The following is a 114061-nucleotide window of genomic DNA, read 5'->3' as shown; positions in this document are numbered from 1 at the left end:
AAGGAGGCCGGAGGTGCCTTCACGACACGTCGCGGCCCTGACAGATCTGATAAAGAGGAAGGAAGCCGGAGACGCTGCGTATCTGAGCTGACAACTCCCCAAACTGCCGGCGTCCTGCAGCTGGCCTCACGCAGAGGTTTGCAGAAGTGGCGCCCGAGAGAAGGTCGCCTGCGCCCCCTGCCGGCCATTTGTAGAAAGCCCAGGTGACCGCTAGGGCTTTAGGATCAGGATCCACCACCACCTAGGTGGGTGTGCACAACTTGTCTCAGCCTGGGGCTTCTTAAATTCTGCTTGTTGCAAGAGATGTGCCCCCAGAGAATAAACCCAGTACTGGGTGCGCCCCAACTGGCTCCCTGTTTATCTGATAATCTAATTCGTTTGGTTGGCAACCTTAATAAGAACAGCAGGCACGCCTTCTGAAGATTACAGAGCATAGCTTCACACGGCTACAGTCCGTCAAAGGGACAGTCATTTCCTAGCCACGTGACTTTAAACAAGTGTCTTACCCCCCTGTGCCTCAGTTTCCTCATTCACTAAAAGATAGTGTCCTATATTAGGATCGGGAAAGAGCTCTAACATGGTCAGTCATTTAGTTCCTAGCATGATGAGACATACGCGTTTGTTGAATGAAAACCTTTAAGACGGCAGCATGGCTCCCCAGTCGGCAATGGCATCCCTGTCGGCAATGGCAGGGAGAGGGGATTTTTCCTGAGGCCTGAGTTACAGATCAGAGTCTATGCTCTCTTTTGCTAGAATTTCCACGTGCACTTGAACCTGCACCCTGAAGTTACTGAATGCAGAACTCTGCATACATTAATTAGGCTTATTTGGTTGCTGCTTAAATCCACCCCCACCACACACACACACCTCTTTTCTTTGAAAAAAATATTTTTTTTGAGACAGGATAGTATATGTCCCAGGCTGGCTTTGAATTTACTATCCAGCCAAGGATGACCTTGTGTTTCATATCCTCTGTCTTCACCACCTCAGAGCACGGTACTAGGGACTGAACCCAGGGCTTCATGCTTGCTGAGCAACCGCACTAGCAACCAGCATTCCTCCTTAGGCTGGGTTAGAGCCCATTCTGTCTCTTCGTCCTCTTGGGGAGGCTTCTTCACTGAGTAGGGAACTTTTTTTTGGCAGACATCCCCCAGCAGCAAAGCCACCCTGGTCCCCCTGTGGTACCCCCACTGTGCCATTTGTCTGGCTGTTTTAAATGGCCGGCAGTTTCACCATGATGTGCTTAGGTATGTTGTTTTTATTTCGCATGGACTTTACAGACATGGATGTATGACTCTTTTAATTAACTTTCAGAAGATTCTCAGTCATTCTTCAGCAAATGCAGCTCCTGCCCCATTGCCCTTCCCCGCCCTTCTCTCCCCGCCCTTTCTTCCCCCTCCCTCCCTTCCCCTCCCCTTCCAGGGTTTCAGTACACACAGGCTGTGGTCCATGCCTCTCATGTGGGTCTCGCTTTCTTGGTTTTAAATTGCTTTGTACCTTACCCTTTCTTTGCTTTAATTTGAGTATGTTTCTCTCTCTTCTTTCTCCCCCCACCCCCACCTCTGGTACATGTATGCACTTGTGTTTATGTGTAAGCGTGTACACACGTAGAGGCCAGATTGCTCCCACAATCAACCTACAGCTTGATGTGTTAACTAGACTGGCTGGCCAGCAAACTCCTGGGAACCGCCTCCCGGTCTCCACCTCCCCAGTACCAAGGACACTTGGAATAAGCATCACCCTACAGTATGTGACCTTTCGGTGTCTGGCTTGTAACGCAGAGCCATCTTCCTGGTTCATCCCTGCATATATTACTCACTGCACACAGATCTACATGCCAGCCTGCTGGTTAGATGGACATGGGAGCTGTCTCGGTTGGGTACCACACAGACAGTACCGCGATAGAAGCTTAAAGACACTGTGAATGGATGCCGCCCCTCCCACCAAACAGCCCCCTTCTGCCTTCATAGCCAAATTCTTTCCTTCTCCTGCCCGCTCTCCTGTCCCCAGCTCTCTCTCTGGAGCCCTCCCTCCCTTGGTTCACTTTAGTAAACCCAGTCACCTAAGGCCATCTTCAAAGACATCTATAATGGACTCTGAGCACACACATACACACCCCATCCCATCCCCCTCCCCCTCACACGAGTCCTTTTGGTTCCCCTGGAGTTTCACTTCTACTTCCATGTCATCGGTACACATATGACTGTATGTATCTGTGTAAGATCTAAGACTCACAAGTGAGAAAAATCAGGCGGTTTAGTTCTGAGAATCTGAGTTAAGGCGCACACGGGAGGATTGGTCACAGTTGTATCCATTTTCCTGGAGAGGACGCAACTTATTCTCTTCCTCCTCCTCCTCTTTCCAGTTTCAGTGGAAGTTTACTTAACAAGGCTAAGCAATATAAACACTTCAGAGAGAGACTGGAGCAGGCTGCCCCAAGGCAGGCAACAGCTTCATTCTTTATGGCTGAAAACCCTCCCATTGTGTAGAAACCGCCTGTTCTTAGTGCATTCCTCTCTTGCTGGGACATCTGGGCTGGGTTGAAGCTTAGTGTTAGGAACAGTGCTCCAAACACACAAGTGTGGAAGCACCTCTGGGATACATTGGCTTGGAGGCTTTTAGGTAAATACCCAGGAGTGGTATAGCTGGGGGATGTAGTTCGATTTTACAATTCTTGAGGAACCTCCATTTTGATTCGCCTAGTAGCTGCACCAGCTTGCATTCCCTCCTTAAGAAGGGCTGTCCTTCCTCACAGCCTTGCTCGCACTGGTCACGTTTTTTCTTTTTTTTTTTCCCCCTTTTTTTATTATACAATGTGTCTGTGTGTACACAAGTGCAGGTGCCTCAGAGGCCAGAGAGACCAGAACTCTGGAATTAGAGTCCCAGGCGGTGTGAGCCACCCAATCTGGAGACCAGGAAGCAAACACAGGTCGTTTGCAAGAGGAGTGAGTGCCCTTAACTGCTCAGCAGTTTTTCCAGCCCTGTGAGGCATTTGCTTTCTTGGTAATAGCCATTCTGGCTAAGATATAATGAATTCTCAATATAGTTCCAATTTGCATTTCCCTGTTAGGGATGTTGAGTGGTCTTTCAAATATGTATTGGTCATTTGGTTTCTCTTAGGACTATATTCAGCTCATGGGCCCACTTACTAAGGAGTGGCTCATTTTTTTCGTCCCCAGCCAGATGCACAGTTGGTATATTTTCCTTCATGGTGTAGGCATCTCTCCACTCTGGTGTCTGCTCTTGCTGGGCAGCAGCTTTTGCATACCATGCAATCCCACATCTGCTTTTGCTGCTCTGCCCTGGCCTCTGGTGGTTAGTTTTAAATTCAATTTCCCACAACCTAGAGTCATCTAGAAAAAGAGCCCCAGTGAGAAATTGTCTAGACAGGGTTAGCTTGTGGGTATGTCTGTGGGAGATTGTTGATTAACTGACCCAGCCTACCATGGGTGGCACCATTCCTTAGGCTGAGCCCTGGACTGTGTAAGACTGAAGGAGACAGCTGGGGGGGGGGGCGGCAAGCTGGTGGCCTGACAGCCTCCATTCCTTCCTCTCTGCCCCTGACTTTGTCTTCCCTGCAAGGTTAACTGTAACAAGGAATTGTAAGCCAAATAAACCCCTCCTCCTCAAAGACACTTTCGGGCAGGGTGCTTTGCCACAGCAACGGAAATGAAACTAGGACACTGTTTACATTTTATGTTCTCCCCTAGCTGTGTGTTCCATGCCTCACATACGGCTTTGACCCAATTTGACTCAACTTCTGCACAGGGTGTGAGCGGGGCATCTAGTTTTGCTCTTCATGTGGTTAATTTTCCCCGCACCACTGTCTTTTCTCCAATCTATGTTTTTAGCACCTTTATCAAATATTAGGTAGCGGTAGCATTTCTTGGGTTTGTGCCAGTACCATGTTTTTCTATGACTCGGTAGCATGATTTGATACCTCTATCATTGCTCTGTTTGTGATTACTTTGGCTGAGTATTTTGCTCTCCCATATAAACTTCAGGATCTATAGATATATTTTTGTGAAGAATATTACTGGAGTTTTGGTGGGAAATGAATCTTTTCTTAAAAAAGAAATCGGGAAAGTTTTTCAATAGCTTTGGATGTCTAGCTATAAGCCTGACCAAAGATAAAATATTTCTGGTTCAGTGGACATAGTAAGAAAATCCTCCCTAGACTTATCCCCAGGCCATTCTGGTTTAGACAATCCCTCTAGCCCCTCCCAAATGACTCTACACTGTCTGACAACCAACCCCACCACACCTGAGGCTAGATGAGAGGATCTGATCTCCCGTCTGAGTTAGTTTGCATCTTTCAATAGAAGTACGAAGACTTATGTGCACTTGGGACTATTGGGAGAGGTTTGCGAGTTGCTGTAATCACATTTTTATTCTCGTTTGGATTGTTGCTGCTTTCTCTTCTCTCTGTGGAAGGGGTTTCTGGCTGTGTTGGACATGCTGGATCCTTTCCTAGTCTGCTTTTGTTCAAGCAGTTATATGAAATCCATTCTTCTCCAGTCTCCCTCCTACTCTGTGTTTAGGGCTCCTTTAAGTATTTCCCGCAGTGCTGGCTTGGTGGTCATGAGCAGTTTTAGTTGGTGCTTGAGATGTCCTCATTGGTCTCTCAATTCTAAGAGAACTTTAGTGAATATAGGAATCTCAGTTGGCAGTTACTTTTCTTCAGGACCTGAAATAATGCCGTGTTTCCTGGCTTTGGGGGTTTCTACTGGGAGGTGTCTGATGCTACTCACTTTTCTCTTGCAATCTTTCCTGAGCCCTGTGCAGCCCTGGCTGTCCTCGAACTCAGGAATTCACCTGCCTCTGTCTCCCAAGTGCTGGAATTAAAGACAGAAACCCTGTCTCAAAAAAAAAAAAAAAAAAAAAAAAAAAAAAAAAAAAAAAAAAAAAAAAAAAACCAAAGTAAAATAATTTCTTTCAAAACAGGTACTTTACATAAGCTTAAGTTTTCCCTACTGATTTTTCCTCCAAGATCCAGTTTCCTTCGCTTAGTGTATGAATTATACTGACTTTCAAAATCTTTAAATTCATTTTATATATCTAGGTCTGTGCATCACATGCGTGTCTGGTACCCGAGGAGGCCAGAAGAGGTTGACAGATCTAGTATCAGCGTTACAGTTGGTTATGAAACACCATGTGGGCACTGGGTTCAAACCCAGGTCCTCTGGACCAGCGCTCTTAACTGCTAAGCCACTCCCCCAGCCTGACTTTCAGTATTTGGTGCCGCATGTTGAAATTCACTAGGAATCTGTGTGTTATTTTAGATTACGCATTCACACGTGTGCAAAAGTCATCTCTCTCCCTTTCAGTGCCATCCATTCCTACAACTTCCGGTCTCGCTGCACGGCTGAGATGACTCCACAGCAGCCGTGACAGGACACAGCTTCCTCTTCACGGTCCTGTCCCACATCTTGTGGGGTTACTGGTCCTGGGGCTGGAGAGTCAGCTTGGCAGTTAAAACTGTATATTGCTCTTGTTCAAGACCAGGCCAATCCAGCTCCATAGGATCCAATATCCTCTTCTGCTCTCTGCAGCCCCGCCCCTATACATGAGCATACACGTGTGTGCACACATAAAAGCCAACTATTTTCAAATTTTCCCTATTTTGCTAAGAGCATTGGTTTTCGCTGCACCAGGTGTGGGTTGATAAGCACTTCATTTTCCTTCCTAGTAAATGTGCTAAATCATCAGAAAAGCGGTCTCAAACACTTTACACCAAGTTATTTCCATGAAGGAGAAAAGAGAATCCTTTGGTAGTGAAAATATATTTATTTACTTTTTCTTAATACAATAGCTGCCAGCAATGTACTGGTGTTGATGTTCCAGAGAGAAGAAAAGGCAAGCATTCTGAAATGAGCTTTCATTCCTACCCCCAGGAGCTCTACAAAGAAATACCCCAATCCTGTTCAGCATTATGGTTTGGGACTTAATTTTTTTCCAAAATAAAATAATTTTAGTTGCCCCCCCCGATAATTGTAAAGATGAACCTTTAGAGGTCCACTGTGAGTTTCTAACAAATGCTCTCGCTCTCTCTCTCTCGCTCTCTGAACCAAATGGTGATTACTGTAGCCAAAGAAACTGGTGAGTCCTTTACAGCTTGAGAAGGTGTAAACCAAAACCTTCACTAAAAAATACTTTCTACTTCCCCTCACTTTTACTTTGTAGATGAAGACATAAAATCTACCTACATGTGCCTCTGGCGAGGTCCCAGAAGACTCAGTTGAAGGACAAAAGCCTAAGTCCTAGCGCTGACCCACCGAGTGTACAAACCCCTCAATCTCTTAATGGTATGCAAATTGCCCAATACTTCAGAGCTATGAAAGCTAATATTAAGAGAAAAATCTTATTTGCATTGTACTCAAGATCCGTAGCTAGAGAACAAAGGAAGTTATAGTAATTACAACAGTTCCTCAGTATCCACTGAGGAGCAGGGAGACTCCACTCAGAATCCCAGCTTGGAGGTGAAAGCTTGTAAGCAAAGTCACCACGTGAGATTAGGTGGCTCCTGGATTCAGCCCCCACACTGCACCGACTGCATGGAAACGGTCACATTTCAGCATCTCAAACCTCAAAGGCTTTAGCCATGATCTTTGCACAGATGGCGCAGTGGGTGCTTGCTGTGGGCCTTCCTCCTTACAGCTTCTGTTCATTTGTCAAACTCAAATTTGTTTAACTTTCTTCATATAAAACTGGCTCTACAAAGAAAAACAACTCTGCCTTTGTCAAAACCAAGGCAGGCTTCCCTTCCTTGGATGGACAACTAGAGACAGCAAGAGCAACCAGGAGGCAAATTAGGAAGCCATGGAGAAGAAACACCCAAGGGTGCGCACGTCAGCCACAGCCTCTGGTGTGAGCCCTCCCTCACTCCGTCCACTTACAGAAAGAAGAGGCATTCGTTCTCTAGAATCTTCCTCATGAAAGATGCAACCCCACCCAAAAACAAGCTGTCACTCCGTAAAGTTGGGACACTTCTGCCCATGGAGACACTGCAGGACCATTTCTCAAAGGAGAAAAGATAGTGTCGCCCCCCCCCCCCCGCCCCGAACCAGACATCACCACCCTGTGTCTGCAGTGATGGGTGCTCACACCCTGATCAGCAATAAGGGTGAAGCCATGGCCAAGGCCTCTCCCTGAGCCACAGGGGTGCGCTGTAAAGCTTGTCCCTGTGCTAAGCGAATTCCTGATCAGTTTGAAAAGGGGCTGCTTATGAGTCAGAACGCTTCCGCAGAGCCGACTTTTATTTATTTACTGTCTGCACACCAACAGGGAAAGCAGGCCACCTTAAAGCGGTGCACTGTGGGACGGAACACCTGTGAGAAACAGCACTTCTTCAACAAGTTACATTTAAAAAAAAAATCACCAAAAATATAACAGAGTCACAACCAGGCTCTGGGGTACTTTGTTTGGGTGGGATGGGGAGAGTAAATACACAGCAAATCTCTCCTTTTCCAAACTCATTCTCCCTTGTTAGACTACAAATAACTTTCATCTTAGACTTTGTTTAAAAAATGAGAAAACAAGCCAGATGTAATGGTGCAGGTTCATAATCCCAGCATTCGGGAGGAAAATGCAGGAAGATTGCCACAACTTGGAGGGCCAACTCGGCTCACCTCTCAAGTCCCAGGCCAACCAGGGCTTCAGAGTAACATCTCATCTCAGAACAAAGGCAAGAAAGAGCAGAGTACTAGTCCTTGGTGTGGCAAGGCAAAACTGTGGGAAATCCACACTAACTATGACAACCACAATGTATCTATCCCAAGATACGTGAAGGACCTCCCACTTGGTTTAATGCAAATGGAGGTGGGATGGGAGCATGTGACCTGTGCTTCATGGGAGTTTAAGATGGGCCAGATGATGTATTCTTCACCCCGTTCCCCAGAGACCCTGCTTTAGGAGTTAAGTGTACTTGACACTTCAATAAACTCACCCTGAACCCCATTAACTTCTGAGTGGTTCACATGCTAGTCCCAAGCTGCGGCAGCTAAGCATCAGACTAAGCAGTATTGGTCAAAGACAGGAAGATACACGGTCACCCAAAAAAGGAGCTTTTTACAAGAGGGAGGTGGGGCTTGGTGGGGCTCAGGGACAGAGCCCTGTCAGGCCTGCACAAAGCCCTGGGTTCCATCCCCAAGCACAATGAGAGAGAGAGAGAGAGAGAAAGAGAGAGAGAGAGACAGAGAGACAGACAGAGAGAGAGAGAGAGAGAGAGAGAGAACCTGTTACAATGAAGGCAGCAATACTGTTGCAAATGTAAGCATGGTCCTGGGTGAAACCCACAGGGCAGATAACAGAAGAGAGAACCACCCATCTTATCACTGAGAAAGCCTTCCCAGCGCTCAGTCTCTCAGTCTCTACATAGTATCAGATGGTACAATTTATATAAATGACACATTTTAGGTAAAATTAAGTATCTACCAAGAAACCAGCAATCTCTCTATGGAAGGTGGTCTTCCCAGACAGCAAGGCCCTTCAGCACACTCCAGCACAGTCTACACTGAGACAGGATGTCCAACACAGTAGCAATCCTTCCATATTCGCTATTCAATATTACAACTCTCCCCCATACATAAATATTCTTTGTACCATGCATTGTACACCAGCGAGAAGGGCCACTGATGTCATGGCTACTATTCTAATGGTTGAACATTGCACCTCAAATTCTGTCATCTACACGCAGTGAATGGACATGAAGGTCGGTGCTCCAGACTGATGGCAAACTGCCTCTCATGTGACGAGCTTGTGGCGGAGTACCTCCGACGGGCAGGGCAGGTGGGCAGGGCTGGGCAGAGAACTTTAGAATAATACTGCTTAGGAGTGTGTACTGGAGATAGCTACTACACTTTGTCTAGCTTTAATCCTAGTCTTGAGTAACTGCATGTTCATGCAAAATACACTTCTACTTTAGAGGAGGCAGAGCAGTCTGTTAGGAAAGCGTATTTTGGGGGAATCTGAAGGCATCTCTCTCAAAAGTGCTGTCTACTTGGCAAGTCTCTTGGCGACATCACTGTAAGCGATTTCCACCTCCTTGTCGCTGGGACAGGTGTTGGTGAACTCATCCCTGCTGTAGGCATTTGTCAGGTACCTCCAGATGCCCGTCATTTCTTTGGGAATATCGAAGTTGCGGTATTTTTTGGCCACCACCTGAAATACAAGAGATCAAGAGTTACACCCACCTTCCAAGTGGCCACACTAGACTAGTAATTCTGTGAACCTCTGTCCACACGTTCTGGGGGCAGGAGCTCTTCCAGGACTGCAGATCTGTTCCCAGCTCCCATGAAGGGGAAGCTCACGACTCCTGTAACTCCAACAAGAGGGGAAAGGTACCCTCTTCTGGCCTCCAAGGTTACCCAGGTGAACACGCACACACGGAGAGCAGCTAAGCTCACGTGGACTAGGACCGCGTGCTACTCCGTGCACTTGGCAACGCGCAGCGGCTTCAGTAGCTTGCCCTGCACATGGGGGATGGCTGAGTATAATCACTGGGTAATTAGTTTTTAAACATATACTATTTTAAATTTGTTTTCTTTTCTTCCTTTTTTAGTTTGGGCTGTTTTTTTGGGTATAATCTCATGTTAGTTACGCTGGCCTTGAACTCTTGATTTTCCTGCCTCCATCTCCCAAATGCTGGGGTTGCATGCCAGCTTCTAAAACTGTTTTTCTTATCTTAGATCTTTACTGCACATATAATGCTTATTTAATAACTCAGGGTGCTTGACATTTCAGGTTTGGAATGAAAAGGGCCAGGTGGGTGATGATGACAGGATTTGACGGTGTCAGTTCAGTGCAGAGTTACCTATTAGATCTTTGACTTTTTATTCAATCACAAGAAAAAAAAATTCTTTCTTCTCCCTGAGACAGGGTCTCATCAAGTCTAGTCTGGCCTTGAGGGGGCGCTCTGATCCTCCTCCATTTCCTACCTAACTGGCTCTAGGCTGTGTTGACTGTGTGTTCTCTGGCCAGGTGGGGGATGGCTTCTGTGAGGGGGCGCTGCTCCAGGCAGCTCCCCACTTCCAGCAGGCCTACCTTGACAATGTGTAGCTTGGGCAGCAGGTTGCAGTCGGCTAGTGTCATCTCGTCACCATCCAGGAATCTCCTGGTGCTGAACTTGATGTCCTCCATGCTGTTCTCGTCAATCTCATCAGGAAGGGGAGAGTTCAGGTACTCGTCCAGTTTCTGCAGTGTCTTCAGGAGCCCCCTCTCCAGTGCTGAAAGACATGTGAACACTGTCAAAGAGGAAGCCCAGCCCTGGGCAGGGGCTGGTGTTGATGCAGACCCTCAGCTTGAGAGCAGGACAGAGGCTCCTGCCCCTGGAGCCTGGCTACACGATCGTTCCGGCAACCAACAAACTGTCGTGTCCCCCGCCTCCTCCCGCCACATACAAACATGCTACAGCCCAGCCCTGTTGATACTAAAACTGCAAAGGCAGGCAGGGAAAGCAAGTCTACTGACTCACAGCTAGGAGAAATTCCTGCTGAAATGTTGAACGTGATCCTGCTCACTGGAAACTGTGGGATTCACCATGAAGAAATGTGTCAAGAGGCACCAATGCCTGAGCAAACAACGTAAACAGGAAACCTGGGACCTCACCCTGCCTTGTCACACAAGAGGCCAAGGCACACAGTTACAGTACTGAACTGGCAGTCTCCTTGGGAGCCAAGTGGACTATCATGCCTCAAAGAATTGGACTAAGTCACTTGCAAGCACCCGGGAAAACAGAGAGGAAGGCAGATCTCTGTGAGTTCGAGGCCAGCCTGGTCTACAGAGCCAGTTCCAGGACAGCTAGAACTACACAGAGAAACCCTGCCTCAAAAAAACAAAACAAAAACAGTGAAAATGGAGAGAGGAAAATTAGTAATTCATGTTAATCATTATTAGTAATAATTTATTGTTAATCATAAAGGATGGCCATGGAAAAAAGATACAAACAGGCACTAGGAGGTTCCAAAAAACAGTGTTAGCCAATGAACCTAACAAAGTTCTAAAACTTAGCACAGGCAAAGGCATTTGTCATGAGGATAAGAAAACACCAAGACTAACCACTGGGAGGCAGTAGCGTGTCACCCAGCAGGCGCACTCGGTCTGTGACTTTCCTATCTCTAAGAAGCTATTCCAAAAAAGAAAGTGCAATGCAGTAAATGCAGAATACACCGCTTCATATTAATTATAAAAATAAAAACCATTTTTGCTATGGAAATACAGCAAAATTTAAAAATGCAGACACGTATGAGTCAGAAGTCCATGGACATGAACATTTTGAAGTCAGTGAAAATACGAACTGGTACAGGTTTTGAAACTGTGGCAAATTAAAATGCATAGAATTGCTGGACATGGTGGCACAAGTCTGTCACCTGCATCCAGGAGAGCTGGGCCACAGAGTAAGGTGCCACCTCAGAGGAGGAGGGAAGGCTCAAGAATCCAGCTCAAGGACAGTCACTGGCAGCACAGTCCTAGCCAAAACCCCTGGAGGCCATCTACAAGGCCCAACAACTGGGAAACTGCATACAATCCTACTGTGCATTTCTAAAGCCCGAGGCAGACTTATTTGGACTGGAAGGACTGGGGTGGAGGCAGTGCAATTTGTGGTCTCCTGCCTCAGCCTCCAGTGACAGGAAGCTTTCTAATATATAGTGATGTGAGCACGCACAACACAGTTTTATATAAAATGACTTCCCAGTCACCTAGGATCTGTCACTGAATTACATACTGAAATCAGATTGAATTTACTATCCAGCTGTGAGTCAGAGGGGATTGGAGGAAGGGTCTTCTGGATAGGACGGGACCCCTGCACTCATGAAATCGCAGCAGCTGTGGTCGCTGCACAGGACAAAACAGTCAGCATTCTACCACGGGAATGGGGGCGCCTGAGCCCCATCCCTAGCTGAGGAACTACTGACCGTTGATGGCTTCTAGGGGAGGGAGGGTCAGTTTTCTTTAAAGCTGTGGCTCCTGGTAGGTCACCCAGGCTCCAGTGGATGGCCCCACACCCAGAAATATATGAATAGTACAGATTTTGTATCAGTGGGTTATTTAAAAAACAAAAAGTTTCTTAAATGAAGTTGAAAGAGTGGGAGATGGTGCTGAATCTGGGTGGCGCTAGTGGGAGAAGAGTGGACGGATCAAAATACAATGTGTGTGCGCAGGATAGTCTCAGAGAATAAATGCCATATTATAAAAAAATCCCTGTACCACCTTGGCTTTTCCAATGAACAAATCTTGCTCTATTACTTACATGATCTGTATGCACAGATTCAAGGCAGAAGTGTTAGGTGTGACATAAGCATTTCTGCTGTTTAATAAATACAGCAGTCTAAGCGCTGGCCCCTGCCCACTTTCACTAGACTAATGCCATAGCACCTAGACATCTAATTAGGTCCTAGGGGTCTTTAAACTCTTCATACACATTGGATTTTACAAGTATTTACTAGGCTGATAAGGCAGGGACTCATCAATGAAAAGCGACAGCACACGTCTGTGAACTGCTGCCCCGTGAGAGTTGGGAGACGGACGCCCCACTCCCTAGGCTTATTAAAGCATGCAACTGCTCTCGACAGACAGAGAAGAGCAACACACACACACACACACACAAGCATTCAACTCAAATTTGATTTGGAAGTGTTTTCTAAAGCCTCAGGCAATGACAGATCCCTGTGGAGAAATGTAGCTGGCAACTCAAATCCTCATTTACCAATAGGCATTGACTATACACAAAGCTCCGACATTAAGAGCTTGCTGAGTCCTTTGCTTACTGGTTGCAGCGCTCTAAAGACAACAGCGTAGGTGGCCACTTAGGGCACTAACAAGTTGACAGATAAAAAATAGAATACAAACTTATACTTAAGTGAGTCACTTTCTTTCCCCACCCTCACCACCCAAGGCAAAGGAAAACTCATTTTATTCTCCTGTCCTCCCCAATATGCAGTAAAGAAACCCAACCAATTCTCCAGCCCTCAAAAACTGCACACAGAATAAAAACATCACAACTGTGGAAAGCACAGGGGGCTGGTCAGCTAGCAGGCCTGGGATAAAAGCCAGCTCTAGGGACACAGCAGCCTGCACAAGCAGGGAGCAAAGGACACTCTGGGAAGAAGGGGCTCCAGCTTAACCTTCTGCTTAGGGAGAAGATTTTCAGCCACTACACTCCAGACACCAAGAGTAAAGACATGCAAATCCCACACTGAATTATGAAATGCTGCCATCTTAAACCAGATAGAAAGGAGCCGGAACCGCTGGGAGCGGAAACAACAGGGAACTCAGGAAGTGCTTCACTCTTAGGTGTTGGCTGCTATTAACAGCCCTGTTCACCATCCCCAGGCCCCACTCCTTGCCACTCCATCCCATAGGGTGCCAGGAGCCTTGACCCCAGCCCAAGCTACCACGCTGCCTACAACTAGAACAGACTCAACATATTTTTTGGGTTTGGGTTTTTGATTTGGTTTTTTTGACAGTTTCATGTAGCTCAGGCTGGTTTCATACTCCGTATCTTTTAATTAAAACAAATTGTATCTATACTACTAAACTATCCCTCACCATAATAATGCCCTGAAACAAAACCTCTAGTTTTATGATGCAAAGAGATCTGAGGGCTGATGAGTCTAACCACCTTCTAAAGGCCACTCCCAAAACTGCTTAGGAAGAGTAATTAATTAGCACACATATACACAACAAAGCACAGGACCACAGGCTGCCAGTACCCACAATAAACAAGGGATTTAGTAAGCAGTCAATCAAAGCTAAATCTATTTCGTTACTGCAGCCACTCGGCCCACTGCCCTGCCTGTGCCCTCAGTTCCCTGGAGGGCCACCCATGGCAACTACCGGACTCCAGACACTGGAGCAGGTCCTAGAAGGACAGCAACTCCTCCGCATGCTCCTCACGCTCACTGGCTTCCCAACAGCTCACAGTGTCTTTGGGGTTTGGCTTCACTCAGCTTCCTCCTGTGACACCCAGTTTAAAACTTTTTACCTTCGTTAGCCTCTGGCCTCGAGTTCTTGATGTAAGCAGAGAATTTGGCAAAGATGTCCATTCCAGCAGTGTTTGACTCCGGGTGTTTTGGTGACAGCTTTAAGTACCTACACAGAAAAGGTGACACTGGGTTACAGATCCTTCCAGAAGAATTACCCAAAGTTTGATCCGTCACCAAGCTACTGTGCAGGTGACACCAGCCATCTTTCAACAGTTACTGTTTCCTATGGTTGATTTTGAATGTTAGGAAACAAAGCTGTGCACGGTGTTTTTGTTCACATATTAATATTCTTGGCAACCAAAGGGCACCCACTCCCCACCTCCATTTAATGATAAGAATGCTAAGGAAATGGCTTGTTAAGGGGCCTGGGCCAGGAGAACACACATGCCCTAGAATTAGACTTCTCACGCAGGCCATCCAAGGGAGCTTTCCATGGTAAACAAAGGGAATGTACTCAACTCCATCCTCACATCCAACATGGCACCCATTAGTGCCAAGACGCTATCAGAACACAGTTTTAAAAGAGCCACAAAGAAATAAAGCAAGTCACACTCCAACTCTCAGTAGTCGGGAGACACAGCTCCCACAGCTGGGTGTTTAGTATGCCAGGCACTGGCCTGGCCCTGTGCAGCAGCGTGAGGGAACCAGACAACAGACAGCAGGAGGAGCCCAGGCCGGTCAAGCATCTTGATCATCCACAGCCAGCTGAGGACAAAACAGTAAGAGGACCATTCACTTCCAAACAGCCCCCAGTTTCTCTCTCCACTCCCTGTGCTAAATGTGCTGTGGTATATTTAGGACTGTGCTACTGCACAGTAAATAAACAGGATGCCAGGCATTGTACCAAACCCGCTTTTGTGCTGTGACCAAGTTTCATCTTTAAGAAAGTCAGGACACCAGTTTTAAACAGGCGCGCGCACACACACACACACACTTTACATGTTTGCATTTTAAACGTACACATTCAGTGTGTTTCTTCCTTAGAATGAGGGGGGGGGGCTGGGCAACTCCTCCTTCCTTCAGCAGGGCTTGCTTCCCCTCAGAGAGGCCCTGAGTCCTGCTTCAAGAATATTCATCAGCTGGAAGGCCCTAGAGAATTGGGGAAAATCCCACAGCTAAACTACTTATTTTAACTTACTCTAGAGGATGCTGTCTGGTCTTAGTCCCCTTAAATTAAAATGGTGGAAACAAGATTTGAAAGAAACTGTATTACAGGGCAATGTTTTCTTCTATTTCATGTCTCTCTCACATACATGCACATTTACATACATACATACATACATACATACATACATACATACATACATACATACATACATACATTCCAGGCTGGCCTTAGTGCTGAAATCAGCATGGTTTATTTACCTTTCTTCTGCTTGCTTTTGTGGATTCAGTAAAGGTCTATCCTCTAAAAACTCAAGCTGGTTTTCTTTTTAATAAGTCTACCCAGTCTCCAAATTTCTCAATTTTTAACCCTAGAAACTTCTCCCAAAAACATTACACCAAGTGTTTTAGTGAACAAATCTAATGAGTTTATCTGAATCACACGTGTGCACCAATGTTCTTCCCCACTACAGAACTCTCTCAAGGCCAACAGGCCTGGATTTCCTGGCTCCGAAGACAACCAGCTTGCGGTGCCAGAGCTATCAACAGCTCTCACAGTGAAGACCACACCGAGCATGCCAGCAGAGCCAGTGCGGAGAGCACAGTGCCTTTTCAGAGTACCCATGTCTTCCTCTAGCCCAGTGTGCAAAACTACTCCCGTGCACACCTGTGATCCCCGCTCTGGTGAAGCTGAGGCAGAAGGATCATGAATTTGAAGTCACAAAAACAAAATAAAGTGGCCTATCTTATATACAGCCTGCCTCTGAGTTACACACTGACACCTGTCATCTTCTGCCCTAACAAGATTTGAAAGAAACTTTCCATCTCTAGCAGCAAAGCACAGTTCAGGAAACCAGAGACGGATCAGTGCAGAAGAGGACACGGATTCAGTTCCTAGCACCCATGCAGAGGCTCACAGCACCTGTAACTCAGTTCCAGGGGACCCAGCCCCTTCTGAAGACCTCCCCGGGCTCCTGCACACACAGGTGTACATATAACGCTCAGGAACACACACATACACATTAAATATAACTTTTAAAACCTCAAATTTCAAAGCTTTTTGGATAAGTAGTTCCTTTATTAAAACAAAAATAGGACTAAAATCTAAATCATAACTATGACTAAATAACTAATAACAATTCTTTCCCCAGGGGACAGGAGAAAGCCGTTAGAGCCTGTGGAGTCTCACAGAAAGGTTCTCCGTGTTCAGCTTTGCGCTACTGGCCACATCTCAGGAAATGCCAGGGAGCTTGCACCTGTCCTGCAGGGGTGGCATCTTAGTGCTCACAGTTCCAACTGCTGCCTTCGGACAGGCTGGTCTACCTGCTAGGGCAGTTCTGCTGCCGCCCCCCCCCCAACACACACACACCAGGGCAGCGCACAAACAGAGCAGGAAGAACCCTCCTTAGGCCTGGAGTGAGCTGCAGCTCCACAAATGAGTTTGAGACCAGCCTAGGCTACATCAGACCTTGGTTTTCTTTTTAAAGGAGGAGTAAGGAGGAAGAACAACAAGAATAAAAAGCCTATCTATATAAAACTTTACTCAGAAACTCTTCAGGCTGTCTATAAATAAATAAAAAAAAACGCTCTAGAAAGAACTTAGCACACTACAAACACTAAAACAGAAAGACTTTTGTGTTTGGATCGAAGAAAACTCCATCTCCAGTTACAGCAGCTTTGCAATCTGTGCAAATAAAACGGAGATGAAAGAACAAGCTGGTGCTGCAGAGATGGCTCTGCTGCTCTTCCAGGTCCTGAGTTCAATTCCCAGCAACCACATGGTGGCTCCCAACCATCTGTAATGAGATATGGTGCCCTCTTCTGGTGTGCAGGTACATATGCAGACAGAACACTATATATAATAAGTAAATAAATCTTTTTTAAAAAAAAAAACTTAAAATATTCTTGAAAAAATGTACAGAATGAGAAACTCAGAAATGGTTTACAACAAAATACAATTTCCTTCATTGAGACTGAATATATTTTCCAACTGCCTCTCCACTTAGAATCTAAGGTCACCACAGTGACCCTGGCTCCATGAGAACTTTCAATCAGCGGTCTGAGACCAATCTGTCAATTCGGGACCTTCCTCAGAGCTGACAGACTTAAGAACAGAGATCTAGAGGCTTCTATGGTGCAGCAATCCAGAGACGTTTCCAGGAGGTCAGACGTCTGTTCCTAGCTGAGTGTCCAGAGCCCCCTATCTGCTGTGGGAGAACTTGGCTGTGGTTTATGGACATCCAAACTAGATGCATGGGCTGAGAGAGGGGTTAGGATCCATTTCAGTGTTTGCAGAAACTGTTCAGGAAATGGAAGGCCACCGGGACTACTGGAGGGAGAGATAAAAGAAGCAAGGACAGAGAAGAGCTAGCCGACTTTTAGAGCAGGACCAAGAGAATGTAGTTTTAGGTTTAACACAAAATTGGCAACCCAGGGGCAGTTCTCACAACACACAATGGGCTAATCACAGACAGAAGGATGGCTTCCCACATCTTTCCTTTCTACGGTCTTCAAAGGAAACACCTTCTGCCCCAAAATGCCGGTCACTCCTCTGTTCACCTGCTGCATACTAGCTTAAAAGTAAGTAAAGCTTAGTTAAGAGTCATCTCTTCTCCATACAAACCTTTCCTCCACCCATTCCTGTATCACCACCTGTATTTCACTGTGCTTCTTATGTGGTTGGTTTTTTGAGACAGCATCTCCTTCTGTGGCCCTGGCTGGCCTGGAACACACTGTAGACCAGGTGGGTATTAAACTCAGAGAGATCTGCCTGCCTCTGCCTTTCAAGCACTGGAACTGAAGGTGTGCACCACTCTGCTTGGCTACTGCTGTGCTTTTTTAAGAACAGGAGCTAAGCTTCCATTCCTGCTGATCCACGCTGTTCTGCTGTCTTAATAGCTGCACAGAAGATGGATGGATTGAAGAACTGATGAGTGGATGGACTGATGAGTGGATGGATGGATGGGTGGATGGATGGGTGGATGGATGGATGGATGGATGGATGGATGGATGGATGGATGGAGATGAGTTGGTGGGGAGATGGGCGGATGCTGAGCAACTAATTTTGGAACCATCTGACCCAGTAATCCCCATCAGTGGGAAAATTATCTGGACATGAAGAGTAAAGGCAAAAGCAACTGGCAAGAAAGGTTGGATCAGGAAAAAAGAAACACATTTTCTGGGCTGAAGAGATGGCTCAGTGGTTAAGAGCACTGGCTGCTCTTCCAGAGATCCTCAGTTCAATACCCAGCACTCACATGGTGTCCCACAATGTCTATAATGGAATCCAATGTCATCTTCTGATATGTAGACATACATGTAGACAAAACACTCAAATACATAAAATACACAAATAAATACATCTTTTAAAAAGAAAAGAAACGTATTTTCAGGTTAATTAAGCTGGTAAAGCCAAAAAGAAAACTAGTAACGCTTTGAAAATAGAAGCAGGATACAAAACCTTCTGTCTGCAGTTTAAATTTCCACTACGATGCCAGAGAGTCCTGGTTGTTCCAAACTCAACGCTGTAGGAATCTAAAGTCTTTGGGAAAGAGTGCCTGGGAACAAAGCTGTATTCAGCAGTGGCGCTGTATCCACAATTCTCATACTCACTTGGGGGGGCACAAGACTTCTTCAAGAAATTCCTCAATCTTATTTACATCCGTCTTGACCTCGCTGTTGAAGGTTATAAATGGTGGGTGGGTCCCGGGAGCCAAGTTCTGCAGATCTGCAGGCTTCCTGTTAGGCAAAACAGTGGTCAAGATGAGATCACTTTCCACTTTATAAAGGCAGAGCAAGTTCTCAGGCGGTTCTAACTCTTAAGCGTCTGGAAGAATGAGCAAGCCCCAGTGTTTGCTCACTCAGTGTAAGAGTGCACAGTGCTCTAATAAGCACCAACTCCACACACAGCACATCATGTATATGGTAAGAGCAGTAAGAGTCACTGATTTATCAACCAAAAGATAAATTTTTCATCCTTGGGCCTGGAAAGAAAGCTCACGATTAAGAATATGTTTGCTCTTACAGAGGACCCATGTTTAGCTCCCAGCATCCACACAGGGCAACTCACAACCACCTGTAACTCCAGATCCAGAAGATCTGATACCCTCTCTTCTAGCCTCCGCCAGTACCAGCACGCACGTGCACAGGCACGCACAGGTACACAAACACATGGTTTAAAAGAAGTAAGTAAATTTGTAAAAGATATAAAAAACAAAAAACCAGAGTCCTTCATTCTCATTCCAAATTCAGTTAGGCAGCTTAAAGATGGTGGTAAAATGAGGGGCAAAGACTTAAGTCAGTCTGCGACTTCAACCCTAACACTACCCAACTCTGACCAGGACAGAGGAGCAAAACTACTCCAGGCCTGAATTCTTTCGCAAAACTACTCCAGGCCTGAATTCTTTCCCAATTTTCTTTGTTTTGCTTTGCTGGGGAAGGGGGGGGGGGCATAAAACAAAGAGCAAGCTCCTGCAGTCCTGAGCTTTAAGAAGAAATCCCGATCCCTTTACCATCTGTACACGAGTCAGACTAAGGCAGAGAAAGAGGACCAGGAGAGTATCTAGTCTCCCAATATGTAAAAGATGGTATGAGCAAGGTAGAAAATAGTAGAAAATAGAGGTTGGAGAGATGGCTCAGAGGTTAAGAGCACTGGCTGCTCTTCCAGAGGTCCTGAGTTCCAAGGGTCCCAGCAACCATATGGTGGTTCACAACTATCTGAAATGAGATCTGATGCCCTCTTCTGGTCTGCAAGCATGCGTGCGGTCAGAACACTATACATAATAAATAAAACTTAAAAAAAAAAGAAAATAGCACAAAGTAGATAAAATAGTCAACATGTAAAAAATACAAGAAAGAACTTGTCCAAATCGATTTTAAGCCATCAAAAGATTAAGTAAAGCCAGGAATGGTAGCATACCCTTTAGTCTCAGCAGATCTTGGTGAGTCTGAGGCCAGCCTAGTCTACATAGCTAGCTGAAAGCCAGCCAAGGGTACAGACCTTGTCTACAAAAGGAGACAGACTCTGTCTCCAAAAAAAAAAAAAAAGAAAGAGGCTCAGCAGTTAGGCGTACTGGCTGGCTACTTTTCTAGAGAACCTGGGTTCAAATTCTAGTACCTACATGGTAGCCAAGAATTAACTGTGACTCAAGTCCAAGGGGATCCAATGCCCCTCCACAGGCTGTAATGATTTCAGAGGGAAAGGGACATGGTAGGTGAGAGCCAGAGGCTTCATATGCCATGCAGGCAGAGCGTGAGGGCAGAGTTTATTGAGAAGGGTAAAGGGGAGAGAAGAGAGACAAAGAGAGAGAGAGAGAGAGACAGAGAGAGACAGAGAGAGACAGAGAGAGACAGAGAGAGAGACAGAGAGAGAAAGCTTGAGACCTGCTTGCCTCTTCAGAAGAACAACAGGAAGAGAGCTGCAATGGGCAGGGCTTCTCTCTAAGGGACTTTTTGCACCTGCATACAGAGGACCCTGGGCTGGCTAGGCTACACTGCCTGAGTGCATTCTGCCAGTGACAGGGGTCTGCATAATGCCTGACTCCTAACACAGGCACTGCACAAATATACACAGAGGCAAAACACCCACACGCATAAAATGAAAATAAAATCTAAGAAATAGAATTGGCAAGATGCAACCTAGGAGTGGTGGCACACTATAATCTGAGAATTCAGGAAGCTAAAACAGGAGGATTAACCCTGGCTAGACTGGGTACCACTCAAAGAAGGAAGACAGTAGAATCTCTAAAAGCAAGGCTATCTCAAAGACAATAAAGAGTTAGGCGAGAAGTCAGTGAGCACATGGCCGTATCTACAATTACTAAAGAAATCCAATGTGCAACAAGGAAGACTACTAGGAAAAATGAAAGTATTGTAAAACACTGATAAAGATGGCTAAACTTTATAATTATAACCACCAACAGTAAGGAATGTTGCTCCTACTTGACTAAATAAAGCTCACCCTGCCCTCCAGGGAATATTAGCATCAGTGTGTGATTGGTGTATTATTTGGTCAGTGACAAGACAAAGAAATCATAAAGCATCATGACATTCACTCTGAAACTAATCTCGCCTCTGGGACATGTATTTCCCAAAGCTAGGCCTAAACTGGGCATAGTGGCTCTCACCTTTAATCCCAGCTCTCAGGAGGCAGAGGTATGCTGTGGGATAATGGTCTTTTATCCTGTCACTTGTATTATTTTTAATAAAACGCTGATTGGCCAACAGCCAGGGAGGAAGTGAAGGTGGGACAACGAGAATTCTGGGAAGAATGAAGTCTCAGTCTGCAGTCAGTCACAACCCAGCTGCAGAGGAAACAAGATGTGACTGCCTCACCGAAGAAGGTACCAAGCCACGTGGCTAACATAGACAAGAATTATGAGCTATAAGTTATAAGAGTTAATAAGAAGCCTGAGCTATTAGGCCAATCAGTTTATAATTAATATAGACCTCTGTGTGTTTATATGGCTGTGGGACCTGGTGGGACAGAAACCTTTGCCAAAAGAGGTAGGCAGATCTCTGTGAATTCCAGGACAACTAGGACCCTACAGAGATCAATATGGAGGCCCTGTCTTTGGGAGGGTGGCAGGGGAGGTCAATAAACAAAGCAAGGTCTAGGACCCTTTTGTTTTGCAGCCCACATTTAAAAACTCATCTAAGCTAGAGAGATGGTTCAGAGGTTAAGAGTGTACGCTGCTCTTCTAGGACTGAGTTCGGTTCCCAGCACCCACACGGGGTGGCTCACAACCACCTGTAACTCCAGCTCAAAGGATCTGATGTCTCTGGCTTCCTAGGACACCACACTCATGTGCACATATTCACACACAGACAGACACACTCTCATAGCCCAGTGTAGTGACCAGACGTGTGTAGCCCAGCACTCAGGAGACTGAAGAGGAATCCCTTCGCTCCAGAGCAGCCTGGGCTGCACAGAGTTCCAGGCCAGCATGAACCACAGATGACACACAGACAGAAAGCAAACGCTCACAGCACCTGGAGACATACACTGAGAGAACCAGAACAGGAATGGCCAGGAATTACACGGAAATATTTCAGAAAAGATTCACTGTGTTCAAATTCACTTGAACCCACATCCAAGCTGGCATTGAACTTCTAATGCTCTTGTCTTGGCCTCCAGAGTACTGGGATTATGGGTGTGGGCTACCTATCATACCTAGCTAATTCTATCCTGATATGTTTGAAATTTTTCATAATTAAAAAAGAAGCTAACAGCATATCCCTTCAGAGAGCTTCCCACGCCACACAACCCACAGAGCTATTTATCTTATTTTTAAATTAGCCAGCCCCGCCTGCTCTTTTCCTTCCTTCCTGACCACAAATGCAAAGAATCTGAATTTAAAAAAAATTAAATATATCACAAAGGAGAATTACTTTGACATTAAAAAGGATTTGCAAAGGAATGGACTTTACATGCTACAATTAATCCTGCTACAGCCATTTCCCCAGGTCCCACTCATTCATGCCTGCTCTCTGGGTCCATCTTTTAATTTAGGTTAGGAAAAAGTGTCCCTTTCTTTGGCTATACTCCAATCAAAGATAAAAAGATTAGCTTATGCTGATGTTTTCAAGCCCAGCACTGGGAGGCACAGTAAAAGCATAAAGGTGAAAACATAAAGTCTGTATTTTTATGAATGTTATTTTATGAACAGGTTGGAGCTGGATAAAAGGAACAATAAAGGTTCAATGTTTTAAAAACAGCCGACGGAGTGGATCAACGTAATTAGTTCCTGCTTCCAAAACTAGGCGTGGCAACTTTTCTTAGAGGAAGGGGCAAAACTGAATGAAGCCAGAATGAAAGGATTTGGTAAAGCCTCCGACTGCTGGCTCTACCAATGACCAAGCAAACAGCAGCTAAACAAAGGTATACAAATGAGGTCATTAGGGCGTCCAGGGTTCCATTAACAAAGCATTCTGTAAGGGGGTAGGTTATGTTAGTTTTAACTTTAATGGCGTTAAGGGTTCTGAATTGGTTATTCAAAATCAAATGATTTGTAATAATAAAATCTGATTAATTTAGAGGATTTATTTGACAATGGGACATGATGCCAGACATATTTATAATTACCAATTTTCATTAATATTAATGACTGGTTAACTAGCCTATCTTATTTCTACTTGAAAGCTATATAGACTTTGAAAACAACAAAGGTCGTAAAACTGCTTTCAAGGATTAGTTGTTGACATAAAGGCCCTTCTATCTAGGGAGCAACCTCAGCATCTCTCAATGGGTAATCACCAGAGACAAAACAGGAGTGCCAGGCAGGGAGGTGACTCTCACACAGAGCCATCTGTGACTGCTAGTCCTCCCCTAGTGCTCCACGTGACCCTCAACAGCCCCTTTCCCAGATGTCTTCCAGACAGGAGCTGTGGCTGGAGACAAGCTACGAGGACCGGCTGAGCACTCTGGGACATCTGGTTTATTTCCTAAAAGGCCCTCAACCCATATCCTGCAGTTCGCTTAAGATCATTCAAGTTTCCCCAAGTGACAAAAGCCAGGGCCCAGGGTTCACACCTTGAAATTCTGCCTGAGTTATGTGGACCTCCAGAGCTGAGGCCTGGATCTGATGTAGCTCTACTTTACCCTAGGAGTCTCTGACTGAAATACATGATCCATTCTTTCCCATTTTGTTTCTAGATGAAAAACAAGAACAAACAAAAAGCAAACACCGAAACAAGAAAAAGAACAGGAGAGAAAAGGAAGGAAAAAGGGAACCCAGTTGAGGCTAATAGTGTAACTTAAGTGGCTTGATTTCAATTGAAATCTAACTCATCCAACTTACAAAAACGGGAAGGCGTAGGCTGGTTGCTTGGTATAAAATGAGCAGAGCACAGCTATCCCACATGGGAGCTGGCTCTTGGGTCACCTGTCTCTGACCAAAAGCGGGGGGGGGGGGGCTGTCTCTTGAGTTGTCTTTCAAAGGTACCAACTTTAAAAACACAGCATTATATACGGCGAGAGAAAACTTGACATTATATAAACAATCAAAAAAAAAAAAAAAGGCCCCCAGCCTCACAAAGGTTAATAGCAGGGCACCTCTAATTGTTGTGTAATACTTCGTTCAATTAATTGGTTGTTCCTTACTATGAACTATCTACAATCTTCTGGCTGTCACAGCGGAGCAGTCACCGGCTGTGGTCTGTCTAGTTACAGCGCTTACACGATTCCACTGAGCTTTACTCCATGCTATAATCAGCTCACTGTAGTCGACTTCAGCATCAGTTTGTGATACATATACATACATATATAGATACAGAGAGATAGTGTGTGTGAGTGAGCTGGTTTTTGTTTTTCTGTGTAGCCCTGGCTGTCCTGAACTCACTCTGTAGACCAGGCTGGCCTCAAACTCAGAGATCCACCTGCCTCTGCCTCCCAAGGGCTGGGATTAAGGACATGTGCCACAATGCCCAGCTATGAAGCAATATTTTAAAAATAAAATAACACTCTCAAGACTTCAGAACACATTTTAAGAACACAATGTATTAGTAGAATTTGTATGGATAAGGGGTTTAGAAAAATATTCATTATGGGGCTAGAGAGATCTGAGTTCGGTTCCCAGCACCTACAGCAGGCAGCCCAAGGGATCTGATACTTTCTCTGGTATGTATACATACATACATACATACATACATAATCTCCACATATATATGATCTCTCTATAATTTCCACATGTATATATAAAATCTAAAAATAAAAATATCTTTAAAAATAGGTAAATTTTTAAAAAAAGAAAAATATTCACTAATCTCTTTTCTAATTCACTCTCAACAGCCTCAGGAATTATTCTGACAATCTCTTAGAGAGAAAAAAAACCACAAAATATGCAGTAGAAAAATCCTCCTAAGGAAGAGGGGCAGAGGGAAGAAGACAGAAAGCAGATGGATGGACACTAGCTCAGCATCTATGAAACAGTCTCCAGACTGCAGGGCTGCTCTAGGGTTCTCAGAGCTTCACAGAGGAAGATGAAGTCCTGCCTTTCCCGAATGACTAAGGGCCACAGGAAGCTGGTAGTTTCTCTAGAAGCCTCCCTGTTCCACTACATTTACCCTCCGCATGGGTCACTCATGCATAGGCTACTGAAGAGCTACCAGGAAATGCCACTCATTCTCAACTTCAGAAACTAGGACAAGAAATGTGATGGTGGCTCTTGTTCTGAGGGATGGTTGCTCATGCTGTAGCTGCTGTTAAGACACAGGGCCTCATGTGTAGCCCAGGCTGGCCTGGAACTAGAGATTCTTGTTCCTTACAATCCTGGGATTGCAGGCATGCACCACCATGCCCAGTTTGAGACACAATAAACTGAAACCATCTTGTGGGTCTATTTGGAAATTAGATTTTGCTCTGAATTTATGACTCTTTTTAAAAGGTTTGGCACTCTCATTTCCATTGCTCCGTTGTTTCATTATAAAGAAACTACACTGAAGTCTAAGCTCTCACCACAATCCTCCACAACAGTTTCGTTACTATAGTAACTAGACTCCGAGCTGACTGATGCACTGTATTACAAGTGGCATGCCTCCATCTGGGGTAGGAAATCACTATGACAGGGTAAGTAAGATGGTTTTCCATGTTTAACACAGAATAGAACTGTACATTTCCCAGGATTTTAAAAAGTAACCTCTAATTACTTTTCTCTGTTTTCTATAATTTCTATGTGCAAATATCTGATTCACTGGTATTATGGCAGACATGACTGCTTTTCATGATAAAAAGTTAATGTTAGGGCTGGGTCGGTATAGAAGGTGGTTGCTGGACAAGTATGAGGACCAAAGTTCAGATCCCCAGGACTCTTGTAAAATCCTGGTATGGCCACATGTGCCTGTAACTTAGAGACAGGCAGATCTCAAGAGCCAGGCTGGCCAAAATGGTGAGACCCTGTTCTCAGAGATGGAGCAATGGCTCAGAGGGTAAGGAACAGGGTGCCCTTCTAAGAATCCAGGCTCAATTTCCAGCACCCATAAAGTAGGTCACAAACTATCCGTAACTCTAGATCTATGGTATCCGATGCCTCTTCTGGCCTCTGAGGGCACCAAACACACAAGTCATGCACAGACATATATGCAGGCAAACACCCATGTACATAAAATGAAAGCAAGCCTCTTCTCAAGGGATTACGATGGAGAGTCATAGAGAAGGACACTCAATATTCCCTTCTTAGAGCATACACATGCACACACAGACAGACAGACAGACAGAGTTAACATCCTAAAGTTACAATTCCTAGGCACGTCCCCAGAGCAGAGGTCATCAACTGTACAGAGGCAGGTGACTCAGTGTGTGTCTTGACTGTCTTCTCTTCAGATCACTAATTTTAGATACTTTGTTTCGTTTTTGTCTTTTGAGACAACTTCTCTAACTACCCTGGCTAGCCTGGAACTCAACTGAGATCTATCCTCCTGCCTCTGCCTCCCAAGCTCTGAGATTACAAACGAACCTTCTTCACCTTCTTACACCCCCAGCTTTCTCCTCCCCTCTCCCATTCAACGCTGAGCTATAGGACTGGAAGGTTTGACTCGGATGGAACTAACAGAGCAATGGAGACACTGGTCTCTGGTTTAGGAACTCTGGGCACAATGAGAGTAGTACCGTCTTCAAATTAAGACCCTGGATACCCTGGTTACGGCCAGGAGTCTGTCAGTCAACAAAAGCCCTGTAAATCAATAAACTCTAATTGTTAAGAGGTCAAAACCAGCTGGGCGGTGGTGGTGCTTGCCTTGAATTCCAGCATTCAGGAGGCAGAGGCAGGCGGATGTCTGAGGACAGCGAAAGCTATCTTGAAACCACCGTCCCAAAAAAGATAAAAGAAAAAAAAGTCTTAAAATAGTCAAAAGTACCCTGAACAGTGCCCATCACACAGCTGAGACTGAAGGTTAACCTTCCCCTTGTCCTAACTTGAAAGAGCAACTGACCTTCAGAGGATGAGGCTTCTTGCCCTCAGACTCAGGGTTACTTCTGGCAGGGCTCTCAGCGCACAGCCAGGCCTTACTCCTTTCTCCCAAGCTGCCCAGATTTTATCCCCACATGATGACATGTGTCTGCTGTTGGACTCCCAGATCTAAAGCATGCTTATCTGCAGCTTTTGTTCAAATAGCAACTGCTGAGCTAGAGACTTTTTCTGTGGCCTGGATGCCATTTTATCTAAAATGCCTTTAATACAACTTCATCATGAACAGAGAAACAGACTTGGAAATAACTCCCGCTGGAGCATTAAGGCTGCGCTGGAGGCAGGCAATGGCAGGGTTGGAAGGCTCACAGAAGGCACGCATACGCCAGCACAATCATTAACACCGACTGAGACTGAGAAGACACGCTGTGCCAGAGCCAGACCCCGCCTGTTCTTACGGAGGAAAGCTAACAATCACTGCTTCAGGGTACAGAGTGGGCTTCTCTGGAGCTCTCGGGGGGGCCGTCACTCTGCGCTGGCACGCTCTGGGATCAGTACTTTCAGTGCAGAAGTGGGCAATTTCCAAGATATTCAGGAAAATAAGCTCAGTGGGTATTTTCTCCCCACAGACTTGGAGAGTCACAAAGCTTTAAAACTAAGGATACATTATGGAAGGTTCTTCATACCGTGGGGCACGTCACTCTGGTGACAACTTTATTATATGTTGTTTCTGAGCCAGGGTTCGTTCTCTTGGGTCACCCGCTTTTAAAAATGTTCAAAACTCTGTAAGCTCATGGGAAAGGTCTGAACGGATAAACATCACGGACCCCTAAAAGCTGGGGTCTTCCAGGAAAGAACACTGATGACCTGGCTGGAGGGGGAGGAGTCATCATGGGCCTTGTAAACCTTCACTTTATCCTCCTGAAAGTTAATAGAGCATGGGATCAAACACCGGTAACACCTGTACTTGGGAATGGGCGGGCAGGGGGAGGGGAACTGCAAACCTTGTCTCTGGGAGGGAAAATTATCTTGTTTGTACTAGAGAGCTAAGATTTCTAGAGAAAACCAAAACCCTCAAACCCTAACTTTAGCTGTTCTATTGATCTAATACATAACCCTAGAAAATGCACATCCTTGGTAGTTTCTGGCTGTAAGACCCCAATATCTATTTCCTATGTATCAGTTTTTGTATACGGAGTACAATACTTTCAGGTACACCAGCCCTCAAACACCAATCAGCTTGCAGCAGTAACGCCTCCCAGAGTCTGTAAAGGAGAAGTAGGCCCCATGCGCTCATTCCCCACCAGATTCGGCATTCCTGGTCTCTTGGACAAGCAGGCACTGTGCTCAACTGCTCAAAGAAGTCTTTTCAAAGCATGGCAGCCAGCTCATTTGTTCCGAGCTAAAACTGGAATAGGAGAACACCACGTAGCTTTGGACATAGTAAGGGTGTGTGTCTGGGGTATGGTCTAATTTTAGGAGTTAGACTGAGAAGCTTCCTTTTTGAATATATGTAGAAAAATAAAAGTAATAGCAGGGTCACTGCGTGACTTATTCCACTCTTAAAACAGCTCTGTCCAGCAGGAACAGAGCAGTGTCTTCTCAGGAGCCTGCAGTCATTCCAACTCTTATTCTCTGATATCAAAGGCTTATTTTCTACATTCTCCAAAGGGGTTCCTCAAAGACTGGCTATTTTCAACAAATAAACTTTTTTCCCTTTTTGAAATAAGAGTCTCTCTCACTCTACAGCTCAGGCCAGTCTTGAATGAACAATCCTCCTGCCTCTGCCTCCCAAAGAAGAGTCACCCATCCCAATTAACAAATACGTTTTTAAATCTTCAGCATTTCAAAAACTGTTCCAAGGTCAAGCATGGTAGTGTAAGCCTTTAGTCCCAGCACTCAGAGGTAGGTGGACCTCAGTGAATTCAAGGCCAGCCTCATCTACAAAGTTAAGTTCCAGGATAGCTAGATCTGCTACACTGAGAAACCCTGTCTTGAAAAGCCTATTTTAAAAAAAAAAAGAAAGAAAGAAAAACTGTTCCAAAGAAGTAAAAAATAAATAAAGCACAGGCAAAGACCCCGTGGGATGCTAACCTAACTGGGAAGCGCTCTCTGACAACTCTCAGGATAAATAACTGTCTGCCGTCACACGGCAGTCTGACAAGTTTTCCCTAGACACTATTAACAACTTGAAATGCTTTAAAAGTAATTAGTAAACAAGGCTGAGGCATTTATCTATGTCAAGGGCACTATGTGGAGCTATGAGGATGGTTCAGTGTTAATCAAACACACACGGGCCCTGGTGGTGCACCACCACCCCTTCACTCTAATGTTTGTAACATGTTAAATCTAGCCTCAAACAGAAAGTTTGAATACCGTGTGCTTCCTTCATGGGCAATCAAAGCAAAGGGCAGGAAGAGGATCCAAGCTAGAGAAAACCTACACACTTGCAAGGCCGTTCCACACCACAGCCACGTCTTACCTTTTCAGATCGACGGTTGTGACGCTAAACACAACTCCTTTGAGCCAAAGGATCATGAAGAGCCTCTGTGAGAAGGGGCAGTTTCCGATGCTCTCACCATCACTGCCAGCCTGCAAACAGAATGAAACATTTAAAACCAAGGTCAAAAATGAGGGCATTCAAGCAGCAGAACTCCTACGAATTCCGATCTGAAATATTAGGAGTGGCAAGGAGAGCGGAAATGCAGGTCTTACATCTGCCTCAGTTTCTTCTTAGAAATGGCCAGTCCAGCAGAGCACTGTTCCAGATGCCTTTGTATCATAAAGGAGACTTTGTCACCACTTTCCAATGTGGCGGCCAGCAGCAACATCTTGCCAATGACTACTTAAAATAAGGGTAGTCCCAATCTAATGAAGACATCATTTTATTTATCTTTCTTTCCTTTGTGTGTGTGTGTGTGTGTGTGTGCGTGTGTGTGTTTGTTTGGTTTTTGTTTTTTGAGACAGGGTTTCTCTGTAAAATAGTCTTGGTTATTCTGGAACTCACTTTGTAGAGCAGGCTGGTCTTGAACTCACAGAGCTCTGCCTGCCTCTGCCTCCCAAGTGCTAGTATTAAAGGCATGCACCACCTCATTTTACTTATCTTAAAAAAAATCACATTTGTTCTGATTTTGCGGCAAGCCTGGTCACAGAGTGAGTTTCAGGAGTGTTACACAGAGAAACTCTGCCTTGATTAAAAAAAAAAAAAAAAGTCATGTTTGGCTAATAGCTGTGTGATGATTTGACTGAGGTGATGACTGAGGCGCTCCCCATATTTTTTGGTATTTGAATACTTGGTCCCCAGTTTGTGGCACTGTTTGAGTATGATTAGGAGGTGTGGCTTTGGTGGAAGAAGTATGTCACTGGGTGTGGACTTGGAGGTTTCAAAATCCATAAGCCATTTCCAGTTTGTTGTTTCCTTTTTGTGGTTTGAGGTGTGAGCTCTCGGCTGCTGCTCCAGCAGCCAAGCCTGGCACCTGCTGCCACTCTCCCCACTTGTGGAGGGCCGGACCACATTCTCCATTGCTTCTAGGAACAAAGGTAGAGATTGACCTCTGTGACCCCAAGGTGTGGCGGTACACGCCTTTAGTCCTGTTGCCTGGGCAGCAGAGGCAGATTGACCTCTGTGACCTCAAGGCGTGGTAGTATACGCCTTTGGTCCCAATGCCTGGGAGGCAGAGACAAGCAGATCTCTGTGAGTTCAAGGTGATGTAGCACACGCCTTTAATCCCAGCGCACGTGCTTGGTAACTCTCTACCGCTGCATCCCTGCCTACTCCCGAGGCATCATCTGGGATAATGGGCAGTGGACCCATCCAAGAGTGACACGTCAGAAGCGAGGACTGTTTCCTTTATAAGGGTTGGGTTCCATCTTATCTGGGTCTCCGCCATGTTGGCTGATGCCCGCTCTCCCAAGGGGCATTAAAGCTTTACTGCAGAAGTATCCTATGTGTACCGCGTGGTTCTTGCTGGCGAGACGGTAGCGCGGGACACCCACTGTGACAGTGATGGACTCGCTTTTATTCCTCTAGAACCTGAAGTCCAAAACAAACCCTTCCTTCTACAAGTTGCCTTAGCCATGGTGTCTATCAGAGCAACAGAAAGTAATTAACAAAGGCTGCTATGTTGAAAAGTTCACCACACCCAAGGACACATATATCCCTAACACAGGCAAAAGGCAAAGTCTGCCATGGGTCTGAGAGTATTCCTTCTTTCGCGGAGGTGGGGGGTGAGGAGTGGGGGGGGTGCGGCAGGGTTTCTCAGTGAAGCCCTGACTGTCCTAGAATTCACTTCAAAGACCAGACCAGCCTCAAACTCACGGGATTTTCCTAATCCGGCCTCCCAAGTGCTGGGATTAAAGGTGTGTACCAACACAACCAGCAACAGTATGCTGCATAAGGCAACATAAACCAGGAAATTTATAGATGTCTGTCTCCAAAGAGTCAATCATCTCCCATTAAAGACGGATCCATTGCCGGGCAGCGGTGGCGCACGCCTTTAATCCCAGCACTTGCGAGGCAGAGGAAGGAAGATCTCTGTGAGTACAAGGCCAACCTGGTCTACAAAGGGACTTTCAGGACAGCCAGAGTTAAACAGTGAAACTCTTGTCTTGAAAAACCAAAAAGAATCCATTATAAATATCCTCCACCCTTGTTATCCATGGAGCAAGGAAACCTGACACCTTTACAAAGCTTTTCCTAATCTACCTCATGAATGAACAGTTAACTTCCCTGAGTGCAGCAATGAACACGGCAGAATTTTCCGAAGTCCAAGCCAAACACCACTTTAATTTTTACAAGGTATGTGCCAAGATTAAAAGGGAGATGGATGAGGGGTGAATTTACAGCTCATACCTACAAGGCAGAGGCAGAACGATCAGGAGTTCAAAATTATCCTTATTATATCGCAAGTTGGAGGTCAACCTGAGCTACACCTCAGGACAGAAACACTCTGGTCCTGCACAACATGGCCAAGAACATTTTCTCATCTCAGTTTATATGAATCCTTCTGGGGCTTGGACTCACCAAAGCAAAACAGGGCACAAGGAATATGGAAGTCTATCTACTTGTTTGCACACGCAGCAGACACAAGGAATATGGAAGTCCATCTGCTTGTTTGCACACACAGCAGACACAACCATGTGAGCGAGCGCCCACGCGCAGAAGGCAATTGGCATTACCACTCGCTATGCAAGCAACGTACCAAGAATTATTTAGTTTCCTTTGGGGTAAAAAACCATTTGAGGGGCTGGAAAGATGGCTCAGTGGTTAAGAGCATTGCCTGCTCTTCCAAAAGTCCTGAGTTCAATTCCCGGCAACCACATAGTGGCTCACAACCATCTGTAATGGGGGTCTGATGCCCTCTTCTGGCCTGCAGACATACATACAGACAGAATATTGTATACATAATAAATAAATAAATATTAAAAAAAAAACATTTGAGGCTGGGTGGTGGTGCACACCTTTAATTCTAGCACTCAGGAGGCAGAGGCAGACAGATCTCTGAGTCTGAGGCTGGCCTGGTCCACATACAGGGCTACACAGAGAAATCCTATCTTGGGAGGGAAAAAAAGCATTTGAACTCATGGGGTTTTTTGTTTTTTGTCTTTTGAAACAGGGTTTCTCTGTAGCTTTAGAGCCTGTCCTATAACTAGCTCTTGTAGACCAGGCTGACCACAAACTCAGAGATCCGTCTACCTCTCCCTCCAAGTGCTGAGATTAAAGTTGTGCACCACTGCCGCCCAGCTGAACTCATGTTTTAAAGAAATTAAGTCAAAAAAAAAAACCTTTCTATTTCTTTTTTTCTGCCTCCAGGTTAGTAGTCGAGGGTATAGCTCAATGCTATAGTGCTACCAAGGCCCTGGGTTCCACATTCAATGCCAAAGCTCCTCAAATAAATCAAATAACAGGCATCACAGAGAATTTGGAAAAAAGAAAAGGGGACACCCATATAAAGAGGATCCCAGACACCACTGTAATCAGAAGTCATAGTTACAAATATACTTTAATTTTTAAAAATACTAATCTTATTAATAACAAAATATAAATAGAATTTGTAGTCAGAATGAATCATAAAGTCCTAACACTGCAAACTGCAAAAATTTACTTTCTAAAGCAGGTCTACTTCTTTAGCTTCATTGTGTCTTAAAATAATCCAAAGGGTTGGAGAGATGGCTCAGTCGTTAGGAACACTGACTGCTCTTCCAGAGAACCCTGGTTCAATTCCCAGAACCCACATGACAGCTCACAACTATGTATAACTCCAGTTCCAGGGATCCAAAGCCCTCCTCCAGCCTCCATGAGCACCAGGCACAAACATATATGCAGGCAAACATTCATACACCTAAAATAAAAACATACAATGTTTTTAAAGAAACAAAGAAATGAACCGGAGAGATGGCTTAGCAGGTAAAGAGCTTGTCATATGGCTGATGACCTAAGTTTGATTCCCCCAAACCCACATAACGGTGGAAAAAGACAGCCTACTCCACAAACTTGCCCACTGGCCTACCTCCACCTGTGGGCTGTGACGAGCGTACACACACAGAACAGTAAGAAACAAATAGTAAAATAATAAAACTCAAGGAAAGCATTCAAAAACAGACTCTGGCTTCACATTGCAAGACTGCAATTTCAGAGAATCCAGGGTGGGGGCAGGACCCTAAGTTCACTATAGGCGCCCACAGAGATACAAAGGGAAAGGAGAGTGTGTGCGGGTCATCCTGGTAAGCCAGGTAGGAAGGTCGAGAAGGCTCTGGCTTCTCTGTCAGTTCACAGTTCTAAGCTCTGTACTGTGGTTGTTCCCAGAGACCCAGTGGGGCACCCAGACACCCACTTTCCTGAGCCTACAGTGCTGCAAGTTCTGCCCCTGCTCTTGCCTCCTCTCACTGCGCTCCCTGTCAGGACTGAACAGAAGAGTCGAGCAGACCCAGGATTTTACAATGAAATGCCCAGGGTTCCACTGAGAAATTCCATGTAATACCAAGAACTCAACCCTGAATTTTTAAAACTCATCCAGCAGATGCCAAGAGCAAGAAGACCAAGATAAAAAATTACCTGACAAAATAGCTAGGAACTGTGGTAAAAAGGCTTCAACAAACAAGTATCAGTACCTTCAGACAAATGAAAAACTAGCAAGCCTCAGCAAAATAGTCTAAACAGGAAACTCGAAGAACCACTTAGAACTAAAGTTATAGTAACTGTTTGCTTGGAAGTGTCACCCCAGCCCCTGGCATTCATTTTGGAATGTTTGGGTGGAAAGTCCCAATTCAAGCCCTGTCCCCTGGGAGTTGCCACAGTCCAGACTCCACCTCCGAGAAAGCCCGCCAAATGGTGACCCCTCCCCAGAGAGGGTCAAGACCACTTCCACAGGCTATTTAAACTGCCCCAGAGAACAAACAGTGGTCTTCCCGGATCCCCCCACACATGTTGTCCCAGAGGGCCACCAGGTGCGCTGGCAACCATTAAACCTGGGCCTTTTTCTAATTTGGTTTGATTTGGTCTGACTTGGATTATTGTGACAGCGGAGAGGTTTATAGGGCCAGAAAAACTTCACAGTAGCCAAAATAAGAGGCTCAGAAGATAGACTCCATTGTGATTGCCAGTAGTGTCTCCCAAAGGCTCTCCTGTTAAAGGCTTGGCCCCATGGCCTACATGGAAGGCACTATGGATGGCCTAGTAGGAGCTTTATGTCACTGTGGGCATACCACTGGCAAGATTATGGAAACTCAGTAGGTGGTGGTGGCACATGACTTTAATCATAGTACTCTGGAGGCAGAGGCAGGAGGATCTCTGAGTTCAAGACCAGCCTGGTCTACATAGCTAGTTCCAGGACAGTCAAGGGATATGCAGATAAACTTTGTCCAGATAAAAGAAAAAAAAAATGAGACCTCAATATTTTCCTCTTCTCTTTTGCTTCTTGGCCAAACTAAGTAATTTGTTCTGCCATATACTACCAGTCACTGCCATCCAGGTGCCGCATGAGAGACCCAAAGCTGCAAACATCAACACCATAAACCAAAACAAGACTTCTCTTCAGAAGTTAGTTATCTTGGGTATTTTATTATAGTAAAGAGCTAACCAATACTGACTCCAAAGTCAAAGGGAGGGCATACAGGAAAGAACGAAAAGGATAAAAATCATGCAATCTGAACAAAGGAGAAAAGGTAGGCTTAAACTGAATATATAAAGCCAGACATGTGGCGCAGCCTTTAATCCTGGTACTTGGGAGGCAGAGGCTGGCAGATCTCTGTGAGCTCAAGGCCAGCCTGGTCTCCCTAGTAAGTTCCAGGACAACCAGAGCTACATATAGTAAGATTCTGTCTCAAAACAGCAACAAAAGGACTATTCGCCACTTTTGATGTAGGACCCAGCCGTGACAAGCTCAATAGAGGCCTGAGTCTCAGTAGTTTACCCTGGTTCCAAGAAAGACCACAAACTGTGACCACCCAAGCACCACCCAGGAACAGACCACCCAAAGGAAATTCCAAACCTTCCAACCGTGGTAGATAGGATCACCTGCCAGCACACACCCATCGCTTTTCACCCTTAGACAAATGTCAATCAAGGGTCCTGAACCTTAGAAATCCCTCACCCCCAGTTTTACTACTATAAAAACCCAACCCCAATGGAGCTAGCGGCTCTCCAACCACGCCAATATGATGGACACATGGAGAGTCCGAGTTTGCAAACTTGTGGAAGAATAAAGGCCCTTTGCTTTTACATATAGGATTTGGACTCCATGATCTGAGCATAACATTGATAGCATACATCTGTGTTCCTAACACTCAGGAGATTGAGACAGGAGGACCACCAGTTCAGGGTTGGCCGAGGGTACACAACAAACCATACAGGACGTGGGGGTGGGTCTCAGCTGTCACTGGAGGTTTATTCTTCTGAAAAGGGTGTTTCTGTCTCTCATGCGGCCTAATATGGCTCTTGCTCACTAGCCCTCCCTCCTCCAGGACTGTTGTAATTCTGCAATTGCACAATACTGGCATTTAACGAGAAACTGCTGGATTAGCTCCCACATTGCAGAATAGGGTCAGGAGTAGACTCCATGAATATTTTAATGTTTCACTAAGTCAAGGTTAAGGAACTGCCCACTTAGAAAACCTAGCTTAATCAGTCCTTAGAGCAGTTAAATTTAAAAATAACTAACGGGGGGAGCAGGCTTTAACAACTTTATCTCTTTCCTGGGACTAGGGGTGAGAGGTGATGTGACCAGGGGGAAGAGAGAGAAGCTGGGACCTGAAGTCAGAACGCTCTCCTATCTGCTAAACTCTTGCCCTCCACACATTTTCTCAGTGCATACAGAGCAATGTATTACCCCAAAAGAATGACTTAAGATTTGTAATACCCCATTTACCTTTAATGTAGATGCCACTGATCTAATGAGATGTCTTGTGGATGTGGGGGTGCACATCTACAGTCCCAGAATGTAGGAAGCTGAGGCAAGAGGAATGAGAGTTTCTAACAGACTACACAGCGTATCTGAGGCCAACATTTCTTGCTCTATAGGTTCAAGACCCCAGCTGAAAAAAAACAAAACAGGAGGAGGGAGGGAGGGAGGGAGGGAAGAGCTGCCTGAACACTTAAATGACCTCCTTTGCCTTAGATTTATTTACAAGTCACAAAGCAGCGAGGTGCGCATATCCCTAGCATCTACCCCCTATGCTCACATTCTGGTCAGCGTGCTGAAATCACTCTGCTCTCAAGGTCTCATCTCTCCAATTGGGTCTGCAGAATACACAAGAGTACAAAGTTCAGACCCAGACACATCTGGAATAGTGACTTTATTACTTCATTAGCTGTGCAACCTTCAGTAAACTAACATCTGTAAAAGCGGACTCAGTACACATGTCAGAGACCAGCTAGGTCAGGACACCCATAGTGACCAACACAAGAGTTTAGTAAACGTTTGAGTTTAAGAACAGTTCTTGCTGTAGGGCAGTGGTGGCACATGCCTTTAATTCCAACACTTGTGAGGCAGAGGCAGGCAGATCTCTAAGGCCAGCTTCCAAGAGTGAATTCCAGAAGAGCCAGAGCTGTACACAGAGAAACCCTGTCTCAAAACAACAAAACATGCTGGCAGTGGTGGTATACACCTTTAATCCCAGCACTCTGGAGGCAGAGACAGGACGATCTCTGTGAGTTCCTGTCCAAGGTCTGCGCTGAGGCACCGGCTGAGTGGCAAAGCACTTGCCTAGCACACATGTCCCAGGTTCGAGCCTAGTGAGGGACTAGGCCTTAGACCGACTCTGGTAAGCAGACAGGGAGAGAGTGGGACCAAGACTAGGTAATAAAGCGGGCAAATTTCCAAGATGACCAGCTTCTTCCTCAATGTCCTGGTGATAAAACAGCTTTTGTTTCCCACCAGCAGGCCCCCTGCTGAAGGACTGATGAGGACAGGCCACACACCAGTCATGGACCCATCTGCCATCTGCTGTCCTGTGTGTCTTCAAGTTTGCCAAAGTAAAGTAGGGAAGGAAGGTCCTTCGGAGACTTTAATCTTTGGAGGCCCGGGCCTCAGAAGAGCTTGGATTTTCAGCTGTGCAAAGGGTTTTTCCCTGTGTCTGCAGAGTGCATGTGTCCTCACCTCACATGCCTGCCTTCCTGTGACTGCCGCCTGTCTGCAGGGCTTCAGGTTTTCTGTCTTTTAATTCTTCAACTGGCAGAGGAAACAAGCCCAATTAAGACCCCTAGACTGTGTCATTTCAAGATTGTTTCACTAGCAATGGAAAAAAATAAAAATAAAAGCATCACACGGCCTAACAAGACCATCAGTTCAGGCGCTCACTCACTGGGATCCCCAGAGTTCCTTGTCTTTCAGAAAGCAGGGGAAAGACTCTAAGAACCTTCTTAAATTTTTCCTGTGTTGCGCATGTGTGCTAGCTAGCTTGTGTTTGTACACAACGTGCATGTAGGTGCCTACGGAACTGTGTTTTAAGATACACACACACATAGTCAATGAGATGGCTTAGCAGGTAAAAGCTCTTGCAGCACTAGCTTGATAACCTGGTGATCCAGGACCCATGTCAGGGTAGACTGAAAACTCTACTTCACAAAGTTGTCTGACATACAGTATACACACACACACACACACACACACACACACACCCCATGCCCACAGACATACAATATTAATAACAATTACATATGATAAAACTGAGCACAGTAATTGGAGTGAAAGCAAAAATAATCTTTATTGAGGGCGTCAAAAATTTCAAGCCATTGCCAGTCTGCACCTCATCATAGTACTATAATATGATAAATAAAGTCAATCACTGTGTTTTCAAGATCTATATTTGCAAACAAAACAGTCACGGATAAGATTGCAGATTTGGTCTGGGGCACAACCAGAGCTACCTAAAGAGACCCTGTGTCAAAAGAACAGCATCAACGACTGCAGAGTTCAGGTTCCCATTTCCTTGTTCAGCATCAGCACCGCCAGCTCCCGACACCTGTGCCACTAGACAGGAGCTGACTGATCCCTTCCGAATCATACACAATCAAGCAGGGCTAGATGCAACTCCAGGCCAGCGCATGGAACATTTACCCCTGAAGATGAACTCTGCTCTTGCAAAGCAAGCTCTTAGAATTAATCCAGTTAATACTTGGATTCGCTCACTCAGCAGAGGGTGGCAGCTAGGAACACTCACCTAGACACAGATTCTCAGAAAACCCCACCCACTCCCTCTAGTCAAGAGACCTGCCCTTGCTAGGCTGTTTGCCTCCTCTACAAAAAAGAACTATTAGGAATCAACAGTTACCACATACAAAGGGTTAGAAATAGCATGAGGCTCCAAAGTATGGGGCAGAAGAGGCTGCTGTTCACTGTATGCCTTTTCTTACTTTTCAGTATGTATAATTCATGTGCAACAAATGAAATAGATTTAAAGGCAAATTATGAGAGCCTGCCTCCGGACAGATGCCTGTAGTGAGGTCTGAACTGCAGCTTTTAAAAAACACTTCTAGTAATTCAAAGTCTGATGCATTTGGTGGGTACGTTGTATTTTCATAAACACCGACAAAGAAAAAAATTTGAGGGGGAGAAAAATCAACACTTGGAAAGAATTGCCCCATGGTTAAACTCTCCTTTGGACTCTGCCCTTTGAAGGCCAGTCACTGATAACCAGTGGGTAAATAACTGTACGTTTCCCCCACCCCCTATTAAAAGAATGCTTCCTGGCCCAAAATGATGGTGCATGCCTTTAATCCTGGCGGTCGGGGAGGCAAAGGCAGGAAGGAGAGTCTCTGAGTTCAAGTGTGGTCTACATGGCCAATTCCAAGTCAGCCAAGGCTACTTAGTGAAACACTTTCTCAAAAATCAAACAAAAAGAAAGCTACCCTATCTCATTTTTTTTCCTTTTTCCGTGACAGGGTTTTGCTGTAGTTTTGGAGCCTGTCCTGAAACTAGCTCTTGTAGACCAGGCCGGCCTTAAACTCGAACTCACAGAGATCTACCTGCCTCTGCCTCCCAAGTGCTGGGATTAAGGGTGTGAGCCACCACCGCACAGCTCCTATCTCACTTTAAACCAGAGCATTCCCAAATTTAATTAATCCAAGCCAGTTTGCAGTCTCAAAAAACCGCCCAGACACTGAATTCAAGAACCGGCCAGGCACGGTGGTGCTAGTCTTTAGTCTCGGGATTTGGCAGATAGAGGCAGAAGGATCTCAGTGAGTTTAATTTTTTTTTAACCTCCTTTTCTTGGTGATGAGACAAGCACACCCTAGTGCTCAACCACTTAAAATTAAATTTCAAAAACTGGGCATAAATAGCACATGTCTGTCTGGCCTCTAATCCTAGCCGTCAGGAGAGAGCAGCAAGGGGATCAGATGTTGAAAGTCATCTTCAACTATAAAGGCAGTTAAAGAAGAGCCATCCTGTGCTACATGACACACACACACACACCCAAAAAAAAGGGAAAAGGAAGGGCTGGAGGTGATGCCTCGGTCTGTTTTTAAAAAAAAAAAAAAAAACAACAAACAGGGGTAGGCTTTTAAGAGACAAGAAGGACTGAGTTCAGTTCCCAGCACCCACTGTAAACTCCAGCCCCAGAAGATCCAACAACTTCTGGCCTCTTCCGCTAACTGCATGCACATGTGCATACAAATACACACAAGTATAAAAATTAATAGATTCAAAGTGGGTGGAAGCGGGGGTCGCCTACTTGTTTTCCAGAAGCATGTGGGCTAGGATAGAGATGGCCCAGTGATTAAGAGCTCTTGCTGCTCTTCCAGAGAACCCAGGTTCAATTCCCAGCACCCACATCTATCTGTAATTGTGGTTCTGACACCCTCCTCTGGCCTCAGCGGGTACCAGGTACATGAAAGATGCACAGACATATATGCAGACAAAAAATCTATATACATCAAATAAAAATGCTAAGTAAAATGACAGGCAGTTCCTGCCAACAGTAGCCAAGGCTAACCTCTGGCCTTTACATGCACACATGTGCACACAAACACACATACAAATGTACAAATGTTTTTGTCCATTCCCTAATCATGTGAGGACTGTTTTAGCTAAATGCCTGCTAAGTGCAAGTCTAAAGCATTCTCTTCATCACAGCTGCCCATGGTCACAGCTACCCCTGGTTACACCTGTAGAGTTGGGGAAGACGCTTCACCATCTAGACTCTCAAAATGTTGTCTGTTCCCTTGGTAAATGACCAAATTCTGATTCAACTACCAACTGTGGCTGATAGTTCTATTTTTAAAATAAAAGGTCACAGCCACACACACACATACACGCGCGTGCGTCTGTAAAACTGAGGGGTCTGGCCTCCTCTCTTAGATGAGGTCCCTGTGATCCCACTACACCTTATCCCTTTCTTCCTGGACTGTGTGGTGCAACTAAAATCATGGTGTCCTCCGTCTGTGATGAACTCCGCTATTCTGGCCCTTCAGGTCAAACCCCAAATCCCACCTCTGGGGCCATGATCAAGGCTCTCCACCCTTACAGACCAATGGCTAGAGCAAGCCTAAACCCTTTCCTCAGCAGTCAGGACTCCCCTTGTGACCTCCTGAGGCAGTGGTGTGTGCTGTCGCTCTCCCGGTCTGCATGCCTATGGCCCCTGCTTGACTGTATCGACCGCACTGTCTTCCCGACTTCCCATGGGACTTCACCTGCTATAAACACTGCACCACTTAGTAGCTTTCAGGACTGGCTAACAGTTAAAGCCTAGAGTTGAATGTGCTTTTAGGTCAGTGCCATAGAAAAGTGTTACTTTTTCCTGACATATTTTTATCAAAAAATTTTAATTCAGGAGCCTGGGGTGTGCTTCAATTTGTAGATGGCTTGCCTAGCATGCACGAGATCCCCAGCACAGCACACACTGGGTATGGTGTCACACACCTGATAACTCCTGTACCTGGAAGGTAGAATCAGGAGGATCATATGAATAAGAGCTGGGACAGAGCCCAGTGGCAAAATGCTTTCCTCACAAGCAAAAGGCCTGGAGTTCAATTTCCAGAATCTTTCATACACACACACACACACACACACACACACACACACACACACACACACACCACAGGCAGGCAGGCAGGCAGACAGACATGCCCCAAAGATTCTAGGAGAGACTCTTTGGATGTGACTGTTGTAGCAGAACAGATAGCATCCTTCCATTGAAATCAACACCAGAAGACAGAGCCGCGAGTCAGGAAGGAGCAGCTGGCATTTGAAGTGCCTGCCGCCCGCAGAGCCATACTGCACTTTCATGGATGTATCTCCTTGACTGCTGAAGCCACACTGAACTCGCTCAGATGTTCTGTTAGTCACGATCACAAGCGGCTAAATCAACACTGTCATTTGCATCTAGTTTAGACTAACTGGAGGCTGGGGGTCAGTTCAGGGGATTCCATCCCCACTACTACCAATGGGGCAGCACAGTATGAAGACAGAAGCAAGGAAAGGAAGCAACAGCATCCCTGGGTGCTCCACAGGCTACTCTACACAGAGTGAACTGGGTAGCACTGGCCCTCCGAGGTCTGCGAGCACGACATCATACAGAACAGCCTATGCCTGGTTTCTCAGCGCTGCACATGCCCTCACCTCCCAAGCACTGCAGCAGGCAAACAAGAGGGAAAGAACAAACCTGATCTCGTGAGGAAACAGGTAATAGAGACAAATATTCCAACACCACTAAATGCCTAAGGGTAGCCAAGCACGCAGAGAACGGACAGGGGGCCCTGCTTCAGATGAGAAGCTCACAGGGATCACAGGCATCTCCTAGACTAAGGAAAAGGCAGTTTCTGACTAGGCTCCATGAGCACAAGGCCGGGCCACGAAAAACATCCAAAACCACATTAAAAGGCAGATTTTTATGCTCAAAGAAGAAACAATTTATTGGTTTGTTTGACAATATTTACCAAGTGTTTTCTTTCTTTCTTTTTCTCAATAAAGGGTTTCTCTGTGCAGCCCTGGCTGTCCTAGAACTCGTTCTGCAGATTAGACTGGTCTGTGTCAAACTCAAAGATCCGCCTACCTCTGCCTCCCAAATTCTGTATTAAAAGCCCAGCCTAGGAAGACCACTGACATCGGTGATTAACAAGGAATGAAAGCAGAACACCTGGTTTGAAGCGCACTTGTATGATACTGGAGACTTATTTACCTCTCTGGTTCTCAAGGTTTTTTTCTCCATAAAATGGGGAAGAACACACACTTCAAATTATTACAGCTACCCAACGAGTGATAGATGGAAATTCCTAAGAATACAGCGGAATACAGCGGATGTTGGAAGGTGATCCGTAGCAAAGAAGGAAGTGTAGTTCTGAATTGATGGGTGTTGCAGGAGGAAGAAGAGCCGGTGAGATCCCAGCACAAGATAATAGGTCAGCACTGAAGAAAGGAATGAAAGGAATTGATAGGGACATCCAGGCCAAAGATCAATTCCCACTTAAGAAGCTACCAGTGAGAAATCAGCTGCAGGTGTGGAACTGATGACTGACAGACAGATGGGAGCCAGGATGGCAGGACTGCTTAGAGGCAAAGGCGATAGAAAGAAAATGTGGTCAAACTAAACCAGGAAAGAGCAAGCCTGCGCTCAAGGGCCTTTAGAAACTTTGGTTAAATACCTGGGTAGAGAAAGCCTCAAGGGGGTGCGGGGCAGAGAGCTAGAGCCTGCTGCAGTGCAGTGTCCAGGCCTTCCAGACACAACCGAGGGGGTCTATTCCCCTGGAGAATCTGCAAACCGAAACCACTGCCAACCTCAGCACACTTGGGGAGAGGGGGAGGTAGGAATGAGAAGGATTTTCTTTTCTTTTTCACATTTAAGAAAATGCAACCTAGTCAGGGTGGGATATGTCTTTAATCCCAACACTTTGGAGGCAGAGGCCGGCAGATCTGAGTTCGAGGCCAGCCTGGTCTACAAAGCGAGTTCCAGGATAGTCAGAGATGCTATACAGAGAAACCCTGTCTTGAAAGGAAACAAAAAGAAAAAAATGCACCAAATGTTTATAAATGCTGCACAAATACTAAAATGCTTAACTATAATAGAACTTGAATTTTAAAATACTGAGTGCATTACTGGAGGGCATTAGCCCCAGTTGAGAGCGCCTCAGGACTCCGGGTTCCCACTTGAAGCACATGCTGAATAGGAAAAGAAGGCTCTAATCTGTACTAAAATCAAGCCTGACTGTCTCTGCCAGAATTCTTTTTTAAAATGACACCCGACCAGGACGGATGAGAACTCTGGCTCTGCCTGTCTGTACCCACTGCCCAGGAGAAGCAGTGGTTGCTGCTGCAGCAGGAGGAATTACATCAATTTGAAACCTCGACTGAAAGTCATCCCATCTCTTTCCCTGGGGACCCTTCTTTCCTGCCCCCAAATGCTTCAATGAGACCTATTTTTAAGGTGGGCATGGCTGCACACACCTGGAGGTCCAGCCCTGGAGAGGGAGGGCACAGGAGTATCAGGAATGGAAGGTCAGCAACACAAGAGACCAGGTCTCAGGAAGGAGGAAAAGGACACAGCTGTGATGCCTGAACTCAGAGGCCAACGCCGAGAACTGCTGCTAGTTCAGAGGCAGCCTGGGCTAAGGGTTAGACCATGTTCCCAGGAAAAAGAAAGAGGAAAAGGAAAAAACTGTTAGGAATAGCAAGGGTCAGCACATCCCCTTAACTCCCAGCACTTGGGACTGAGGCAGAAGGAAAGCATGTTTGAGGCCTGCATAAGATACATGGTGAGACCCAGTCACAAAAAACTAAATCAATGGCTGAAGAATTGGCTCTTGCGGCTCTTCCAACAGACCTGAGTTTACACTAACGTCAGGCAGTTCATAAATGCCTGCAATTCCAGCCGGCCTCCAAATCCATTCACACACATGGTATACATTTACACAGACATATCCACAAACATAAAAATAAAACTTTAAAAACTAAATAAACAAGCTGGGCGGTGGTAGTATACACTTTTAATCACAGCACTCGGGAGGCAGAGGCAGGTGGATCTCTGTAAATTCAAGTCTACCGTGGTCTACAGAGCAAGTTCTAGGACAGGCTCCAAAGCTACCCTGCCTCAAAAAAGAAAAGAAAAGAAAAACCTAAATAAACAAAAATTACAGTGAGTAGTGAGTTCCAGGTGTCAGTCAGACCCCCTCAACAAATAAACAAAATTGACATAAATAATTTTCTTTTTTTGGGGGGGTTTTTGTTTGTTTGTTTGTTTTGTTTTTCAAGACAGGGTTTCTCTGTAGCTTTGGAGCCTGTACTGGACCTAGCCCTCATAGAGCAGGCTGGTCTCGAACTCACAGGATCTGACTGCTTCTGCCTCCCAAGTGCTGGGGTTAAAAGCGTGAGCCACCACCACCCAGCTCTTTTTTTTTTTTATCCTTGAAGCTGGGTCATAACTATATAGCCCTGAAACTCACTGTGTAGGCCAACCTGGCCTCGCACCTGCCTTTATTTAACTCAACACATTAAAATATCATCTCAACATAAAACATTAGCCCAGAGTGTGGAGCACGCCTTTAATCCCAGCACTCAGGAGACAGAGGCAGGAGGGATCTCTGTGAGGTCGAGGTCAGCCTGGTCTATAAAGAGAGGTCCAGGACAGACAGGACTATACAGAGAAAACCTGTCTTGAAAAAAGAAAAAAAAGAAACACAAAAAATATAAAGCATTACATTCTTTAAGTCTTCAAAGTCTGGTGCATATTTTATGAGTAAGGTACATGTCAATTCTAATTGAACACGGTTCAGGTACAAGTGTCAGCCGTGGGCAGAGCCCATTGTGCTAGAGGGTGGAAGTCTACACAGAAAAGCCCCTAGGAAGCTTTTGTCATGTCATGTCACCACAACTACAGACATCCAGGCGAGCCGAACATGGCGGTTCACTCCAGACCCTGCTCTTATTTTTATTCCTTGTTTGTGCCTGTGTGGGGGTGTGATGCGGTTGCCTGCAGAGGCCAGGGTCACCTCATCCTCAAACTCAAGATGCTGCTTCTTTAGCTGCTGAAGAACTGGGATTATGGGCTTTCACCACCACACACTGCTTTTGGGAGTAGAGTTTTCACTGTGACATATCTGAGAGTCACCGTATATCAACCCAGCTTTAGGAAACCCCTAACTCAGCCTCTGGGGTGCTGGCATCACAGGTGTGGGGCCCAGCCTGTAAGACTTCAGACTTCATTTTATTTTAGAGAGAGAGAGAGAGAGAGAGAGAGAGAGAGAATATGTGTGTGTGCATGTGAAAGAGAGGGGGGGGCAAGAGAGAGAAGAGGGAGGGATGGAGGGAAGGTACATGTGTCCCGTGGCACACTCAAGGAGGTGAAAGGACAATTCTACAGAAGCAAGTGTAGTAAAACCCTCTCCAAAAAGACAACACCCTCATGATCCCTCTGCGTATGCGCACACACAATTACACACATGCATGCACACATTAACACACACCATGTGCACACACACACAAGCTGGCTTTAACTTTCTGTCTGGGTCTCCACTCAAGCCCAAGACCACAGTCTTGGCATATAAACTAAACCTGGACTAGACTAAACAGCAACCACTTTACAGACAACAGCAGAGACCTGCCACCATGCATGCAGGAGTTAAGCCTGGCCTGCCAGTTCCACGCCTTTAAGACTTTAACACTTCTCACTAACCTGTTATTAAGTCGAGACCAGTGGCTATAGAATAAGCTCCTGGCCAAACCTAAATTGCATGCTGTAAGCTTAAAGACCAAATAGACTTTCATCTATGGTGACCGCTATGATGCAATATAGAACACCACACCAGCAACAGACATAATAGTCTTTGCATGCTTTTATACCTGCAATATTCATAATAAAAGTTTGCCCCAGGATTCTAACAAATATTTACTGAGTTAGTAGATTATCTCCTACATTTCCATTTCCCCAGGATAGGGAGAGTTGATAGGCAGGAGTTACAAGAGAGGAGAAAGACTCACTTTTCTCATTATTTTGACAACATAGCTGAGGACAGCTCCAGGAAGGGCCCGTCTGGCTCCAGTGAGAGGCCAATCTATCAGGGAAGGGAAGGCGCTGCAGGAAGCGCATCCGGCCACTCTGCACCCACAGCCAGAAAGCACATAAGTGGATGCTGGTGCACAGCTCATTTTCTCCTTTCCCCTTTTTATCCCAGCATGAGGAGGGCGCCCACATCTGGGGCAGCTCTTCAGTCCTCAGTTACACCTCTCCAGAAATGCCCTTGAAAACTCCCCGGGGTGAATCCAGCCAGCTGACAATGAAGACTGACCGCCACTCAACTTCATAACCTCCTGGCTAAGACCGAGTGAAGATTAACCAATACACCCCTGATCCTGAACTCCTGGAATTCACATCAGCCAGGAACAAAGAAGCTGAGAAATGATTCAGATGAATGGCAGAATGGGCACCAGCTGGACCAGAGAGAAGGGACTAGTTCTGCTAAGGCAGCATGGAGGCCAAGGACGGGTACAGAGCTATCTCAACTGACGCTTGGAGAACATTTGGTTTTGTAAACAGACTCCCTAAGACCCTTGAAATCTGTTAAGTGTTGGTTCTGCTCCAAGCTATTCGTCATAAAATGCCATGAGCAGCCAGGCATCATGGCCCGTGCTTGTGACTCCAGCATCTGGGAGGCCAAGGCAGGAGATCTCTGAAAATTTCAGGTCAGCCAGAGCTAGAGTCAGACTCTGTCTAAATAAATAAACTTTCAAAAACTCCTTAAAGTTGTGCCTTATATGGCCATGGTGGCTTCTCACAGCTATAAAACCTAGCATTCAGAAGGCTGAGGCAAGACTGTTTGGGGCTAGCCTGGACTCTACAGTGAGTCATAGCCAGCCTGGGCTAGAATAAGACCCCCTCTCAAAATTTTTGGGTTTTTTTTTTTTTGTTTAAAGATTTCCAGCACTCAGGAGACAGAGCCAGGTGAATCCCTGTGTGCTAGCCTGATCTACAAAGCAAGTTCCAGGACTGTCAGGGCTGTTACATAGAGAGCCCCATCTCAAAGAACTGAAAACAACCCATAAGCAAATACAAACTTCCCGTAGAAGCAGGCGCATTGTCGTGTGGATGGGTGCTCGGTACACTTGAGAGGGCTCTAGGAAGGGCCTCAAGCGTTGACCACATTTACTTTGAGTTAAAAAAAAAAGTCTTGAGGAGCTTCAAGAGCCCTTATCTGAGAACAGTATGTGCTCTGGCCAAATCCAGATTTATCCCAATAAGCAGCCAATCAGAACAAATCTTATTGCCACTTAACCACATTGGGATCTAACCAATGAAAACATTCAATAACAAAAATTACATAGAACGTGTTTCTTACATGAGTCCAGCCCAAGCAAAAATATCTTTGACAAAGGCTTAGCATTTACAGTCAGCTTGGGGGGGGGGGAGGTTGATGAGACAATGACAAGGTCAAGTTTACTCTAAGATTCCTTATAAATGGTATACTTTAAGGTATACAGAGACTGCAGGACTAATCCATGTAGTAGCCTTTTCAGTGAGCCAAAAAGCCGGGGAGGCAGATTGAAAAATCCTGGCAGACCTCATTAGCCCTGCTTAGGAAACTGTGTAAGTGTGACCTCACCCCTGGATCACACAGCTATATTTAGTTTATACCTAATATGGATGAAGTCCTGACCAGAGCCATTTCCTCTCTCCACAAAAAGAAACTTCCTTGCTTTTCTTCTGTCAACAATGCAAAGGGTGGGCTCCTCTGGGGGGGGGGGTGAAAAAGAAAGGAAAGGAAAGAGAAATGACTTGAGAAAAACATTAACAAATTAGGATGTAGCTTATTAAACCTGGCCTGGCTTGACATTTCGAAGCTGGAAAACAATCCTGAAATCCAAACCCACAGTGTTCAAAGTGAGGCTCCTCTATGGCGCTTCTAAAGGGACCAACCAACCAGGGCCAGAGACATAGGTGGAGCCATGGAAACCCTGGCATTTCCTTCTAAACTTTATCAAGGGGTGCTAGGCTGTCACTCTGTGGTAGAGCGCTAGGGAGCCATGTGTGAGGCCAGGGTTCAAGAGTTAACACCTACAAAGAAAGAGGTGGGGAGAAGAAAAGAAAGATTCAGACAGAACTCTCAAAGGCCGTGGAGCAGATCCCAGCCCTGCTGTTTTCTGGCCCTTTCTGAAGCGCACATACGACACAGAATTGACATGCCTACTCCAGAGTTTCTGTGCGAATTAACTTGGCTAGCACATATAAAAGGCTGGCATACTGTGCCTGGCACACAATCAGCACTCAGTGCTGTCTATTATCCCGGCTTTAATATCTTGGCTTTTATCAGTTTACTGTGCCCTGTGTGGGAGTAAATTGAGTACTTTCAAAAGTTTATAACATTATAATAAGATAAAAGATAAAGTCATTTTATGATCCTTGAGTCACCTACTAATTACAGTCACACACTCAAGTCTTCAACTTTATTACCACCCCAGCATGGTATAAGGAAGAAACTGGAAATGAACAGACTAGAGACTGCAATTCTGCCCTTACCCCTTACAAACCACTAGCCAGCCATGACAGCACACACCTTTAATCCCCACACTCAGGAGGCAGAAGCGGGATAGGATGCCTGAGTTCCAAGCGAGCTAGAAATGAAAAATCCAAGCATAAAGCCTGTGAATTAGGGTGTGGTAGCACAAACATGTAACCCAGCACTCAGAAAGCAGGGGCAGGAGGATTTCAATTTCAGTGACAGCCTGGGCTGCATGCAGAAGCTGACTCTCAAAAAACAAAATTAAATTCATGTAAATTTACACTACCTCTATTTCTCCTTTTACAAATTAAATGAGTTCAGTCTCTTGGGATGGAGAAGATTTTAAAATCTAAACACATCTACATTTCCTCTTAAGAAAGCATTATTTAGGGCTGGAGAGATGGCTCAGTGGTTAAGAGCACTGACTGTTCTTCCAGAGGTCCTGAGTTCAATTCCCAGTAACCACATGGTGGCTCACAACCATCCATAATGAGATCTGGTGCCCTCTTCTGGGGTGCAGGTATGCATGTAGGCAGAACACTGTACATAATAAATAAAGACTTATTTTTAAAAAAAAGAAAGAAAGAAAGAAAGAAAGAAAGAAAGCATTATTTAGGCCAGGCGGTGGCGGCGCACGCCTTTAATCCCAGCATTCGGGAGACAGAGGCAGGCAAATCTCTGTGAGTTGGAGGCCAGCCTGGTCTACAAGAGCTAGTTCCAGGACAGGCTCCAAAGCTACAGAGAGAAACCCTGTCTCGAAAAACAAAAAAAACAAAAAACAAAAAAAAGCAAGCATTATTCAATACTAATTACTATATGACCAACTTAATTGCATACAATCAAAATAAAAAAGCATGGAATTTGGAAGCACAGGGAACCAAGTCGTTAATTCATAGGCCTTCTAGAGAACCACTACACCCAGTGGCACAGACTGACTCCTGACCTCTTGAAATTTCACTTTGGAAGAGGAGGAAGAGAAAATCACTTCCTAACGTTTTAGCTGGAGTCCTGAGAGCTGAGGCAGAAGGACTAAGGGAGCTCGCTGTCAGTCACCTAGTGACTACCCGCACGACCGTGAGCTCCTGTTAACTCAGGAGAGTCCCACTCTGATCCTGGGGCTTTTTTCATACTAGCTCTTCACTTCTGACTTAGAAAGAAGTCCTCCACCTACTTGCAAAGTTAGGCAAGCAGAGCTCAGTGGCATCCCAGAGGCTGAAAGCACACATATTGCACAAATAACTAACCATGGGCCAGCGCAGTCTTAACTGCATCCCAGAGGCAGCAAAGGAGGAAGCGAGTGGGCCCACTGTGGATCATACTCTAAGCATTTTCCTTATTAATGATTTTAATCTTACCAAAGCCCAAGAGCCAGGTTCTGCTACCTCAGTGGAGACACCAAGAGAAGCGGGGAGCCAGGATTTAAGATGGCTGCATAGCTCCGGCATCAAATTTTTAAAAATAAAAAGTGCGTGGGTGGGTATATGTTCCACATCATTTGTGTAGGGACTAGAAGACAAGCCTGGCTGTGGGTTCTCACCTTCCACCTTGTTTAGACAGGGTCTCTTGTTATTATCACTTCTCCCCATGTCAGACTAGCTGGCCTACAAGCGTCCAGGGATTCTCATGTCTGTCTCCCAGGAACAGTGAGATAGCACACGCTACTGGGTCTGGCTTGACAGGTCCTTGGGATGCGAACTCAAGTCCTCACACTAACACGGCAAGCACTTTCCCACTAAGCCATCTTCCCAACTCCCCAGTACCCACTCTTGTCTAGTACACTCTGACGAACAGCAAAGCACCAAGCTTAACTCTCTATGAAGTATAATTGAAGTATGAATTCTGATCGCCTGCACCTGCTCAATGGAACAACATTCTAGCGCCAACATAGAAAGCACAGGCGATTCTTGAGCAACAGTCACCCTCTGACTCTAACTTGGGGATCTCAGATCTCAAATACATCTTAGCACTTAGAGGCTGAGGCAGGAAGACTGTGGGTTCAAGGTTAGTGTGGACTACACTGAGAAACTGTCTCACCATGAGAGAGAGAGAGAGATAGCTTATATCCTAAGAACCATTTTGAGATACTAAAGCAAAAATAAATATGAACTAAGGCACTGACTTTTCCTTTTTTTCATTTGTTTTATATGAATCTGTCTGTCTGTTTTATAGTACTGGAGATTGAATCCAGAGTCTCATGGCAAAAACTTTACCACTGAACTACATTCCCAACCCAGCATTTGCTTCACCCCTTCAACCTATCTATCTGGCTTTTCGTATGAGTATCCTCGTGAGTTTAACAAGCGCATGCGTTTTCCCAGTCATGTGATCTTTTTGTTTCTTTCCTCACTAGCCGCCTCTGTAATAAACTGTGTGCAAAGAGGGGTGGGGAAACCAGAACAGTTCAGCAAACATTTTGTGGAATAATAACCCAAGGAGTTAATCCACAATACCGTTCCACGCAGCACTCCACGAATGTCTGTATCAGCTCAATTAAGTATGGAACGCTTTTCTTTGCATTCCTTTTACCCTGCACTTAGGAAAAGCAACATAAAAATAAGTCACTGAGACTAAGCATCTCCGCTAAACACACCAATGCCAAGCTTCTGCAAGTGGAAAAAGCCTTCCAGCCAGGGAGTTACAATGGCTGCCTAGGAAGGAGCTTTCAGGAACTCTGGAGCAGTGTTCCTTCCAACCCTTCAGTTCCTCTGGCCACAGGAGCTCAGAGAGCATCTGCTTTGTTTCCCCTGGGCCTGGAGCAGCTCCTGGCCTCCAGCGGCACTTAAGTGAAGGCTAGTTTAATGAAAATTGCTTAAACTGGCACTAATTTGTACCTCTGTGTTTACAAAAAAAACCTGCAATGAAAAGAGGACATGAAATACAATGTGCTTTATTGGTAAGTACTAAATTTGCTTGAGACGTCATCTTAAGACAAAGCAACAGGTTTTGGCAATTATTGTGATGCCCCAGCATCACGGCCTACTTAGAAAAATATATTTAAAGTGATAGTTGCCAAAACCAAGGAAGAGAAGCAACGGCACAAAGTCTATGAAATGACAGAAGACATATGCAGCATGGGGGAAATCGAGTTAAATCTTGAAGGCAGATTTGATTGAAGCTCAAATTTCATTTTATTTTGGGAAAGACTGCCCTTATCCAGCATTAGGGAAGGAAAGACTCCTGAAGTTTGCCATATGAATGCTATCTCTCAAAGCCTAACTGGGCTGCAGAATAAGACCCTATTTCAAATCAACAAAAAGCAAAACAAACAAACAAAAACCCATACACAGGAAGCCTTACCTAGAGACAAGAGCGGTGGCACCCATCTGTAATCCCAGCAACCAGAAGACAGGAGCAGTTTACCATGTGTTTGAGGCTACTGTGGACTACATGAGTTCAAGGCTAGCTTTGGCTATAGACCCTGTCTCAAAATTCAGTCCCTAATGTGTTGGGGGGGGGGCTGGAGGAGAATGACACCTAGTTAGGCACCTGAAACAAAGAGAAAAATTTAAATTCTCTTAAATAAAAAGTTTTGTGTTTCTTGTTCCGACCGCACCAAGGTGGGGGTGGTGAGACTGACCTCACTCTGTTGACTAGGCTGGCCTGAAAGAGATCTGCCTGCATCTGCCTCCTAAATATTGGGATTAAGGGCATGAGTGTTTATTCTTTATTTTATGTGTATAGGGTGTTTTTGCCTTTTCATGTGCATTACATGCATACCTGGTACCCAGGGGTCAGGAGAACATCAGATGCTCTGGAAATCAGAGTTGTGGGAAGGGTGACTTCTAGAGCCAGGTGACAGTGGCTGCAAAAGAGATGCCAGTGGCGTGGGTCCCTATGAGCAGTCCTGGCCTAGCTGCTTCAACCGTGTGAAGGTGGGCTTTGTCATGGGGGCCCAGGCGCTGTTCGGCACCTTCTGTCTCTGACCAGAATTCGAGGTTGGGAACTCTGGGTGGTACTGGGAAACCATGATGCACATGGGGGAACCTTCAGTACACTCACGATCACCAGAATGGGCACACGACGCTAATCAGGGCGGTGACCGCCTGCTGTGCCTATACCTTCACATTCATTTACCCTTGTACAATAATAAAGTTTTTAATTCTCAAAAAAGGAAAGAAGGAAGGAAGGAAGGGAGGGAGGAAGGAAAGTTTCAGGCAGTTGTGGAAACCAAACTGGGTCCTCTGCGAGAGCCGCAAGTACTCATAACTGTCTAGCCATCTCTCCGGCTTTCAAAGGACAATTTTTACTTTACTGCTTTGGACTTCGAAAATTCACTAAAGCTCAGCATTGACATACTGTAAGCAGCACCGTGCTATCCTAAAGCTAGAGTCAATGAGACTATCTCTATAAGCTGAGATCTCCTCAAACCAAGGACAGGAAACACAGGAAAGAATGAGTGGAAGGCTTCCGAGAAATAGAGTTGACAGCTGGCCAGGCGAAATCCCACCACTAAATCACCAGTGTTTTAATGACACAACCTGCAACATCCGCCAGGCTGCCCTTTTTTTCTGTCACCTGTCCGCCAAACACAACAGTTAGATGCAGTCCTTTTCCAAAGGGCTGCACATTTAAAGGATATTTCTAGCCAGCTCTCAGCAGCAGCAGAGCTACCAACTATGCCTAAGTGCATTAACTCATTCAGTAAGATTTACTGAATGCCTATTAGGAGGCAAGCAATCTACTAAATACTGCAGCAGATACAAAGATGAACTGACAGGGGTCCTACCTACACACTGACCTTCCTTTATTATGGCAAAGATATGTGCAGGCAAAAATATTAAAAAAATGGCTTTCCACAGAGAGGAAACAGGAAAGTGATCCTGAAGAATTAATTAATAGACATCTAAATAGACTTATGGAACCACCTAGAGTTTAACAAATGGGAATGTGGTACAAAAGGCTGCTTCAGGCAGGCAGAATACATAGTCCATATGGAATAAGAGACAGAAGCACTCCAACTAGCTAGGGTAAAGGCCCAGGAAGCAGGAGATCCCTGTGTTCATTCACCAGTCTAGACTATGACAGTTGTAGGCTTGAATGACAGGCCATGGATTTGAAGTTAGTTTTTTACTTAGAGAGCAACAAATGGTTTCTGCACTTAGGGAATAAGGAAGAGGAAGAACATGTCTTGGTTGGATTTTCAAAAAACATTGCTTATAGCAGGGGTTCCCGACCTTCCAAATGCTGTGACCCTTTAATACAGTTCCTTATGTTGTTCTGACCCAACCATAAAATTATTTTCTGTAGCAATGAGGGCCGGCTTGTTGGGGTTTCTGTCCCTCCCAGTACCCCAACAGCCGGCAAGCAACAAAGAAAATCACACACAAGACTCCATAAGGTTATAAACTGATTGGCTCATTAGGTCAGGCTTCTTGTTAACTCTTATAACTTATATTAACCCATTATTCTCATCTATGTTAGCCATAATGGCTCCGTACCTTTTTCAGCTGGGCAAGTTACATGCTGCCTCTTTAGTGGTCTGCGCAGGAGTGCCAGAGGAACCTCCCTGCTTCCCAGAATTCTCCTGTTCTCATTGCATCACTTCTACTTCCTGTCTGGTTTTCCCGCCTATACTGCCTGCCTGGCCAATCAGCGTTTTATTAAAATATGATTGACAGAATACAGACAATTCTCCCACATCATTTTCATTGCTTCTTCAACTGTAATTTTTGCCACTGTTATGAACTGTAATGATCTGTTTTCTGATGGTCTCAGTCGACCCCGGTGAAAGGGTCATTTGACAAGCCCAAATGGAGAATTGCTGGCTCACAACAACCCTTACCTCCCACCATGGCTGCAAATGTATTTTATGTTCTAATGAGACTGGTGTTAAACATGCCCCATACTTCTTTGCGTTCATAGATTCTGGTTGACTTTCTCATGACTTGAACTATCTGACTTCTACAGTCTTTCCAGATGGAAAGCCGGTTTTCTTTTCTTTCCCCTCCTTTGTTAGTAACTACTTCAGGCAGGGCTGTAGGTGCAGCACATCAGTGGGCAACTTGTCTATCACTAGGGCGTGCAGCGCCATCACTAGAACGTGCAGATCTGGTGGAAGAGGAACTAAACATGTATCTACTTGTGCTAAGTGCTGAACAATGAAAGAGGATGGCAGCAAGGAGATATTGGGCGAGCCTCTTTTCCTTCTTTATTTTAAATAAACCAAAGTTGCAGAATATAATATAGAACTAAAACATGAATTTCTTTAAACAAGTCAGTTACAGCTTCAGTAATAACTTGCAACCTTAAATATTCTACTCATCTTTATATCGGCTATCTCATCTTGGCTGTCATAGAAAATCATTCTGGCCAGGCAGTGATGGCGCACGTCTTTAATCCCAGCACTAGGGAGGCAGAGGCAAGTGGATCTCTGAGAGTTCAAGATCAGTCTGGTCTACAAGAGCTAGTTCCAGGACAGACTCCAAAGCTACAGATAAACAAACTCTGCCTCGAAAAACCAAAAAGAAAAAGAAAATCATTCTGTCGCTCTTAATTCAATGGATTTTGCATTTTGTTTTTCGAAGTGTTTCTGTTTCTGTTTTTTTTTTTTTTTGAGACAGGTTCTCAAGTAGCATAGCCTAGCTTACTTAGATCATATCCCAAGGCCATCCAGGAACCTAAACCTCTAATCTTCCTGCCTCCACCTCCTAACTGCCAGGATTAGATTTTATTCTGTTTGGTCTTGCTTTTCGAGTGTGGGATCTTTGGCCTTGAACTAAGAGACCTTGTGTTTCAGCCTGCTGAGTGCTGGGGCTATAGGTTTGTATCATCACACCCAGCTCGTTTTTATTTTCTTAAATTTTTTAAATTTTTTCGAGAATCTTACACTGCGTAATCCAAGTTAGCCTGGAATGTGTGATAATTGTCCTGTCTCAGCTTCAGGGTTCCAAGGTTCCTATTCCCAGCTTCAGCTGGATTTCTGAAGGCTGAATGGATGCATTAAGAAGCCGGTGCTGAGCGTCCGCCTGCTGTCAACCACGGCTCATCTACCCACCATCCAGCTACACTGCAAGCTCCTTGATGAGAAAAGACCTGTGTTTATCGTCTCTCAACAGCTCCTAGGCAAAGACTATCTCAGCACCTCCCAGTCCACACACACAGAAGGGAGAAGTTAATTCTGAAAAACAGCTTCAATTTTTACAACAGATTTGTTGTGGTATAGACTATTTAACCATGTAAAGATGTGTTCCATTTCTGTTGCAAAATAACTGTAACTATGTAAAGTTGGGTTGCATTTATTTAACTATGTAAAGGTGTGTTGTACTTGTTTATGCTGCATTTAACTATGTAAAGGTGTGTTATATTTGTTTAGCTATGTAAAGGTATATTGTATTTGTTTATCCTGCATTTATTTAACTATGTAAAGGTGTGTTGTATTTGTTTATCCTGCATTTGTTTAACTATGTAAAGGTGTGCTGCTATTTTACCTTGCCTGCCTAAAGCATCTGATTGGTCTAATAAAAAGCTGAACAGCCAATAGCTAAGCAATAGTGGGAAAGGATGGGCTGGAGGGCAGAGAGAAAAGGGGAGCCAGGGGGGCTGGAGAGATGGCTCAGGTTAGGAGCGCTGCCTGCTCTTCCAGAGGTCCTGAGTTCAATTCCAAGCAACCACATGGTGGCTCACAACCATCTATGAGATCTGGTGTCCTCTTCTGGTCTGGTGGCATACATGTAGACAGAACACTGTATACATAATAAATAATTCTTTAAAAAAAAGGGGGGGGGAGCCAGCCAGCCATCAGCCAGTCCACTAGGGGCCAGCCTGCCAGTACCCAGTCAGATAGACACAGAGGAAGCAGGAAAGTAAGACATACAGAATGAAAGAAAGGTAAAAAGCCCCAAGCAAAACATAGATGAAGAGAAACAGGTTAAATTAAGTTTTAAGTTTTAATGGGACCAAGCATTCATAATTAATAATAAGTCTCTGTGCCATGATTTGGGGGCTGGAGGCCTAAGAAAGCCTGCTATACAGATTTCTCCTAAAGAGCACAAAGGGGGCTCCTACCTTAAAATCATTTAATCAACACCTATTTGAACAGTTCTAGAATTAGCAGTGCCCTTTGATAGCTCGGTTGGTGGGTTTCACAAATGTAAAACCTTGCTTTCTGAGGGTAGGTGTGGTCCTGCATTCCTTTAATCCCAGTGGAAGCAGAGACAACTAACTGGGTCTCTGAGTTGGAGGTCACCCTGATCTACACAGTGAGGTCAAGGACACAAAGGCTGTGCAGAGAGTTCATCTTAAACAAAAAACAACAACAAAACCTTTTTCCTTCCTTCTAGAAACAACCAGACAGGGCATGTGTTTATAGGAAGCCAGATCTGGACACCATCTAGGCTTTTTTTATAAAGCCTAAATAGCCCGGTGGAGCACACCTTTAATCCCAGCATTCAGAAAGCAGAGGCAGGCGGATCTCTGTGAGTTCCAGGCCAGCTTGGTCTACAGAGTGAGTTCCAGGGCAGTTAGGTCTCCTGCTCTCATAGGAAGACTAAACATTACACAAAACTTCTCAAGGACTCATTTGTACAAGTTTTGGAAAAGGACTAGGGCATATTTGCAACTAAGAGCCCTACCAACTGCGAAGTATAAGTAAGACCTGTTTTACCAACAGCTGGAGATTGAGAGGAGACCTTTACCGGACTTAATGGACACTTGAAAAGCACTAACCATCCTTAGGGCAACATTTTGGACTTCCGTATTCACTAAAACATACTGTCTCTGGTCAAGCCATACAAGAGGGTACACCCAGTGTAAGCTTACATTTTTGCTTTTTGTTGTTGTTTTTTATTTTTTGGATTTTCTTTCAAGACAAGGGTTTCTCTGTAGCTTTGGAGCCTGTCCTGGAACTCACTTTGTAGACCAGGCTGGCCTCAAATCACCGAGATAGGCCTGCCTCTGCCTCCCAAGTGCTGGGATTAAAGGCTTGCGCCACCACATCCGGCTGCAACCTTTTCTTTTTTTTTTTTAATTTATTATGCAACCACCTTCTTTTTTTTTACCCAATTAGTGTATGTAGTCAGATTTCAGGACTGTTCTCCCAGCATTCCTAAATGGCACAAACACCTAGCTTGAATCCTCGTTAGCTTTAATGACTGATAACTTGAGTAATCTACCACCTGGTCCCTACCTTCAAAAACAAAGGAACTGGTTTGGTTCGAACACAGAGAACACTGGTAAATCCTCACAAGTGCCTCCCCCAGGCTCCATCTAACTGTGCGGTTTTGAATCTCTGGTGTTTGTTCGATTTTTTTATTTTTCTCCTACACATACAAGTAAACAGCCAGGCTTGGAGCTGGTAAAATTCAGTGTTTGTGCTACACCAGGTGATTGACAGTTTTACAACTCTGTTACAATGAGAATTAAATGTTCTTCCTAAGAATTAGTTCACCCATAAAGGTGAAAATAACTTCATCATATAAACACCACCAATAACAAAAACATGGAGACTATTAGGCTTCTAGTTTAGAGCTGCCTTTTAAATTCAAAAAAAGAAAACAACAACAACAAAAAAAACATCAGTAGTAGAAAAATAAGACTCTGTGGTGTACTCTGGAGTCCATACCTGGCCCCAGTTCCAATATTGCTATTGTTCAAACAACACTCAAATTTAAAAGCTCTTATTTTAAATATAGTCTTATTTATCTATATTAGGCTGTGACTTTCATGAGTTTATAATTAGTCTAATACATTATTATGATTTTAGATTTTCAATGAGGGAAAAATTAAATAATGCTAATTGCAGTCAGGTGTGGTGGTGCACGCCTTTAATCCCAGAACTCAGGAGGCAGAGGGAGGCAGATCTCTGTAAGTTCGAGGTCAGCCTGGTCTACATAGCAAGTTCCAGGACAAGCTATACAAACAGTGTCTTGAAAGACCAAAAAAAAAAAGTTCAGACCTGGGGTTACAGAGATGCTCAGTGGTTAAGTACTAGGAACTGAACTCAGGGGGGAGGTCCTCGTGCTGTCCCTGCACAGGACCTGAACTCAGTTCCCAGCAGCACCCACAGTGCAGCTCACCACCATCTGTAGCTCCAGTTCCAGAAACCTAAGGGCCTCTTCTGGACTCCTTGAACATGAGGTATACACACAAGTAATACACTACAGGCAAAACACCCATACACATAAAATAAGTAAGTATTTTAAAAAGAAGCCAGGAGTGAGGACACTTGCCTTTAATTTCAGCACTCAGAAGGGAGGTATCTGCAAATTTAAGGCCAGCCTGGTCTATATTGAGAATTCAAAGTCAGCTAAGGCTACTTTTTGGGATCATGTCTCAAATTAATTAGTTTAAAATTTTAAAGGGCTGGGGCATGGTAGGGGTAGTGAGCTTGCCTAGCATACATAAAGCCCTGAGTTCCATCCCTAGTCCCACCAAACTGAAATGAAACAAAAAGCTAATTGATATTCTTCCCAGTGACACTTGGGACTGACCATTGAGGTCTTGAGAGCCAAGTCTCATCAAAGGCAACAGAACTAAAAGTTCCTAAGACCTTCACAAATGGACGCCCTGAACTAAATGTGGAGCTCAGTTAAATCACACTCCAGGGGTTTGTAATCATAATCCAGATGTCATTTTCCATCTGGCTCACTCCCATTCACTGTACCAGCCTTTGGCTGAGCAAATCTATCCCAGCTTTTTGTTCTACTTGATAAAAATCTTAACTCATCATGCCTTAATCACAATTCCCATCCTGCCTAACTCACTTCCCAGAGACTCACTCATTCCCTTCCTTCTCAGGAAACACGGGGCTCGGTTCTGGGGAAGCAGGGGAAGTCTTGCTCACCCTCACCATTCCTCTACTAGCTTCTAAGCACCGCCCCCTCCCCCGTTGGGCATCCTTCCCAAGTAGTTCTGTACTTGACTGCCCCATGCCTGTCACTGCTGTCACTATGGCATTAGGCGTCCCTGTGTTCAGTCCCTTCGGCTTCAATACTTCCTGTCTCTTATTCTGAGTTCCTTTCAGAATTTTATATTTAACCAAAAATCATCACTTGGCATTTGCCAAAAGTAGTCTGCTTTAGGTCCACAGAAACAGCCTTGGTAAAAAGGTAACAAGAACAGAGTGTCCATTAACCTCACAGTTTGCACTAATTCCAGAAACCCAGGATGAGCAAACCAGTTAGAAAAGGGAACACTGTCTTCACAGTGAATCTGAACTCAGTTGTTCCATCTCGGCACCACTTCCTGTAGAAATGTATTTCATCTGTTGTTAGAAAGTGTTGAAGTCTGCCCTTGAAAGGAAACAAACTCCCACTCAGACTGGCAGCAGGATCCATCCACACCTTCCTTCCAGAATGGAACTAGGAAGGTGATGGGGAACCTCCTTCAGCCAATAACCTTTAAGAGGCTGGACCAGGCTAGGGCGTGATCTTTTGGGTACCTAGAGAAAAACCACCAGGGCTCTGCGTTACACACCCGAGGTTGGACTTCTCATTCCTATTCCATGAGTTTGCCTCTTATAATAATGAAATATAATTAAAATCTTTTGGTGTTAGCTCAGGATTCTTTGACTCGCATCCTCACCTCCACTTTCCAGTAACATCTGGCGCCCAACATGGGGAGTAGGGACCCCCACGGCAGTGGCTGATGCATTGGGGCTCAGAAGTGCATCACTTCATACAGAAGCAACCAGCGAGGGGGGAAACAGAAGTGTCAAGACAAGCTGGGCTTTTACAGACAAAAATCCGTACTCCTGATTACTCTCCTCCTGCTTGTAATCTTGGTACTCAGGAGGCTGAGGCAAGAAAACCACCACAAATTCAAGGGTAGCCTGGGCCGTGATGTAGGAGTGCCCTCTGTGTGCTGGGATTACCATTAATGAATAAAGAAACTGCCTTGGCCTGTTGATAGGGCAGAACTTAGGTAGGCAGGTAAGACGGAACTGAATGCTGGGAGGAAGAAGGCAGAGTCAGAGAGAGACACCATGACGCCGCTACCAAGATAGACGTGCTGAAACTTTGCTGATAGGCCACGAACTCATGGTGATGCACAGATTAATGGAGATGGGTTAAATTAAGATGTAAGAGTTAGTGAATAAGAAGCTAGAGCTAACAGGCCAAGTAGTGATTTAATTAATACAGTTTCTGTGTGATTATTTCACATGTAAGCTAGCTGTGCGGCCGGGATTAAACAAGCGGGCCCTCCTCCTACAGATTGGCGCCCATAGTAAGTCCCTGTCTCAAATAAATATAAATAAGTGAGAAACATGAGATACTAGGTATGCAGGTCAGTAACCATTTCTCTACTCCTTTCATTTGTGGTTATATTTGAGTTAATATTTACCTTTCCCTAGACAGAAATCTTGGACCTTAATTATGAATATAACCAAAAAAAATTGGTGGAAAATAATGACAGATACGTGAAAATATCAGAAGTACTAAATTATGAAGAAAAATTAGTTAAGTAGATAAAAATCACATGGTATTGGCAACCAGAGGCTAGACAAAGTGAAACAAAGGATCAAGGCTCATGACTCAGAACATCAGGATCTAAGTTTTCAAGGAGAGTAGGGTACTGCGTGCCTGTAGTGTCAGCACTCAGGAAGCTGAGGCAGAACCGCTGCAAGTTAGAGGCCAGACTGGCTACATAGGGAGTTCAAGGATAGCTAATATACAAAGGAAAATCCTGTCCAAAACAAAAAAGGCCAAAAACCAAAAATGGGGTCAGGGAGAAACATAAAATTGTTCCCAATTTCAAAGGACAGACAAGACATATGCTAACATCAACATAACATCTGGAGAGGGCTCAGGGGTTAAGAACACTCAACTGCTCCTGCAGAGGACTGGAGTTCAATCCCAGCATCCCTGTCGGCAGCTCACAACCACCTGTAACTCCAGCTTGGGAGTGATCTGCCACCCTCTTCTGAGGGCCCCTACAAACATGTACATATACCCACACACAGACATTTACATACACACCTGAGGATAAGAATGACGTTTAAACTTGTGTTTAAGTGCCCTGGAAGGGGAAAGAAGTCTCCTTTCCAGCACTGAGTAGCTAATAGTCAGTGGGCAACCTGCGCGAGCCTGGCAACCTGAGTTCAAGCTCCAGAACCCACAAGGTAGGAGGAGAATTAGAATTAACTCTCATAAACTGCCCAATGGCCTCCATATGTGTGCTGCCCCATTCACAGACACCTGTTTGTCATATTTTTGTTTTCCGAGACAAGGTTTCTCTGTATAACAGTCCTAACTGTCCTGAAACTCACTCTGTAGACCAGACTGGCCTCGAACTCACTGAAGTCCACCTGCCTCTGTCTCCTGATGTTGGGATCGAAGGCGTATGCCGCCGCCGCCGCCGCCGCCGCCACCACCACCACCACCCGGTGAATGCAATTTTTAACACAAAAAGCTTTCAGCCACATAGGGGTGACTCCCGCCTACACGCGGAGCACTTGTGTGGCTGAGGCAGCCTGCTGGGAGTTTGAGGCCCCCATGAGCTCCAGCGCTAACTCAAGCCAGGCTGCGAACTCAGGCCAGGCTGGAAGAGTCTATGTCCAAAAAAAGAAGTCATCTGCTATAAATTCAGGATAGCTGGCTGAATAGCTCATGCAGTTTAGCACACCACCATAGACAACCACAGCGTCTGCCCCTCGTTGCTTTCAAAACAACCATATTTATAAAAGAATTCCCCCATCTGCATTCCCCACACACAGGTTGAGAGGACATCAGCACCTTTACCACATTGTACTTTTCCCTTTTTTTTTCCTTCCAAACTACTAACCAGGTCTGTATCAGCACAAAAGTGGCCTATACTAAGTAAGCACAGAAGAGTAAAAGCCATTTCACAGATGAAAAACATGAAGCTTGGAAGAAAACAAATTGCCCAGGATAGCCCAGTCAGTGAGCAAAGAAGTCTAAGACCGACCTTTGGCTTCCAAGCCCAGACAGACCTGTGAAGTCAATGGTTCACGCCACAAATGTGGACACTGGGAAGGGGCACACAAGTGATTCAACTCTGGGAATGCGCACCCCACCCATCTCCTCATGGAAGTACTAAATCAGCAGTGAGTGGGACATTGGCATCTATCATGACCTTCCTAAGGGTGTGTGTGTGTGTGTGTGTGTGTGTGTGTGTGTGAGAGAGAGAGAGAGAGAGAGAGAGAAAACTGCACACAGGGCCTTTGCCCATGCTAGGACAAGTGTTCTACCACTGAGCTTACATCTCCAATCCCTTCCGAGTTTTTAAACATTTTTCTTGTGTTATTATATTGCCTAAGACGTCCAGAACCCAGGCAGGGCAATGATGGTGCACACCTGTAATATCTCAGCACTCAGGGAGGCAGAGGCGCGGATTTCTGCGAGTTCGAGGCTAGCCTGGTCTACAGAGTGACCAGAAACCCTGAGTTGAAAAAAAAAAAAAAACCTCCAGAACCACACTGAGTTAAGCTAGAAATTATAGTATTCATGTATGATTCTAAGCTGTTGTGCTTGCTCCTGCTGATTTTGAAAAATCGCCCTGACTAATTTGGCATTCACTATGGAGACCAGGCTGGCCTCCAGCTCAGAGGTTTGCCTGCCTCTGCCTCCCAAATGCTGGGATTAAAGGACCAGGCTTGCCAGGTGGTGGTGGTGGCTCACGCCTTTAATCCCAGCACTAGAGAGGCAGAGACAGGCGGATCTCTGTGAGTTTGAGGCCAGCCTGGTCTACAGAGCAAGCTCCAGGACAGCCAGGACTATGACACAGAAAAACCTGTCTCAAAAAAACCAAAAAAGGTGGGGGGGGGGGGGGAGTCGCTGGGGTTGTATTACACAGCTTATAATTCTAAGGTTTTATCAATAAGCACTGTTGTTCAGATGAACACATATACTTTGGAGGTTGTTTGGTTTATCAAAACTCCTTCCTGCTGGGTATGACGTTTCACAGTTGTAACCCCAACACTCAGCAAGCTGAGGCAGCCTGGACTACATGAGTTCTAAGACAGCCTAGGCTACAGATAAGATTCTATCTCAAAATGAGAGGAGAGGGCAGATGAGAAACGGAAAACTCGTTATGGCCGGATCTCTGGTCTAGCCTTTTCCCTTCTCCATGCTGTTTCCCACTCCCCTCTTCCCTTTTCTCTTACTTCAGATTCCTTCCTACACACCTCAAAGTTAAATCATGTCTGCCTCCTCCAGTCAAAGAGCCAAAGATACTTGGGAAGTCCTATGCCTTTCGCTTAAGTCTTTAGACCAGTGGTTCTCAACCTTCCTAATGCTGCGACACTTTATTAGAGTTCCTCATATTGCGGCGACTCCCAGCCATAAAGTTATTTTCGTCGCTACTTCATAACTGTAATTTTGCTACTGTTCGGAAACGTGACGTAAATATCTGTGTTTTCCGACGCTGGACCGTTGGGTCGCGACCCACAGGTTGAGAACAACTGCTCTAGACCAACACCGTTTCTTAAACTGCCAACCGAAAGAAAACTAGCAAGACAAACATTGTTACCACCCTGCAGATTTCTGCCTTCCATCTCTGGAACCCATCCTTCAATAATTTCCGCTCTTTCAAATTAAAACTAAGAAAGGGCAGACTCGCACTGGATCCCTGCTGAATTTCTAATGTGTCGCCTGGTTCGGCATAAGCCTGGCTATCTACTGGCTGACCGAATCTCAGGGTTTCAAAGGGGGTTCAGGAAAGCCGAGGACCCAGACGTTTCTAACTTTTCTCTCCAAAAGGGAGGGGCGCGGACACAGACGAAGAAGGCAGTTCCAGAATTTAAAAACTGAAGGGGGCGAGAGGAATGAACCTTTGAAAACCCGAGGGAGCTAAGAATTCTTTCTGGCAATCAATTTTTCTTTCGAACCAAAAGCGCTCGCCGAGGTGGCAACAGCAACGCGAGCAGCCAAAAGGTTGCATCATGTGGAAACGCGCCGCGCTTGAGAAACAAGAAAACCAGATGGTGGTAAAATACCGGACAGGAAAACCCAAGTCGGGAATCTCCGTCTTCCCCGGAAGCCCTGGGGCATCCACCCTTCTTTTCGTTTTTGCTTTTCTTTTCTCTTTTTTTTTTCCTGTTGTCTGGGGTTTTGGGGAGATATCACAGTCGCCCATTGGTAGCCCTGGCTGGTCTCGAACTCGAGGCACTCCTCAAGCCTCAACTGCTGGGTCATAGCTTAAACACCACATCCGCATTAAGGGGGGGGGGGGTTTCTCCCTTTCCCCGTTCGGGAGGACAGGGTTGAGGGGTCCCACGTATCCCAGGCTTGCCCTGAGTTCAGTAAGTAGCCAAGGCTGGCCCTGAAAGCCCACTCTTCCTGGCTCCGCCTTCCCTGTTGCTGGGTTTAAGGCGCGCGCCACCCAGCCCCGCTCCCGGTTTTCCCCGGTATTTTATTTAACATTGTATCGAAATTAAAGTTTCAGTTTCACACCGGCGGAGCGCCAGCGCTGGAGTAAGTTGGGTGAGCGATCAGCCAGGCGGCCCGAAGCGGGGTGGGGCCGGACAGAGCGAGTAGAGTGACAGGACCCATGCGGCTCAGCGGAGGCGTCCGGCCCTGCAGAGTCGGCTCTCGATCGCCGCGCCCACCCGTCCGCCCGCCCGCGGGTTCCGCCAAGGTCCCGCTCGGCTGCGTGGCGGGAAGGCGCGGGGCCGAGACAATGGGAAGGGACGCGGGAGGCAAGGCTCTGCCTCGGGCCGCGGGGACGCCGCGTGGGGGCGCCTCGGGGCGTGGGGGGGGAGGACACCGGCCACCCCGGGACGGCGAGCGCTCACCTTGACGAAAAGCTCGATGAGGGGCTCTTTGTCCTCCTCCTTCAACCCATTCAGGGGCATCGACAGCGCCATGGCCGGCTGGGCTGGGCTCCGCGGACGGCGGCTACGGCAGTTGGCTGTGGCTCCGGGGCTGCTGTGGCTGCCGCCTCCCGCCGCACTCTCTCGCTCGCTCTCTTCACTCGCTCGCTGGACAGTCCCGACGTCAAGCTGCCCGCCGGCGGCCACAGATCTTCAGCACCGCCTCACGCCTCGCGCGCGACTCGGAGGGGGTTGAGGTCTCAGCTACTTCAAACCGCTGGGCGGGACCCGGTGGGCGTGGTGTGGGCGGGGCAGCGGCCCGGCGCCTCGGACTCGGCGGGGGGAGTGGGCGGGACAGGCCGTGGGGGCGCGGCCTCGGGCGAGGAAGGAGGGGGAGAACTGTTTGGCTTCCCCAACGGACCACTGCAGAGCCCGGAGGACCGCGGGGCGTGGCCTAAGCTGGGCAGCGCGGATTGGCGGGGCGGGGCCGTTAGCCACGCCCCCAGGGGGCGGGAGGGCAAGGTCCCCGGAGCCGGAGCCTGACACCGCCTCCCTCCGCCGCGAGGCCGCGTCCTCCGCAGCTGCTGCTGGTTGGGTGCCAGGTGACCTCATGCGGCGTCCTGCCTCGCGCCCTCTCCCCCGCTGCAGCCGCAGGACTCATCGTCATCCCCGCCCGTTCCCGGGGCGGCGGCCTCCCCGGCTCCTTCAGTTAGGTGCGGCCGCCTTTTCCTGGAAAACTTTTGCGAAAGTTTTCATGTCCTTAAGAAGTACTTTTTTTTCTTCTTCTGACTGCGGACATCCTCTCGGGATGCTTCTCTATTAGATGTTAAGATACTCAAAAACTCGTGTAAAGCCGTGCTGTGTCCCCGGCTCGGAGTTTGACGGAAACGATGGGACAGAATCCCGCTCCTGTACAGCCCGGGTGCCTGAGGCAGCGCCAGACTCCTAAATCGCTATCCATGCTCTTTGCACCACCTAGACCGATTCCTTTCCTTAGTTCACCTGGAGAACCTTAGTTTTCTGCGCCTTTGAGTTACCTGAGTGAGGCCCTCAGCGCGCAGGGGCCAGAGTACTCTAGACCCTGAGGACGGAGACCAGAGAGACACGTGGTCGGCTGTGGATTGCCTGGGGTCAATGTCACCTCAGGAAAATATGCCTTCAGGTTTTCCTTAATCTAGTCATTCTGTGTACCTCCCAGGTTGGGGTGATGATTGGGAGGCGGCGGGGGGGCGGGGGGAGACACACGGATTCAGCCTGGTGTGGATCAGAATGCTTCTACAAATTGAAATGTGTGAAAATACAACTCAACCTGCAACTTTATCCTCATTCAATCCAATGCAAGTTACTAGGTTCTCTGCAAGGCATGCTGTGCCCCAACAATTAGCTCCAGCAACGCTCTGAAGTGCAACGGTTCACGGTTTGACAAACTTAACCGCCCTAAACTTCCTCAGCCTGATTTAGGGACACTTGCATGGCTCTCAGGAGGTTCATGCAGGTGGGTGGAGAGGGTTTGAGGACAGTTTGGATTTATTACAAGACTGTCACAAAAAAAACAAAAAAATAGAATAAGGACAGTAAGTTGATCAACAGGCAAAAACACTCGCCTTGCAAGACTGATAGCCTGGATCTGATGTTGGGAAACCCACCTAAACCAGCTCGATAAATTTGTCCTCTGACTTCCACATGAGCGCCATGACACACATACAACTTTTTGTTTTGTTCTGCTTTTCAAGACAGGATTTCTGTGAGTAACAGCCTGGCTGTCCTAGAACTCTCTCTGTAAACCTGGCTAGTCTTGAACTTACAGAGATCTATCTGCCTCTGCCTCCAGAGTGCAGGAGTTAACCCAACCATTTTTTTAAAGCTGTTTAGAACAGGCTGTCAAACTCAGAGATCTGCCTGTCTCTGCCTCTGCCTCCCAAGTGCTAGCACAGCAGCCAGCAATAATAGTGTTTTTTTGATTGATTGTTTTTTGGGACAGGATTTCTCTGGCTCTCCTGAAACTCACTCTGTAGACCAGGCTGGTCTTAAACTCAAAGATCTGCCTGCCCCTGCCTCTGCCTCCCTACTGAATTCTTAATAGAGACAACTGGTAGACTGCCTAGTTTGCTCAAAGCCTGAGTTCACTTCCCAGTACTGCATAAACTGAGTGTGCTGCCTGTCATCCCTGCACTCCAGAAGTGGAGGAAGGAGATCCTCAGCGTATATAATGAGTTTATAATGAATTTGAAGCCAGCCTGGGCTACATGAAACTCTGTCTTTATTTTTATTATTATTATTATTATTATTATTTTGGTTTTTTGAGACAGGGTTTCTCTGTAGTTTTTGGAGCCTGTCCTGGAACTAGCTCTTGTAGACCAGGCTGGCCTCGAACTCACAGAGAACCGCCTGCCTCTGCCTCCCAAGTGCTGAGATTAAAGGCGTGCGCTACCACCGCCCAGCGAGACTCTGTCTTTAAAAAAACAAAAAAAAAAAAAAAAAAAACCAAGACTTCCTTTCAGTATCTAGACTAGAGAGAGGGTGGTACTGGTTATTGCGCTGTGTAGTTAGGGGGAGCTGATACCTCAAGGGGGCTCTGTTATTCTGTCCACCCCTACAGGTGAGGCCAGTATCATGTTCAACTCAGTGACCAGCTAGTTTGTGAAAAGTAAAAAATGATAGCAGGCTGCCCTATAGGCCAGAACTTGAACCAGAAACAAAGTGATGTTTGGACTCTGAGCTGGGCCTCTTGTTAATTTTTCACAGAACTGTGAACAGATTAAAGTTTCCTTGCAGCCTACCCTTTCCGTCATGATCCCAAATGCTCAAAACACGGGCATACCTGAAAAGACCCAGCACAGCCTAAAAGACCTCAGACTGGCCCAAAGTCATGCATAAATCCACTGGGTCCCATTTAGGGTTTATCCAAGTCAGTTTGGGTCTCTGAACTGCTCACTCACACATGCTGGCCCACAGCACCCCAGTACAGAGACCCAAGCTGGAAACAGCGGCGTGGCAGAAGTGGGTCTTAACTATTTCTTTGCTTAAATACAAATCTTAAGAGGGAGGAGGCCTGTGACATTGTCCTCCAAGCCCTAAGTTAGTGTGATCCCCGGACTGACCCAGTCCACCTGGACACCCTCAGGACACCCTCAGGCCCTGGCTCAGACCTGGAACCCGAGTCTGGGAACCTGGTCACAGTTCTGTCTGGGGGGATCCCAGTTTCTGCTCTGATGTCCACGAGCCTGGGAGCACAGGTCTGGAAAGAGGAGTGTTTATGCCGGGAGGTCCCGTAAGTACCTTGCTTCCAGCTTTGAGAGGGAAGACTCTAGTACGCCCAGAGCTCTAGTAGTTTGTTTTTTTTTTTAAATATTTTTATGGTTTATTTAACTTTATGTACATTGGTGTGAAGGTGTCAGATCCCCCGGAACTGGATTTTCAGACAGTTGTGAGCTGCCATGTGGGTGCTGGGAATTGAACCCGGGTCCTCTGGAAGAGCAGTCAGTGCTCTAAACCGCTGAGCCATCTCTCCAGCCCTAGTAGTTTGTTTTTATAACACAGAAATCTTGAAGATGGGTGGAGGTGTGTTCTCTGTACACACCCTTCTGACTTCATCCCCTCCACTCTCCCTGTGTGCCCCACCCCAGCCCCACCTACCTTCTTTCTAGTCCTCAGACTGCTGCCCCAGGGCCTTTGTACTTGCTCTATCTCTGAACGGTTTGTTTCCAGAATTTCCAGAAGTTTCCCTCATTCAGGTTCTCCACTCAAATAGTAACTCAGCTCTTTGTTCAAATAGTAACTCCTTAGAAGTCTCGCTAGGTATACCACCTGTGCATTCTGGGCCCTACCAGCTCCCATCTGGGTTTCTTCGTCTCCAGAACATGTACATGTAAATGTGTGTGTGTGTAGTGTGTGCGTATGTGTGTAGTGTTTGTGTGTATATACTGTGTGTGTATATATACTGTGTATGTGTTATAGTGTATGTGTATGTGTATAGTGTGTGTATGTGTATAGTGTGTATATGTATATAGTATGTGCATGTGTATATAGTGTGTATATGCATATGTATGTAGTGTGTGTATACTGCATGTGTATATACTGTGTGTGTAGCATGTATGTGTGTAAATACTGTGTGTATGCGTATGTGTGTATAGTGTGTATACTGTGTGTGGGTATATATATAATGTGTGTGTGTGTGTGGTGTGTATAGATTGTGCATGTGTGTATAGCATATGTTCCTAGTATATAGTCCTGGGTGACTTTAACTTGACACATCCTAGACTCCTCTGAGAGGTCAGTCTCAGTTGGCAGAATTGCCTAGATCAGATTGACCTGTGGGCACATCTGTGAGGGATTCCTCTGATTATTAATTGGTACAGGAGAGCCAAGGCCACTGTGGGCGGTGTCATCTCTCTGCAGGTGGTCCTGGGCTGTATAAGAAAGCTCTGTCGGCTAACTATGCCTGAGTGAGTCTAACAGTGCATCAGCCAGCAAGTGGACTCCTTCATGACTTCTGCTTCAAGTCCCTGCCCTTACTTCCCTCAGGGAAGGACTGTGACCTGAAAACTTAGGCTAAATAAATCCTTTCCTCCCCTGAGTGACTTTTGGTCTTGTCATCTGTCACAGCATCAGAAAGGACACGACTACAGCGCATATATTGCCTCCCCAGCAGCACACACACTTCTGTGGGAGAGGCTTGCTGGGTTTCAGTGCCCACGACATTCCTGAGTGTCCTTGGCTCATTGATAAGAGTGCACACAGAATGACGGAGCCCTGCGGTTGGGTGACTTCCCTGGGGAGACTTAAACATCTATTCACTTCTAATAGAGAGGGAGGAGACAGAGCAAAGAAAGAGTCTGTCAAGTCCACCTTGGTGAATCACTGAGTTTCCCTGGATACTGACAGATGCATGAGTGACTCACGAGCAACTGCCGTCACGACGTCCCACCCAAGTTGGCAGCCTCGGCATTTCTGAGACCACAAAGCCAGGGCAGGAGGGAGTGGTGATCGGAATCTCAGGGGAGGGTCCCGTGATCTCCCTTCTCCAAGGGGGAATGTCAACAGCCCCAATACCACCGTAGGCTTAGGTGTCTGGTGTATAGGTTTGTTTCTTCCGTTGCTTTGACGACAGGCCAAGGTCTTCCATGGGTCACCACAGCTGCTCGGTTCCATGATGACCATGGTCACACCACGCCTGCAGGAGACAGCTCCACAACATCCACCAGACTGCAGTACCTTCCTGTACCTGGGCACATGGCCTACCCACCCGGAGGCTTTGACTCCTCATACCTGAATCCTAGCCCTAGCGCTGAAAGGCTAAGGTAGGAAATCAGCTGCAAGCTCTGAGCCAGTCCAGGCCATCTAGTGAGACCCTGTGTTTAAAAAACAAGGGGAGGGGCCAGTGAGATGGCTCAGCCATAAAGGTACTAGTCTCTTAAACCTGAGCTTGAATCCCAGAACCCACATAAAAGTGGAAAGAAGTTGGGGTTAAGATCACCTACTGTTACATGAGATGTGTTTCTCTAAGTAAATAAATAAATAAATACCGTATCAAACCGGACAGTGGAGGCGCACACCTTTAATCCCAGCATTTAGGAGTCAGATGCAGGCGGATCTCTGCGAGTTCAAAGCCAGCCTGATTTACAGAGCAAATTCCAAGATAGCCAAGGCTACACTGAGAAACCCTGTCTCAAAAAAAGAAAAAGAAAAAAAAAAAAGGAAAACATATCAAAACTACAAAATAAAGAAAAAGTTCTAGCTAGCCAGAGTCACATAGCAAAGTCCTGGTCTAAAAAAAAAAAAAAAAAAAAAAAAAAAAGCCAGGCATTTAATCCCAACAGTCGAGAGGCAGAGACAGGCAGATCTCTGCATTCAAAAGCCAGCCTGGTCTACAGAAGTTGTTCCAGGACAGACAAAGATGCACAAAGAAACCATGTCTCCGAGGAGAAAAAGGAGAAGAAGAAGAAGAAGAAGAAGAAGAAGAAGAAGAAGAAGAAGAAGAAGAAGAAGAAGAAGAAGAAGAAGAAGAAGAAGAAGAAGAAAGTTGGGGAGTTGGCTCAACAGTTAAGGGCATTTGTTGCTCTTCAAGAGGACCTGGGTTCAGTTCTCAACACCCACATGGAGGCTCACAGCTCATGACTGCGGATAACTCCAGTTCACGGACTCCTGTGCCCTCTCCCACCTCTGTAGGCACCAGACATGCATGTGGTGCACATGCATCTATGCAGACAAAACACTAACATACATAAAACAAAATTATTAAAAAAGATTTTTTAAAACATTTAATGAAGAAAGGTAGGGATGCACCTCAGCTGGTAGAGGGCTTGCCTTGCACCCACACCAAAGCTGTGGTGCCCTCCCTGGCACCCACATAAAATCAAGCATGGTAGCATGCACTTGTAATCCCAACAGTGGGGGTAGAAACAAAGATCGCAAGTCCCAAATCATCCTCTGTACACACGGGATTCCAGGCTAGCCTGGACTACCTGGGACCCTCCCTGTATGAGAAATGAAGAAGAGAAGGAGGGGGTGGGGAGAGAGGAAAGAGGAAGGGAGGGAGGAATGTGGGAAGAGGGAAGGGGTTATAGGTCGTAAGTAGAGAGCTAGATGCCATCGAACACGAGCTAGGCACTGGGACCATGCCCAGTTTTGCTTTAAACAAAACAACAATCTTTTTTTTTTTTCATTTATTTGTTTTTCAAGACAGGGTTTCTCGGTGTAACTGTCCCTGGCAGTCCTGGAACTCACTCTGTAGACCAGACTGGTCCAGAACTCACAGAGATACACCTGCCTCTGTCTCCCAAGGGCTGGGATTAAAAGTGTGTGCTACCATACCCATCTTAAAATAAAATAAATCTTTAAAAGAAAAAAAAAAGCAAGCAAGCGAACAGTTGCTAATGGCTTCAGAGTGAGTAGCTGAGTCTGACCAGGGGCTATTGTCTTTCCGGTTCTTCCGGGAGGCACTCTGTGGCCTCAGGCAGGCTCTTCCTCCTCTCCTCATTTGGCTCCCTTCCCTATCACCAGGTAGATGGAAGCAGGGAACGACCTGACCCCTGGGCCTGCTTTAAGCTCCTTGTCATTGCTAGCAGCCATCCTATTCTGCTCTCCCCTGACACCACCCAAATCCTGTAGCCTGTTCCCCTGGGAGCAGAAACCCTACTCCCCACCCACCCCTTTCAGCTCTGCGGCTAGGCCGGGAGACACTTGGGAAAGTCATGGGTTTCATTTTGCCACTTGGAAGCTGTTCCAGCCAGGAAGGGAACCCAAGTTGACTTGAAGCCAGACCTTTAATTGGATTGGGTTCCTAGGGAGGCCATTAGCTCTGTCTGCAGCTCTGGAGAGAGGAAGCACTTCCTCCTCCACCCCTTTGCAGCCCTAGACATCTGAATCCTGGATACCCTTCCACCCAAATAAGGTCAGTGTTATGTGTTCAAGGATCGCGGCTGCGGCTCTCCCTTCCTCCTGCTGGCACATCAGCAGATACTGGTAAGTCTGCGTGGTCTAATTGTGGCTCTTTATTCACTCGAGCCGCTGATTTTTGGTTTGATTTTGTTTTATTTGTTTGTTTTTGGTTTTTTGAGACAGGGTTTCTCTGGGTTACCGCTCTGACTGTCCTGGAACTCACTTTGTAGACCAGGCTGGCCTCAAACTCACCAAGATCCACTTCCCTCTGCCTCCCTTGCACTAGGATTAAAAGGCACGTGCCACCGCACCTGGCTAGTCACTGATTTTTATTGAGGGGCTACTACATGTCAAGCTCCAGAGAGCATTGTGGCTCTTGAAAAGACTTAAATAGACAAATCCCCAAATCAAAATGTCCAGGCCAGGAAACAACAGTGAAGGCTCTGAGGGAAATCCCCAGACATGCGGCTCAGCAAGCAAAGGTGCTTTTGGAAGGCCTGAGTTTCAGTTCCTGATACTCACATGGTGGAAGGAGAGAGTCACAAGTATCCTGGTGTTCATGCATGTGAGAACATGAAATCAGTGGGTTGTGAAGAATAAAGAAGAGGGTTTAAAACCACTTTTAGCTGAGTGAGATGGCCAGCGCACACCTTTAATCCCAGCTTTGAGGGGGTGCAGAGGCAGGTGGATCTTTGTGAGTTCGAAGTCAGCCTGGCCCACAGAGTCTCAAAAGAAATCTTGTATTTTTAAGAAATGTTATGTGTATGGTTATTTTGTCTGTACATATGTCTGTGCACCATGTGCAAGCAGTACCCACAGAGGCCAGAAGAGGGCGTCAGATCCCTGGGACTGCAGTTTTATATGGTTGTAAGCTTCCACATGGTGCTAGGAACCAAAACCAGGTCCTCTGGAAGAGTAGCCAGTGATCTTAAGCACTGAGCCATCATTCCAGGCCCCAGACGGCTCCTTTTGAAGATCAATACTGTTCATTCATTGTGTAGGTTACAGGATTGAACTCGTAGCATCAGGTTCACCAGTAAGTACCTTACCTGCATCATCTCGCTGGCTAGAGAAATAATTAGTCTAGAGGACTCTGCCTGGAGGAATGGATTAATCCATCCAGGATTAATAGATTAATGAGTCACCTTGATGGTAACTCTGTTATAAAAGCCAGTTTGAGCTGGGTGTGGTAGTGCAAGCCTGTAATCTTAACACTTAAGAAACAGGACACCCAGGATTGTAAAGAGTTCAAGGCTAGCCTTGGCTATTTGATGAGTTTAAGGCCAGCCTAAGCTACATAGCAACATCTCATCTCAAAACAAAAGTAGGCTTTTGATGTCCACATAGGTGCTATGGTCTGGGCATGAACACACACACACACACACACACACACACACACACACACACGCGCACACACCACTATAATGAAAGTCTTTAAAATTCTATTGAAGGTTTCTGAAAATGGGTGGGTGGTAACAGGACTGGCTCTCTGGACGAGGACATCCTGGGCCACCTATTGCTCATTGGTTGGTCCTCATCTCTACCTTAAGCCCACACTGGTTTCGGCTTCCTCCTCAAGGCTCCCATCTTCACCATCATCACCATCACCGTTATTATTAGAGCCCTTGCTGTTACTAGAGGATCGTGGAGCACTATGTGCCTTTTGTGAGCATGCAATGTGCCCTCTGCTGCGAACCTGCCTGTCCTCTAGGCATGACAAGGCCCTCGCCTTGAGTTCTCAGCAGCTGGGACAACTCAGAGGAAACTTGCAAAGACTGATCCAGTTAAACGCTCCAGATGGGAGTGGTTCAGAAGCCCGGTCCCTCCCTGAAGATATATAGACAGTCAGCTGTTACTAGGGGAGCCATGGGCCACACCCACATACACAGAGAGAGACAGAGAGAGTTAACCATTGCTAGGGGAGAGGCTCCTGAAGCCCAGACCCCAGGATTTAGAGATGGTGACCATGGCTGATGGTAGGAGCTCTGGGAGAGTTATCCATTCCTGAGAACGTGAGCGAGAGGTTCCCAAGCCCCTGCCCCTCCTGAGGGTCTGTGGACAGCTGGCTGTGACTGGGGAGAGAAAGAGGCCTTTTCTTCAGTGTGTCGAAGTTCACCTACCTATAAGGAACCCTAGCTGAAATCACTGACACACTAAGCCAGACTCGGGTGGGAATTGTTTCTTTGGTCTGTGATTGGCGAGAGTAGGCGTTTGTTCATCGGTCTAGGAGGACTTCACACAAGACTGTCTGGTTCCATTTTTCTATCCAGGCTGAGTGTCACATGTCCGGGTCCAGTTCCAGCAAGTATGCCACTTCGCAGAATAGGAGCACGGGGACTCATGGACAAGTGGTATCCTTGTCAAAGCTGGTCCTCGACAGCCATATTGCTCCCATCACAGGGGGAGGTGGAGACTTAATGGGAATGCATTACATACCAGAGTACATCAGCTGGTAAGTGGAGCGGGTGGTATTCAAACTCAAGTCTGCTCTGACTTCAGGTGGCACATTTCACTGCCCCCCCTTCTCCCTCCCACCCCACCCCCCTCACCATCAGCTACCACGTGGGCAAACAGGGTGGCCAGGAGTCTCCCAGATGCCTGCCTTACCAGTTATCCTTTCAACTCAGAGTCTAAACCTGACCTTCAACATAGAGAAATGGTCCTCACCGCAGAGCTGGTGGCCCTGGCTCAGATGAAGTAAAGTGACCATTTCCCATTCTGAAAGGTGCAGGGACAGCCAGCCAGCGTTGCCCTGGGAGAGTCCCCGGGACAGTCAACTTCTCAGCTGCTTCTAAGCAACACCAGAGCCAAGTAGGCCAGCCCTTCCTCCTCAGAAAGTTTGGTTTGACTGAGGACCTTCTTCCTCTCCTTGGTGGCTCAGGGCTCTTTGGTAGTTCACGGTTCATTTGCCGGCTTATTTATTCTTATTTATTTGGTCCTTTGAAACTTGAACAATCGGCTCCTCACATCGCAGCTTTGCAAGCAGAAGAGGCATGGAGCCATTTGAAACTCAACGACAAATGTATCCTTTGACAAGGGCCCTTCACTTCCTAAGAAATAAAGGCACTTTCCAGTGCCAAGGTGCGCGCTGGGATGCCAGCAGCCGGCAGAGCCCCTGCAAAGCACAAACCAGAAGCGGCTGTGCAGGTCTGATGTTGTCCCAGCTGCGTCCCATTCCCCCGACAGCCCCAGCCTCCCTTTCTTGCTGGCAGTTTGTGTGATACTTGGGGAGCTGGGTTGGGCTGTTTGGTTTGCTTCCTGTGTGAGGCGTCTGCACTCCTGGAGCCTAGCTTCCTATTGAAAGTCCGTATTTGGAGCCCGCCTGCCTGTCTTCCTGCGGAACGCCGCCGCCGCCGTATACTGCTGCCTCTGCCCAGCCTGGTCCCACAAAGCGCCAGGAACAGCCTGTGGCAGAAGGACAAGCCCCTTGTTTCAGCTGATCTCTCCCAGACACCGTCAGGGTCCTGACAAGCGAACCCCCTTGCTCTAATCTGCTGTTGCCATCTGTTTCTGGCCTCTGTGTTTGGGGGCGTGGTCCTGGAAGGATTCCTTTCTTCTGGTGGGCCAGCCCATGCCCTCTGGCTGCTGGGACCACTCCTGGAATGGAGGAGAGTATGTCCCGGCACCACAGCCCTGGGTGTTGCTAACAGGGATGGCTTCTCACAGCAGTTCCTGCTGATCAGAAGTGACCCCCCAAGATCCAGTAGGAAGGGGTTATTTATGTGACCTGGAAGTTTCCCTGCAGACTGTCGCTTCCTTCCAAGAGGGAAAATTCTACCTTATGGAGTGGAAAAGCCTAAGCAGGTGACCAAATCTAACATCAGCCTCTCCGGGCCACAGACACCCAGCACTTCTGGAAATGACTGAGGCACCCAGGGTCATACTCTTGCAACATTCCAGCCCAGAGGGAGGTCAGAGCCCAGCGTGAGCCGGAGAAGAACGACACACCCCGCTGAAGGAATGGTCTGTCAGATAACTCATCTGTGTCTTCTAAAGTTCCAGAGTTGCTGATGTAAGCTAAAGGAAAGTCGCCTGTTGTCTGGTGGTGTGCAGCTGTGATCCCGGCCCTCAGAAAGGTCATGAATTCAAGGCCAGCCTGGGCTACACAGTCAACCTGTCTCAAACACAAACCAATAAACAAACGACAAGTCCAACTAGCGAAATGAGTGGGGAGAGAGCAATAGCTGTTTGGCTAAAGCAGAGTAAAGATCCGGGTGTGGTGGCTCATACCTGTAATCCCAGCAATTGGGAGACTGAAGCAGGGGGATTGCTGGGTGCTCGAGGCTGCCTCAGACTGCACAGTGAGTGGCTACTGAGATCTGGTAGCAGGGGTGATGAGGGAAAAGGCTAGTGTGGTGACGTGCAGTGGGGCAGAGCCCGGGGAATTGGTAAGTTCAATGCCTGGGCTTCCAAATGAGATGTGTGGCAGGATGGCGGCAGGCCAGTGATGTGTAGGATGTAAAGGAATTGATGGGAAAGACAGAGGAGGATGGAGGAGAAAGTTCCCTACCTTCAACCCCATCTCTGGGAGGAGGGTGGAAGTCTTTTAGCAACTGGGCTTGGTTGTTTAGTCTTATCTCACAGGCCACTTGTCTGGGTCTGTATCAGAGGGGACAGGCGGGCTGTGTTGTTAGGCAGTAAAATTTAAAGCTGAACTTATTTGTCCTTCTGGGCTATTTAGGGCCAAGTCCTGTGGGTCACTGGGAGTTAGGCTCTGCCTGTTTATAAAAGATGTGCCAAGTCACAGGGGCAGGATCTGAATGTTAAAATTCGGGGATTTTTGTCTTATTTAATTGTGAACGTTTTGTCTCTAAATCCTAGCTCTAAAAATAAAAGTACTGGCTTAATGGTAAGTTTCCCAAATCTAATATCTGACTCCCAAAAGTTGCCCTCTGACATGTGTGTATGTGAGAGTGTGCCTGAGTGAGTGTATGTGAGTGTGTGTGTGTGTGTGTGTGAGAGAGAGAGTGTGTGAGAAAGTATGCATGTGAGAGTGTGTGTGTGAGTGAGTGGGTGTGTGTGAATGTGAGTGTGTGTGGGTATGTGTGAGTACGTGTGTGAGTGTGTGTGAGAGTGAGTGTGTATGTGGGGGTGTCTGTGACATCAATGAGACATTAATATTACAGTCTGGGGATGTAGCTCACTTGGTAGAGTGTTTGCCTAGCATGCATGAAGTCCTGGGTTCCATCCCCAGTACCACATAAACCATGCACGGTGGCATAATTATACTCTCAGCAGCTGGGGAACGGAAGCAGGAACAGAAGCTTCAGGTACACGGCAAGTTCAAGGCCTGCAGATGGAGACAGCAGGAAGATCAGGAAATTCAAGGTCTTTCATGCTCGGCCTGGGACGTGTGACATCTTTCTCAAAACAAGCAAAACAGCAAGATTGGGGAAGAGGAGCAGAGGCAGGGGCAGGGTGTGATGGAACCCTGACTTCGACTTCTGGCCCTGATACAGCTGTTACACTCGGGAACTCACAAGCAGCTATGAATCCTTAAACCACATTGGGAACATTTGGGAAGAATGAGAGACTCGTAAGGCCCCGCCCCTCCCTGAGGATCTCTAGGCAATTCACTGTTGCTGGAGGAGAGAGACATTGTCTTCAGTGGTACAGACCCTGGAAAAGAACGCATACTCCTAAAAATGACCTCTCAGCTGTGCACCTGCACAGAACCCTAATGAAGTTCAGGAAGGAAGGAAGGAAGGAAGAAAAAGAGCCTGGGGGCTGGAGAGATGACTCAGTGGTTAAGAGCATTGCCTACTCTTCCAAATTTCAATTCCCAGCAACCATATGGTGGCTCACAACCATCTGAAATGAGATCTGATGCCCTCTTCTGGCCTGCAGGCACATAGACAGAATATTGTATACATAATAAATAAATAAATATTTTAAAAAAAAAAGAAAGAAAAAGGGCCTGAGAGAGGCTCAGTGGCTAGAGCACTGGCTACTCTGCAGAGCTCCCAGGCTCAGCTCACAGCTCCCACAGTGTGACTCACAACTGTAACCCCAGTCCCAAAGAGTCCAACACCCTTCTCTGGCTTCTGTCGTGTGAATGTTGCACACACACGTGCAAGCAAAACACCTATATACATAAAAAATATTCTGTTAAGTAAGAAAAACCAACAAAAAAAAAACCAAAACAAAACAGTGAGCAATGGTGACACAGCACTCAAGGAAGCAGAGGCAGGGGAATTTCTGTGAGTTTGAGGCCAGTTTGGTCTACAGAGCAAATTCCAGGACAGCCTGGGCTACACAGAGAAACTGTCTCAAAAAACCAAAATAAAAAGAAAAGAAAAGAAAAAAACCCTGACAGTAGAGGGGGAAGTAGTTGAGAAGAGGAAAGGGATTCTAGTGGGCGTGGGAATGAGAAAAGAGTGCATAATAGAATGGCTCAGAGGTTAAGAGCACTGACTGCTCTTCCAGAGGTCCTGAGTTCAATTCCCAGCAACCGCATGGCTGCTCACAACCATCTGTAATGAGATCTGGTGCCCTCTTCTGGTGGGCAGGTGTACATGCAGACAGAACACTGTATATAATACATAATATATCTTTAAAAATAGAATGAGTAATAGGGAGTCATTAATATCAAAAAAGACATTATATATGCTGGGCGGTGGTGGCACATTCAGGAAGCAGAGGCAGATGGATCTCTGTGAGTTTGAGTCCAGTCTGGTCTACAGAACTAGCTCCAGGAGAGCCAGGGGTATGCAGAGAAACTCTGTCTCGAAAAAACCAAAAAGAAAAAAAAAACCTTATATACAAACATGAAAATGCCATAATGAAACACACAATCATGTATTAACATATGCCAATAAAAACTTTTAAAATGTCTTGTTTAGTTTTGTTTTATTGCTTTTTTTTTTTTTTTTTTTTTTCTTTTCCAGACAGGTTTCTCTATGTAGCCCTGACTGTCCTGGAACTTACTCTGTAGATCAGGGTGGCCTCAAACTCAGAGATATGCCTGCCTCTGCCTCTTTTATTTTATTCTTCATGTGTATGAATGGTTTGTTGTTGTTGTTTTCCTATGACAGGGTTTCTCTATGTAGCTCTGGTGTCCTGGAACTCCATCTGTAGACCAGGCTGGTTTTAAGCTCACAGAGATCCTCCTGCCTCTGCCTCCTGAGTGCTGGGATTAAAGGCATATGTCACCACTACCCAGCATATGTGTGTTTTGTATGTGTGTAAATCTGTGCACCACCTGTGTGCATGGTAACCTCAAAGTTCAGAGGAGGGCTGGAGAGTGTCAGATCCCCCAGAACTAGAGTTACAGATGGCTGGGAGCCAACATGTGGATGTTGGGGATTGAACCCAGGTTCTTTGACAGAATAGCCAGTACTCTTAACCACAGAGCCAGTCCCTTAAAATAGTTAAAGACATAATTCTTGCCTTTAACTACATGTATTTAGTGTGTGTACATCTTTTGAGAGTCCATCCTCTCCGTCTAGCATGTGAGTCCTAGATCTAACTCAGGTCGTCAGGCTTGGCAGCAAGCCCCTTTATCCACTGAGCCATCTTACTGGCCCTGCAGTAGATTTTCAAATAGCCAAAATGCAAATATATGATTGTTGCTTTGAGACGGAATCTCCCGGGTTTCCCAGGTTGGCCTTGAACTTACTAAGTAGCGTAGGCTGGCTTCAAGTTCACGGCAATCTTCCTGCCTCATCCTCCCAAATGCTAAAGTACAGGTGTGAGCCGTCACATCCAGCTAGATACTCATTCGATACATCATACCTTTAGTATATGGAGAAGATGTGACCCAAAAAGGGGGAGGTGACTTCAGCAAAGGGTATTTTAGAGTTCACTGTATGAATCTTGCAACTTTTGTATTAGTTTGAAATCATTTCAATGATCAGAAACATTTTGGGGTTCAGGGGAAGAGAAGAACTGGCCCTCCAGTTGAGGCCCAATAGCTTTCCCTCCTGACTGCATGTCTTCCCTTTCCATCTTAAAAAACAAACAAACAAACAAACAAAAAAAAAACAGGGCCAGGCGGTAGTGGCACATGCCTTTAACCCCAGCACTCGGGAGGCAGAGGCAGGTGGATCTTTATGAGTTCGAGGCCAGCCTGGTCTATAGTGAGTTCCAGGTTGGACAGGGCCACATAGTAAGATCTTGTCTCAAAACAAAACTGATGCATGATTAATAAACACAAAGTGAGAGAAATCGGGGTTCAACCTGCAGATCTGAAAAGCAAAGCAACCAGCTATTGGCTGTTACCTTAACTTTAATCCAAAAATGGTGATCCTGCCTCCAGGAATCTAAAATTGAGACTATGTTTGAGAGCTGTCTCCTCCCGTCTTATAGGTATGCACTGCCTAGTTTCTATGGCAACTAGTGCGGCTACTGGGATTAAAGGTGTGCATTACCATTACCTGGTCTATAAGACTGACCAGTGAGGCTGTTTTATTCTCAGATCTTCAGGCAAGCTTTATTTCTTAAAATATAATTGAAATGCCACTACACAAAACAAAGCAAATCAAAACAAAGACATTCTATTTACATATGCTTAGGTCGGGGTAGGAATCTTGTCACAGAGGACTTGCTAGCATGTATGTCTGTGTGTCAAGAATGCTTGTTCGTGGGCATGCATGTGTGGGGTGCACGTGTGTGTACATGGATGTAGAGGTCAGTGGTCAATGTCAGGTGTCTTCCTTGGTCAGTATCAATTTCTTGATTTGATTTATTATTATTATTATTATTATATTTATGTTTGTCTCTACACACATGCCTGACATGGCACCCGTGTGGAGGTCAGAGGATAACTTATAGGTGGCTGTTCTTCCTTCCACCATAAAGTTTTTGGGGATGGAGCTCAGGTCATCAGGCTTGGCAACAAGTGTCTTTACCCACTGAGTCATCTCACCAACCTTCCATCTTATTTTTTGGAGTCTCTCATTGACCCTGGAGCCCACTGATTGGCTAAGCTGGTTGCCCAAAGAGCTTCAGAGATTCACTGTCTCCTCTGGGGCTACAGAGGCCCACCACCAGGCTGGCTTTTTATATGAGTGCTGGGGATTTGAACTCAGGTTCTCCTGCTCATGATGCGAGCACTTTGCCCGCTGAGTCACCTCTCCAGCCCCCAGAGGACTACCAACAATGAATTTCTTGCTGTTCTTGACAGGTAGTCCATGGGAAAGTAAAATTGTTGTGGAGACTGTGGGGGAGGGGGACTTAAAGCAGAGGGCAAAGTCAAGCTGCCAGATGGGTCACTGCAGACATCCTCAGGATGAGCTCTGACAGCCCCCTCCCGCTGGTGTGTTATCTGGAGAAATGAGAATTACGACTTTAGAACAGCAGCATCTCTGGGAACTCAAGTCCTGGAAGCCATGTCTCCAGGATCTTCATCTCCCAAAGCGTCCCTTCCCTCCCTCCTGGCAGCCCTCAGGCCGGAGGAAAGGGCTGGGCTCCAACAAATGCTCCTTCCTGCCCTCTGGAGACTCACTGGGGCTTTCCTCCTTTGTCTGCCAGATGTGGGTGTCCCTCCCGAGGCTGCTGCCAGCTGCAGTGACTCATGGCAGTGACTCTCCTTCCCGCTGCCAGGGTGGGGACGTGGGTCAGACTACCTGGATTCAAAGCTGTGTGGCTCTGAGAAAATCGCCTGACCTTTCTGTGCCTCGCTTTCTATGGGACACAGCAGTTTTCCCAAGAAGATAGAGCTGTCACACAACTTAGTAAGTGCTCAGTAACGCTCCCCGTTGTACCACGCTCTCCAGCATGGAGGCGACGCCTGGGACTGAACCCAGGACCTAATGCATGTTGGGCAAGTGTTCTACCCTTGGGTTACAACCCATAAAGCTACAACCCGAACCTCTGTTCTGTTGTTTTTGGGTTTTGAGACAGGATCTCATTCGGATATCCCAGGTTGGCTACACAATTTGCTGCGTAGCTGAATGTGGCACTGAACTTCTGATCCTCCTGTTTCTGCTTACAGGGTGCTGTAAAGGCATAAGAGCACCACCATTGCTCTTATGAAGTGTTGGGGATTGAGCCCCGGGACTTGTGGACGCCTACTAGCTGAACTATGCATATACCCGCCCCTTCAATTCTGGCTTTGGGACTGGTGTCAACTCCTACACTCCCCGGCTGCCTTGGCTTTTGAAGCCCACAGATTTTTGCTCACGCTGTCCCCTCTGACCCTCTTCCCACACTCCTCCCGCGTTAGGAGTCTTTCTCAGATTTCAGGCTTCAGAGGCGAGGCCTCCAGGGATCTTTGGCAAACACACCTCCACCCTCAGTCCAAATAATCCACTTCCTCCGGGGATCCACAGCATTGAGTGCTGGGCCTCTCCTTGCAGCTTCGGTTGTTTGTGGAACTCGGGGTCCTCCCGCCCCAGCCCGCAGGGGTCACTAGCTCTAAAAGTACCCTCCACAGCCCCGCTGAGGCTTCCCAACAAACTCCTCCTACCAGCCCCCTACTGCCGGGAAAGGCACACCCCCTCCCAACTTTGAGCACCAGAGACTTCGGGTGCTATCATTGGGTCAGGGTAGCCCACATGACTCAGCTCAGCCAATCACATGGAACGAAAGGGCATAAATGCTGGTGAGGGGGCTGCGCTTAATTTGTTCTGTTGCTTTTTGATTTGGTTAGGTTGTGGTGCTGACTCTCAGTGTATTCCAGTCTGTCCAGAAACTTGCTATACTGTCCCCAGGCTCTAAGTAATCCTCCTGCCTCAGCTTCCCAAGTGCTGGGATTGCTGGTTTGAGCTACCATACCCGGTTTGATCTCTCTCTCTCTCTCTCTCTCTCTCTCTCTCTCTCTCTCTCTCTCTCTCTCACACACACACACACACACACACACATTTATTTTTTTATTTTTATTTTTTTGCCAGTGCCGGGACATTTGTTTTCTAAGACGTTGCTGACAACCGTCAGGACCCCACTCGCGGATCAAAACAATCTGGAGAGAGGCCGCGTGGGGGACAGAAAGTTCCTCAGGCCTCACTGGCCCACTGTATCCAACAGTTCCCGTGCCTGGCATCTCCTGAGAGGACAAGCTCCTCACCGTCACTGCCACCGTTCAGACTTGTAGGCACCTGGACTCAAAGCTAACCCGGATTGGTGGCTCTGATGCTGTAAAGAACGCCAAGACTAGCCAATATGAAGCCCAGCTGAGGCTTCATGAGATATTTCAAGGGTTAAGAGAAAGGCACCTAGAAGGAAGGGAGAGGCGGGAGAATACGAGTGTGGGTATTTCAGGGAAGGATAAGGCTAAGACGTAGCAAGTGTGTGTCCAGGCTCCTCGTGGAGACATCCCAGCCCATAGTGTTTCTGCAGTGGATTTTGGAGGGGGTTGAAGTTACTACTGTCAAGAGGTTGCTAAGAAACTTAAGTGAGGTCACTGGGTGCTTCCTGAGGCAGCATCTGACAGGATTAAGGTGGATGAGGTAGAAACCAAGCCACAAGGATACAGGAAGATAGGCTGTCTTTAACTGTAAACAGTTTATAGTTTTGAGAGCCTCAGGAAATATCTGAGGAAAGGAACCACACTCACCCAAGGTCATAGGTGTTCAGACTCTAAACCTGGGTCATGGTTATTTGAACATAAAGGACTATTATTTTTAAATACTTGCAGCATATGCTACCTGCATCCGAACCTCTGGAGTCAGAGATCTAGGCAGTTGTGGGCTCTCTGACATGAGCACTAGGAGCCGAACTCAGGTCCTCTACAAGAACTGTGCTGCCGGTGACATAACACTTGAGCTGGGTGTTCATTACCTCATCTGCTGTGGTGGTTTGAATGAAAATGGCCCCCATAGACCCATAAGGAGCGGCATTATGAGGTAGTGTGGCTTTGTGGAGTAGGTGTGGTCTTGTTGAAGGAAGTGTGTCATTGGGGGTGTGTTTTGAAGTTTCAAATGCTCCAGCCAAGCCCAGTGTTGCTTTCTCTTCCTCTTGCCTGCTGATCGGAATGCAGAGCTCCCAGTTACCTCTCCAGCACTGTATGTGCCTGCATGCCTGCATGCCTCCCACTATGATGATGATGAACTGTAAGCCAGCTCCACGGAAATGTTTTCCTTTATAAGAGTTGCCATGGTCATGGTGTCTCATCATAGCAATGGAAACTCTAAAACATCTGCATTTATGTATTTATATTTCTTTTTATGTGTCTGGCTGTTTGGTCTGTATGTTTATCTGTGTATCGTGTGTGTGTCTACAAGAAGAAATCAGATCACCTGGCCCTGGGGTTACAGATGACTAAGGGGCAATGTGGGTGCTGGGAATTGAACCTGGGTCCTCTAGAAGAACCGCCAGTGCCCTTAACTGCTGAGCCATCTCTCCAGTCCTTTCCCCTGAATTTGTGAAGTGTTTGCTGCATGCTAGGTCCTGTCCTGAGGCTTCATGGACACATATTTCCCGTGACTGCCTGCTTCGAGAGATGTGACCTGTGACATTCTTTCTACTGCATTCTTGGGAGGAACTTGAATTTTCCCATCTCAGCTACTTACTGTGTGAACTAGATATTGTCTCTCTGTATGTTTTGTGAATCTGAAAACTGTACCTAGTTCTCCGGCCCTAGTAAAAATTAAAACAGAATACTGGAAAAATGACTCAGAGGTTAAAAACACTGGCTGTTCTTCCAGAGGACTCAAGTTTAATTCCCAGCATCCACATGACAGTTCATAACTGCTCATAGCTCCAGTTCCTAATTCTGGTGCCCTCTTCTGATCCCCATGATCACCAGACATGCACATGGTGGCATACACACACAGAGACAAAGCACTCATACACATAAAATAAAAGAAATAAATCTTTAAAACAGAATACTCCAAACCAGGGTTGGTGTTGCATGCCTGTGAGGAGGTAGAAGCAGGAGAATTTGGGTTCAAGGTCATCCTCAGCTACAAGGAGAGTTCAAGGCAATTTAATCTATACAAGACCCTGCCACAGAAAATAAAAAAAACAAGCCGGGCAGTGGGAAAGAAGAGGCAGGTGGATCTCTGAGTACAAGGCCAGCCTGGTCTACAGAGTTACAGTCAGGGCTACACAGAGAAACCCTGTCTCTAAAAACCAAAACAATAAATAAATAAATAAATAAAGCAAAAAGAGAAAGAAAACTAATCCTATTTTACCGATGAGGAGACTGAGCCTGGAGTGTGTGACATAACCCTGGGGGGCACAGACCGAGGTGTGTCACCCCATATTATCCAGGTGGGAAGCCTGCTGGGGTGGCACGCATGGCTGGAGGCTCTGTGCCAATCTTCTTTGAGAAACCTGGGAGGTGTGATGGGCAGCGGCTCCTGGTGGCCCCATCAGTCACCTGGCTCACTTGAAGCCTTGCTCTCACCTAGGAGTTTGTCCTTCCCACTTTAGAATGACCATTGTCATCAGTTGGGGCCTTCTGTCCAGGTCTATCCATCAGTGAGGAGACATGGACCTTCTCAGGCATGATGGCTAGCAACTGAATTGTTTGGCCTTACATAGACCCTGTCCTCCGTGGAGGCACGCTGTGGCTGACATGGCCCTCAAAATGTCTACAAGCACCCTGAGGCTCCTAGCTGGAAGGGCCCAGACCTATGGCTTAGCGGCTCAGACAGACTCCAGGAAGTATCCAGTCACCCCTGCCTTTCCTGTGGGTCACCCCAAACCCTGAAGGAGTCAGCCTCTGAGCCAGGCCTTCCAGCCTGTTCCTGGCATCCTCTCTGCTAAACTATGAAGAACAACAGGATGAGAACTATGGTGACCACCAGACCTGCAAGGGGCGCAGGTGTCAGTAGGCTATGCCATGGAAGCCAGACTCATGACTTGGCTCCTCAATCCCACGGCTGCTCTCCAACTTTCACCTGAGGACAGGGGATCCTGTTTCAGAGGATGGGCAATGAGTCCAGAGGATATCTGAGTACACAGTGCACCCCAACTCCTAAAAGAGAGGACAGGACCACAGACAGTCAGAGGGTGACCCCTGGGGATGGGTGATCTGGGTTGGAAAAGCTCCAGGCACATCCCTCTTCTGTTTTTCTGGCAGAATGGCCCTGGCTGACCCGGAGCCTGCTGTGTAGACCAAGCTGGCCTCACACTCTGAATAGTCCTGTCTCCATATCTCAGTCCTGGGATTACAAGAGTTGAACACCATGTTTGGCAAACAGGCAAGGTTTTTGCTGTTGTTGCTGTTAAGGTCTGTACTTCAAATGTCCCAGGTATAAAGAAGTCAATTGCTTTCCAGAACGTCCAGGAATGCACATACTTACATCAGAAGGTACGGGATGCTGCGGGCCTGTACTCCAGATATAGGAGGCAGGGGGATCAGGAGATCCAAATTATCCTGAAGTTGAGAGCCAGCCTGGGTTATAAGAGAATCTGTCATACACACACACACACACACACACACACACACACACACACACGGGGGGGGGGGAGAAGGAAGGTCAGAAATTCTGTAGAGACCCATTTCTGGTAAATTATGTGCCAGGCAGGGCCAACTGCTGTGGACAAGCAGTAAACAAGATTGGCAGAGGAGCTGGCCCTAAAACAAACAGCAGAGTTAGCAAGTGTCACCTACAGAGACGTCCACAGTTCAGGGAAACTGAGGCCCGAGGCCAAGGTGGGGTGGACTCACGGCCCTGGCTCCAGTCTGTGTGTTCTCACCATCCTGACTGATGAAAGGAGGCATCTAGAACCTTCTTCTGGAGCTGTTGTGTGGTTTATCCTCCCCTCGTCGTGGAGAACACCCTCACAGGAGCTTGCGGTCATCACCAATGGGCTTGAAGACGGCCGCAGTGGATTTCCAGAGGGAACTGGAGTAGGGGTCAGGCTGCTGAGACAGGGTTTCTCTGTGGCTTTGGAGCCTGTCCTAGAACTAACTCTTGTAGACCAGGCTGGCCTCAATGGCACAGAGATCTGCCTGCCTCTTCCTCCCGAGTGCTGGGATTAAAGGTGTGCCCAACCAACCACCGCCTGGCTGGTTTTTTGTTTGTTTGTTTGTTTGTTTGTTTTTGTTTTTAATAAGGCCTCTGATTGGTCTGAAACTAACCGAATGGGCTGGACTGGCAAGCCCCAGGTATCCTCCATTGTCTACCTCTCTCAGCTTACAAATGTAAGCTACCAACCACAGCTGCTTCTGGGGGTGGAACTCAGGCCCTATGCTAGCAAGGAAAACATTTTACCAATTGGGTCATCTCCTCAGACCCTCTCTGGAGTTTTTTGTCCAAGTAGATAGATAGAATAGCCTTGGACTAATTCAGGTCAGGTGACTGCCAGAAACAATTGCGGAATGGAGCGGCTGGGAATGGAAAGAACACTGATTGGTCAGGGCCGCCATGTCACGTGCTTGTCTCTACCGTGAGGGTGATTTACTTCCCACCTTCCCACCTGGCCAAGTTTGAAGAGTTTGAAGGTCAGACTGGAAAGCTAACGGGAGGTGGGGAGGATGGGCAGTTTGGACCCTGAGGTGAGGTCCGTGGGGAGCCAGTGAGAGCTTTGTTCTACATGCTGAGCATCTTGGAGAGGTGATAGACAGAGAGGCAGAGCCAGGGCAGGAAGCCTCTGGTTCCTGTTCAGGACCCAGGGAGAATGGCGCCCAGGCCCCAGCCGTTACAGCAAGAATTGCTTCGAAAACCAAGCCCACGTCATTCTTGGCTAGGCGCCTGCAGATGCCAGCGAGAGCATGGGCGAGGACCCATGAGTAATCCTTCCCTCTGTCTGCTCCCACACTTACCCTTGATGGGCCCCGGGAGCCCAAGCTTGGTGGCTCCAGCTGTGAGGTGGCCATTCCCACATCAGGCTGTACAGGGCTGAGGGCTGCGGGCTGCCACCGCCACTCTCCCATCTTAGGCAGCCCCTTCCTCAGAGTCTGAACTCGCACCCCAGTCCCATGGGCCAGCTCTGCTCTGAATGGAGCCATTGTGAGAGCCACCCGAGAGCAGCCCTGGCTCCAGGCCAGCACACGTGGCTCTCTTGCAGATGCCCACAGAGGCCTTAGGCCAGGCTTGGCTGAGAAGAGAAGGGAGGCCAAAGGAGCCGAGCTGCTGCAGGAGGCTCCAGCCTGCTGCAGAGACTGCAATTTCAGACAGGCTGTATCCTCGATTCAACCTGTCTCCAGTCTGAGGAAGGAGTGGAGGGAGGGGCTAGGCTCATCCCCAGAACCTTTGCAGATTTAGAGAAGACCCGAGACTGGGCTCTGGGATATCTCAGTCTCTCACTAAACTGAAAGCCATGATGGGGAGAAGAGGCCAGGTCTGTGTTCCTCAGGCCCAGCTTACTATAGAGGCCTGGTAGGTGCACCAGAACCCTGGGCCACCCCAGGAAGGTTTTGAGGTCCAGAGGCGGGCGGTAAGAAGAGGAGCCAAGGGCTTGCTGTTTCACGATAGACTGACAGGGCCTTTCAGACTGAGCCAGCCGTGACGGCGTCATAACACCTAGGTACTGTTTATTAAAGACTTACTAAATGTCTGGGTACCGTGCCAAGAACTTCATATCTCATTTGACCCTCATAACATCCATAGAAGGCAAGTGTTATCCTTATCCCTGGGGCAGCTGTTGCCCAGGTAGTTCACTGCCCACAGGGACTGTCTGGGCGGGACCATTAAAGCCAAAATCCTCTAGTGTCTCTGGAATCTGTCTTACTTGGCATTGTGCAAGGAGAACGAGACTCTCACAACCAGGTTAGCAGCTCAGGGATTCAAACTGCGTCTGATTCTAGACCCTCTCGTTTCCCCCATACCCACTCGCCTGCTGCAGCTGGCGCTGTAATGGGTGGTGGCAGCCTGGCTGGGGAGGCAGGAACCGAGAATTGCCACGCCCCAAGCTCTGCCACGTCACAGCCACTGTGGCTCCAGCTGTCTTCACTCTCTTCCCCGGAAAGGAGGTATTTCTTATTTTGGTTTTCTGAGTCAAGGTTTCCCTGTGTAGCCCTGGCTGTCCTAGAACTCACTCTGTAGACCAGCCTGGCCTCGAACTCAGAGATTCACCTGCCTCTGCCTCCAAGAGTGTTGAGATTAGAGGCGTGTGCCACTACGCCTGACAACGTGGGTATTTCATTTCGCAGTCTTGTTTTGTTTAGTTTGAGCTTGGGCCTCACTATACAGACCAGGCTGCCCTCTGCCTGTCCACACCACGTGAGTGCTGAGATTAAAACATACACTACCACATCTGACTCCTTAGGTTTTGTTTTGGTTTTTGGTTTTTGAAATAGAGTCTTCTGGTAAACCAGGCTGCCCTCGAACTTACTATGTAACTGAAGTTGGTCTTGATCTCCTGATCGAGTGTGGAGGTTACAGATTTATGTCGTCCTTGTCTTACTTTAAGCAGAATTCTGTAATGCAAACAGGAGAAGCCGATTTGGGCTTACTATGACAAGGAAGGAATGGACTGGAAGGATCCAGGACCACCTGCACACTAGCTAGGAGCCGAGCTAAACCTTGGACCACCTACAAATGTGACTCCAGGGGCCTGGTAGCAGGAGGAGGAAAGGCCCCCTGGTTCCCTTAATGACAAACCAGGCTCTAACACCAGAAGAGTAGGATGTGGGAAGGATGTGGGCTTCCATGGTAGAGGGCTTGTCTGGCTTGCACGAGGCCCTGGGTTCCACCCTCAGCCCCACAAAAATAAATGAGGAAATGAAGGAGTTGGTGGGGCAGCCCAAACAGCTAACCTCCCAGTTAGGGCTCAAGGTTGCCAGAAGGAAAGGAACTCCCTGAAGAAAGTTCTTGGGCCTGACACCCTGGTGTCTCACCCCAGACTCTGGGTGTTCATGCGTCCTTGGGCATTGTCACATCTCCTCCTGGACCGTGTGTGGCTCCTCCATCTGTGGAAAGAAGTAAATTAGTCTCTCTCTGGGTGTGTGCGCACATGTGTGTGAATATGTGAATTCGCAAGTCAATTCTCTCTACCATAGGATCTATGAATGAGACTCAGTCCAGCATGCTTGCTTACCCAGCATTACACGTTGACCAGCATCTCACTGACCAGCTGTATTTTTTTGTTTGTTTTTGAGATGGGGGTCTTATATGTCCCAGGCTGCCTTGAACTTGTGATCTCCACTCCATCCTCTGGAATGCTGGAATTACAAGTGTAGGTCACAGTGCTCAGCCCTTCCTTAGCTCTCGAAACCCTTAATAATATCGCCAGGGGAAGGGAAAGACTGTTCCCGGAGCAGTTGCCCAACAGAGAGGATGAATCACTGATGGTGGAATTCCAGGCATTCCTGAAGATGACTTAGACTGGGTGCTGTCTGTCAACAAGTAGAAAAACACCCCACCTTCCTGAGGGCCAGTGAGGCAAAGGCCAGCACAGGCTAGGCTCCCACAGGGTGTTTCTAGAACCCACACAGGGAGTGGGCGATGAGCTTCTATGTCCTGGTGCCTTTGTTGAAGGGACAACTAGATTTATGGCAGTCACTGAGACATTGTGCATTATCTTGGACCTCAGTTTCTATCTGTGTCAAATAGGGATCAATTCACTGTCGTGCCAGCCTTCCAGGCAGGGTCTTCCTGAGGCTCAAAGTGGACAAGACGGAGAAGGAGACCTGGAGGACTGGCATGGTGGTGCATGCCTGTGAACCCAGCTCGTGGGAGGCAGAGGCAAGTGGATGTCTGTGAGTTCTAAACCACCAAGGGCTTCATAGTGAGCCCCTATTTCAAAAATAAAAAACACAGAAGCCAGGGGTTGGGGAGATGGTCAGCTGGTAAGGTACAAGTCACACAAGCCTGAAGACTTCAGTTCCATCTCAAGAACCCACGGGGAAAAGCCTGACATGGTGGCTGCTGTGTGTTTGTAGGTGCCTGCGGAAACCAGAGGCATAAGAACTGCAGTAACAGGCAACCGTGAGCCTGCTGTTCAGAAAACCAAACCGAGACCCGCTGCAGTAATCGCTGTGCTGTCTCTCCACCCCTGACTACTTTTCTACATTTATTTACTCATCTGTGTGTGAATGCATATGCGTGTGCATGCACGTGCACATAGGTCTACCCGTACAGGCATGCACGTGCACGTAGGTCTACCTGTACAGGCACGCACGTGCACATGGGTCTACCTCTACAGGCAACGCATGTACACATAGGTATACCTGTACAGGCATGCACGTAGGTCTACCTGTACAGGCACGCACGTGCACATAGGTTTACCAATGCAGGCATGCACGTGCACATAGGTCTTCCTATACAGTCATGCTTGTGGAGGTCTTAGGGCAACTCTCAGGAGCAGAATGTTCCCTTTCACCAGATGAGTCCCACGAATAGAACCCAGGTTGTTAAGGTTGGTGACAAGTGTCACCTGCTGAGCCATCTCACCAGCCTATTGTTGACTATATTGCGATGGTTTCATGTGTCCCAGGTTGGCCCTGTAGCTAAGGATGATCTTGAACTTCCTTCCAGTCTTCTGGTGTCCATCTCCTGAGCTCTGGACTGCAGTGTGTGCCAGCACACCCTGCAAACATGCACCTTCTCTCTCAGCCATCACTACAGAATAGGCTCTGATGTTTTCACCCTCGTTTAGAGACAAAAGCTCCTTGACTTGGATTGAGGGGTCTTGCTATGTAGATCAGGCTGCCCTTAGGCGTCTGTGACTCCTTCGGCCTTCACCTCCCAAGTACTAGGATTACAGATGTAATCCTAGGGTTCTGCTCCACAGGCTGCCTGAGCGTGGATGGCACCATGGTGTCTTCTCTGGAGATGCTGGGGTTCTTGTGATTTCAGTCAAATTAGTGACCACACCTGGTATGGCTAGGGTTTCCTCTCTCACACCTCTGGAAGTTATTTTTGGTTGTCAACTTGGACCTCAGCTGGGAAAATTAGCCTGCACACCAAATAGGGCAAGCAAGGTGGCTGCCTTCCAAGAACACACGTCCCAGGAAGTGGGAAGTGGCACCTGCTGTTTCCCAAGATTGAAGTCACTGTTGGTCAAGTAGTCAGGGAGCCTGTGTTCAAGGGGAGGGCATACAGAACCCCACATTCAGCACGTCCAAGAAAGATGGGTATTGTTTTGGAACCATCGCTGTCCCCAGTTTCTCTGATCCCTTTTGGCAAAACGGCCGTTATTCCTAAACAACTTCTACTTCCCTTCCGTATACCCAGCTTCAACTTAAAAAAAAAAAAGTGTGCCACAGCCCATGTGTGCCTGTGTGTACGTGTGCCACAGCCCATGTGTGCCTGTGTGTACGTGTGCCACAGCCCATGTGTGCCTGTGTGTACGTGTACCACAGTCCATGTGTGCCTGTGTGTACGTGTGCCACAGCCCATGTGTGGAGATCAGAGCACAAACTTTTGGGAACTGGTTTTCCTCCTACCATTTTTATGCGGGTTTCAGGGATCGAACTCACATCACCAGGCTTGTTTAGCAAGCACCTTTACTTGCTGAGCCATCTCACCAGGTCCCTTCAGTTTTTTGTTTTGTTTTATGAGACAGGGTCCCACTACGTAGCCCTGCTTGGCCTGGATCTAGCTATGTAGACCAGGCCTGCCTCTGCCTCTTGAGTTCCAGGTGTACGCCACCGCACTAAGCTTGGCTTCAGTCTGTTCTTTCTTCTAGCATGAGATGCCCAAGGAGACTCTTGGAGTCCCTGTTTCAATAGTCTGGTAAAGGGAAATAAGTGTCTCATTTTAGACCGTCTTCATCCTTGCCAGGACAGCGACGGCCCCACTTCCACCTCCCTGCTCTGCTTTTGCCCCCTTCCCATCACCTCTGCAACTTCATTTACCTTATTTCCCTGAACGTTCTCCACCCTCTTTCTTCCCAGGGCATGCTACCCACACCAGGGCAATTATAATACAGTCCTTCCTGCAATCATAATGGCTTTTAAGCCAAAAATATTCAGCTGAACCTGGGCAGCTCCTTCCCCTGGAGGAACTGAATGTATTGCTGGAATCTTTCCAGACTCGGGACTGGAGGAGCCCTTGAGGACACCATTCCCCAGCTCAGGATTTTGCCGTCCTTGTTTCTGGGAGAGATACCATTTCTCGGGTTAGCCACGGAGGTTCTACACAGCTAGCAGCCTGTGGCTGCCTGTGTTAGAAAAACGCTGGGTTACACTGTCTCATTGATACATCCTTGGCAAATAGTACTTTCTATGAGGAAAGGGTTGCTCTAGTCCACCATCAGGGCCTGCCCAGGATATGGGACTATGACACGTAGGCCTTCATGCTCCCACCACCACTGCCTGAATGCTGGGATTACAGCCTGCACCACTATCCCAGTTTTACATCATGCTGTAGACTGGACCCTGGGCTTCGAGCCTGCTGGGTAATCACTCTACCAACTGAGCGACTATATCCTCAGTCTATCTATTTCAGTCTGTCTGTCTGTCTGTCTATATATTTATTCTTTTTTTCTAATTTTTGTTTGTTTGTTTTTGTTTTGAGACAGGATTTCTCTATAGTTTTGGAGCCTGTCCTGGAACTAGCTCTTGTAGACCATGCTGGCCTCAAACTCACAGAGATCCGCCTGCCTCTGCCTCCTGAGTACTGGGATTAAAAGTGTGTGCCACCACCACCTGGCCTATCTACTTATTTTGAGACAGGGTTTAGGTGGTCTTGGAACTCTGCATAGACCAGGCTGACCTTGAACTCAAGACTTGCCTCTGCCTCCTGAAGTGCTGGGATTAATCCCCAGCCCTGGCTCAGAAATCTTGCATTCGACAGGTGTGGGCTTTTGGGAAAATGTTTCCTCAAAGGCAGTGTCTCCTCCCACCCCCTCAGCTTGAGAAGGGTTCTTCTAGTGCGGTTGCCATTAACTGAGCCTTTGGGAGGGAAGCAGACTTACTCCAGGTCGCTCAGCAAGCCTGATAAGGTCCGATGACCTGCTCTGAGGCCTGGACTCCAGCCTCCTCCCTCTCCTGGCTGGATTCTGCCTCTGGGCTTTTTTCCAGTCACAAGCACTAGGTCCAAGCAGGACACACACCATCTTAGCGCTGGCTCCCAGGCAGAAGCAGACACATGGCAAATTCCTTTCTTAACCTGATGCGGTGGGTTTAGCAGCCCCAGTAAACATATGAGGAAGCTGAAGCTCACAGAGGACAAGAGATTTACCTCAAGAGATAGTGGGTGACCCTCACTTCAAATGAGCAGACCCTCAGTTAAAATAAGCAATAGGGAGGAAGAAGGCGGGGCAACGGGGAGGAAGGAGAAATACACCTCAGTAAACAATAGACAATGCACTGGGGTGGGAACAGAGCACCCGGAACTGGCCCGGACCGCCGGAACTGGCCTGGCGCCAGAGAAAAGTCAGGTGAAGCAAAGAAACCTCTGCAAAACCCAAAGCCAAAAGTGTCTCCGGCATCTCTGCCCAGGGGTGGGGCAGAATGCTATCAACCAATGGGAGCCCTGGTGTGGCTGCTCTGACCAACAGGAGCAGGGGCTGGCATTTACACCTTGTAAGGTGAAGTGTGGCAGCCTGAGGAGCATCACGAAGGAACTGTTGGGTTCTGTTGGTTGAAACTTGCATAACGGCCGCAGCCACAGACGTGAGCTAGTTCTGGAGAAAGGGTGACGTAAGAGTCCGGGAACAATGAGAAGCCAGGGACAAAGGATGGTGTTGTGCATGTGCGTGGGTGCAAGACTTCTCAGTTGGGCAGATGGGGGCTGGGAAGGAACGAAGGAGTGCCTAATCCCGGTTCCTCACCCTCCACGCCCCTCTCAGTTCGCACAGCCCTGGGGGCGAGCAGTGGCTCTTGACCTTGGCATTGCCTAGCACCAGCTGGGTCACAGCGTTCACTGCTGTGGGGTGGAGGAGCTCTGAGACCTAGAAGGCTGGGCTGAAGCAGCCCCGAGCCTCAGCTACCTCTGAGCAGGGAGTAGGGAAAACAGACGTGGACTTTCAAGACCAGAGAGACCTGGGTTGTTTTGGTTTCTTGTTATTTATGACAAATATTTCCCAGTCTCAGTTTCCTCTGCTCAAAGAGAAGATTTCTTTTCTTTTTTCTTTTCTTTTCTCTTCTCTCCTCTCCTCTCCTCTCCTCTCCTCTCCTCTCCTCTCCTCTCCTCTCCTCTCCTCTCCTCTCCTCTTCTCTTCTTTCCTTTTTCCAAGACAGGGTTTCTCTGTGTAACAACTAGCTCTGTAGCTCTGTAGACCAGGCTGGCCTCCAACTCACAGAGATCCACCTGCCTCTGCCTCTGCCCCCCTAGTGCTGGGATTAAAGGTGTGCATCACCACTGCCCCAGGGTCAGAGGGCTCTTTGAGACAACACTGTCGGCTTTAGTCAATCTGAGAATAAGATCAACTGACTTGCCCAACGGAATGGCCCCACAGATAGCGTAAGCTTTAAGCTGGCCATGAAACCTGTGTGTGACTTCTCAGCCTGAGCCACATTCCTCTGGATGGACACATGGGTCTTGGCGTTTCCCTGGCACATACAGGTTCATGAACCTCACGAGTGCATCAAGTTGGCCTTGTCTTTCTTCATATCCAGGCTTGGGCTGCTCCTTCGAGGTCTGGCAAGAGTTTGAGACAGGTTCTCTCTCACTATGTAGAACAGGCTGTCTTGGAACTCACAGAGATCTACCTGCCTCTGTCTCCCAAGTGCTGGCCACCACTGCCTGGCATAATAGTCTAGTTTTTGTTCTGCTATTTGAGCCAGGATCAGCCTCATGTAGACTAAGCTGGTCTTAAGCATGCTATGTAGTGGACAACGATCCTCCTCCTAACCACATACTGGGGTTGTAGGAGATACCATACCTGTTTTTGTTGGTTTGGTTTGGTTTGTTTTTTGGTTTGATTTTTTTGAGATAGGATTTCTTTGTGTAGCTTTGGAGCCTCTCCTGGAACTCACTCTGCAAACCAGGCTGGCCTCAAACCCAGAGATCCTCCTGCCTCTACCTCCTGAGCGCTGGGATTAAAGGCGTGCGCCACCACTGGCTACCACACTTGGCTTTGTGCTGTGCTAGGATGGAACCCAGGACTTCTTTCCTGGGAAGAAGCCCTCTACCCATGTAGCTACACTCTTTCATCCCATGTTCTAATTTCTCTTCTTCTCTCCCTTCCTTCTTCCCTTATTTTTTTCTGTCTGTCACACACACACACACACACACACACACGCACACGCACGCACACGCACACGCGCACACGCACACACACACACACACACACTCCTTTTCTCTCTTTCCCTCTATTTCTTTTTCCTCTTCCTCCTCCTCTTCTTCAAGACATGGTCTCAAGCATTCTAAGCAAACTTCTAACTCACTCCGTAGCTAAGATCGACTCTCCTGCCTCCACCTTTCAGGAGTGGGGAGCACAGTGAGCATTCTGTCTAGTGTTCTGCGTTCCCTGTGGGTTACACCAGGATCCTGCTGGTAACTTCTCAGCCTGTGACGGAGCTGACCCAGTAGGTTTGGTCTTTGTAAGCGCGTTCACTGTAGGTGTTGAGATAGCTTCCGGTTATGTGCCCATGAGTGACTTAGCCCTGTGAGAGCAGAGCCATTGTTCCTAGTGACTGGTTTCCCTGCTGCCGTGGAAGCTTGGGAGGAGCGGTGCCCTGACGGCCAGCTGTCACCTGAGCCTTTACCTGCTCTGCCACGTGTGCTATAAACTCAGGACAGTGGCTCCACTCGCCTGGCCATCCTATTGGTCTTTTTATTGAGTACCAGCTGCGCAGTAAGCCTTTTCCCAGGCGGTGGCAGGAGGGGATGGGTCAAACAAGAACAGATCCCTTATGTATAACTGACCCCAGATTCCCTGTCTCCAAAATGAGACATTTTGCCCCCACCCCTCGCTTCTGGAGATGCCTCCTGAGGAAATAACTGCGGTCTATTAACTGACTTGTGAGCACTTGCCTCCTATCAAGCCGGCATCTGCACCTCAGGCTCCTGGAAGGGGGCTGGGAAGGAGACCTGGAACCCGAGAGCATAAGCTATTGGGTGGTGATGGGCTCAGGTTGCAAGCTGGCCTGGCCTGCCAGCTGGCCCCGTCCTCAGCCCCATTCCAAGGGGCCTCTCGGTGGGCCTTTGTCCTTCCTCGGTTATTGCTCAGGCTCCCTACTTGGCCCAGGGCTGTCTCCTCTGACCTTTGACTCACCCTGCAAGCCTCCAGCTTGGCCCTTAGACGTGCTGGGATCCTGGAATACCAAGCAGAGTTCAAATACCAGCACTTTCCATCTGCCCCCACCCCAGGCGAGTCCTTAGTCTCCCGGTGTAAAATGGGGTGAGAGTCCCATCCCTCTAGGTGATGGGCTGAGAAAGGGCTGGAACATTAAACATGCTGCTTTGGAATGAGCGGCACGGTTATCACAGACTCCTGATGAGTCGCCGCATCACCTTCCGAGGCGTGAGCGGTTGGAGGATAATCAAGATGTCCGGAAGGTCACAGACCCAGCAAGCAGATTCCTCATGCCTCGGAGCTCCCTCGTCTCTCACCGGATGGGAAACCTCAAGCAAACGCATTTCTTCTGCCTCAGAGGGGAACCTGTGAGCCTTTTGCCTTCTGTCCCTTAGACCTCTGGAGCTCTTTGCCTCAGGAGGTAACGTCTAAATGACCTGTTTCACTAAAGCATTTCCTGACCCTAACTGATTTAAGCAATCCTGATTAATTCTGAAGTAAGGAAAAACCCGGTGAGAAGCTTTTTCTCTCTCTTTCCCTCCTTCTAGTCTAGTCCCCCACCCTCTGCCCAGTGGTGGGGATGGTATTTATGACAAGGGAAACTGGGCTCCCTGCTTGCCTCTGGGGGCCTTTGTTGACCTCTGGCCTGTAAAGCCACCGCAGCCTTCGTGGGAATGAAAGGGAGAGAGGAGACTGCACATGGAACTCATGGAGAGGGAGCCAGCTTGAGTCTGGAAGGCCCTTTGGAAGCCCTGGATTAAGAATCTGGGGCCTACTCTGTGTGGTGGCACATGCCTTTGATCGGGGCAGAGGCAGAAGGATCTCTGTGAGTTCAAGACCAGCCTGGTCTACAGAGTGAGTTCCAGGACAACCAGGGCTATGTAGAGAGACTGTGTCTAAAACAAAACCAAACAATGAATAATGATGTGAATAAGTGTACGAAAAGGTAGACAGCATTCAGGTTCCCATTGTCTTCTCCCTCGCCAGGTGTCCAGTGTGTAGCTGACTCACTTCCTGATGCCTGCCCCCTTCACACCACGGTACCCGCCCAGCTTGACTGCTGTCTCCAAAGAGAGTGCAGAGAAAATATCAACACCCAGCCGTGGAGAGCATCGAGGGGGCTCCGATGTGCCACCCTGGCGTCTCAGCCTTTGGGAAGCCAAGACAAGACCGGTGTAGGCTGGAGCTCAGCTCGGCCCACTTAACCTTGTTCAGACAAATACAAAACCAAGCTGAACCTAAAGCCAGGGATGGCTCTCCTCAGGCCTGCGATGGCCCTAAACCTGCGTCAGGGGCAGCCAGCCCCAGCATCTGAGTCATGGCCTAGGCCTGTGTCATCCGACAGATGTGCTCCTTTCCCCAGGCCTTGTGTCCACGCCGTTGCTCACAGCGGAGCTAAGATGGCAGGAGCAGGTGCCCAGGGGCCTGGGACAGTGGTTTCTTTAGTCATCCAGTCACCCCCACCACGGCTTCTAGGCCTTCCAAAGCCTGCAGCTGCCAACGCAGGAGAGAGACTGAGATACTGGACGTCAAGGTGCTGAATGTTGTGAGGCGTGCTTATAAACCAGGCACTAGGCCAAGGCAGGGGATGGCTACTTTGATCCTGAGTATCAAGACCCTGTCTCACAAAACCAAGGGTTGAAAGTATAGCCAAGTGGTAGAATGTTTGCCTCGCACACAAGGTCCTGGGTCCAAACCCTGACAGTTTAAAAAACAAATGACGTACCTGTCCTTTCACGCTTTTTCGCAGGCCTGAGGACCAAGAGTCCAAGGCCAGCCTGGGGAGCAGCAGAGCCTATCTAAAAACAACAAAAATCCCATGGTTTCAGCTACCAGCTTTTGTTGGCTTAAAGGAGCTCCTGCGCCGGCCGGTGGTGGTGCTCGCCTTTTATCCCAATACTCGGGAGGCGGAGGCAGGTGAGTCTCTGTGAGTTCGAGGCCAGCCTGCTCTACAGAGTGAGCTCCAGGACAGTCAAAACTGTCCCACAGAGAAAACTTGTCTCGAAAAACAAAACAAACAAACAAACAAACCACAGCAACAACAACAACCCCCCCCCACACACACACTCACTTTAAAATAAAATAATTAAGAAAAAAACACTTGGGGTCTGGAGAGATGCTCAGTGATGCTGTTCTTCACAGAGAACCTTGGATGGGTTCTCAGCACCCACGAGTTGCTCAGAACTGTAGCTCCAGTTCCAGGGGATTTGGTACCCTCCTCTGACCTTTGAGGGCACTGTGTGCACACACACTGCACACACAGACGTGCAGGCAAAACACCCATATGTATAAAATAAATAAATAAACCACCTCAAACTACACATGTGAAATATATGACAACTTATTCCATATTAATTTTATTGCGTCAAGCTGTAGAAATACGACATAACAAAACACAAATCTCACAAGAGCTGTGTAAGGCCCTGGGCCCAAGCCTCCGCAAGCAAAAACAAGGAAAAAGATGCCTGTGTAAATTCCCCAGATGGAAGGTGAAAACCGGCAGCCCTGGGTGGCATGGTGAGGCAGGACAAGCAGCCCATGGCCTCGCCCCCTGCCTGACCCTGTCACTAAGGAATGCCACGTCCCGACCTCCACCGACCAGGTTGAGAAATCCCGCAGGAGCCCTTGGCAGAGGCTTATTTGCCTCAGCCACTTGGATTGAGTGGAGCAGAGCCTGTTCAGAAGCTGGGGTTGTAGGGAACCCCCAAGACACCCCAAGACCAAGTTCTCAGCACAGAGAGATTCATTTGCTCCAGAGAGACAGAGGGCAGGGATAAGGGACAAAGACAGGAGATAGGGGATGAAGGGGAAGGGGGAAGGGGAAGAGGTGTTTGTCCTGGGGGACAAAGGACTGCCTCTGAATACAGAGGGGACAGATGTGGCCCACAGGAAAACGGCAGTTTATAAAGATAGAGGGGGAAATCCTGTGTTAAGATGAGGTGATGAGGTGTGTAATTTTAATTGGGCATGTTAATTGGGCGAGCCAAAGGGTTTTTTGAGACGGGTTTTTTTTGTGTAGCCCTGGCTGTCCCGGAACTCATTCTTGTAGATCAGGCTGGCCTCAGTCTCAGAGATCTGCCTGCCTCTGCCTCCCCAGTGCTGAGATTAAAGGCATGTGCCACCATCTCCTGGCCAAAGGGGGCTTTTGATTGCTGGACTTCAATACTTTGATAGCTGAATCTTGGCGGTCAGTCTTGGGGGAGGAAGTAGCAAACTATGGGATTGGACCTTGGGGGCTAGCTTTAGGAATGTAATCTAACGGTTTTTAGCAAGACAGAGGGGATGGGGAAAAGGGCAAGACCTGCCAGAGCCATGGTTGCCATGGGGCCGGCTAGAGTCCCTTCAGAGATCCTTCCCTGAGTGGTCACAGCTCTTCATGACCGGCGCGGGGAATGGCCGAGGAGCACACCTATGGTACTCAATTCTAAACCCTCAGCAGAACTTGGAGGGAGCACCAGGGAGCAGCCCCCGACACAGTCTTCAAGAGGCTCTAAGGCTAAAGGCAACCAAGGGGGACATGGCGACAAGAAGGGGGACACAGCCACTTCCCGAGTATGAGATCCCTGGGGCTGAGCTCTGCCATGCACCGACAGAGGGTGTGGGGTGCACTCTTCCCCACCAGCCAAGGACCCAGGAAGGTTTGTGACCCTGAAACAGGCTCAGCCCCAGGAACACAGTATGCTGATGTTTCCCGTGGTCTAGGGATGACTCTGCTACCCAGAAAAGGAACTCCCATCTCAGTGGTTCATCAGAGCTGGCCCTCTGGAGGGCTGGGCAGCTGTCCCCTCTGCTGCAGCTGGGGGAGGACAGACTCTGGGAGCAGGACTCTGGGAGCTGGGCAGGACCAAGGCAGAAGCTGCCAGTGGGAGGAACTTTCCCAGCCAGGCCTCTGACTGATGCCAGTGTTGGGTCAGGTGATGACAGACTTCCTGCTGAGCCCTCTGGAATGTTTGGAACTCAGCAATGACAGTCCAGAAGTTTCTGTTTCCCTGGAAGGCTCTGGTATGAAAGGAAAGTTCTAGATAATGACTCCTAGGTTTTTTTGTTTTGTTTTGTTTTTTTCCTCCTACCCTGCCTTTCCTATTCTGGGACCTTCGCATATGACAAGGCTGGGACAATGGCTCCGAGACACTCGGCCATCCTTATCAGCCTGCCTACTTCCTGTTTCATAGGGTATCTTGCTCTAGGATTAAGAAAAGCAGCCTATGTCTTGGCTCCCCAGACTTCAGGGCACGCTCATCCCCACAGCCCCGCTGGAAATGTCTGTCCCTAGTTTTCAGTTAAATGCAAAGTATCACTTCTACTCCACAAACAAGGAAACCGATGCCCAGAGAGATGGTTTACCGTGACCTTCCAACTAGCAGTGTTGGTTCCCAAACCCACGTTGTTAGCCTCCTCATCCTTGCCCCACCCTTCAGCTCCTGATAATGCCTGAGAGGGGGTGAGGGTGTTATGTGACAGGAAACAGGAAAGCAGACTGGCTTTGCATTGTAGAAGCTGGGCCTGCCTCCTCTCCCCTGCTTGCTTTTGCTGGAGTTACCCCCACCCACTTCTGTCCAGTTGCCTTTTGTAGGGACAGATAATTATAGCAGCCGCTCTCCAGGGTTGGCTCGCGAATGAGAAGAGCTGGTCGTTCGTCACGTGTCTGGTGCACAGTGAGCAGAAAGCGGGGAGCAAATGACAGCCCCCTGTTAGTCACCGTCACGGCTCAAATGTGAAATGTCCCCCGCAGGTTCATGTGTTTGAACACTTGGTCTCCCGCTTGTGGCAAGTTGTGGACCTTTAGGACTCCTGACTTGCATCGGTCACTAGGAGCAGCCTGTTGAAGGCCAGAGTTCATTCTGGACTTCCTGATTCTCCAAGGGTCAAACAGGCTGCTGCCCTCAGCAGCTTTTCCTTCCAGGTGTGTCACAACCTTCCTCTGGGACAGAGCAAAGGTTGGGTGGTGACCAGCAGAACCCTTAGCCCTAAGCCACAGCAATGAAATCAGCGGGGAGAGAGTCCGGTGTGTGGCCAGGATACTGGGCCTGCTATCCTTCACTGGAGAAGGTGAGGAGGAGGGTTCACTGGTTCCCAGCCTGGGGACTCCCTCCCTCCCTCCTGCCTCCATAGAGTTCATAAAAGGAAGGGAAACCGAAGGCAGCGTCCCATGATGCTGTTCTCAAGAGGTCATCCCTCAGTGATATGGGACTTTTGGGTGACACAGCTCTTTCTGAGTCACCCACACCCTGTAAGTCACCCTTCACTGTACTTAGGAAGCTTAAATGGCCCACTGGTCCACCAACCCGATTCCGTATGCGACTATTTCTTTTGTTTTGTTTTTTTGTTTTGTTTTGTTTTTTCAAGACAGGGTTTCTCTGTGTAGCCCTGGCTGTCCTGAAACTCACTCTGTAGACCTGGCTGGCCTTAAATTCAGAGATCTGCCTGCCTCTGCCTCCAAAGTGCTGGAATTAAAGGTGTGCTCCACGATGTCCAGCTGGGACTCTTTATTTAATGTCAGTGGCCCCACCTTTTTTGTTCACAAATGCCCAGGAAAAGCAACATAGCAGCTATGCCAGGAGATCCTGCCACCGGTGACCAACCCACTTCGGCAGCCATGATTGCTTTGAAACCGTAAGGCCGTCTCATCCTCTCTTCCTTTGAGTCCCTCTGCCATATATTTTGTTACAGCAGGGGATGCAGTCACAGGTCCTGAGAGTGAGTCCTTAGTAGTCCACAGCACCCCGGCACCGCCTAGCCCGGTCCCCACAGCACCCCGGTACCGCCTAGCCCACTCCCCACAGCAGTGGAAGTCGACCTGAGGTCTTCGCTCCTAGACATATAGTTCCTCCACTTTTCCGAAAGACCTGACAGAGGGGGGTTTAAGGACTATACCCAGGATGGGCAACACATGCCCCAGGAAATCCACTAGGAAGGCCAAGTGTTGTGGCTCCTGAGTCCACAGAGCAGTGTGAATTTCACAGGAGCATAGAGAGTGGTGACCAAGGATCAATGGACTGTGCCTTGTTGTAGTATAAAGACAAACAGTTGAGAAGAGTGTAGGCTGAGGTTTCTGCCCTGAAAGCCACTCCCAAGTAACCACACAGAGGCTTAATATTAATTATAAATGCTTGGCCAATAGCTCAGGCTTATTACTTACTAACTCTTACATTTAAACTAATCCATATTTCTTCTCTATGCTTTGCCACGTGACTTGGTACCTTTTCTCAGTACGGCATGCCCGTACTTGCTTCTCTCTGCATCTGTTCTAAACTCTTGACTCCACCCTTCCTTCTTCTCAGCATTCTCAGTTTGGCTCTCCCCCCCCTTTTGTTTTTCCAAGACAAGGTTTCTCTGTAAAGCTTTGGAGTCTGTCCTGGCACTCACTCTGTAGCCCATGCTGGCCTCAAACTCAGAGATCTGCCTGTCTCTGCTTTCCGAGTGCTGGGATTAAAGGTGCACACCACCACCACCCAGCCTCAGTTTGACTCTCATACCTAACCTTATCCTGTCCAGCGAGCATGTTTATTAAACCAATCACAGTGACATATATTCATATAGTATAAGGAATATTCCACAGCAGAGACTGTCTCTAGAAGCCTGGGTCCAGAGCTGAGCGGTGGTGGCACATGCCTTAAATCCCAGCATTCAGGAGGCAGAGACGGGTGGCCTCTGTGAGTTCGAGGCCAGCCTGATCTACAATCTACAGAACTAGTTCCAGGACAGTCTCCAAAACTACAGAGAAACCCTGTCTTAAAAATAAAAACAAAACAAAGCAAAAGAAGAGGAGGAGAAGGAGGAGGAGAAGAAGGAGAAGAAGAAGAAGAAGAAGAAGAAGAAGAAGAAGAAGAAGAAGAAGAAGAAGAAGAAGAAGAAGAAGAAGAAGAAGAAGAAGAAGGCCCATACAAGGAGGCTAGGAGATGCCCAACCAGAACGAGGGAGTGACCCACGTCCCTGATGACCTTGCCTAGCCAATGAACCAACTAATGAAGCAGCAGCAGCCTGGGTCCAGCTCTCACAAGGGACCTTGACAGGTACAGGCTTGGTTTAAACGAGAACACCTCCCCCCATAGACTCCTGCGCTTGAATTCTTGGTCCTTACTTGGTGGTACTGTTTGGGAAGGATTAGGACATGTGGCCTTGGTAGAGGAGGTGTGTCACTAGGGGTGGGCTTGGTGGTTTAAAAAGACTCAGGCCACTCCCAGTATCTATCTCTGCCTCCTACTTGCGAATCAAGATGTGAGCTCTCAGCTGTTCTGTCCCCATGCCTTTGCTCTGCCCTCATGGACTCTAAGCCTCTGAAGCAGTAAACCCAATTAAACACTAGCCTTCATAAGTTGCCTTGGTCATGGTGTCTATCACAGCAATAGAAAGGTGACTAAGACACAAGGCGAGGCCTGGTAAGTTGCAGCTACAGCCGATGGGAGGTCAAGGTGGCTGGAACTTGAAGCACCTGGTCGTATCACGTCCCCCGTCAAGACCAGAGAGCAGTGAACTGGCGCAGGCTGGAATCAGCTGCCTCTCCAATTACAGGGCCAAGATCCTTCCCACAACCAAGATGGCTTTTCCCTTTTCAAATGATTTCATCAAGATGTGAGAGCCTCCCAAGATGTGGGAGGAACTCCTGAAAGCCGTAGTGTGCGTGGGCCATCTTAGCATGGGTCCCTCGGCCCCAGTCGGGCCTCACAACTAACCCTAAACACCTTCCTGGCATTCCGCTCTAAATGCACATGAGACCCTGAGCCACCACCATTGATCTTGACCTCTTCCGACTTCCAGCCCTGAACTGTGTGTGATCATGTCTTTTTTGTTTTGTTTGCTTTTCAAGACAGGGTTTCTCTGTGTTGCTCTGGCTGTCCTGGAATTATACTTGAAGACTCACAGAGATGCACCTGCTGAGTGCTGGGATTAAAGGTGTGAGCCACCACCACCTGGTGGCAATCACATCATTTTGAGGCAGGATAGACTTGTAAGGGAAATTAAAGGGCCACGGGAAGGGAAAGACGCTTCTTACAGGCTGTCATCGAAGTCAAGGATTCCACAACAATGATCATTTGCCATGAAAGCTGTCTGCATATAGGGGATGTTCCTTTAATGTAGAGATGTTTGAAACTAGAATGTGAAAACACGGGGCTGGAGAGATGGCTCAGCCAATAGTTAAGAGCACTGGCTGCTCTTCCAGAGGACTCAGATTCAATTTCTAGCACTCACATGGCAGCTCACAACTGCCTGTAACTCCCGTTCCAGGAGATCTGGCACCCTTTAAGCGTGCAGATGGTGTACAGACATAAACACAGGAAAAAACCCATATACACTCAAAACAGATGCTAAAATGATAATGATCCCTGCATAATGCCTAAGCATATATGGCCTTGGTTCCTTCCTACATGCAAACCTGAGACAGTCTAGGAATCTCAAGACTATAAACTCTGTGTACAATGAAAACATGTCTCAACTTCCTTGCAGACTCCTGGGACCTATGATACTACCTAACTCATCATCCTTCTCAGGGTACTTCAGAACCCACTCTGCTGACTTGAAGGCTCTTACCAAACCTCTAAGACTTCCTAAGCTGCTCCAGACCATGTATACAAAGCCACTAGAAGCCCTCATGGCTTTCTCTAGCACCTCTCCACTCACATCCACCTATGCCAACTCTGTGGTTATATCTACATTAAAATATTTTCTTGGGTGGCTGGAGAGATGGCTCAGCAGTTAAGAGTACTGGCTGCTATTTCAGAGGACCCAGGTTCAATTTCCAGCACCCACTGGGCTGCTCACAACTGTTTGTAACTCTAGTCCCAGGGGATCTGGCACCCTCACAGATATACACACAGGCAAAACACCAATGTGTATAAAATCAAAATCAATCTTTAAAAAAAACATTTTCTTGGATTCTGGGAGGCAGCTCAGCATGCGTGAAGCCTAGGGTTCAAGATCCTATAATACATCTGCCAGTCACGGTAGCACATGCTTGGAATACAGCCACCCAGGAAGGCTGAAGCAGGATGATCCCCACGCATCCGAGGCTAACCTGAGCTACAATCAGACCCTACCTCCAAAACCAGCACGGTGGCACACACCTTTAATCCCAACACTCGGGAGACAGAGGCAGAAGACTCTTTGGAGGCCAGTCTTGTCTACACAGCAAGTTCCAGAATAGTCAGGGCTACAGAACGAGACCCTGACTTCAAAAGCAAAACAAACTCAAAATGAAAAAGATGAACAACAGCAAGTGAACAGTTACCATGGAAACCTTAACACCTGGGTTCAACCCACAGCTCTCACACAAAGGTGGGAAGAATGGACCACATGGAGTTGTCCTCTGACCTTCCATGTGCACTGTGGCGCACACAAATGCATATTTACAATGCATATTTACATAGCACATACTCATGCAAAGGCATACAACAGTAAGAACAACACCCACTAGGCAGGGTGGTGTGAGCCTTTCCTCAGTGCAGCTCTTGGAAGGCAGAGGCATGCAAGGTATCTGAGAGCCAAAGGGTAGCTGGGTTTGCAAACTGAGGTCCTGGCTATCGGGGTTATGTAGTGAAACCACATTTCAGAAAAAGGAAAGAAAAGTAGGGGTTGTTGTGACAGTTCAGTGGTTGATAGCAATGACTGCTCTTCCAGAGAACTGGGGTTTGATCCCCAACATCCACATGTAGCCACCTACAACGCCTGTCCCAGGGGATCCAATGACCTCTAAGGACCTTGGACTTAGGAGGTACAAATATATACTCACTCAAGCAAAATACCCTTTCTCCTTCTCTCTCTCTCTCTCTCTCTACACACACACACACACACACACACACACACACACACACACACACACACACACACACAGAGGTCGAGGCAGGCAGATCTCTGAGTTCAAAGCCAGTCTGATCTACATAACTTTAGGCCATTCAAGACTATACAGTGAGATCCTGTCTCAAAACAAAACAAAAAAATGACTAAATAAAATAAAAAAGACAAAAACAACAACCAAAGGAACTGAGGACACTACTGGCCTCTGTGACTTCAGCCGGCAATCTGAATCTGCCCAGGTAGGTAGAAAACCAGCCAATAGCACCCCAGACTCCAGGCTCTGTCTGCCTCTCTCTGCCGACTTTACCATCGGGGAAGTGCTGCTGTGGCTCCGGCTGTCTTCCATCAGCACACTATCCTGGAGAAGAGCGTGGAACCCTCCAGCAGCCCCTGCAGAAGTGAGAAGTTCTCCTCTCTGCACCGAGCCCTCTCAGGGGCCGCTGGACAAATCGTAGGTTCTGGTGTTGGCAGCATCCAATCTTGTGACTCAGAAAAAGGGATGCTTTGTAGGGTGTAAGCCCCCAGAGCCCACGCTGAACCTGGCTGCCATCTCCCAGTTTCTTGAGGTGACAACAAAGTCAAAGATAAGGCCATGAGTGAGGTGAGGCGGATACTAACAAGTCCAAGACAGCCATGCATGGTAGACGGGGCAGAACCCTCTGAGACAGGATGCTACCTGCCACCTAATGTGGCGGGAACCAGGGCTTAGAAGGAGAGGTGGGCTCTGGATTTGATAGACAGAACCCAAATCTACTTAGTCAATGTCTTAAGAAGTAATGAGTTTCCCAAGCATGTATGAACTGGGGAGAACTGGGGAGAGCTGGGGAGAGCTGGGGGGAGCAAGGAACACCAAGAGCTCAGGTGGGCTGGGACTGCAGAAGTTCAAGAACCAGTTCACCTGGAAGCCCACAGAGAACTTCTGAGTCGTGGAGCAGAACTTCCTGCTTCCAAGGCAAAGACAAGAGGAGTGTGTAGGGAAAGGGAGAAGCTCTCTGTGTGTCTGTGTGCGCGTGCGTGTGCATGGGTGGGTGGGTGAGACCTCATCATTTGAGACTTAGAGACTGAGTGTAAGGTCATCCTTGTCCGCACAACAAGCTCAAGGTCAGCCTGGGCTACGAGAGACCGTGCCTGAAATAATAACAATAAAAAGAAAAGCTAACGGAGTACAGAAAGCTTAGGACCAACTCCCATGGGGTGTGAGTTCCCGCTGTGACCAAGCAGGGGCTTGGCGCCACCCAGTGGACGAATCTGAGAACGGCTCAGATAGGAGAGAAAGATTTGAAAAGCCTCTGTAATCTGTCAAGATGGTCTCAAATGAATTTTGGGTTTTGCTTTGTTGAAATTTGCTATTTAATAATGGAATATTTTTTTTTGAAACAGGGTCTCGCCATATTGCTATGGTTGGCCTGGAACTTGCTATGTAGAATAGGCTGGTCTCCCACTCCTACTTTTATTCTCAGTAAATGGCTATGGTTTACAGTGTGAATTACTTAGAGTTTACACTTACGACTTATTCCTTGCTGTTTTATATGTTTTACACTGTGAAAATTATGCTAAACAAGAATGCAAATTCTAATAATTTCTGTTAGTATTCAGGCATCTGCACTGGCCTGCCCTTGGGGTCCTGAAGGATAGATACATCCTCAGCTGCAGCCACTAAGCGCACCTCCTGTGCACATTTGCTACGTTCCCTTTTAAAAGGTGAGCCTTGTCCACTTTCCATGTCTCTGTGTTTTCTTTCTCTTCCGCCACTCTTGTCCCCAGGGACCTGTAGTGATGTTTTATTTGTATTTTAATAAAGCTGGCCTGAAGTTCAGAGAGTAAAACAGTCACACTGACCAGCCTTACAGACCAGGCAACGGTGACACACACCTCTAATCCCAGTAACCACACTAGTTTGCCATAGAAACCCCGCAGTAGTGGTGCACGCCTTTAATCCCAGCACTAGAGAGGAATATAAAAACGGGAGACAGCTCTGACACACAGTCTCATTCTGAGATTCCTGGAGGCAGGATCGCCATTTCGGACTGAGGTTGAGGTAAGAGACATAGGCTGACTGTTTTGCTTTTCTGACCTTCAGGCTGAACCCCAATTTCTGTATCTGGGTTTTTATGAATAGTTCTACAGAGACTGATCTTTGTCCCCGCCCCCTTCTCTCTTCCAATAAACCTCCCATGTAAGCCTTGTTGATGGCGTGACTTCTCTCCCTAAAGTTTTTTTGTTAAATATTTATTTATTTATTTATACAATATTCTGTCTGTGTGCATGCCAGAAGAGGGCACCAGACCCCATTACAGATGGTTGTGAGCCACCATGTGGTTGCTGGGAATTGAACTCAGGACCTTTGGAAGAGCAGGCAATGCTCTTAACCTCTGAGCCATCTCTCCAGCCCCTTGATTTTGTTTTTCGAGACAGGGTTTCTTCTGTGAAACAGTCCTGGCTGTTGTGGAACTCACTCTGTAGACTAGACTAGCCTCGAACTCACAGAGATCTGCTGCCTCTGTGAGATCTCCTGAGTGCTGGGATCAAAGGCGTGTGCCACCACTGCCTGCCTCTTCCTGGCATTTTAAAATAAAGTATAACACTATATCCAAATGAGTCATGAAATTTAAACACAATTGGCAACAATGCACTTGGTCCAAATGAGATGAGAGCCTTCAAGATGAGGACAGCAAAAGATTGTCACTGGGAGTTGACAACCAAGGGAGAGCAGTCCTTCGCCACAGGAGCAGCTGACAAACTCAGCATTTGGAGCAAGCTGGGCAAGTGAAAAAGCTTGGTAAGTGGGTGCTTTGTGAGCTGACTAGAAATCTAAAAACTGTCCTTTAGAATTGTATCACCGGGGCGGCAGTGGTGCACGTTTTTAATCCTAGCACTTGGGAGGCAGAGGTAGGCAGATTTCTGAGTCCAAGTCAGCCTGGTCTACAGAGAGAGTTCCAGGACAGCTAGGGCTACACAGAGAAACCCTGTCTTGTAAAACGAAAAAAAAAATGTCAATCTCAGCAGGTAGGAGTGGCACAAACTTTCAATCCCAACACTTAGAAGGCAGAGCAGGTGGAGCTCTGAGTTCACGGTCAGCCTGGTCTACAAATCGAGAGGTTTAGACAAAAAACAAACGAACAAACCAACAAAAGAATTGTCAATCTCTTATCTTACCCAGCAGTCAACTGCTGTTTTCAGCTGTTGTGAGGAGCAATGATGAAATGTGGACTGTATGGCCAGCAAGATGACCCAGTGGGTGATGGTGCCTGCCACACTGTATGGCCAGCAAGATGGCCCAGTGGGTGATGGTGCCTGCCACCAAGCCCACAGGAACTCAGGTGGAGGAAGAGCTGACTCCTTAAGGTTGTCCTTCAAGCTTCACACAGGTGCCAGAACAGGTGTGTTTACAAACACATACAAGATTGCATGTATGTATGCACACACGCACACACACACACACAATAACAAATAATTTTTAAACACTGTACAGAAAGTAAATGGCATATGGCAAACAGCAATGAGCAGCTTACTGGTTGCCCCAAAGTACTTCCCAAGCCAAACTTGCACCAAAAAAAAAAAAAAAAAAAAAGTCTCAGGCAGTTTGGAGTCTACTGTCCCAGTCTGCCTGGGAACACCGCACCTGGCAATGCTGCCACTGAGCAGCAGAAAGGGACCAGTTCTCATCACTTGCTAGACACCCATTGCAAAAGTTGACCAAGTTGGGCTTCAAAGTTTGATCTCAGCCCACACCCTCACCTGACCCCTTGCCAACCGAAGACCACTTCAAGCATCTCAACAACTTTTGCAGAGAAAATGGTTCCACATCCAGCAGAGAGCAAAAAACTCATCCCAAAGAGCCTGTCAAATGCTGAGTCATGGAGTTTTATACCATAGGCATAAGCAGACTTAGCCTGTCCTTGGCAAATAAAACAACACAAAGGTTGGTTGTATTGTATTTTGGTTAAAAGATACATTCGAATCTTATGATTTAAAACTCTTATTTTTTTTGGTTGTTGTTTTTGAGACAGAGTTTCTCTGTAGCTGTGGAGCCTGTCCTGGAACTAGCTCTTGTAGACCAGGCCGGTCTCAAACTCACAGAGATCCACCTGCCTCTGCCTTCCGAGTGCTGGAATTAATGCCGTGCGCCACCACTGCCCGGTCTAAAACTCATAATTTTAATTTTCCTTTTGTGTCAGTCTGCTAGGAGCAGAATGCAAGCCAGATACTGGACTAGCTGGGAAATCTGCCTCATAGAATTAAATCTAAACACTTTTTTTTTCTATTCTGGCCTGGAGTTTGCTTTGCAGCCAGATTATTTTGATACTGGTTGTTAAATAGCCCAGGCTGGTTTCAAGATGGTAATCCTCCTGCTTCTGTGCGCCACATCTCTTGCCACATCCCTATTCTCTGGTACATCTCACAATGAACCCGAAGCTCACCAACTGACTGGCCTGAGTAGCCAGAAACCCTTAGGATCTGAGCTCAGGTCTTCACGCTTGCTTGTCACCCAGAGTTGTCCCCTCAGCCTCACCTCTTTTTTACTTTGCACAGTTCAAGCAGGCTTCCCTTCATGTTTAACAAACTCATGTGCTCTTCTCATTTGTTTGTATGTAGGATGGTATTCAGTGCATCTATTTTCTCCCCTCTCGGATCCTTAAAAAACCCAAAAACTGTGTACATAGATCCTATTCCTGGATATGGTACCAGACACCTGTAATCCTAAGCAGGCGGGAGACCAAGGCCAGTCTGGGCTACACAGTGAGATGATATGGCGAAAATGGGAGAGGAAGGATAGTGACACAGCGGCTTGGAGACTGACCGCCAGCACAGAAACACGGGCACCTCTGCCAGCATGCAGAAACTGAAGAGCCCTCCGAGCTCACCATCAGCCTACATACACGAGGTCATGTCTCAAAAAGGGAGAAAAGTAGCAGGAATGGGCACACACTTTTATCCTTGCAGCCCTCAAAAGGCTGAAGGTGGATCTGTTGTGAGCTCCAAGTCCAGCTTCATCTACCAACAAAGTTCCGGGTCAGGCAGGACAATGAGCCCCTCATTGGACTCAGAGGTCAAGCGCATACATCGCTCTGGCAGGACTTGAGTGCCTAGCACCCACACTGGAAGTCACAGCAGCTTGGTTCCAGCTTTACAGGGTCATTCCATGTCCTCTTATTATGGCCTCCTCTGGTGCTGCACCCTTGTGCACAAATCCATAGTCACACATACACGTGATCAAAAATAAAACAGGGCCCTGGTTTACTTCTGTGCTGTGATACACGACCAAACACAAGCTCTTGGGAGGAAAATGATTTATTTCATCTTACAGAAGGCAGAGCAGGGCCTTGAAACAGAAGCCATGAAGAAATGTCCCTCCTTAGCCTCCTCAGTTAGCTTTCCTTCTTTTCCCCCGAGACAGGGTTTCTGTGTAGCTTTCACTTTTCAAACTTAAAAAAAAATTATCCGCTCTGCCTCCCAAGTGCTGGGATTAAAACGGCAACTACCTGGTTCTTAGCTAGCTTTCTTATAAGCCCATGCCTACCTTAGAGATGGTGTGGGAGATGGAACTTTCCACACCAATCAGCAGTTGGAAATGTGCCTCACAGACATGGCCACGGGCCAATTTGATGAAGGTTTCTTCTTTCCAGGAGACTCTTAGGTTTCTGTCAAGTTGACAGATGAAACTACAGTACTTCACTGTTTGCCAGTGCAGGCACAGACCACTAATTTTCAGTGTTTTTACGATTTATATATGCATACCTGCATGTCAAAGGACACCAGGTCCTATTGTGAGCAAACATGTGGCTGCTGGGAATTGAACTCAGGATCTCTGGAAGAGCAGCCCTCTTAACCCTGGGCCATCTTTCCAGTAGCCCTGAACACTTTAGTTTAAACCCCAACTGTCCCTTTGTCCCCAAGATCTCATATGAACCTGAACTTGATTCTCCAGTGCACAGATTCCAAGTGCTGGAAAAGCAGGTGTCCCCCCTACAGTGCTGGGACTGAAACCCAGGGCGTCATGCATGTTAGGTAAGCAGTCTACCAGTTGAGCTAAATTTTCAACCTTCCTGAGAAAAACAAACAAAAACAACAAAAAACCCTTTAAAATCAAACAAAAAATGCTCTAAATTTTGTTGGAAGGACTTTCCTAAATGCTGGGATTGCAGATGTGTTCCTACACAAATGGCTCCACATCTAAACAACTTGACCTCGCTGTGTAGTCAAAGACTACTGTTTGTCTGGTTTTAGTTGGGTAAAACGGAGTTACTGCTAAGAGCAGCCAAAGGGAAAGAATGAAAACTTCATGGGCTGGAGAGATGGCTCAGAGGTTAAG

At 47.2% G+C, this 114061-nt stretch overlaps 1 protein-coding gene across 1 annotated transcript; it reads right to left on the bottom strand.

The window, feature by feature from the left end:
* Positions 1 to 5767: 5767 nt before the first annotated feature.
* On the bottom strand, positions 5768 to 65862 carry Clic4 (CLIC family member 4). Its single transcript, XM_085690509.2, has 6 exons — positions 65599 to 65862; positions 29469 to 29578; positions 18699 to 18824; positions 13982 to 14088; positions 10042 to 10223; positions 5768 to 9159 (listed from the first exon to the last, which is right to left on the bottom strand). Exons 1-6 carry the CDS (start codon positions 65668 to 65670, stop codon positions 8995 to 8997), a joined length of 762 nt encoding a protein of 253 aa, XP_085546635.1. The 5' UTR covers positions 65671 to 65862; the 3' UTR covers positions 5768 to 8994.
* Between the last annotated feature and the right edge of the window lie 48199 nt (positions 65863 to 114061).

This window comes from Myodes glareolus, chromosome 6, assembly GCF_982192425.1.
Source record: "Myodes glareolus chromosome 6, mMyoGla1.1, whole genome shotgun sequence".
Classification (NCBI taxonomy): Eukaryota; Metazoa; Chordata; class Mammalia; order Rodentia; family Cricetidae; genus Myodes; species Myodes glareolus.
The sequence above is the reverse complement of the archived record's forward strand: the minus strand, read 5'-3'. Positions and strand labels throughout refer to the sequence as shown.

What these genes read in the sequence shown, in the direction of transcription:
- Clic4 (XM_085690509.2), bottom strand. Translation starts at nt 65,670, where the DNA reads ATGGCGCTGTCGATGCCCCTGAATGGGTTGAAGGAGGAGGACAAAGAG. An exon ending in TCATCGAGCTTTTCGTCAAG is followed by an intron (nt 29,579 to 65,598) that starts GTGAGCGCTCGC and finishes TTCTGTTTGCAG; the next exon opens with GCTGGCAGTGATGGTGAGAG. An exon ending in ACAACCGTCGATCTGAAAAG is followed by an intron (nt 18,825 to 29,468) that starts GTAAGACGTGGC and finishes TTTGCCTAACAG; the next exon opens with GAAGCCTGCAGATCTGCAGA.